This window comes from Pteronotus mesoamericanus, unplaced genomic scaffold, assembly GCF_021234165.1.
Source record: "Pteronotus mesoamericanus isolate MK-2021 breed Mesoamerican mustached bat unplaced genomic scaffold, CSHL_Meso_final contig_169, whole genome shotgun sequence".
NCBI lineage: Eukaryota > Metazoa > Chordata > Mammalia > Chiroptera > Mormoopidae > Pteronotus > Pteronotus mesoamericanus.
Genome location: NW_026555068.1, coordinates 6987022 through 7131200, shown reverse-complemented (window position 1 = coordinate 7131200; position 144179 = coordinate 6987022). Strand labels below are relative to the sequence as shown.

Below are 144179 nucleotides of genomic sequence, written 5' to 3'. Positions count from 1 at the left end.
ACTTATAGACTCAACACTGAGTCTAAGTGCAGTCGAAGTTTTAAGGGCTAGAGTTGTACGTTAAGAGTTCATTGGTGGCAACAGGAAGGAAATGCTGGAGGTCAACATAGAGCCAATACACATTTCACAAAGTTTCCTGGGATTGGAAAAACAAAGTATGGCGGGTCAAATCGTCTTTCTGGCTGTGTGTAGAACAGGTACACTACGGTCTCGAGCGCTCACCAGGTATTTCAGTATTACAGCCATACTCCCAGATGGCCCCAGGGAGCGCTGCCTCCTGGTATTCGACTCTTGTGTGGTTCTCTCTTATGCTGTGTCAGGGTAGGTCTGTGTGACCAAGAGAATATGGCAGAAGTAATGATATGCCACTTCTGAGATTAGATTTTAAAAGACACTGTGCTCTTTCTAGCGTGCTCTCCCCCTCCCCGCCATATACTGGGCAAAGCCAACTTCTAGCTCATGACCATCCCTATCGAGAGGCCCACATGGAAAGAAGTTAAGACTTTCTATAAATGGCTTGGAAGTTCGGAAGTGGATCCTCCAGCCCCATTCAAGTCTACAGATGACAGCTTGACTGCAACCTCATGAGAAATGTTGAACTGGAACCATCCAGCTGAGCTGCTCTTGGATTCCTGACCCACAGGAACTATGTGAAAAAACATGTATTTGTTGTTTTAAGCCACTATCATTGAGCACTATCCCCTTTGGGGCCAACTCCCACTCTGTACTCTGGTCTCCAGCTTAGGCTGTGCTTTATCCCAGCTCAGTAGAACCGGGACAACTGATTGCAATGTCCTTCCTGGGACCAAATTTGCTCCAGCTCTTTCAAATTTAAAGTTATGAAACCCCCTCCTAGTAATTTAATTGGCCTCTGCCACTCCTTTGGGTTTTCAGGAGTAGCCAGAGAGTCCCCTGGCTGTGGGTACACCAAACAGTACCACTCCACATGCTTGGGAACACAGTTCACACTTGGGTCTCCAGTCTGCAGATCGGATGTGACTTGCAATCTTCCATGTGGTTTGTGAAAGCCGCAGCTGAAAAAAAAATCTGCAAAGGAATGGCATCCCTCAACTCGTCCAGAGATGCTCGTCCACAGAAATTTTGGTGGCTTCTGTGGTTGAGAGAATGGTCTGAATCAGGAATCATGAAGCTGCCCACAGACATGGTGAAATCCTGCCATTGACAAAGCACAGATGAAACAACTATTTTTATGTGGCCAAAGCTGAGAGCCGATGATGTTCTCAAAGTGGCTGAGACTGTGGCAGGACTTGTCATATACTGGGAGGATAGTGAAGACCTAGGTTGGAAAACCCCAATGCACCATGGCAGAGAGAGGAGAGCAATTGGTTTGGTATCATAGACCCTTTGGCTCCATGGTGGCCACAGCTGTCTCCTACTGTTCTCTGCCTTGGCGAGTGGCAGGGCCATCCACTCAGCTTTCTAAAGTGACAAAAGAGAATTGTACTGGAGAAACCACATATCTCCATCCACTAATCCAGTCAACGTGTCCCACTTCCATGGCCTTGGTGTGGGTCTTTGTGACTTCTTTCCCAGTGTATTACAGTTACCTTATATCTGGTGATGAGAGTTATCTTTCTAACACACGCTGCAACATGGACGAACCCTGAAGACATTATGATAAATGAAATAAGCTGGTCACAAAAGGACAAATATTGTATGATTTCACTTCTATGAGGCAAACTCATAGAGACAGAAAGTAGAATGGTGGTTGTCAGGGATTGAGGAGAGAAGGAATGAGGAGCTGTGTTGCCGAAGTGGAACAGAGTCTTAGTTTTGCAGGATAAAAAGAGTTCTGTGGATCAGTGATGGCGATGGTTGCACAACAATGGGGGTGTCCTTAGCACCGCTGAACTGTAGTGCACTTAAAAATAGTTAATATAATGTAATGTAACATAATAGAAGAAATTTTATATTATGTGTATTTTATCACCATTAAAAAAATTTTTTTAATTAATATTAAAAGGCCCCAAAACTGGTACCCAACCCCTGTATATATAGTACATAATGATACAAGATCCTTTGATGATATCTTTCAAGGAAAATCAAAACTTAAATAAAGACTATTACTTTCTTTCAAAACCTCAAATGTCATCACTTCCATGCACTCTTTCTAACTACCACTAGGTTGATGGCTCTCAAATAGGACAACAGTTCTTAAAAGTTAGTGTGAATGAGAATCATCTGAGAAACTCATTGAAATATATCTTCCCAGGCTTCCCTCCCTGAGACTATGATTTGGAAGTTCCAGGATGAGGCCTGGGAGTGACTCTACCTCACTAACCAGTCTGATCAGATTCAGACGGTCTGTGCACAGCCAGTGTGGCCCTTCCATGGTGCCCCCACATCTCCTCGGACGTACGTATTAGAACCTTCACCATGTCCTATTGCTTCCGTTCCTGCCTCTGGCTTCTTCCCTGGGGAGGGTTCTTACCTCAGGTGCCCGGAACCGTCTACACCCAGCACAGTGCCTGGCACATAACAGACATTTGATGTATATGCCCATTGAATGCATCACTGTCTCTTGTGCTACGTTTGCAATGGCCAATAATTAAAAGAGACTCATAGAGCATAGAAAAGGCTACTCTAGAAATGAGAGGCACTGACCTTGTCTTTGGGAAAAAACATAGACCTGGTAGCCCCACTCCTCGCCTGGATGGTTTTCGGGGTGCTGGAGACAATTTCAGACCCCACACAGGGTTAGCATAGGTAGTGGGTGTGCGCGTCCTGGAGAAGAAGGTGAAATCTGTCAGTAGAAATACCTAAAGTCCTGACATGTCAAGGGAGGGGAAAAGGGAAGCAAAATTTGACCATTTAATGCCAGAAAGTCCCCAGAAAGGTCCCCTGGCTTTTCTGAATTCTTCCAACTAGCTACTCCCTGGCAGAGAGAGAGGCAGGAAGACAAGCTCAGGCAGTGCCTCCAGGTTGGGGGTCTGCCAGCACCTGGGGCCAGCCTCTCCACCAACACAGGGGCTTTTTTGTGAAGAAACAGGAACCGGGAATAGTCCTGGCTGGCAGGGCACTCCCTGAGGAAGTCGGGAGGCCTGCCTGTTCGTCGCCCTCACTTCCCAGATGCCGGTGTGTTTGTTGGCATCGGGTGCCTGTTAATTAAAGGAAGTGTGTGTGCCTTCGGCGCTGGTACCCTGGCCCCAAACGTCATTCTTTCCAGGGGTCTCCACCACACTGCCGCCACCAGTAGAATCAATTAGGCTCCCTCCCAAAAGTCAGGCTGCATTTATTTCCAAGCCCGGAGGTGAAACAAACCCCCCGCTGCTGCATCTGGGGGCTCACATGTCAGCCCCATGTTTCTCCCTGTTACCATGGCTTGGCAGCTCCAGGGGTCTGCTTTGGGGGAAAAAAAAATCTGCTGAAATGAATAGAAAAATAACTTTTGGGAGCAATCCACCACCAGCTCATAGGCCCCGGGCTAAAGGGAGTCTTGTGTAATGGGCTTGAGACTTTCATAGGGCCCATCTCCAATCACCCCGTTGGACTGTTTTAACTTTATTTGAGCTTGGCCTTATAAACAAATTTTTATGAAGCCAGAGTAAAGGTGCCCCAAGCAGAGGTGAGCAGGCTTCCCTAGGAGTCAGTAAAAGTTACACCTGAGGTCTAACGGTCTTCATTAAAATGCCGCTAGGGTGCTTCCATCTGTCCAGCCCACTCTCCAAGGCACTCCCAGGTGGAGGCGGCCTGGGGCAGACAGGCTGCGTCTGATAGGCCCTGGGGTGTGTTGGCATGGACGACTCACAAACTCTCAGCTCTTTTTTAATTCCCAAGCAGCATCTCGGGGAAGCCTGGCCCAGCACGGAGCTGCCTTGTGCTGTCACTGGGACACTCTGCTCCGCCTCAGCCTGTGGCAGCCTGGAGCCTTGCCCTCCTTCCTCCTTCCTGGCCTGTGATCCCTGCTTTCTGGATGTTCTGACATTCGCGAAGCCATTACAGGATTTGTTCATGGACACGCACGCGTGTGCGCACACACCACTTTATAACAACCAAGGGATGGTTATCACCGATTCACAGATGGAGGAATTAAGTTAGAGAAAGAAACTAGAGCCAGAATTCAATCTCTGCTTTTGGACTCCAAGCCCAGAGTTCTTTCTGCTAAACCATATTATTTTGCTGGGCTTCCTGCTCTAATGAACTCATTTACATCAAGTTGTTTGGGACTTGGTGTGCTTTAATTTCCAAGAGTATATGTATTTTACAAGTGTATTCCAAATTCCCCTCCTCCCCTCCCCCAGCAATCTTAACACAGATGGGATGGCTAATAACTGTTAGTAATGGAATAGCAGATGTCTCTGGGGGATATTATTGAGGAAAGGTCACCCCTAAATTTATGCCACTTAAGCTACTTTGAGTAACTCCACCTCTAAATGGAAAGGGGAACAAATGCAGAAAACCAGCCCTGAGGTGGTTTTGGCTCCCGTGATGCCTTTTAAGTGGCAAGATTTGACTCTTTCATTTGATTGGTCTTTGCAGCCCAGCTCAAAGTCAGCTAAAAAATTAATTAAGAATGAAAGTATAAGAGAAGATGTCATTTAAAGAGGCACTTATATCCATTACCAATTGTAAAGGAAATGTAGAAACTGTGGGGCCTGAAGTCACAGACTAGAAATTCTTTCCAGTGGTATGATTTTACATCTTGGAACCAGTCTGTGGGTAAATAAGTGACGAGGCTCCCTGCCTCGGGCTGGGTAGGATCCCTGGAAGTGAGGTACACCGCAGGACTGCTGAAACAACGGGGTCGTCTGGGACCACGCGCTCTTGGCCGGCACAACTTGAGAACAGTTGAAGGAAAATAGTGCGCAGCCCATCCTGGCTGGATACCTTCCTCTCCTGGAGCCCTGTCGGGCTGGGCTCTGGTTAGCAGAAGAGTACGAACCACCGGCATGCTGCTGTGAGGTTTGCCACTGTATAATGAGGTTGGGTGGAGCGCTGACTGCAACCGAAGGAAGCATGGCTTGGAAACGGGAGTCCTGCTTGCCAGCCCTGCCTCCAATGCCGCCACTGTGCCGAGGACCAGACGAAGGCCGTGCTCGTGCCAGCGTCCAGGACCGCACTGTTTCTTTGACAGAGCCAAGTCCTGTGCCCCCCTGGCTTGGGTGTGTTCCCGTGGGCTGCCAAGGAAGAAGAGGAAGGAACATGAAGAGTCCTTACCCAGTGGGTTTTTAGCATCTGACCCAAATCTTGGACCTGGAAATAGAATCCGTTAAAAAAGATCCTCTCGTAACAAGTCGTTCCAAGTTCAGGAAAAGCTCCCAGCATCAAGTGTCTCTTCTAGGAGTTTGCTGTACATGATGAGTCAGAGCCACATAGATTAAATTTCCCTTAAAATATACATAAATTTGAAAATTAAAGGGGAAAGTGCCTTAGACAAGACATGTTTGGATTTCTGTCAAACTCGGAGCCTTTGGAAAGCAGCGTGGAAGCCAGGATGTGGCTTTTCAGGACTTCCCCTGGTCTCCGCCACTTCCATTTATGTCTGTGCCACGCTCAGGCCCTTCTCTGCTCTAATTGTCGCAACGTGGCAACCGCTTCTTACTGTAGGGGCTTCAGATGCCCAATGCCAGTTGTTGCCTTGTTTTCAGAAATGGACTGAGCTCATCTTTCAAAGTTCCAAAGTTTCAGGAGTCTCCATTCACTAACTCGGGAGCCCTGGCCTCACCTCTCCATCTCCTTCTCCAACGCTGCAAAATGTCAGAGTCAGAAGGGACATTAAAGATCATTAAATCCATCCCCACAGACAAGGAAATTTGTTTCCAGAAAGCAGCTCAGTTCCTTCAAAACCTCTGCGAGGGGAACTTATGTTTCTTTCACCAAAATTCTAATTAGTTTTCTAAAGCTTGTTAGCTCCATTTCCATCTCTGCTCCATGATTCCCCAAGTCTTATCTCTGTCTCCCCCATGGTTCATGATGCTCACCTACAGCATAAGCGTACAAACTCTTCTGGCAGCCTTTCCTCTCCAACAGGCCCGCCCCTTCCTTCCTTCCTTCCTACCTTCCTTCCTTCCTTCCTTCCTTCCTTCCTTCCTTCCTTCCTTCCTTTTTAGATTTTTTTTTTTTTTTTTTTTAGAGAGAGGGGGAGGGAGGGAGAAAGAGAGGAGAGAAACATCGGTTGCTTGTCTCTTGCATTTGTCCCTACCAGGGGACCAAATCCACAACCCAGGCATGTGTCCTGTCCCTGACTGGGACTTGAACTCGTGACCTTTTGCTTTGTAGGACGATGCCCAACCCCACTAAGCCATACCCGTCAGGGCCCACAGGCCCTTTTCCACCCAATTCATCTCCACCTTCCCTGACTCTTCTCCTGGCCCCCTTCCTCTATCTAACAAGATCCTTCTCTTTTTTCACTTCTGTTTTTTGCATACCACAGCTTCCTTCTGGAGTCAATTTTCTTGTTGAAGTACATCCTATAGCAGTTCTTTCAGTAAGGGTTTGTGAGTGGTTGAAAAAAAATCCCAGTTTTACCTTGAAAGGTACCTTTATTTCACCCTCAATAATAAATGGCCATTTATTTGGGTGTTGAATTTTAGGCTGACAGTTATTTTTCCCTTGCACATTGGAGACATTTTTCTTTCTCCTCTGACCTCCTTGGTTGCTACTGAAAATAATCATTGCTGTAAGTCTAATTATTGTCCCTTTGTGGAAAATCTGTCTTTTCTTTCTGATTGCTTTAAGATTTTTCTCTCTGTCTTTTATATTCTGCAGTTTAGTATAATGTGTGTAGGTATGGATTTATTTTTATTTATCTTCCATGCGATTCTTTAAACAGGAGTTTGACTATGTTACCAATATGGGATAATTCCCATTAATAGCAATAATAGCCACATATAGTATATGCTTCACGGGTGCTGTGCTTTACGTTTGTTATCTCACTTAATTCACGCAAGAGTCCTAGAACCAGGGAACTGGGTCACTGACAGATTAAATTATTTGCCCAAGGTAAAATATAGTAATTACCAAGGACATTTTTTTGAACCCAGATATTAAATTTTGAATATTATTTCTTCTTTTTATTGTTTTCTTCTGGTACTCCTATGAGACATATGTTTGCTATTTTCATTCATTCTCATTTTATAATCTGCCATTTATATATTTAATCTCTTCATCTGGAGCATTTGGGAAAATTTCCTTAGAGCTCTCTTCCATTTCACTAATTCTTTTGCATGTCTTATCTGCTACTTAATGCATCTCTTCCACTTTTAATGTTAGCAACCATATTTTTAATTTCTGGAAGTTCCCTCTGGCTCATTTTAGATCTTTCTATTCTTTTAAAAATAATGTCTTGTACTAGTCTTAGGTGTATCTTTCTTTGATTTTTAAAATCTTGTATTGTTTTTAAAGATTTTATTTATTTATTTTTAGACAGAGGGGAAGGGAGAAAGAGAGGAAGAGAAACATCAATGCATGGTTGCCTCTCATGCACCCCCTACTGGGGACCTGGCCCGATACACAGGCACATACCCTGACTGGGAACTGAACTGGCGATCTTTTGGTTCACAGGTCGGCACTCAATCCACTGGGCCACACCAGCCAGAGCTTGATTTTTAAATCATTTAAAATACTGTTTTTATAGTTTCTACTATCAGCTTATAAACTATAACAGTTTATGTGCTATCTAAAGTTTTGAGAAATTTAATCCTGCTGTTTATTTTGACTGGTGACTCTTGCACATGGCAGATAATTCCTCTCTGTTTTTATAATTTTTTATTGTAAGCAGGGCTTTATTTTTCCCGTGGGAATTCTCTGTGGTGTGGAGTGTTGAAGTTTAATTTCCGAGTGGTTTTATATTTGTTTCTGCCAGGTATCCTAGAGGTATCACTGGCTTAAGACTAATTCTACGTTAATTTTTTGGCTCTGGGTTTCCTGATGCAGGTAGTAGATATTTGGATTCTCAACTTGTGCCAGGCACATGACTGGGGTTTTGATTTTCACAGGGGACTGTATTTCCTCATTTAGAATCAGGGTAGAGATGAGCTTCCTTGGCCTCTTTCTGGGTTGATGTTTGGCTTTCCTTAGAACATTTGGGCTCTATGTAGGGGACTCAGTTCCAGCCCCTCATTTGACCCAGGCTTAAGTCCTCATCTCCTGTCTCTGCATGGGTGTTAAAATCCAAGTCCTGGGCCATAGCTAGATCCCCTCGTCTCCCTGGGACCACTGCGGCATAAGTTCCAGAAACTGATGTTTGAACTCTCAGCTTCCTCTCTACTTTAGCACCTGCAGATTTCCTTTTCTACCTTTCAAGTTCATCCATGCTTTATTTACTTAACTTTATTTTATTTTAAAAATTGTGCTAAAATGCAAGTCACATAAAATTTACCACCTTGATCACTGGAAGGGTACCACAGTTCAGTGGTACTAAGGACATTCACACTGTTGTGCAACTATCCCCACTGTGGAGCCACAGAAGTCTTCCCATCTTTGAAAAATGGAACTCTGTTCCCTTTGGACAACACAGCTCCTCATTCCCCTACCCTCCTCCAGTCCTGACATCCACCGTTCTTCTTTCTCATATGAAAGAAATCATATGATATTTGTCCTTTTGTGACTGGCTGATTTCACTTATCATAATGTCTTCAAGTTTCATCCATGTTGTAGCATGTGTTAGGATTTTCTTCCTTTCTAAGGCTGAATGATATTCTGTTGTATGCATATACTATACTTTGCTTCTTCATTCATCCATCGATGGACACTGGGTTGCCTCCCTATTTTAACTACTGTGAATAATATTGCTATGAATATGGCCATACAGATACACGGTGTCTCCTTAAGATTCTGCTTTCAGTTCTTCTGGATATGCACCCTTTAAGGGTTTAAGACCCTTTTTACCTCTTTCTCTTACCTGGCCCACCCGAACTAAGCTTAAGTACTTACGACCATTTCTCTGGCCGAAGACGACTCTGGTGAAGATTTAGGCTCAGGCATATTATATACTCCATCTACTTGGTCTGGAAGTGAGAAATTGCCTTTGAAGCCTGAAGACACCATCTTGAGGACAGTCCAGCATCCTGTGATAATGAGGTACAACTCTGCTACAAACCTCACTTCATATCTTTGGCCTTTCCATTGACCCGATCATATCCCTTCACCTCCTGTCTCTAGCTTTCCTATTCTTTTCCCTTGTAAGCTGGGACAGAAACCCCCTCTAGCACCCGGTGCACGGGAAGGGAAAGAATCAGAGAGAAGATAACTCAAAGGACCCTCATCTTTCTCAGGCTGGTTTGGAGTTTCCATTGGGCAAACCTGAACATGCATTGGCCCTGCCATCCCTGGACCCAAGGCAGGCACTCTAAGCCAATAGGGGGGGTTCCTAGCCCCCCTGTCAGAACCAAAAATGAAAAAGGGGCCTGTCATATTAGTCTCCCTTGCAGTCCACACCCTGCATTCTGCCTTTATTCATTTATACTCAACCTTCCATGCTATTTCTCACTCCCTAACTTCCTGACCCCTGGACTTATTTCCTTTAAGGTTTCATATCCACTGCTTGGATCCGGTACTTAATGCTGTTTCTTTAGCATTAACACTATTCACTCCCTCTACTGTTTTCTACTGTGCCAGGTAAACATTTTTCCTGGTCAAGCTGACCCTACCGTGGCCAGCACCCTTTCTGGGAGTCACAAGGGTTGAAGGATGGGACATTGCCAACCTCATAAACCAATGTTTCCTGAATATCTTCCCCATGATGTCTTTCAGGCATTAGCCTCTCCCCAAAACCTGCTGCTTGTCCTACATTCTTTCTCTTTATTAATAATACCACTAGCCACTCAGTTATTCAAGCCAGAATTCAAAGAATAATCCTGGCCTCCTCTTTTTCTTTATCCTCATTTCTAGTCAATTTTCTTATTAATACTAACTTCCTAAAGTCTATCAAACCTATCCCTCCTTTTCTCTCTTCACTGTTCTGCCTTAGCTCACACTCATTATTTTCACCTAGACTTCCTTACTGGTCCCTTACTTCAGTCTTTTTCTCACCCATCCTTGATGTACCTTCCACAACACCAATGAATGGTATATAATATTATGCAGGCTTGACTCTACCTACTTCCCAATTTAAAATACTTCAATGGCACCCTAATCCCTGCAGGAAGCAGGCCAAAATCCTCAGCTGTTCAATTCTAGGCTGCTTCTGACCTGGGGGCCACCCTTGCCTAGCAACCTTTGGATGTGTGTTCTCTCTTCATGCCCCCTCGCTCCCCCTTCGCCCGCCGAACGCAAAGGAGTAGCACACTAGTCGCACATGCTAAGAATCATCTCCAGAGTGCGTTGTACACACCAGGTCTCAGACCTGGGGCAGGGCCCAGGAGTCAGCATTTTTACCAGGCTTGCTCTCCCCCTCTCCCGGCCCACCGCGGGGGATCTGTGGGACCGCTGTCCTGTGATAAACGCTGTGTAGGAGGGGCTCTCCCTGTCTACTCCACTGAGGAAATGACACTCAATAGTTTCCACTCTTATCTACCTGATCCCTCCCTTCCTGGAAGAGTTTCCCTTCCTTAACTTCTTCCTCCTTTATCTTTGTTATCTGCCTAGTCCCTAGATGATTGGGTTCCTTTGCTCCTGATTCTATTACTCAACCCGTTCATCTAATCTCTAGTCCTTTCCTGAATTGTCCATTAATCTCTAGATAGCCTTCATGTTTGTGATGATTTAGCATAATCCACACACACCAAATACACGTGCAAACATGACCTCTGCTGAAATCCCTGCCACAGCTCCACTGAGTAAAGTTCAAACTCCTTCAAGTCATGTTTAAGGTTCTCCAGCACCTACTGCCCACCTTCCAGTTTCATCACTTGTCCTACTGTCCCGCAACATACCCTTCCCTCCCACAACTATTTCTAGCTATTTTCATACCACCCGTCTCCTGTACAAGTCCTTTCCTCGGGCTCATCTGGGAAATACCTACTCACTTTTCAGGACCCAGATTAAAGGTCCACCCTTCAGAGAACATCTCAGCCTCTCCAAACACCCCCTAATGACGAGTTGTTCCTTTTCTCTAGGCTATATCTTCTCTCCCTAACCAAACCAGCAGCCATATAGCTTCAGAAACTGCATGGACTGGGAATTGAGGGTGAAGCCATACTCCAATATTTCCCTGGACAAAAGGCTGTGGCCTCCTTTCTTTGATGGTTGTAGGTTAAAATAATACACCATAAAAATGTTTATTGAGCGTTTCCTATGTGCCAAGTACTGTTTCAAGTGCTTTTTTGCTATTAGGTTTATTTGTGTAAGTTAGGATATGTTTTTCCCTAACTTAGAGCAACCTCCTGTCTGTACAGTATAATGTCTTAGGTTTCAGAGAATGCAGTCTAACTTCTCATGGTGGATCTATAAGAGTCAGCTGACCTGAGGGTCCCACTTCTACGGCGGGCGAGCTCTAAGCTGACATGTCTGATTCAGTCACCTGAGTAGGCTTTTTCTTCTTGTTTTATTTTCCATGTAGGCTTTAAAAATGCTAATTGAATAATTGGAAGGGTGATTTTATTTACTCTGTCCATCCCATAGATCTAAAAATTTAAATGAAAATCTGAGAGGAAGGGTGGGGAGAAATGATTCAAAACGTACAGAAGATTTAATAGACAGAAATTGATTTTAAAAGGAACCTCTCCTGACTGTTCTTTTCCAGACACTGAAAATGCTACGAGGACGGGTGTCATTGCTCTGGGCAGAGGCTTCATGTTCCCCTAGATTTATGATGCAGGATAGAGTTGAGGTGCTCAGTGCAGAGCGGAGAGACCAGCAACTGAACCCTGCAGGCTCCTAGTGATCACTGCAATGTGCTGGCATTTCCCAGGAGACGGTCAGTTTAAAGCCACCAAAGTGTACTTCTCAATTCATTAATCTCTTAGTTAGGGTGGGAGTGGAGACAGGGAAATCTGCTCACGATAAGCATGAAGCACAATATGACTTTGCCTTCTTAAAAAGAGCCATCATTCACATAAATTGCATCTTTCAACCTTTCAGGGGATTAAATGCTACAAGACAGACAGCATCTGGTTCAAACAGCAGCAAATCAAAGAGGGTAACAATACACCACATGGTGAATAACAGGCAGGCTCCTGTGTCCGTAGGAGGCCAGCAGCAGAAGGAAAAAGAAACCTGCGAGAGGCACAGTAAGAAAGGGTACACCTGTAGATGTGTCGGGGAAGATAGTGATGACTGCGGGGATAATAACGCCATTCTTCCAAGGTGACCCAAAGCGGCAGGCAGTCACCCTCCTTCAGGGGTGGAACACAGCGTTCCCTGACCCAGGGCCCAGAAAAGAGAATAGGGGACAGAGGCGCTCCCCTCTGAAAGCTACCAGCTGGGGCCTGTTAATTAATGTGCAGACTCAAATAGGCTTCGTAAAGGGTTTCTTAAGAGAGCAGAGGAAGAGGCTATTTGCCTGGAATTAGATAAAAAGTAGTTGAAGTTTGACTTCTTTGTCTCAGCAGCCCCTTTCTTATCCTCCCCCTCTTCAAGTCTTCTCCTCCCCTTTATCTCCATCTCAGGCTCTTATTACTCTCATGACCTCTGCCCTTTGACCCTTCCAAGGAAGGATCAGATGCCTGCCATTCACACCTCCATGTAAAGTTAATCCTCTGCCAGCTCCCAGGTATTCTGTTTTAGCTATAACCCCAAATGAAAGGCTCTCCTCTGTTAAAGGAATTTCAGGTTGACGATGAGGCGTGTTTTGGGGGGCTGGTAAGAATCAAATTCTGAAGGTGTCGAGTGAGGCCCGCCTCAAGCATCTCAGGCCACCCTCTTCTGGAACTTTGCCTGACTCCCATCGGGAGTATTCATGTTTAAGGATAGAGTACCCAGAACTACCCTATGTGCTTTATTTATATATTAATCTCTTTTAAAGTTAGTTTTAATTTCTATCAAAGTTATACATGCGCTTTTTTTTTCAGTGGTTTTCAAATGTGGCTGAAATTTAGACTCAACTGGGGAAATGTTTTAAAATTCTGAAGCCTAAACCTCACTCCAGCCGAGCCAAGTGAAAACCTGTGGCGGTATAGCCCAGGTCCTGGGGCCTCTGGACAGCCCCAGATGAGGCAGCAGGAACGTGAGCCAACGACTGGAGGGAGATAATTCTACAGGGTGTACTGCAAACCAGACCAGGCCAAACCAAATAGCACTATAAGGGGGGACACCCCCCCAAAAACAGGATTTATTTATAAAAGTTGTGTATTCTGACATGTTTAAACCTCACTCACCTTCAAAGCACTCTCCATTGGATGCACTACACCTATCGAGACTTTTTTTCCACTGTTCAAAACAGTTCTTGAACTCGATTTTGATGCTTTTTAGTGCTTCTGCGTTTCTCGTTTGACCTCCTCCACATCGGCAAAACGTTGCCCTGCGCTGACTTTTTTCATCCGGGGAAACAAACAAACAAACAAACAAAGTCGCTTGGGGCCAGATCAGGTGAATAGGGAGGGTGGGGCACAGGGGTCCTGCCGGTTTTGGTCAAAAACTGCTAAATATTCAGCGTGGCGTGGATAGGTATGCTGGTAAATCACCGATCAGGAAATGGACAAACGAGCTGAGTCTTAAAAAAAAAAAAAAAAATTCACTGAAGCTGAACACAGCCTCTCACAACAACGCCAGCTGGCACACTGATACAGATGGGTTCCTAGAACAGTCTCCAAAGGGTGGGGAAGCCTGTACTACAAGGGGCCCATCCTCCAGAAGAAAATTCTGAGTTTTTTGGGGTCCCCTCTCGTATCCTAGCCTTACGCCTCTTATTTTTCATTTTCCAAAAATAGTAAATTCAACTGAGTTGATTCTTACAGGATTTACCCTTATATTTCTAAATTACACGATGACATCGTTGCTTCTTGATTTATTTTGCCTTTAATCATTTATTTCCATTGTGGAAAATGAGATTTAACTCTTTTATACCACCACCACCACCCATACCTCAAACGCTCACACTTCCTGGCCCCTACATCCTCACAGTGCTGTTATAGGTTGGTTACTTTGATGTTTACATTTGACTACTTCCCCTATTTTGCTTTAGTTTTCTCTGTACGCATCACTAATGCAGGCCAAAGCTGTTTCCAAATTGCTCTCCTCACACTCAGTTGAAGTCTCTTGAGGAAACCACTCTCTCACCACCGTGGGACCTCCAATCTGACTGGCCCCTCGCAGGCTGCTTCAGGGTGAGCTCCCGCACCTCATCCCGAAAACACCTGCCTTTTACTGTGTCGGATCCCCGGCCTTGTTTTTCTTGTTTTCTCCCTTGTTTTTATGGAGTCCATCCTCTGGGAGCTTCTGGGGAAACAGCACATAGGAGTAAAGTATTTTAAACTTTAACTGTTTGAAAATTCACTCATCTCTCCTGGAGTTTGGCTGGAGAAAGAAATTTAGTCTTGAAACGAATTTCCCTCCAAATTTTTTACGGCATTACTCTCTGGTCTTCTAACTTTCTGGGTTACTCTGGAGAAAGCCAATGTCATTTTGATATCTTGATAATTTGCATAAAGCTTTTTCTTCTCTTCCTTTGAGAGCCTGTTGGACCTCCTCCTTGATTCCAATGTCCTCTAGTTTTATTCACTGCACCGGGCACTGAGTGAGTCCCTTTGGTCAAGAACTATAAGCACAAGAGTGAGAAATGGAATGATTTCATTAAAAATTCCTCTTCCCATTTACTCTATTCTCAAAAAAATTTTTTGTTATAGTCACCATGCTGTATATTACATTTTTAATTCATTTTTTTTTTTTTTGTTTTACTTTCAGGGAGATTTCTTCATCTCTCCCAAGTCTTCTATTAGATTTTTCAGCTCTCCTATCTTACTTTAAACTTCTAAGGTGTCCTGTTTTCAGAACATCTCTTGTGTAAAGGCTCCTGTTGTCTCAAGAGGGCCATGTCTTATCTGGAGGACTTTGGAAATCACACAGCGGGAGGGCAATGGCCGGCTCTGTGGCCTACGTGCAAATCCATCTCTGGGACTCACACTGTTGCGCAACAGGGTGAAGTGAATAGAGGGTCACCTTCAAGAGCCAGAGGTGACCCTGCATAACATATGGACAAAAACTAAGGGACAAGCCCAGAAAGACACTGTCTCTCTAACTATGCAGGAAGCCTCGCCTGCGCTACTAATTGACCTTGAGGATCAGAGAATAACAAGTAAGTCTTTCTTCTTTTGATGACTTTAGGATAATACAGAAACATTGGTTCTAATTTATAACCCATTTGTTAAAGATGAAAACTGTGTAGTGAACTATAGGTCAATAATTATCCCTTTCCTCTTTATGCAGCTTCTCATTTTGTCAAGGATGTTCACGAACGTTGTCCCATTTGGTCCCCATGGAGACTGAGTAGCCAAACAGGATAATTCTCTCATTTAACAAATGAGGAAGGTGCTCTTTCCTCCACAAATGTAACTTGCTAAGACAAGTTGTAGCTGTGTAATCACAATTTGCCATGTACATCAATATAGGGAAATAGGAAAAACACACCGGAGTGGGAATCAGAGACCTGGATTTTAGTCTATACTCTGTTGCTAAGTTAAGAGAACGTGGGCAACTTATTTCCAATTTGCTGCCATTTTTTATGTACGAGATACTGTGCTACGTGCTAGAGATACCAAATTGGATAAGACATAGTTCTTGTCTGTAAATTGCTTACAATTTTGTTGAGAAGACAGATATAACCCCCCCTTAAAAAATAGCAGTTTTCTGTAATCATTTATGAAAATAATATGATATATGAACATATGCCCTGAAAGACCATAGAGGGCATAAATAATTCCATATGGAGAGGAAAGACTGAGGTTTTCAAATAGAAAGTGGAAAACTATCTTTATTTTTTAAAAATATGAGTATTATATTGTTTCAACAAAATTCAAACAAAGTATGATACATAGAAAGTGGGGGAAAAAAATCACTGTAGTTCCCTTCTCTCCAAGAGATGAATGATGCTAGTTTTATATGTTTATTAGGAGATATATTTGACGTATGTTTTAAAGTGGAGGTTTGCCTGCCATAGAAGTAACAGAGAATTCAAGGCAATGGAAATATACAAAAGGGGGAAGGTAAAGGGGTATGACAAGTTTGGGGCACAAGCTATAGTACATTGTGGGAGGAACAGCAAGAAATAAGGCAGGAGAGCAAATCATCTATCAGAACAGAAGGGATTTTGTCTACAATCCTGGACATTGTCTGACCTGAATAAATGTGGCCTCCAGGTGTCTGCCTCCTGATCAGCTCTCACCCCAGCAGGACATAGCTGGGTGCTCTCCTGAAAGCTCAGGGACCCAGCGCAAAGCTGGAGGAGCTGGCTCTGGCCACACACCTTCCTTACTGGCTGTGTGGCTGGAGCAAATTGCTTGACCTCTCAGAGCTTCAAGTTAATAACTTTTAAAAAGAAGGAAACGGAGTCTGCCCAAGCTCCCTCCTCTGGCTGTGAAGGGTGTGGCCGAGGGGAGGGAAAGATGCAGCCTGAGTTGGTGCAGAGCCGGAGTGACCACCAGGGAAGGGAGCTGCGAGTGAGAAGGGAGCTCAATGACTGTAAGACATTCATGTGATGGCTTTAAGTGTTTAACAACGGCATGGGCAGAAGGAGATTTTGTGGGGTCTTGGAAAAGGTCTCTATTCTTGATTTGGGTGGAGGTTATATGAGGAATATATTCAGATATTTATTTGTCAAAAAGCATTGCGCTCTATGATTAGAATTTGTGCGTTTTACTATGTGTAAATTATACCTCGGTTTAAGAAAACCAAGAAGATAGATACATCCAGGTAGAGAGTGGTTGGCTCGGTTTTCACCTGGGGCACAGCACTGGGCGTGGCCACAGGGAAAACCTCTGGGCAGAGCCAAGCCTGAGGCCCAGGAAGTTCAGGGCCAGGGCCTTCTCACGTCCCTCAGCAAGAGCCAGCCGGGCTCTTCCTCGTCACTCAGAACCTGCTGCCTCAATGCATTTTGGGAAAGCTTTTGGCCTTTAGAGACAAACAGGATGACCTGAGCTGAAGGGGAGGGGAGGCAGGGGAAGGACTCAGAGCTACAGCTAAAGTTATAATGAAGAACGCAGCCATACGTGAACAAGTGGAAGAACGAATGCGCTGGAACACTCTGGCAGAGATGCCTGAAAAGTCGTACTTCATGAAACGTGTTATCAGCCCACTGACTTGTGTCTTCCTGAAGGAGACGTTTCTGTAGTCAAGTTTCTGAAGACAGATGTGTAAGTGTCGCAAACCTAGTGCCCAGGGCTGTTTGTAGCACATTAATTTACACTTCACTTGACAGCGAGTATCATTTTCCCTTGGCTCCCTGCACGGTGCTCTCTGCTCAGAGCAGGGAGCCTGTCGGCCTGGCTGTGGTTGCGTAGCCTTAACTACCCACAGAAAAACACATCTTTTCTCTCTAAGCCACATGACCTCCTCAGATGGAACAGAACAGTTACTTAACAGTTTACAGGACAAACATTACAAACCACCTCCCTGAGGGGGTGTTAGAGTCGTCACTGGTCCGGGCAGGAAGCTTGGAATCTGAGTAGCCACCCTTCCTGCAAAAAACCCCGGGGGCAGAGGCTCCAGGCCCACGCTCATCTCCGGAGGCCAGAACCCTGCTGAGGGGAAGCAAGAAGGGGTGGGGGTGTGGAGGGAGTTCCAGCTCTCTCCAGAAGACGGGAACTCGGGAAAGCAATCCTGCCGCTGGGATGGTTCTCCTGGGAGCCACTGGAGAGGGGAATTTCAAGTTCTTCTTTATGGCAGCTCCAATGAAGACAATAACTCAGAAGTTTTAGAAAGGGCAGCCCGCTTGAAAAGTCAAGACTTTAGCTATCCAAATGTTCAAAGTGCCTTTGCCATGTTCTGAAAAAGGGAACTTTGCAAATAAAGTGACAGGAGAGACATTGGACGTAGGTGAAGAGCAGGGGATGTGGGGAGTGGAGCTTCAGTTATACAGCAGCAGAAAGCCGGCTAGTGGTCCCATCAGAAGCATCGCACTCAGCTTGCCAACCTTTTTCTTCTGAGCCTTCTAGCAAACACAGCAATTACTCCCCTTTAAATTAGCTCAGGAACACTGACGCTCCAGCTCAGGGACCTCTCAAAGTCTAGGGGGCTTCTTCTGAGTCGCAAGAGGTTCCCACTTCTCTTTGACCAGCTAAAGGGCACAACTCTTCTTTTAACACAGGAATGCGGATCCTGTAATCACTTTGCTCCCACAGTTGAGTTGGTTGACCCCTGTGACATGGTCGCTTTCATCACAGAAATACTGTGACCTGCAATGGTATTCAAAGGATGCCAAACGAAGGGGGAAATATGATTTGGAGACAGTTTACTGTTATGATACCATCTCGGCCTCATGGGAGCAATAGGCAAGTTCCTCATTTCCCACCCTGAGAACAGCCAGTACGTTGTACAAACCACAGGCGTGTCCCAGTGCAGTTCCTGTGACTTGCTCTGCTTCCTCCCTGGACAGCCTCAACCGGTCCCAATTCTGGACTTCAACCAGTACTTTCAGCTGTTTCACACAGACGTGTGTGCAGACACGCTATGCACACATGCAGACTCTCATACCGTCTACCCCTCGCAGCGATTTGGGGTTGCACTAAACATCATTCAGTGTCAACAAATGGATTTTACAAAGATTTTACCCCCAAATGACAGTTGGATGCCTACTATGTGTTCCTACAAAATTTCAATTTACCTGATTGCAAAATCATGGATGAATGTGTCTTATTGCGGTCTCCTGCTTTCTTTTCCAACTTCGTAACACAGGCTGAGGTCTGGTTTTAAAGCCTCTGGGATGGGACTGATGCCCAAGTGCCCAGTTTTCCCATGCGTCCATGGAGCTGGCTGCCTGCAAAACATGTCTAAAATTATCTCTAATTCTAAGTCCATTCAACACAATCCACCTCTCCAATATAGTAATTCCAAAACCTTTCTTGATTCCTGCTTTTAATAAAGTGCATTTACAGAGGATATGAATTCCAGATTTGATTTCAGACTCTAGGGATGTATATTCCTCTTCTGGAACTTGTATATCCGGTCCTGGAATTAAAAGAGGAAAAAAAAAGGAAAGAAAGAAAGAGAAAGAGAGGGGGAGAGAGTCCACAGCATAACTAGCATTCCTTGTATTTCTTCTGTCTTCTACATACTGAGCATGGAGGAGAGAAACAGGCTGATGCACAGCATCTGGTTAAAGTCAGGTAAGTAACACTCTAGGGGAAAAGCGCGAAGTCAGTTGCCAACCTCTTTGTGTTTTTGCAGATGGATAAAAACTACAGCCAATAAAGGTTTCAATTGTAGGTCATACTTGGGAGAAAAGAAACATTTTGGTTCAATTGCTGTTCTATCAGCTTCGTGCCACGTCAAGCATTTGGCATAATGAAAGGCACATAGAATCATATGCCCCCACCCCTCCCCACAGGTGTAAACATGTCAAAGAGACATCTTCAGCCATAGGATTCTCCCGAAAGAAGGCTAGAAGATATGTTGGGGGCCTGAGTACAGGGAACTGAAGGTGTACTTCAGAGTGGGAACACCTTTCACCGCTGTTCCCCACCCTGTCCCCCAACCCCTGGTGCTGGGCATCTCCTTCAGGGGCCCTGGGGGGGGTCATGGACCTGCGGGAGAAGCAAGGGGCTGGCATCAGGAGGTCTAACTCCTGCTGTGGTTTTGGCGCCCAGTTGACCATGGATGAGATACCCCATTGCTGTACCTTGGTTTCTGCATATGTGGAATGGAGATAGTGATGTCTGTCTCACCTAGTCCCATGGTTCATATGGGCCATTCCTGCACAGAGAGGAGGTCAGGCTAGGGAGCAGGGCCACCAAAGCACTCACCCTGCTCTCAGAGTACAGAGGACTTGGAGAAATGCTCTGATTTTTTTCAGTGAGTCCCCATCACACAGGGATGTGGGAAACTGAATTTACTTCAACCCTCTAATCTCAGTCCAATCCCATGCTCTGGAACAGCATTCTTTACGTAACTCAGATTTTCTTTTTTCTTTTTGGAGAAATGCTCAGAGTTTCAAATGTCTCTCTTCTTCCCTCTCTCACCAAGATGGTGCCGGGGTGTATGAAGGAAGCTTACTGTACTCTCATGGGTACAGGGAACAGGCCTGAGTCCATATGGTATTTTCTGGATCCTCACTGTGTCTGCTGTAGGGAGGTTGGTCTGGGCTGCTCCCTGTACTGGTGACCACTGATGTGCAGCTTGTCCCCTTGCTTGGCATTCAGCCGGTGTTTGTTGCTGAAGACTATGGGTTGGGTAGCTTGTGGTTCATTTTCTCTCTTGGCCGAATCAGAGCCCAGCTCTCTTTTTTCCTAATTTAGCCCCTCTTGGCTCTCCATTTGTGTTCTGGACCCCTGGGTCTGGTTGTAAGGTCAGAGCCCAGGCAGTTCATTTACGGCCTTGGCCACAGGGTCATCTTACCCACCATGGTCATCCCTCTCTGGTGTATCCTCTAGCCAGACTCCAGCTGGCATCTGTGTCTGCCCCCCGCCAGGGCACACAGGGTCTTTTGTGTTCCTTCCCCACCACACAGGAACTGAGGGTAGCTTGGAAAAGCTAAACTCCAGCCCTTCCGCTGCCTAACCATGCTGCGCTGCTGAGTTCACTCTGAGGTGGCCACTCCCAGATCCATGTGGGGAGCCTGTTTCCATGCAACCTTAAATGAGGGAAAGACCTTGTGTTGAGTTTAACTTATGTAACAAGCCTCCCCCTCTGGGCAGCCTAGAGAGAGAAAATCAAGATCACTGTGTGTCTCCAGCATCTGTCTCCCTTCTCCTTCTCATGGTCATTTAGGACCAGAAGTAGGCAGGCTTCCTGCCTCTACAATTCATCATTCTCTTCTAACCCTAAAGCACTTAGCCTCATGTCCTAGTCATCATAAATAGAACCAGTTCTTGCATGCACGGAAAGAGTCCTAGAATCTGAGTCCCACCTACAGACTTGGTCTTGTTACACAAAATGGGAGCTAAAGGACTTTAGAAAATCCTATTTCTCTTTCAACAAAGCCTAGTTTTGCAACTGTTATTCCTAAAATATTCCATTTTTGGTTGTGAGATCCTAAACATTAACTTTTTTTTTTTTTTGCATTCATGCTGTAGAAATCTAAAGGTAGACATGTCTCTGACGAAATGGGAAGGTAGAAGGGTAGGTCAATCAATGAAATACAAAAGAGAGAAGTATATTAATAGTATGGAAAGAATGTTGTTCCTATTTCAACCAGATAACCTTCAGAACTTTTTTAAAAGGATTTAATTCCTAAGATGGTACTTGAGAGTGCGTTTGGAAAGTATGATACACTTTTCAAATGTGTACATGTATACTAACTTTATTATTATCAATATTCTGGTTCCAAAGTACTGGCCTCAGAAATCTGCCTGGGGCAACTTTAACCTTGATGAATGGTCATTTAACATGCTGATTCTGAACAATGTTTAGCAGCCTGTAAAAGCTGTTTCATGAATTATTCTAAAACACCTGCCTTGAGCTACTTTCCATTCTCTAATGTATTACTTTGGGGATTATAAATCAGGTTCTACTTGCGGTGGCCTTTCACTGGGATAACTCACTCTCCCTTCACCCTCCTCACTCTGTGACCATGACTCTAGAGAACAGCCTCTGTGACCTGGCGAAGGACTCAGAGAAGGTGGCTTCCTCAGCTGCTCAGGAAGCTGAGCGGACAGCTCAACTACAGAAAGTGAAATCGGCCTTCTTGTAATTTCCTGACCTTCAAATGAATTGATGTTAACATCAAGTATTAGAGAAGCAGCCTTCCTAGAGCAAGGCCACTGGATTGTTCATTAGAGCTACTAAATCAACCTGCGCTAGTTCGCCTTCTGGGCTGATGCCAATTACCTCCATCAAGTGCAATCAGTCAACCAAACAGGTTCCGTCTCTGAGTCCAGTGCTCTCTTATGACCAGTGAGGATCCTGAAAAAGAACTGAGAAGGCTCTTGACCTGGAACACTTAGAGCCTAGAGGAGGACATAAAACCAATAGTGAGACAATTAGAAAACACAGTGGAACACTAAATTCTGTGGCACCTTCTGTAGGAAAAGTATGAAGGAAGACTAGTGTGAGGAGATTTCACAGAAGGCTGGCTGGATGTTGAGATTGGGATAAGCATGAGAGAAGAGAAATAACATAAGAGGGAATATAACAAAGGAGGCACAGAGATGTGGAGATGAGTATGTGTTCGGTACCATGAGGGCGCCTACTTAATATGGTGGGAAGGGCTCTCCCTTTGGAGATTGGTAGAAAAGGTAGGCAGACAATAGCACGTCCAAAAAACAGGGCTTGTTATAGAAAAGAGGGTTCCATTTGTATAAAACGTGATGAGGACAGCTGTGTTTTTAGGATGACTAGGGACAAGAGTGACTATACTACAGGAAGTACCTGAAGCTTGAGAGAAGTTTTCGGACCAGGCTGTGGTAGCGGCAGTAGGGTAAAAGAGGGAAAAGCAAGTTCTAGAGACATACACAATGAAGAAATAAAAATTCCTGACCATTGACTGAATATGGCAAATGAGGGAGAAGGGACTTGGTTTTTAGCCTCAGAAACAGAAGTAATAGTGATGCTATTGTGAAGAAAAAGCTAGCTCATAGAAAAGGAGGGCTATCCTGCAGGGAAGAGTAGCAGGGGGAAGAACCTCATCTGAAAGCAAAGTGGTTAGTTTCTATTGGTAATTTGGTTTATTTCTATTGGTTATTGTTATTTCTGTTGGTTCCAGCTTAGCCTTCTGGCTGGAACAATCAACACAAACCCCAAAGATGCTGAATATCTTGGCAATGTGGATGGTTCTGACTACTAACAACTGGATCTTTGGTTCTTCAATTGTTAGGGGAGTGGCAAGCCTGCCTACCTCATCCGATGGATGGGAGGCATCATAGCGCTGCAGTTAAGGCCCTGGACTTATGCTGCCTATTTTCAAATCCCTGCTCCTCTACCTACTAGCTATGTGGTTGTGGCAAATTACAAACACCTCTCTGCTCAGTTTCCTCATCTATAGCAACAGGGATAATACCAGCTCACAAATGAGAAAGTTTGTATTGAACATCCGACAATACAATTAATTTAGTAATGACAACAAATCTTAGCTTTTTTTCATTTCCATCAAATAATAAATACTAAAACAATTTATATATTTAAAAGCTTTCAAGACATAAAATGTTGTAGGTTTTTTTGTTTGTTTGTTCATTTTGTTTTTTGTAGAGACAGTGGGCTAGATTGGAAAAAATATTGGACTTGAAGTCTCTTCTTATCCTACATCCAACACCAATTAGTCCTGTTACTCAAGACAAGGCTCCTGACCTCCCAGAAGTCTCAGTTTCCTTATTCACATAATGTAAATAATAGTGCACATCCTACCTATCATAGGGTTCTGAAAATAAAAGAGATGATTCATGCAAAGCTAGTATTTAAACTATAAATTTTAGTAGTTGTCATCATTAGGATACTAAAGAACCATACTGCATTTATGTGTGATGGTGAGAATGCACAGTCAGTTCGTTCCATCAAAATCTCCTTTGTCCAAGTTCCATGATTCGGTTGCCTCAGAGGATGTTCAGTAGCCCTCTGAAGAGACATCCTGGGTGACTTTATATTGGCCTGGGCCTTGGACATGGGTGGCAGTAACTCTGAATAGGGTCACTACTGAACTTTACACATTTGCTATTTATTTTGGTAGGGACACCTCAGGGTGGGTTAGGCTTTGGTGGGGCAGAGGTAGGGCAGCCAGGTCAATGGTTAAACTGTGAATTTCCAGCTCTAATAAATCCTTTTACGAAAAGCCTCAGTCCTTTTCCTTTCTAATAAGCATCCATCTTGGACCACGTCTCCTTGGAGGTGCCCAGCTGGGTCCCGCCTGCTCCAGCAATGCTGAGTCATTAGTATGGATGGCTCATATAAAAACAAAGCTTTGAAAGGCAGGACAGAAACAAATTCTGATTTGACCTCAAAAGGCTCATGAATCCCCAGGTTTCTGTTCCCACTCTGCATGCCAGTCTCAGCTCCCCAGGCTGGCAAGATGGGAGCAGAGTTCATGGCTCCCTTCAATCAGGTGTGTTGCTTTAGGCAGCAAGGATGAGCCATCTGTTATGTGAGCTCATTAAGTGTCTGTTTCTTTAGTCTCTTTGTCTTCCTTTATATAACTTAGTTCTATAACGGGCTTGGATCTGAACGAAGCAAGAATTTAAGTCAACATCACCTCCATCTGGCATATTAGAAAGACATCCCTTGTCTCTCAACTCCCTTTCTCTTTTCCTTCTATTGTTTATTTGTGCGGTTTTAATATTTTGGAGATTACAGTCATTTATTTATAAGCTCAAGTTATGTATTAGGAATTTGAAGTGTTGTTTGCCAAAAGGGCACAAGCCTCCTCGCTTTTTCTGCAAAGATCCATTTGGTACAGCCGTTGTGCTATACCTCGGTTCTAGGACCAATCTGCATTAAGAAGTATGTTTTCTACCCACAAGTTGCCATGCACAGTTCCATAAAACCAAAACCTGTCCTTGGCCCCTTTCCTCCTGACCTATGGCAATTGCAGTAGATGGAACTGGCCCCAGTTCTGGCTTAGACCTTGAGGCTCTGAGCAAGGGGCTTTGTCTGCCTCCTTGGCTCCCAAGATTCCTTACATCAGCAACTTTTGGGAATAAAGCATTCTTGGAGCACTTGAAAAAATGAAATGTAACTATGGTACATTTCAGAAGGTAGGTCTTTTTTTTTTCCTTTCACAGAGTATCAAGGTGTGATTTGGAAATCATAATTAACATACACTTACAGTGTTGTTGATATGGATTTAAAAGATAGGGAACCACTAGATAGGTTCTTGTTACTATTTTTCTTTTTAAAGATTTTATTTAATTTTGAGAGAGAGAGAGGGAGAAAAACAGGGAGAGAAACCAATGTGAGAGAGAAACATCGATCAGGCCACCTCTTGCACAGCCCCAAACAGGGACCTGGCCTGCAACCTAGGCATGGGCCCTGATCAGGGATCAAACCAGCAACCTCTTGTCTTATAGGTGGATGCCCAACCCACTGAGCCACCCCAGTCAGGGCTCTTGCTGCTATTTTTCAACCAACAGTATTTACCATCTTCAAATCTTTATTTAATCAGGGTGGGGCATCATAAATCTGTCTTCTATTCTAAATGCACAGGCACTTTCTTTTCAAGTGCGTTACACTCAAAGTAAAACTATATTTGCATTTGGAATTTATCTCTGTTTAAATAGATTCCCCAAGTTAACATCTGATGTAATTACTTTATAGCAGTGTACCTGGGAGCCAAGCTATGGTTCTCAATCTCCCAGCTAGCCTGCCCAGTAGAGTGGATACAGACAGAGGAAGTGAGTGACTTAAGTAATTTGTAACAAGATCCCATTTCTCTTGCAGCAGGAGGTTTTCAGTAAGAGGAATGGCACCTTTCTGACTTTGAAAATAATTACCTTGTAAAAATTAAAAACCCCAAGAGACATTAGCATAGAAGTGCTGCTAAGTAGCAAAGCAGCAAAAACCCATTTGGTCCTGGTAAACGCTTTCATCTTAATGTTGCCAGACTCCTGGCTCTGCATTCTGGGCTAATTCAGAGAAATACATTTATGCAAAGACCAATGTACACAGAACTATAAACTCTTCAGCAATTCCAGCCCAGGGAGTTCTGAGCAAATTCACCCATCGCCCTTTCTTCTTCCAGTTTTAACAAGACGGAAGTTGGGCGCCATGATGAATGTGGTCATGTGCGCCATCTGTGGTCATCAACTGAATGCCACTGCATTTCAGGCCGGTCAAGCAGAAGGTAGGTGTAATACTGACCTTCAGTCACTACAAACCATGTCATCAGTGATGACAAGAGGAAAAGCTTCTCCTCATTCCCTTTCCAGGTTCTTCTCTGCCCAATTTACTGAAACTCACAAGGGCAAGTGGGTCATTTCAGGTTTAGAAGTGCAAAGTGCAGCACTGACTCCTCTAACATCGGGGTTGTTAGTTTATCACCTACAGTGCACTTCGAAGGGCTTTAGATAGGGGCTGTATGAGAACATCTTAATTCCCCTTTGGATAATTGGCTCTCAGGGTCTATGCAAAGAAAACCGAACAGACCAGTTAACAAATTCACATCATGGTCTAACACCCTGTGCACCTCAAAGGACCTATCAAGCATTGTTCACTTTCTGGGGAACTTAGACATGCTACCAACCTCCAGGCTCTGCACCAAAGAGGCCATGGTAGGTGGTCTACTAGGACACTTTCTCTCCTGGAAGGTTGGGCTGCTGTACTTGGCTGACCTGGTTCTGGAGTGTCGTGTGTCTGGGATGAACCCCTCCAAAGACAGAATCCCCCTGGAAGTTCTGCCCAGCCTCCAGCCATCCCTGAACAGACTGCTGTATTCCAGACCCCTTGAACTTGGTAATTTGGACTGCTGTTCCTCTCCAAAAACATTCTTTTTGTCTGCTGTCTTTCACCTTGGACAGCTTTGGCCTCCCCCAGTGAGAGGTCTGTCAGGTGACCTGCAGACCAGTCTCTATTACTAATATTTTTGAGATAGCTTTATTAGTTAGAATTAGTTTTGTTGGAACCCCTAGATTCCAAAGGTGAACACAAAAAAGATTTATTTCTTGCATGTGCTAAATGTTCATTGCAAGTGAAGTGTAGGGGTTTGTGTGTTGGGGGAAATTCTGATCCATCAGTCACTCAAGGATCCAGGCTGATGGAGGCTCTAGCATCTGTAGCTGCAACATCTAGAACACAGGACTCCTTTGGTCTCCTCGGGAAGAGATAGCGAGACTGGATGTCTCACCTGCTCTTCAATGCTTCAGTGCTTCAGCCTGAGACTGAGCCCTGTCACTTCTGCTCACACCCCATTGGCCTAAACCAGTCACATGGCCCCACCCCCCACTGAGGGCTGGGCAGTCTCGTTGGCCAGATGCCTGGAAAGATAGGAGAACGAGATACTGGTGAGCACTAGCAATACTTACCATAATGCGTACCTTTTTTTTTTGGTTTTAGCCATGGATTATTCATTATTGAATATAATGAATAAAGACCAGAAACCACAGGGAAGATCTCACTCTGAGCGGTGAGACGTTTCATGAATCTCAGCAGTTTGCTTCTGTAGCTTCAAGTAGGAACATGCGGGATTCAGACTTTTGTTCTTTTTTTTCCTCCCACTGAAGAGATCAAACGCCAAAAACACCTCAAGGAGCACTGACGCAGATAGTCAAGCAGATAGTCAAGCTACAGCAACCGGGGAACCCTGAGCAGTGGGCCCGGCCACAGCGAAACCGCCTCGGGGAACGAACCCCGTGGCTGGCTGTGGTGCCTTCTGCCCACAGGCCTGCAGATTCAGCCTTAGTCTATGCTTTGAATTCATCTTCAGCATGGCAGGCCGCGCCAGCTCGGAGATGCCAGAGTTTAACTTACTGGAACAGAAACCACATCAAAAAGCCAGTCACATGACAGCAATGAGGAACTCAACCCCACATCAGAACACTTTGGCTCCAGTAGAAGTCCTGAAAAGTAATGTGTAGTCTTCACTGGGAATTAAGAACATGTGGGCCAGGCCTAAGTATAGCCTCTCCTTACAATGTTTTGAATTAGGAGTTGAGACACTTGGACTCTAGTGGCCAAGACTGACCTGGCCACGAGATAGAGGCCACATTTACTGCATCTAACATCTAGAGAACTTAAATGACCTGCATGCAGTAGATCCTCAAAACATTTTTCTTTACGATGATAATTTTAGTGTGACTTCTTGGTGGTAGGGAAGAACCTCAGTTGATTGTACTCTGTTGGTTTTTTAGAGGATATAGGCACATAGACAGGTGCTGCCTTAACTTCTTGGCAGTGAGTAGAAAAAGTTGCTAATTTCCAGGATCTGGGAACTACCAGCAAGCTTTAGTTATCAACAGCAATAATAGCATGCAGCATTTATTGTATGCATACTGAGTTCTAAGGATGCATACTGTTTGAAGAACTTTACACATATTATTTTATTTAATCCTCACAACTACCTATGAGGAAGTTACTATTATTATCTTTTTTATACAAATGGGAAAGTTGAGGCTTAAAAAGATTAAGGAACTTGTTCAAAATCACAAATTTAAGAATTAAGGGAGCTGGATTCTAACATTGGTCTTTTTGATTGCAAAGTCCATGTATGTTTCAAAAATAATTTCTTTTTAATAATACAACTAACAGGAAATTTTAAAAAATACATAAAAGAAGAGAGAATAAAATAAGTATCATTTGTAATCCACTATTTAGAGATATTCGCTGTCACAATCTGGAATATGTATATTTTGAACTTTTTCTACTCAGACATTACTCAAAAGTGACTTGAACTTCCTTACGCTACCTTTATTCTTGGCCTGGGTCAACTTTCAGTGACATCAGCTTAACTCAGAATTATCCCCAAAAGAACATAATCCAACACCAAAAAAGAACTGCTGAATAATGCAGACTTTACCAAAATGTTTGCGGCTAACTGGAGCCCTTAAACAGTTCATCTTCTCTTCTTTGCCCCCTTTAGACATCTCTTCCTTTTCTCATGAAAAACAATTTCTCATTATCTTTTATTTTCTCTAATTTATACACTGACCCACCATCCTGCTCAGAAAAACAACAGGTTCTTCTCAGGATGTTCCGTTCATAATGGCAGAGGGTAGGATTGTAAATAATGAAAAATTTACTCTTGTCTTTTTCCCACACATTTTCTTACAAAAAGGAGTTTATACTGTTCAGTAACCAACTTTATTTTTCCCAAGAGCATATTATGTTATAGAAGAGAAATATCTGAGCTCTGTTTGTGATTATTTTCCTTGATTGATGAGAAGGGAAAAGCAGGTGTCAGCCTGCACACTGGGAAATTTCTGGTAAGAACATTGTTAAAATCGTATCCTTTTGAGTTATAAGGGTCATTCTGATTACATTTAGGTTAATATTCAACATATTTTGGTTTAAAGTATACTATGTAAAAGAGAAATGTTTTTACAGGTTACCAAGACCTGACCAGATAAATGTTTTATTTTTACTATTAACTAAACTCAGTTTTGTTAAGCAAGAAAAAGCAGTGACACTAATAAGAGTTAGACTCCATTTCCCCCCACATCATCCTGCATATTCTTCTGATTATGCCTATGGAAAAGGAAAAAAAAAAAGCCATTAAGAAAAACACCTGAGCTCATTTCTGAGGAAATGGCTTTGAGGAGGTGCACTAGTGGGAAGAGACCAGCTTCTGACGCCCAAGAGTTCTTACGTAAGAGCACTGAGCCCTTGTCTGGGGGTTGAGCTGCTGGTGCACCTTCTGTTTGTCTGAATTAGTGCTCTTCAGACATCTTTTAACATATACCATGTGGTGGATTAAAGATGTCCAGAAATTCTTTGGCACATCTCTTACTGAGAGACGGGCTCTATTCCCCCCGCCCCGGAATCTTGGGTGGATTCCTAGATTGTTTTGACCCATAAAATATGATGGAAGAGACACTATTTTCTTGCTCTAGGCCTGAAAAGTCTGATAACTTCTACTTCCTCTCTTGGAACATTTCCTCCTGGAATCCAGACTCCATTTCATGAGGAAGCTCGAGCAGCCCAACGAAGAAGCCATGCAGAAAAGAACTGAGACTTCCCTCTCCCCCAGTAGCCAACAGCCCTGGGTGAGCTCCCAGATGAGCCAGCACCAACTTACCAATCATGTGAGTAAGCCATCTTGGAAGTCAACCTTCTAGATATAGCTGATTGCTCCAACTGACAATAATTGAGACAAAAATAAACTGTGCAGGTGAGTACTTCATAAATTTCTGATCTACAAGATTGTGAACAAAATAAAATGGTATTTTAAGCCACTAAATTTTTGGATTGTGTGTTACACAACAATAGATTAACCATAACACACCTTTATCATCAAAAACATTTAGCAATCTTTGTATATTTATTTGTTGTATACTATTCAGTTACATTGTATACTTTATAAAACAAAAATAGAAAACAAAAAAGGGTTACCATAACTGGAAATTCTAAAATTTTCTTCTTATAACCCACAGGTTTGTTTTGAGCATGTACACGTTTTGACAACCACTGATCTAGAATAGATAATACTTGAGTCCCATCTCACTGCCAGTAAACAACCTCCCAAAATTAATCAAGTGTTTGAAAAATGGAGAGTGTATGGACAGCACATGGCCCAAGAAGGGATGATTAATGATACATTTATGGAAAGCCAAATTTGACCTAAACAAGAATACCCAAACTGTAAGAATAGAAGGGCAATTTTTGCCACTTCTAAAATTTTCCATTTTTAATTACCATGCCAAATACACTTAAAGAGTTTTTTTTGTTTTGTTTTTTTAAGATTGAACCATTTAGTTGAATGGTGCTGTGGTCTAGGGACAGTTTAGAGGCGCTAGTTCAAAGCCATGATACAATATGTGAATATTATTCCAGGTCAGTAAATAAAATTTCACATCATTATTTTAATAAACACATTAGTGTATTTATTAAATTAAAGAAATGATATCCTAAAGAGTGGACATATCATTTTTTGGCCCATATTGGATACTCAGGCTGTTTTCCAATTTTTTTTGGTGATTATAACAGTCATACTTATAGACAAATCTTTGCATATATCCTATTCTATCTCATTATTTCCTTTGTATGAATTCTTGAAAGTAGAATTGATGGTTGTAGACAAGCACTGGATATAAATAAGCATTGCCAAGTTTGTCTCCAGAAAGTTTGAACCAATTTATAATTTCTCCAAAAGTGTCCATTTCCTAGTACCCTCAATGATTCTTGGAATCATAATTTAAAAAATAAAATTTTCAATTTAATATAAAGCATATATTCTACATATGATATGCGTTTTATGTATTAAGCCTACCCTTTCATTAAATTTTGGCTTTTTGCCTATTTTGCCTATTTATTTTTATAAGCTGCCTCAGAATTTTTTCGGGTGGATAGGAATAAAGCGTACTACAAATAAACAATTTTAAAGAGGTAATGTCTTAATTCTGGGGGAGACAGAAATGGCAGTTTTATTACTCAATAACTCCTTTCATTTGCAAGTGTCGTAAACAGAACTCCAATTGGCTGAAACAAAAAAGGAATTTTTTGGCTCACTGAAGAGTTTCAGGCACAGCTGGACAAAATGGTTCAAATAACATCATCAAGACTTTCTCTACCTTTCAGCTCTGCTTGCCTCTGCTCACTTTCATTCCTAGTCTGACTCTTGTTTCACCTCAGCAAGGACCAGAGAAAGAGAGGGCATCTTTCTCAAGAGCCTTAACAAAAGGCCCAGAGAAGACTGATTGGCCAGCTGAGGTCATGTGCTTGTACCTGAGCCAATCATTGTGGTCAGGGTAATAGGAAACCCTGATTGGCCAGGACTTAGTTTCGTATCTTTACTTAGGGACATGGTGGGTTCTGCCATAGCCAGACTAGATGAATAGTACAGAATTGGGGACCAGGTGATTCCAATAGAAGGGATCCTGGGCAGGTAAAAAGCATGTGTCCACTTGAACAGATGTGATGGTGTCTGACCAACCCACAGCCCCCCTGGGTCTTAATGAATGGCAGCTTGATACAATACAAAGAGGGTCTAGGAGCCAGGAAACCTGGGATTAGTCCTACCTTTAAACTATTACCTGTGGGAGTGGTCTGAGCTTCAGATATCTTAGTCATCAAGAGGGAAGATTAATCCTCTCCTTACCTACCTCAAATCACCCTGGTAAAGCTCAAATAAAATTATGAATGAGAAAGTGCTGGCCAGAGAAAATAAAAGTATCATCCAAATATATGCTGCATACAAATAAAACTAAAACCAGGGAATTTTGTGTATTCCTAATTGCAGTTTTTGCATGAATGTGCCTTTGAGAAATCAAATTTAAAAATCAGTGCATTGTGGCTCTAAGGCCTACACACCCCTCAACATTGGCTCTGTCTAAAGCAGTTTGTTTTAATTGTGCTGGAAGTCATGTTGAACTGCTGTCCTCAGGAAGCAGGAAAGGGTAGTGGCTATAATCACCGCTAAAATTTGGAAATAGTACTGATGTTACACCATGCTAGTGTCTTTCTAGGAAAATTCATATCCTGTCTGTCTTTGCTTTCCGTTTAATTAACAAGCCTGTGACCTTCCCTTGCACGGAATGACCCACAGTCCAGCACAAAGCAGCAGGAAGCACCCAAGTGCATCTGGGCGGCCCTGGAATTGCAGAGCTGCTGAATCCCGCTCTAGACGTGGCCAGAGAAAGAAGCCAGGCAAGGGGTCTTTCTGAGAGGCTGAGGTCTTCTGCTTGGGAAATTTGATTGCAAATGGCCATATACAGGTCTGGAATGATGCACGAGGCTTGCCTTTTGCCCGGCTACCCGGGGAAACATGTGCTAATTGTTCTCAGCCAACAACATAGAACAGATTATGCTCTGGGCTGCACAGAAAAGCTAGACTTCCACAGGTATCCCTGCTCACACCTGCCAGGATGTGGAAGGAGATGAGAGGCCCCATGGAATGTTCAAGCTAGGGAATGCTCTTGTGTGGGCAGCCACTGTCTGCAGAATGGTGGTTTAGAGACATACTGACTCCCCAAATGCAGCCCTCGCCTCCCCCTCAAGCCCGCCAGGTGGCTGCCTAGAATTCCCACAGTTTTGATATTCCTTCAGAGGTATTATCTCCAAAAAGCCCTGTTAAAATGCAAATATGAGGAGAGGGTAGGGTATTTGAGGAAAAATGCTAACAAACCCATTAAGTCATTATCCTCCAAGAACTGTAATCTGTGGGGATGGGGCAAGAGAGAGCAATTAAGTAGAGGCCAGAACGAAGACACTAGATATTTGCGGGGAATGAAGTCTTGAAGATAAATTTTGGTTGTCTCTGAGGCCGGTCTCTATATATTAAAAAGTTACTTAAAATGCATCTCCACAGACCATCACATTGCCAGGCACTTGGTCACATCTGACCTCATCTCTTGATTTAAACAGAGAGAAGACAACAGCCTTCGTCTGTCATTTTGACTGCGGATTTTGTTAAATGATTGTTTATATCTCAGTGCCCTGTTGGAAACTTCTGAGATTTGAGGTTCCCTGGCTGGAACTGGTTCTCAGTACAAATCTGTAAAAACAAAATCTGAGTTTTCTTGATTTCCAGATGGTATCTGTTAACGTTAACACTGCCGCTTCAGGAACACTTTCAAGTGTATTTTCTTCTGCTAAACAAAATGAGGTTCTGGGCCTGAGGGCAGCTTCCCTCCATTTTGTGGCGCTTCGATTCTTGGTTGCTCATTGTTCTGCTCTTCTTGGCCTTTCTTCCCTTGCTTTTTCATACCGACTCTTCCGTTGCCTCTGATTAGTGACTAGAACTGTATTTGCCGACTGTCGGGTCACCGATTTCATTGGCTGTGGCGCCCCATTCAGGGAATCTGTATTACCTCATGACATATGGCACAGTGCACACTTTGAAAGCTAGGAACTGGAAAGTTTCTCTTTTGGCAAGTTTTCCCCAGTCACCCGGGCAATTTCCACATGCAACACTTTCCATCCTCATTGAGCACAGAGTTTAGAGGGTTTGAAATAAAAAGACCTCTCAGGTTTTCAGGCCTGGCCAGAAAAAAAAAAAGAAAGAAAGAAAGAAAGAAAAGAAAAAAAAAAAAAAAGCCATCTCCACCAGATGCCCAGACAACTAGTCAATTCAAACAATTTGGTCTGAAGCATCAGTCAATGGAGAGGAATTCTGGGGGCTCAGGTCTCATTATATGGGTAGGCTTAATAGTAGATTTTTTTCCTCCAGGCTAACATTTAACCCAATTATAAAATCAAGCAATGAGACAGTCAGCTTTGGTAACAGCAGGGCTTCTGCAACTAAAAAGAAATGCAACCAGCGAGGAAGACAAGAGTCATCATGGGAAGGGTGGCTCGGTGGCCAGGGCTACAGAATGGAATCCAGGCAGTGGGACCTGTTGGCGGTCACAGGTGGGTCTCAGAGGGGCATGCAGCAGCTGGAGAGCCAAGTCAACTTAGGAGCTCTTGTCAAGCCAAGAGAGACCAGATCACGTATTAAACAGCCTCCCTCCATCCCCCTTCACCTGAGAAGGCCATCACGGCAAGTAGCAACCGGGAAGACTCAAGAGAGCTCACTGGGCCTCCCAGGAGGCTGAGGACATGGCCGAGGCCATCCCTCGTGTAAGACACACACTGCTCCTCCTCTGTATCCCAGACACTGTCTTCGGGTGAGATGGAGGAGGAAGAGCATTTTTATCGCAAGTGACCATACTCTTACCCAAAGGGACTGTTTAAGTTATTGAAGCTCTAAAGTAGGTTGGACAGTTAGTTACCTTTTTGCCTTCTAACCAGTGGATGAAGGTGGCTCAGGGGAAAGGCCAGCAAAGTTGTAGACACAGTGAATTAATTGCATCTTCTCTGCATAGCTTCAGTGTATTGTGGATTAATTCTGTCATTTTGCTACAGGAAAAGTAGTACCTGCCCCCTCTGCTCCTCAGCCCACACTGTTGACCTGTACACAGAACCCTCTGGGCTTTTGTTCCTGCTCAGATCCTCCCAGCTGATGACCAGCTGTGATTGCACTCAATCCATTTCTGAACATATGGGCTCTTGGGCTCCTCTGTCCCTCGCTTGCATTTGCTGCAAGTGGCTCACATGTTTGGCATTTGCTTAGCCCCTCTCTGCACATTCTCTTCCTAAATCCTGTCTCTTCCACAGTTCCAAGGGGCAGGGCCAGACCTTAGACTCAGGCTGACCCCAGAGCAATGAAGGAAAATGCAGAAAGGACTCCTTGAGGAGAGTCTCAAAGCTACATGCCAATTGACAGAATGCAGGCTCCTTGGGACATCTTATGCAGAAACAGTATACCTAGAATTAAGTCAATAATAGACCTAGAATTAAGGCCAAGAAAAGAAAAGTGGTCTATTATACTAAGGACAGAGCACCTTTCTTCACCTCATTCTTAGTCTCACTCTACCTCTCCCTGGTCTACTGTTCTTCCTTTTTGTTTGTATGTCTGATTCCTAAAGACTCTTAATAAAAATAATATCGATATTAACACTTATTGAGCACTTACTATGCGTCTGGTACTGTGTTAAGTGCTTGTCATAGGAAGCCACATAATATTCTCTGAGGTTAAAAAACACTTGGGATCTAAAACTAAGTAGAGGAAACTGCGGTAGGGATGTGGAAAGCAGGACGGAAGCTGCTGGGTTGGAATATGAACAAGACACGTACACAAAATAATGCTGGACTCTCCTCCTTTCAAGCTAATTTCCAGACTTTTCTCTTCCTTTCGCTGCCAAAGTTCTCCATGTTGTGGCCAACACTCAGTGCCTCCATCTCCTATTTCCTTAACCGCTGACTTCCACCCCCACAATTTTATTGAAATTTCTCTTGTCGAAGTCACCATGACTTTCTTAGGCCAAACACAATGGTTTTTTGTGTTATTTTTTTTTTTTTCGTTAGTCCTCATCCTTTCTGACCTGGTGGCAATATTTGACATTGTTAATTACCCGCCTGATGGACCTTCCCTACCTTCCCCTCTCCTGCTTGTTTATGGGCTGGGTCCGCCAAGCATGTCCCGGAGTGTGGGCACCCTCCTGGGGCCCCTCTCACATGGGCATCCCTTATCTCTTCGTCTGAACCAGCAGATCTCTGTGTGGCTCCCAGATCAAGCTCTCCGGCCCAGCCTCTGCCCCTATGCTCCCGGATGCTCTACGGTTATTCCCACACCTTCCATGTCTAAAAAGAAATGTGCCTTCTTCCCTCAGGTTAGCTCTTTTCCACCTAGGCTCACTTCCAATGTGTGTCTAAGGCAAATGCAAGCCCAAAGCTTTGGGGCCATCTCCTCCACCCCCTTCTCTTCCGCACACACAGACCCCCAGGCCCCCAGATCGCTGCTGCTGCTGCCCGGCTCACTTCGGACCCTCCTGCCACCCCGCAGCTCTCCCCTGGGGTGCCCTCTTCCCACCTTACGCCTCTTTAGTACAGTGGCCTTCTAGGTAATCTCAGAGCCTCCACCTCCGCACGCCTCAGCATTTTCTGAAAACATTTCATTTGAAAAAGGTTTTTGTTAATCAAACACCTTTAAAATACCTTTGATCTAGAGATTCTACTTATGGAAATCTATCCCCAGAAAATAATCAGAGATATGTGAGAACAAAGATCCATGTACAGGAATATTAAGTGAGCCCTGCGCGGTGTGGCTCAGTTGGCTGGGCATTGTATTGCAAGGTGAAAGGTAGCCTGTTCAATCCCGATCAGGGCACATGCCTGGGTTGTGGGCCAGTCCCTAGTCAGGGCGCATGCAGAAGGAAGCTGATTGATGTTTCTTTCTCACATCAGATTTTCTCTTCCTCTCTTTCTCCATCCCTTCCCCTCGCTCTAAAAATAAAGTTTTGTTTTTGAAAAAGAATATTGAGAACAATTTAAATGGACAAGAGTGGGGGTGGTTAGTAAATACATTGTGATGAGTCCACTACAAGGGAACACCGTATAGCCATTAAGAAATCATGCTTGGAAGGGATATTTGATGGTATGGGGAAATGTTTATCCTATACTGTTAAATGAAAAAAGCAGACTATAAGCAAGAAGGTCCAGCATGACCCCTAGCTCAACCCACTCTTCTCCTTGTTCATTACCTCCCAGCACATTCCTCTCCTTTCAGTTCTATGAAGCTCTTTCCCTTCCCAGGGCATTCACACATGTCAGGAAAAACTGTGAATGACTTTGAAATATGAAGAAAAAAATCGTGGGTGTCCTGATTAGCTTACTCATCCTGTTTAATTCCATTTTTCATTTTCTCAGAGCTAGTTTACAACTGCGTAAGCTATAGATAACTGAGGAAATGCAAATGATAATTTTCCATATGCCAGTGAATTCTGTTCAGGGGAGGGACAGCTGATTTTCCTCTGCCCAATTTGGCATTGATTTATATTTCATTTCAGCATTCTTGACTGATAAGTTTGGTACTTTGAATTCTCCTTTGAATGAGTTATAACATCTCACTGGTTCCTTCATTGATTATTGAGTTAAATACAATGCTTGGCACATGTTCGTTTTATATTTGTCTGAGAGTTATGATTTACCTTTTTAAAAAAGATACGTCCGGTAACACACCTGCCTGTTAGGCTCTTTCTCCCTCCCTTTACCTGTGTAACCTCTGCTCGTCCTTTAGGTCTCAGCTCAAGGGCCACTCCCTCAGAGAGGCCTCCGTTGTTTATTCTCTTATTTACCTGTTCCCTCTTTGCACTTGTTACAGTTTATAATCATATATTCTGTGTGTTTACGAATGTCTGAGAGTCAGATTACCTGTGATTTAAATTTTCTTCTTTATATTTTTCTTTATTTTACAAATTTTCTATAATGAATATGTGCACTTTTATAATTTTTAAATGTTACCTTTAATTACTACTTTCAAAAGGAAAAAATAAAGAACCACAGTTATTTACTGTCAATTGCCTCTTGCGTCTCCATTACGTCTCCTTCCTACTGCTCGTCCTTCCCACCGCTCATCCTTGCCGCCCAGATTGCTCCCTGACACAAACTCCTATTGCAATTATATTCTGTTCCACACAATTAACTTACTGGAGCATTCAGGAAGAGCAGAACGAGCACCTAACTGTGTGTGCAGCACTGTGCAGGAAGCCGTGTGTGTGTGTGTATGCGCGCGCACGAGAGAGAAAGAAAGAGAGAGAGAGAGAGATGAGACTCTAAGAAGGGTAAGCTGTGCTTCCTGCTCTGGAGAAGTTATAACCTAATGGATGATCAAGGACATAAAAGAAAAAGTAAATAACAATGTGAGGTATTACTGAACAAAGTACCATAATGCTACCTAAATGCTCAGGCTGGAGCTCACCAAGGGCCAGAATGGTCATTTGGCCTCTTAGTATGATCTCTGCCTTACATGTTTGCGAGTCGTGTGAGATGAGCAAGAATGCACCCACACCGAAGCCAGAATAGAACCGCATTTGGATTTCTTCAATATGGCACATAGTGCCAAACACAGCCCACACACAAGGCAGAGGCTCCTTGATTTACTTACTGTCTGTGATGACCAGCTGTGTCAAGTCTGAGTACTTAGCTTATCTGGAAAATGGAAGTTACACTGAGACACCCTCCCCATTCAGCAGATGTGTACCTGTGCTTACTGCCTAAGTGCCCAGGTTGTTGTCCAAAGTTATGCATTTGTGATTGCTCGCTTCCTGCTGGGACTGGTTACTGAGGAGATGGAGAATCGCGCGGAGGTTGATAAAACTGAGAAGCCTGCGCCTGGGATGGAGGTTTCGTGGCCCCCTCCTGAGGCCCTCTCCTTGTGCAGTGAGTAGGGAGGGCAGCCAGGGCTGCTTCCTGCTAGTGGTTCTGCTACAGCGGCCTGAGGCCAGACAGCAAGAGTGCTTCCAGGAAGGTGAGCCTTTGCTTAAACAGAAGCTGGACACCAGCCACCCTCACACACCTGGTCAGGATCTCTGTTCCTCGGACTCGTCACAAGGGTGTCAGGTGTTGGAAAACAACTTGCTTAAGACTAGTTCAGAAGCATTGAGGTCAGAGCTCCGCTATCATCCTGTTGTTTTACATCACGAGTAATCCGAGTCTTCTCAGGGGCCTCTCTCCAAACGTCCCCACCATCCATAGTTGAACCTCTGGTATGGAGACCTCTGGTCTCCAACCACTTCTGTGTCTGGATTTGAAGTATAATCTGTGACAAAATAAATAGACCAGAGGAATTTTGATTGGAGAGGGAGTTGTTTTTTAATCATAGTGTTCTACCCTGCTTCTTCCAGGTAGGCTTAGAAACTTGCCTAAAAATATGTTTCTTACCCTTCTGACCTCAAACTAGTTTGTCACCTCCTACATCCAGAAAAGAAAAGAAAAGAACAGAAAAGAACAGAAAAGAAAAGAAAACAAAAGAAAACAAAAGAAAAGAAAAGAAAAAGCTCCCTGTCTGCAAAACTTGACCTTTCTCGCAAAATGAGACAGCAAGAACCTTGGGTCTCTCCTTTTCTCTCTCAGTTTTGGGAGGCATCCTTTTCAGACTGATGTCAAAGAACTCACTATATTATCCCCCCAATTCTCTTTGATACTGTTCTCAGGGAGGACCGTGAGCAGGATGGACCAGGGTTTAACGAATAAACCCTGCAGTGGTTCCTGTTGTTGGAGGGGCACTGCTGGGTCAGAATCCCGGGCACAGAAGCCATAGGCACTGGGTGGTGGCCGGATGGGCAGCCAAGGTCCCAAGAAGTGGACTTTGAGGCACAGATGGAATCTCAGTGCCTGGCACGTCTCAGGAACATAGTGGGTTGTCTCTCTGTGAATGTGCAAATCTAGGGTGTACAACAAGAGCAGCCAGATGTGGGATGGGAATGCCAGGGCATTTGTATTCTCCACTCACAGTGCAGCCTTTCATCCAAGGCCAGGAACGGAGAAAAAATTGTCATGTAAGTTCTGCAACTTGGCTGTGATGGTTTTCACGCACGCATGTGGGCCACATTGTTCTGCCTCTCCTGGAAGATCTTCGGCCCTCAAAGGGGTTTGGCACTCACTCCCCTGGCCAGCTCCCTGCAGCTCTGCTCCGGGCCTGGATGCCCAGGCCTGATTAATGCAGCCCAGCTTTCCCCAAAGAGGCCTAGGGGGCATTGAACAGTCTGACTGACTGATGATTTCTATTTCTCCTTTGCTGTTGACTTCCTGTTTACTTCTCTTTCCAGCCTATATGAAGCCATCTGCAGCCATGTGATGTTTTAAGATTCTCTTCATTCAGGGAGAGCCAAGAGACAAAACTGCAGTCTTCCTGAGAAAACAAAAGAAGCGATGGCTCCGGCAAGCTCTGTGGATGTCTGATTCCTCCGGTGCGGAGGTGGCTGCCGACAGCTTTGCCCTGCAATGTGATGATTGCCAGTTATTAAGCCTGTCTGGTGGAGGGAGAGGCCAAGAGAGGAACGACAACAATAAAAGGCAGATAAATGACTCCCAGGGTCCAAGAACTGTGTGCTCACACACACACACACAAATTCCCTGTACGCCTTTTAGAGTTCATAGCCAGGAGGATAAACACCATTTAATTTGCAAATGATTGCCATTTGGAGATGGTAAAACATTAAATGTTGCTGGAAGAAAAGTTTACACGAAAAATCGCAAGACCTGTACTGAGAACATATGTGAATTCCTCCTCAGCAGTATCCTGAAGCAACCAGACTCCATGACGTTTATTCCATGGGCAGTTTGCTTTTGTTATTTACAACGCTGAGACAGTGGTTCTCAAACCAGTGTGATAGGGTGATTTCACCCCTTCTTTCCCTGGGACATTTGGTCATGTTTGTAGACATTTTTAGTTGTTACAATTATGTGTGTGTATGTTTTGGCAGGGTAGAGTGGGTAGTGAGTACTATCGGTAGCTAGTGGGCAGAGGTCAGGGATGCTGTTAGACACCCTATAACACACAGAACAGCCTCTCCACAACAAAAAATTGTCCAACCCAAAATGTCAATAGTGTGAAGATTGAGAAACACTGGAAATAAGGTACCCAGAAGCAGAAAGGAGCAGACTGGCTTTAAATTCTAACTTTCTGCTCTGGCTGGTATGGCTCAGTGAATTTAGTGCCAGCCTGCGCAGCAAAAGGTCACTGGTTTGATTCCCAGTCAGGGTACATGTCTGGGTTGCGGGCCAGGTTCCCCAGTCGGGAGCATGTGAGAGGCAGCCCAACTGATGTTTCTTTCCCTCTTTTTCTCCCTCCCTTCCCCTGTCTCTAAAAATAAATAAATAAATAAAGTCTTTCAAAAAATTCTAACTTTCTATTGGAAAAAGATGGGCAAAGGCAGGTGGGGTTAAGGGGATTCATACCAGGAAGTTTCTGACTCTCTGGAAACACAGAGAGATAATAATATCTATGGCACTCATATGACAGTATTGGTTGACCAGACTGTCTCGAAGGCCTTCCAAAATCTGGATGAAGATGTGGGCACCCATCACTGCCTTCTATGGAACAGACCGGTCAGGTGTCCATGCGTGTGCAGCCACTGCCCTCTAGGGGAAGAAATGCATGGGGCTGCTCACCATGGGTGTACGTTTCAAGGCTGTGTGATACACCCTCAAAGCCCCTTCTTCACTCCAGCGGTATATAAAACCTCATTTTATGGTTAGGAGGCTGGTTTCAAGTCCCGGCTCTACTACGTGCTCACACAGACAAACCTCCAAACCTTTCTTAGCCCAGGTCAAGCCCTTTGTCCTTCACAGGTCGTGGGCATGAATGAGCAGGAACCCCATGAGGGTGAACCAACATCATATACGTAAACGTTCACTGCTATAGTACTTCTAGACTTATAATATTGGAAATGTTTAATGATTAATAAGTAGTCATTGCGGCCTATCATGTGCCACGCTCTCTTGTGAGAGCTGAGTTTATAAAGTAGACATAACGAAAACTATGGTGGGGGGGCAGTAATACGAGGTCTGTCCAAAATGTATCCAGCCGTGGACTATGAAAAATGGAGACATTTATTGAAGAAGATAGAAGATACAAGAAACATCGTACATAGGACAATGACGCCTCAGCACCCTTCAAAATAGACACCTCGGGACCTCACACAGTTCTCCCAAGTGCCATCAGCTGCCCCATCGCATTTTCCTGAATCTCATCGACAGTCTGAAATCTCTTCTCTTTCGAAGATGATTTTAGTTTTGGGAAAAGCCAGAAGTCACAGGGCGCCAAATCTGGATGTTAGGGGGGCTGAGTTACCTGGGTGATTTGATGGTTTGCCAAAAAACATGATGCCTGAGTGTGCACATTGTCACAATGAAGCTACCAGTCACCAGTTGCCCATAGCTGCAGCGTTCTGAATCATCCAAATAGTTTCCAAGGAGCAATGTTCAAGCTTCATGCAAAATTTAATGCAGATTCATTGCTCTATTTGCACAGTCATTTTGAATGCGATGGCCACACAGTACACATGCTCACTCAATGGCATCTACTGCTCTCACTGACTAGCCCAGTGAAGTCGTCATTCTTCACGCATGCGCATTCTAGTCCACTCTCCTTGGCTGTCAGGTTACATCGATGTTGTGCAAACTGTTCTTGTTATGTTAACAATAGCTGGACTTTTTCCACACAGGCCTCGTAAACAACCAACAAGTAAAAGATAATGTAATTCCAGAGAGCGGTCATTGCTATGATGAAAAGCAACTAGGACAACAGATAAAGAATGACCGGGGCGAGGAGGTGGGCACCTCTTCAGTTAGTCATTGTTGTCAGGGAAGGCCTTTCCGTGTCTGTGAGCCCAGGAAGGAAGTGAGTGTATGAACAAAACTACTCTTGGACCAAGGCAATAGGGGCCCCTGTCCTGAGCCCTGTGTGAGAAAACCCTGAGACCCTCATTATTTAACAGTGCTTGGGCTCCAGAGAAGTGTTTTTCCACCTCTGCATCCAAACAAAATTAGTATGGAGAGGATGAGCATGGCAGAAGAGAAAAGACAAACAAATTTGGTATGCTTGTCTTCTCAGATAGCATCAATGCAATAAATGATTGCATAAAGAATTGTTTCTTCGAGTTCTGAGCATCTATTTTTGTTGTTGTTGATGCTGTTCTTTGCTTTTGGAGATGCTCGTGAATTAGAGTGGTATTTGCAACATTTGCACATGGTACGTGAGGTACATTTACACTGTTTAATATTTCATATTTCTCTTAAATTTGTATGTATGTGGATCTAGATATGATGCTTAAAGCATACTAATTCTTTACTTTGACAACTACATGAATATTTAATACTAATATTGAGAGTCATTTTGTTAATAAGAATATTTAATATAATTTAGATAAATTTTCCAAAAAATTTCTTCACTCTTATTTAACTCTAAGTTCAAATATTCATATTCATTAATTATAATATTCATTTATTTAATTTTAAATCACTTTAATTGTTTAAGAAAAACAACTGTTGAAAAGCACATATGAAAACATTTTAGCTTTTTATTTTTTTATATTTACTTTCAGGTATGTTTTTAATGATAATATATTTATATTTTGTACACCTGAAGACAATATTATTTAAAATATCTTTTATATCACTCACCACAATAAAACACAATTATTTGAAAGTGATTTTTTTCCTGACTGCACTTAGTGAAAACCAAAAATAATTTTTTATGAAATAAATATACAAGTTATTAATAATGTGTTACTCATTTAAATGTCACCAAACCAGCAGAACACTCAAATATGCACAGTGATAATTAAATCCAATTGTTCTTTATATTTCACAAACTTATAGTCATAAAAAACATACATGTACAGACTTTTCAATATTGTCACTATGAAGGCATTTGTCATGGTAAGAGGAGAGAATGTATCTTATATAACAGTTTTGAGTGGTATGTGGACCTCCCTGTGTGGAGGCCTCCATGTGTCTGGTCTCCGAATGTTACGGGTGGGCCTGGGTATGAGGATCTGGAGGAAGAAGCAATAAGACATTCAGAGGCCCTGAGACAGCAAAATGTTTGGCATGTTGAGGGACAGAAAGGTCAGTGCAGTACAACCTGGGATGAGAGGTTGGAGAGGCGGGCAGGGACCTTGCAACGTGGTAAGCCACTCTGCTCTTCCTGTATAACCATGGGAAGCCATTGGAGGGCTTTAAACTGATTTGGATTTGGATTTCAGCAGTGAAGTTTGGGAGAAGTTGTCAGATTGCGAGTATATGTGAAGGAAGAGATGACAAGAATGAGTTTTAAAGGTAGTGAAGAGAGAGCATGATTATAGGTCTTTGGCTTGAGCAACCGGTGTGCGGTAGAAGCAAGCCTAGAGAGGGGAATGACCGAGTGGAGAATGCTTTGTATTTGGAAGAGAGGTTCTGCCTTTGTAGAAGTGTTCGCATTACTGATAATGGCCACAGGAGTAACTAAGAAGGTAGGAGAGATTTCTTCTTTACTTACTGTCTTCCTTTCCTATCGGCAGCTGGCAGGAGTCACTGGGCCTCACCACCTCAGGTGCCTGTCAAAGCCTGTCCCATTCAGTTGTCCATCAACTATCACTGCAAGCCTCAAAATTCTATAATTTTAAGGTAAAAAGGAGGTACCCAGAAGCATTTGAATGTTAGAAAGAGACTTCGTAAAGACAGAGGAGGAATCAATCTGTGAAGGTAGAAATGCTTGAGTGGCAGTCTTTCAGTTGGCCACCAACCACCCTGCTGGTACCCTTACCCACAATCCTGTCTCTGTACACTTGGGTGCACATAGACACATATGTTCTATTTTTAAAACTAGCAAGTTAAGTTAGAGATCGTCATGTGTTCGATGAACCCACAGCTCTCTGCACTCAAATAAAGCCACAGAAGATTAGAACTTCAGGGAGCAGCTGCTCTAACTCTTCGTCACCTTGAGAAGGAGGCTAAGCTGCTATGTGATGGTCAATGATGTGATCACACAATTGGCTAGTGACAGACGTAGGTTCTGAGACCGAGCTTTGGGACTTCCGGCCCAGTGTGCTTCCCACAAGAAGGTCTCTGTCCCAAGGACGAAGCAATGGGTTGTGCAGGGTGAGGGCCTGACGTTAAAAGAGATCTTCGATTTCTTCTTGGAATGAGTGCAGATTTATGTCATTTACTGATGTGTCCCAAGAGCTCAAAGCTCTTTCATAAATACAGTAACATCGATTTTCACTGCCATTCATTCAACCCACCGACAGTTATCTGAGTGGCCGGACCAGTGGTTGAAGGACACTGAGAAGAATAGAGTGTGCTTTCACAGTGCTGCCAGTGCACGCGCGTGGCGGGTGGGGTGGGGGCGGGGAGACACCGACCTCGATGCTTCCAGCGCAGTGCCTTCAGTGCTGTGATGGCGATGTGCACAGGGTCACTTGGATGACTCAGGACTAACCAGAAAGGAAGGGTAGGAAAGGTATCTTGAGCAACTGAGCCATGGGCTATGCTGAGGAACTACCAAGAATTAAACAGGAGAGAAGAGAGGCGTGGTAAAGGCAGTTTCAGGAAAAGGGAACAGCATGTGCAAAGGTAAAGAAGGAAGGCCAAATGTGGCGTATTTGAAGAACTGTAAGCCTTTGGTGTTACTGGAGCGTCGATGAGCAAGGAGGGAGAAGCCAGGGACAAAAGGACAGTAACATGGGCAGAGCCAGGTATCTTCATTACATCCGTGGTGACTCTGTAACAGGCATTAATTGGCAGCAGAGCGAGATTCCGGGACTTTCTGCTATGTAAGCAAAGTCAACAAAGGCCTGGAGGTGACCTCTGACTCCATCGGCCACCCCTCCTCTGGGGGCAGAGGCTTCACCAGGTGAAATCTTCAGAGTGAACATCAAAGATGGTATTAAAAGTTTAGAAATGGGTGGAACAGGCAGCCACAGTGTGGGCCGAGCCCTAAGAACAAGATCTTCCTCCTCTCTTTCCATAGTATCTGGTGCAGCCACCTACTTCTATATCTTACTTTTGTCCCACCCAGTGACCCTGTGGCCTGAGTAATGCCTGGAACCCAACCAAGAAAATCTCTGAGCTTACCCCTAAGGAGGGCACAAGTGTAACAGAAGACTAAAAGCCTATTATTAATCACAAAGTGTCAGGCACTCGGAGGTGCTTAATATATCTTTGTAGTATGAATGAATGATATGAAGGTATCAAGAGGAATTCTTTGCCTTTTCCTTCCCCTGGGCTTTCTCTTTTTTCCCCAGCCTCCAAGCCTGATGGCTCAGGTGGGAGAGAGAAGGGCACCTGAGAGGCAAAGGTGTGCCAGTGCTTTAGACAAGCCACCTCCTTTCAACCTCACCACACCTTGCACTTAGCATTGCAGGCCTGCGATTTCTGATCCCGAAAGCCAGGTTTACCTCAGGATTCCTTTTTTTTTTTTTTTTTTTTAATGTTGAACAGTAACACAGCATAATATATGTTTTGTTGGATCAGACTCCCAGTGGGCCTGGGAGCATCTTGCAAACAAGCACACGAATCCTTTTCACAATCAAATGTAAGAGTATTCACACCAAGTAGGAAGATACACAATCGCAGATCAGTGTAGGCCAGGTCTTGTTGCTGAGTGAGTTCCAAAATGCTTCTGGTTTTCAGAATGTGGGACCTTGGAAATGGTGGCTATGAGACTGTGGAACTGTGAAAACCTCTTTTGGATGAGGCAACGGAGGTTTAGAGAACTGACGTAGCGTGCCCACGTTCACTCCACTAAGGCGAAGAGTCGGGGTTAAGACACAGCTTCGGCCAACCCCAAGGCCCACGCTCTTTCTCCTGCGCGCTTGTTGGGTCCCTGGTGCGTCGGCAGCCGTTTCTGGTGTTCAGCTGCCTTGAGCAATATGGAAGACCGAGTTTGGGAAGAGAGTTTTCCGTCTGGAACAGCAATGCTTCCACCTACTGGACATATGCAGGAATGACATCTGACCCACATGGAGAAACGAAGTTTGTCCCTACGGTGGATTCTTAAGAAGAGCGGCTGAATTGTCTTCTCCTTCGGTCACCGTCCAATCACATTTCAGGAGCCAGAAAGCTGCTTCTAAATTACCCGTACATAACCCATCCTTCAAAATAACAACAACGATAATACAACTCCTACTTGCCAGAAATTCTAGAGTGAAAGTGCCAGTTTCGCCGTTCTCATTACCACGTCGGCGTACCAACTGTTCCCCACACAGTGCGCTGCTTGCTCTCTCTGGGCCCTTACCTTACCTGTGTCTTCTATCCTTGCACCGGGAGCCGCCTCCTGCGTTTGTTTCTTTACTTGCTTCCTCTGCATACTCCTAGCTCCTGAACCTTTCAGGGCACCTGGAATTTGGTCATTGCCGAGAGAGAAAAAATTAGAGTAAATGTACTTCATTAGCTTAAGACACTCAAACATTTGTTCCATTAATTGAATGCATATAGAGGAATCATTGTCAACCTCCTTAATCGCAGTGTAATTACACTTTTAAACTCTTTCGAATATGAATTTTGGTACAAGGCAGGATGGAAAGAGCTTGGGGATGTTTGTTTCCCTAAAGAAGGAGGATTGTCAAAGAATCACAGTATGCTGAATAATTTGTTCCTGTAAGAAATGATACTTTCCTTGAATTTCCCACATTATCTTTTCTCAGACAATGCCTTGAATTTCTCAAAATCTCAAAAGGAATTATTCAAGGAAATAAGAAACTGTAAGTGGAATATGGCAATTTAGAAGCTGGGCTGGTTTACAAAATAAACAAGTATAATTTTTTTTCAGGTTTTTATACTGTTTTGTAATAGCTTTATTTAGATGAAATTTACATACCTTTAAGAGTGTACAATTTAGTGGGTTTTAGTATGTTCACAAAGCTGTGCATCTAGTGCCACAATCAATTCTAGAACTTTTCATCATCTCTCAAAAAAAACCCATGCCCTTTATCTATCAAACCTCAAGTTCCGGCTACGGACATACCACCACCCCAGCCCTTGGAAACCACTGATCTACCTTCTGTCTCCATGGATTTGCCTATTACAGACATTTCGTAGAAATGAAATTACATCTATGTGGTGTTTTGTGACAGGCTTCTTTCACTTAGTATAATGTGTTCAAGTTTCATCCATGTTATAGCATGTATTCATTTCTTTTCATAACTATGTTTTATAATATGGCAATATCACATTTTGTTTATCCTTTCATCAATTGGTGGATACTTGGATTGTTTTCACGGCAGCTATTATGTATAAGGCTACTGTGAACATTCACGTGCAGGTTTTTGTGTGTGCGTGTTTTCAGTTCTCTTGAGTATATATCTAGGAGTGGAATTGCTCCATCAAATAATACAGGTATGTTTATTTCCTCCCCCTACTAGATTAAAAACATCCCAGGACAGAGCTTGAAGTGTTCATCTCTTGTCCCAGTACTATATGTGCTGTTCCCTGTTTGTTGACTGGAATTAATGAAAAGATGATATTTGCAATTCTAACATGAAACATGGTAGGGAGTTGGGAGACTAGACAGGCAACATGAATAAAATGACTCTTTCTTAAAAACTAAAATCATGAACAATTTTAACACTGACAGGTAAAATTGCAAAATACACTTCTCAGAACCCCAACTCCATGTCTATAAAATGACAGCAACAGCGCCTTCCAGAGTTGTTGTGTTAAAATTGTTTTCATGTGAGGAGGATTCAGGTAGACCTGGCACGCACCGTAGGTAGTCATTGTTTTGGAGGCAGTTAAATTGACTATGCTCCGTCATCCACAAGCCAATCCAAGCTTTGCTCTTCTGTGAAATACTTTCTAGCTTTAACCTTAAAAAGACTGGGTTTTCATCTCACCTTCTGCTCTGTCTTCTGCTGCCAATATGAGATCATCGTGCCTGTGCCTACATTCATGATATCAAAGCAGCTAGTTTAACAAGTAAAAAGAGCTGACCAATCTAGTGAATCTTGCTCTCAAGATGAAAATTAAAAGTGCCACCTCACCAGCTCTGCCTGGCAACATCCTCACACTCTTGTGGTGAGCTGTGCCCACCGAGCAGCAAACTCTTCAAGTCTGTGATTTTTGCCCTCAAGTGGGGGCATGATCAATCTTTTAAAAACATGTGTTGTCCACTTTTTAGGTATCAAATGGACTCAGTCTGCCTACCTCTTTTCAGAGTGTGAGTCTTGACACCATTTGCAGAAGAACACCAAGTGAGGGAGTTCTATTTTATTTTACTGCTATGTTGAAACATGTTTAAAAATAGGCATCTAGTTAAATACTTTTCATGATGGGTTAAATTTTGTTTATTAGGATGATTTCCACACTAAAATGAGTTTAAAATGATAGAATCTCTAAATTTTAGAATATGAGTGTGTTTCAATTACTTCCAGTTCAGGTACAAAACTCAAGCTAGAACAGAAAACATTACCTCGGTCAGTCTTGCTTTACTGACTGCACAGGAAATAATATGTAATCAGTACACCAAATTGACAATCTAGAAATTACTAGCCTCCGTGTAATTTTTGAAATTAAGGATACTTCTAAAACATTTCAACCTTTCTAATTTGATGAATGGGCAAAATTTTTTTCTTATAATTTTGTTTACACTATTAATTTCTTTATTATCCACCTTTTAAAGTAAATAGGACAGAGGAGACATTGTCATTTCCTGTTTGTGAACAAATCTCTAATAGAACAATGCAGTTTTATTGCAGTGGTGGACAAGTACCCTAAAGGTTCTCAGTTTGTGGTGGCATTTGACAAGTCACAGACATAGCACCCTCCAGGCAGTAACCAACAACTGAATCTTAAGATAGCCCCTCTTACCCTCAGGTACCTCTACCCTAGCACCTTCGAGAATCAAATCACAAGTGTTCCAGCCACATTTGGGGCGGGGAGGGCAAGGAGGCAGAGTTTGTAACTTGGGACTGGACCCCATTTGGGAAAGGTAGTCAATTCCTATGTTACCATCATAGAAAGACCTAGAACTAAGAGAAGGCCTTGAAGAGAATCATTACCCTTCCTACCACACACCATGCACTGCACTGTGGGCCCAGATGGGCACATGCAGAAGTCTGACCTGGACAGAGCCCTCTGAGCCCACAGTTTAAGGACATTTTCACTGCAATTTTTTACTAGTTATTATTATTGTTGTTGTTGTTATTTTTCAATTAGAAGGAGGAAAAACAGTCAAGAGGGATGTGGGTGTATATATTTCTTGGAATTCAGAGGTTCATGGGGGAGGGGTAGAAATCCATAAAAAATGTCCATAGCACAAAAGTTGGCAAAACAAATAGCTCTCTTAAAAAAAAAAAAAAAAAAAGCTGAACTGTGTAACAGGAGAAATTCTCTCACACAAGGAGGGGGTGTTCCTGAGCCAAGTTTAGGCAGAGGAAAATTTTTCCAGCATGTCAGGAATGAAACTGACGTTCCATTAAGGAGGAAAAAAAAAAAAAAAAGGCCAGAGGAAAGAAAGAGTAACGGGGGAAGCCACCAGAATTCAGACAGAGCTTTAAATTCCAGACGGGCCTGCGGGTCAGAGCTCTCGAAGATCCCCCTCTGCAGGCAGGCTACAGTCGACTTCTCTCTCTTGAGCTCCCAGCCCCAGTGGACGTTTCCTGTTCTGCTTCTGGAAATTAAAGCCCCAAATTGCAAAACATCCTTTTCCCTGTAACCAAGTGCTTGGTTCAGAGACCATCGCCTCCCCACATCGCTGATCTCAGTCCTGCCCTCCCCTTCCTTCCGCGGAACCCCTCCCTGACCAGCGGCTCGGCTTCCCAAGAAGAGATGATGGATCTGTAGCAGGTGGTGCGAGAGCCAGAGAGAAACGACCCTGGGACCAAGGCCGAACAGGTAGGAACGGAGGGGCTGACATTCTTGCGATCCTTTGACATGTATTGAGCAAAAGGCACTTGTCCTTTAAGCCTTGGGCCGAGGGCATTTTTGCTGACGGTGTATTTTGTGGGTGGGTAGACTCAGGGGATAAGGTCAGGCATTTCTTCTCCCATCATCCTTCCCAATTTAACCTTAATTCCTGGGTCCCTGGAAGCACACGTTTTGTTTGAGTTCTGATGTGAAAAGGGTTACGACAGTGTTCTGGGAATTTCCTTTCTTCCCTTCTTCCTTCCTCTCTCTCTCTCTCTCTCTCTCTCTCTTCCTTGAAATGTCAAGGAGCATTTATAAATGCCTTCAGCTCTGGATAGATTCAGAGAGAAGTGATCAAAATGGAAAGTCTAGGAAAAGGCATTTTTGTCATGATGAACTGGGGTTCAGCTGCTTCCCAGGACCTGGACCACGTATTCTTCTGGTTCCCCCAATGCTTTTTCCTTCCCTGTCTCCCACTCACCATTATGGATGGGGACACGCGCCTTGAGGTGCTCCTCCAGCCAAGGAGATGTGGCACCTTGAGCGCCAGCGCTGTGTGTTCATAGGCAGAGCCCAGGCCGCATGAGACTTAGCTGTCTGTGGCGGAGCTAACTGGTTTACCCATAAAGCTGCATGTGGCCCTTGGCTTCCTTAGGGACATGCTCCTAGCTGTCATCGCTGAAAGGCTAGCTTTGGCAACACATGTGCTGACACTGGAGTGACTCAGAGGACTTAGCACGGTTACTCTGCACAAGGAATACTCCAAATACTTCATTTATGGAGCAGTCATGAAGCATTTCAAATGCCCTTTCTCTGCATTTCTACAGCATCGGTTTCTGTAAACCACATATTTTTCTCCTTTGCCACACGCTGCTGTGTACTACTCTATAACAATCTAAATAACTGGGAGAATGAATTGAACAAAACTAGTCATAACTTGTAATTTGGTGATCCCAAGGCAGCCACTAAGCCTTGTTGGGCACTTTCTGTGTGCCAGGCACCGTTCTAACGGTGGTAGGCATCATCATCATCATCATCATCCTCATTCCACAGATGAGGAGATTGAGGCAGGGGACACAACTAGTAAGTGGCAGGGGAGGGATCTGTACTGAGGTAACCCCAGTGTGGAGTCCAGTTCCAGCCTTGTCTATCTGGGTGGCTTTGGACAAGCCCAATGCTCTCAGCCTCAGCTTCCTTATCTGTGAAACGGAACAGTAATAAACCCACCTCAGAGAGGTGTTGTGAAAAGTAAATTCATTGTAAAGGATTATTGTCCTGAAGCAGGTGAACAATGCAAGCATGCTCTCCCCAGTGCTGGGCCTTGCGAATGTGGAGGGGTCCTTTGCCACTGAAAAACCTCAGCTCTGCAAGGGGGAGCAACAGTGCCCTGTTAGCTTTGTACCTTCCACCAGGCACGTCGGGGCTCAGTTGCCAGTCGGTGCAAGACTGCAGCTGCCAGCTCACCAGACTCTAAGTTCCCTAGGACAGAGTTTGTGCTTTACACACGTTTGTTTCTCTTAGAAAATGTTTCTTAAGCTGCGATCTAAAGACATCGTTGCTCTTTGGAAGGAGCGCAGGATCTCCTTTGGGGAGGAGTTCAACCAGGAGTCTGTGGGTGCTCCAGGACCCGCCACTTCCCACTTCCAACAAAGCAGCTCCATCTTTGCCTGACTTATATGGTGGGGCATCATAAGTGGAAAGAAAGTTTTGAAAAACTTTCAACTGCTGACCTGGCACAAGGAATGCTCTGTCTAGACTGACATGATGGCTTATGGCACTGAGCTGGTCTACAGAGGGATTTCTGGCTTGGCCCTGCTCGTCTGCCTCCTGCTTAATGATTACCCTGGGGAGGCATGTGCCAGCCGGGCTCTGGGCTTGAATGCTTGCATCTCAGGCAGCCCGTACTCATGTGCAGAGACAGACCAGGGGCAGGGCCCCAGAGAGCTGAGCTTACATCCAGGCCTCTCTCTCAGTCTTTTTTGAATGTGCTCTTCTCAACTTCTGCTCAGAGTTATGGGCTGTGTGATCAATAATCATAACAGTTATTATAGATCTTCCTTAAAGATAACAGCTTACTTATTGAGACCTTGTGCTGAGCACATTACACATAGCTCACGCACTCCCCACAAGAGCCCTGTGAGGCAGCCTCTGGCACAATGTCCACTCTGTTGGTGAGGAATCCAAAGGCAGAGACATAAAGCAGCTTGCTCAAGGGTGCCCAGACAGTTAGTGGTGGTGAAGGTAGGGTTGCAGCCGTGTCCCTTGAATCAGAGCAAACTGCCTTGAATATTTTTGAAGCCCTGTTTAACAGAGGTAAGAGGAATATTGTGAGTACGGTTCTTTCATATTTTTGGCAAAGGACACCCCCCGGGAGGAAGAGCGACAGGGTCAGGACAGAATGTTCCATGGAAGGAAGGGTACATCTGTGATAAAGCAGAGTCGGGATTCTTGTCCAAGCTGTTGCTCTGATAAACTTGACCTCTCCTCTGAGAGGTCATAGGGTTTTGCGGCAGAGAGCCAGCTCTGGAGCCAGACTCCCCCCTGTTCAAATCCCTGCTCTGCCACATATTAGCTAGGTTGTCTTATGAAAATTATCAAAATAATGACATCCTATGTAGAGGGATGAAAAATAACAGTACCTATTTCATAAAGATAGTGTGATATCTTAGTCCGCATAAAGCATTTAGAACTGTGTCTGGCACACAGCAAGCAGGCAATATATACGTTATTATGCGTAAAAGAGGTTGTTAGGTTAATTTTAGGTAAAGCAGTTGGGAGGCAGTCTGGAAATAAGAAGTAACTAGTGTTTGAAACCATCAAATGGGCACCAGTAATTTAAACTGTGAGCGGTGGGTATGAGAGCTGTGGCTGGACCCCAGCCAGGAAGGACCCAGGGCCCTGGAGAGAGAGCGTAGAACCCACGAGAAAGAGCTTAGAAGCTCTGCCAGGGATTAAAGAGGTAGAACTGGCACAACAAACCTTTGGGGTTGGATTTGCCAAGCTGGGTCTTTCGATTAAATCAAGTATAATTTATTTTTCTTTGTAGTTGTGGAAATTAGTCCCAACCATTAGACCTATTGTTATTTTTTTAATGCTTGTTTTCATCAATGACTAAACAACATTGGCTGAACCACTTGTATTTTTGGAAGGATGATTTTTAGGGCTTCAGGGTGAGATACAAAATTTAAGAGCTAAATAAAGCTGATTAATAACGCAGTAAGGAGATCATGACTTACAAATGAATTCTGTGACTTTTTCAAAGAACATACGTGTGAGCACAGCGGAAGTCAAGATTAAATAGGCAATGATTTTGAAATTAGTGTGCCTCAGTTGGCCTGCCTTTCCTGGAAGTGAAAGTAGGCAAAAAATAATAACTGACGTTTATTGAGCACTTACTATGAGCCATGCCTTGTGCCAAGTGCTTCATAGGCATTCTCATGTGTTTAATCCTCATGACCACCTGTCGGCTGAGAGCTATTATTATCCCCAGTTCAGAAATGATGATAGAAAGATATACAGAAAGAAATAGCATGCACAAAAGCACACAGCTGGTAAGTGCTGCGGTTGGGGTTCTAACACAGGGACTGTGGGGTTTGGGTACAGGTGTTTAAACCTTAAATTATGGTTCTAGTAAACTGAATCCCTCCGATGTAAATCGTTTCTATTTGCTTGAAGAGGGCTCTATTTAGAAGTGGATGGAGGGAGCAGTAACGCCTCCAGCACAAGGTCTGAGCGCAACACCTGCAGGCGTCTTGGAGGGCAAGGGTCAGAAGAGGAAAAGGGCACGTGATGGGAGGCAACCGCACGTCTGCACGCAAACTGTCAGGCATGGCCAGGTGTGGGTGAACCCGTGAAGCAGGTTGTCTTCTTAACCTTTCTGGGTGCGCTCCCAAGGCCGCCCTGTCTCCAGGATTCCTCTCTCCTCCTCTGAAGGGATCTCAGTCACTCTCTAACAACACAGAGAAGGGCCCCCGGCTGTGGCCTGCCCCTGAGCCGAGCTCTGCCCCAACACTCCGGCCTCCCACTTCTGCAATTAATCCTATTAGTTTTTCATCCAAGCCTCCTCTCACCAGTGCTTGACCTTTAGCAAACCATTAGACAGTGATTAATACTTGAATTGATACGCAGGTACTGCTCTAGGGGGAGACTTAAATTTCACTGTGATAGTGAAGAGGAGAAGCATTTTGGAGGAAGGAGACTTCGTAGGTGCCCCTAACCACACACCACAGTGATTAACTTATTAACCTCTCCCGAGCTGGGGAGACAAATTCCTTTCAGAAGGTCCGAAGTCCAGACTGAAAGCTTTTCATGTGTTACTTGGTACAGAAGATGCTTTTCGGAAAGTTCGAAACGTTTAGAGTGCTGACCCAAGCCCGGTCCGCTCCAGGCAGCCGCTGCGGTGTGTGACATTCTTCCTGGTGCTCAGGGCGCTGCCTTTGTCCTTTTCTTTTCCCTAGTGGCCCTTTTCCCTCCCGCCACGTCAACCTCTCACATCTAGACTCCCTTTCCGTCCTCATCTGTAGCAAGGCCTTTAGGCCCTTAATTCAATGAACAACCTTAAAGCCCTCATCTCCCAAGTCTGGGTGTGTTTTTAACAAGAATCCATTTTTCTTTTTCTTTTCCTTTCTTTTCTTTTTTTTTCTTTTTTCTTTTTTTGGCTGAAAACATGATAACAATAGAATTTAGGAATCAGCAGTTTGGGGACAGTTTTTAAAATTTAAGGTTTATTTTTCAAAAACTGTTTATATTCAATATTATTTTGTATACGTTTCAGCTGTACAGCATGATGGTTAGACAATCACATACTTCACAAAACGCCCCCCCGACATTTCCAGTACCCCACTGGCACCATACGTAGATATTACAATATTATTGACTATATTTCCTATGCTGTAATTTACATGCCTATGACTGTTCTGGACCTATCGATTTGTACTTTTTAATCCCTTCATCTTTTTCACCCAGCCCCCAAGCCCCCTCACTTTGGCAACCATCAGTCTGTTCTCTGTATCTGTGAGTCTGTTTCCGGTTTTGTTTGTTCTGTTCTTTAGATTCCACATATAAATAAAATCATATGGTATTTGTCTTTCTCTAACTGACTTATTTCACTTAGTGTAATACCCTCTAGGTCCATCCATGCTGTCACATATAGTAAGTTTTCATTCTTTTTCATGGCCGAGTAGTATTCCATCATATATGTGTACCGCAGCTTTTTTACCCACTCATCTATTGATGAGCCCCTGGTTTGCTTCCACATATTTGCTACTATAAATAGTGCTGCAATGAGCATAGGGGTGCATGTATTCTTTCAAATTGGTGTTTTGGGTTTCTTTGGATAAATACCCAAAAATGGAATCACTGGGTTATAAGGTAGTTTCATATTTAATTTTTTGAAGTAACATCATACCGTTTTCCATAGCAGCTGCACCAGTCTGCATTCCCACAGACATTGCTTAAGGGTTCCCTTTTGTCCACATCCTCACCAGCACTTGTTGTTTGTTGATTTACTGATGGTAGCCATTCTGGCAGGTGTGAGCTGATATCTCATTGTGGTTTTAATTTTCATTTTTCTGATGATTAATGATATGGAGCATCTTTTCATATGTCTGTTGACCATCTGCATGTCCTCTTTGGAGCAGTGTCTGCCCATTTTTAAATTAAGTTGTTTGGTTTTTGGTGGTTGAGTTGTATAAGTTCTTTATAAATTTTGGATATTAACCCCTTATAGGATATAGAGTTGGCAAATATCTTCTCCCATTCAGTAGGTTGTCTTTTGTTTCATTGATGGTTTCCTTTGCTGTGCAAAAACTTCTTAGTTTGATATAGTCCCATTTGTTTATTTATTTATTTATTTTGTTTCCTTGCTCAAGCAGATATACCAGAAAAAATATTGCTAAGAGAAATGTCAGCGATTTACTACCTATTTTTTTTTACTAGGAGTTTTATGGTTTTAAGCATTACATTTCAGCGTTTAATCCATTTTGAGTTTATTCTTGCATATGGTGTAAGAAGGTGGTCTAGTTTCATGTTCTTTTTTTTTTTCTTTTGCATATATCTGTCCAATGTTTTGGGAGGGTTTTTAAGGATTTTGGAACATAGGTTCTTCTTAGACACCTTAATCACACTTTAAACCAGTACTCACTTGGAGCCCATCAGTAGCTATGGAAGGTCCTAATTTAATGGCTAAGGGTGGAATTAGAAAAAGGAAGGAAATCTATTGTACATCCCAGGTCACCCAAGATATATAAGGTTAGGAGTGGAAGGCTTACACTTTCTTCACTTTCAGCGCTGGAAAGGTAATAAGGATATTCCCTTCCCTAGCCTTACCCTCTATTTTCAAAACAAGTTTTGAAGAGTCCAAAGCAGGCAGTAGTTGAAAAAGCAGGCACAATACAGAACAAAATGTCCCAAGGCAGCAGAGGAAGGCCTGTGTGTTCATTGTTCAATGTGAGGTTCTCTTGGACCCTTGGAACTTTCCATAGTTTGACTTTCTAGCTAATTATTACCATCTGCGTGGTTGCTGGCAGCCGACCCTTTGCTGGGCCTGCCAGCCGAGTTGCCGGGCCAGCCTGGGGGCTGTACCAGCTGCCGCCAGCTGCGGAGGCCCCCTCAAGTTTTCTTCAGGAACAAAGAGGCGTCCCCGCTAACTGCTGACCCTGATGTTGGTGAGTGGCTTGCCCTTCAGCCTACCTCCTCGCCTCTTGCAGTTGTTTGTCCAGAGGCCAGTCTGGCTTCTCAGTCTCAGGTTGCCTCTACCAGCGTGCCTGCAATATGTCTGCATACATGAGTGAGCAAAGCCTGCTCCTTCCCTTGGAGCACTCACTAACCAACACGCACTGCACAGCCTCGCACAGATGCAGAGATGCGTCATGGAAAAAAGAGGTCTGCATATACTTTAGTAAATAAACAGCTGTCAGGGCTCCAGGCATCTATCAGCCATAGCCTGGTAAGGCATTTCGTTGCTTCTAGAATCATGTGCATAAGGCCTGAAAGGGATGTGAGACTTCCTAATCCAAACCCTTCATTTTACAGATGAGGAGGGCGAGGCTTAGAGATGTGGTGACTTCCCGAAGACCGCAGAACTAACGTCCAGGGGCCCCTCTGTCTCTCAAAACCAATCTGTTATGAGGATGGTCTTGAAAGGGGATTAAAATGATGTGGGTGCTGGATACTTCCATTTAGCCTTGTAAATCCACTGTCCACCCTTCTCCACTCTCCTCTGTGTCCAGGAGGCTGGTCTGAATGGCTCTCTTGCAGTTGAGTTCTGGTTACGTTCAGCCAATGGGGGCCACAGTTGAAAATCAGAGGAAGAGAGGAGAGTGATCCAAAGGTGTTCCTGCTGGGTTATCACTGGCTGGTTGTGTCCTCTGACTGAAGACCACAACTCCTGTCAGAGAGCCCTCTCCACACGGCTGTGTTCCTCACTATACAGCCCTGGGAAACTGCTATCTCTTGAAGTCTCTCAGCCTCTACTCAGACCTATCTTTGTAAACAGTTCCTTTATTAAACTCTCAAATTGGAGAGCCTGCCAGGGTGCTGACTGATACAAGTGTCTTTGTTTATTAGAGAGAAGAAAATCTATTAGTTGACTCTTTAGCTTACTCTTGGCTTGACAGCTTCTCAGGCTTTTCTTTCTTCTTCCCTCCCTCCCTCCCTCCCTCCCTCCCTCCCTCCCTCCCTCCCTCCTTCCCTCCCTCCCTCCTTCCCTCTCTCCCTCCCTCTTCCTTCCTTCCTTTCTTTTTTTTCTTTCCTTCTTTCTATGACCTTGAAATTTTCCAGGACTGTCAATCCGTTAATCCAGTATTTTGTAGGGTGCCTCTCAACTGGGATTTGTCTTATGTTTTTCTCTCAAGTATGCTGGAGTTGTGCATTCTTGGGAATATCACGGAAGTAAAGTGCCATTTCATTGCATTATATCAGGGTACATACTATCAGTATGACTTATCGCTGTTGGCGTTAACCCCGATTTCCTGAATGCAGCAGTGTTTGTAAGGTTTTTCCATGGCACAGTCATTCTCTTTCCCCTTTCCATGCTGTACGCTTTGGAAGGAAGTTGCTGCGCGCACAGAGCTCATGCTAAGGGAATGGGGAGTTAAGCCTTGCCTCCCTGAGGGTGTACTTCCTAAATGAATTATCTGGAATTCTTCTTCATGGAATATGTCTCTTCTCTTGATTTAATTATTTATTTTTATTAGTAGAGACTCATGCATTTTATTTTACACTTAAGGTTATACTCCAATACTAATTTATTAATTTTATTGTTCAATTTGCCCTAGCCTTGGCCATTGGGAACTCTTTCCATTGACTTCTGTGTCCCTTTGTCATACCACCACCAATGCGTGTTTCAGTGTTGTTTTTGTTTGTTGTGGTTTTTGTGTGTGTGCGCACTTCTTTACATTCTGGCAGTATAAGATGCTCAAGGCTCGTCTTGTGTATTTCTGCCCCAGTCCTAGAATCAGCCATTTCCCCGAGTAGCCTTGGCTCCTTTTATTAGAGAATAGTATTGAAAACCGAGACCTGGGTCTCAGGTATACTTATTACTACTGAGGTGTTGTTGCTTCTAGTCCTTTTCAGTTAATAGAGCAAGAAGATGTGTGTGTGCATACTAACCTGGGTATACACACACATTCATAACTATTTATATATGTAACCATCTGACTCTATATTAAGCAACACATGAATTGACACTGATGTCTCCAACCCAAATTCATTACCACATGGATCTTTCTAGACCTCCCTTTCCTTATCTATAAGTTCCCATCCAGCAATGAGAAATCTGGCTCTCACCATCTGCTATCCATTTACATCAATTTCAGTATACGTGTATAGTAGTATTAGAATTGTTAACATGTACTCCCATGGGAGCCAACTTTATCAGTTAGATTTAATACTTATGCTCAATTTCTTTTGCCTTCAGCCTTACAGATGCCTCTCATGTCCAAAGTTAGTTAGGTCAGCCCCTTCAGTGACGTCGTTTCAAACATTTGCAATACAGTTAGATTGCTTTGTCGTAGTGTGCATTCCATCCTGGGATCCTCTGATCTCTTAAATGATTTTTCTTTAATTTGTACACATTAGGTTCACTCTTTGTACTGTAAAGTTCTATGGGTTTTGACAAATCTGTAGTGTCATGCTGCCACCATTATAGGATCATATCGAATAGCTTCACACGCTAAAAATAACCCCTGTGCTTCACCCATCAAGGCTTGTGGAGGAATAGCACCTGGGAAAGAAAAAGGCGTGGAAGCGAGTTTGGGCAGGAGAGCCTTCACGCGTGGTGCAGCTGTGACTAAGTCTCTGCCTGACCAACGCAGGGCTCCGAAGTGAAGCCTTCCCGTTAGAGGGGTCCCATGTTGGGCAGGCATGGGCAGGCCTTTATACCACTTTGCTCAGCCATTGGCTGGGGGCTCCCAGAGAAGACTGATCTCAGCTCAAAAGCAGAAGCAGGCTCTAAAGGCACTAACAGCTGGAGACAATCAGCTAACCACGTTCCTTGAAGCTGGGTTGCTAAGTCCTTTCTTGGAGAGGGATCTGAATGCTGCAACTCTGGGTCTGCCAGAAATATCTTTGACAATTCCAAACAGAGGTTGGCTGACCATTGGTCAGGAACCCAGAGTAAAGCATTCCTGCATCAGGTGGGATATGGAAATGGGTGATCTCGTTGGCCCCTCCCTTTCAGCTCTTGGGCTCTATGACTGTCGCTTGGCCTGGTCTGATTCAGGCAAGACAGGTATTCCGTTTCTCACATTCATTCCATCTTGCTCGGGCCCCTGCTTTCCTTCTTGCACTGACATTCCATGTCCTGCTCTGACTTACAGGCAAGGTTAGAGCTCCTCCTTTCTTTCAGGGACTGTTCATGGTGGTGCATATAGATCCGAAGCTTGTGAGTTGAGAGTTGAAAAACCAAATCCTGATTGGAACTTTCTGCTCCCTGGAGTATGGAAAAAGCAAAATAACAGTATTCTCTATTGACGTATGCATGTATCACACCTAGCAAGGTACGATAGTTTCATTATCTTCCATCCTAACTTCTATGCGCATGGGTGCCCTGGGATTTTCATCTGTAGGTGAGGAATCATTCCAGTTCAATTCTGATCATTCTCTAAAGGAAAGTAGAATCCATTCAGACTTTCTGAAGAAAGAGTGGCTCTGATGTTCTCTTATACCCGTGCTTACTCTTCCTCTTGTATTACCTGCTTAAGGTGAAAGGCCTGTTTTATTCTAGTAACTTGACAGCTCTGTCTGACTCCCAATGTCCTTAGGTAAATATTTAAGGTTTTCACGTGGCCTCTTAAGGCAGTCTTAACTTCTAAGCCTAAGGAAATTTTTATATTTACTTTGTCTCTCTTTAGACATTTCCTTTGGATATTTGCTTCTGCTTTCTTTGTAGCACACTCAGACTCCACAGACCCTTTTGTTTTGCCCAGCCAGGGAACCGTAGCATTTTTTATATTCGTGCTATTTTTATACAATGGATCAGGCATACAGATTTTAATATCGAAGTTTCACAGACTAAAGCCCTGCCTGGAACCCAGGCCCTCGGGGCTCTTGCCGACCTTCTGGTTTTCCTGTCTGCATTGCCATGTTTTAGTGGGATGGCTAAAGCCAGAACCTACTGGGTCAGAGGGTGGAAAAAAGTATTGGTGGATGAACTCTCTTTACCTTCCACCCCCAAGAACAGACGGTTGAAATCCATGTTTAAATACCCAAAGGGTGCTCTGGGGCATTACGCCAAAGCTGCATGAGACATGAGACCCAAAAAAGTACGAAGAGTTAATATTCCAGGATGACACTTGTGGTTACTGAGTCCAGGATGATTGAATTATAGGCAGTTTCTGTCTCTGAAAACAACACTGGGGCAGAAAAAATAGCCTGCTTTAAAAAAAAATCAATAAAAGCGCACAAAGAGTGTACTGTCCCTGAACCATTATGTAGGAATAGAAATGACAAGTAAATGAAATGAAAAAGGAAAGAAGTTTTCTTTTTTTTCTTAAAGTGCTTGCATTCCACTCCCGAAGAACGCAGACTGAAATTGTGAACTTGGCAGCTGTTCCCACAGTAGAAGAGCAGGGTCACAGGTCAGAAGCACAAGCTCTCTTCTGGAAACTGCCAACTTATTAGAGTTGACAGTTGCATCACCTTGAAACAGGGAACAAAGACTTTTTTTTTTGGCAGAATTCAGTTTTACTGTCAAGAGGACGGTCACACACAGAATGGTTGGTGGAATTATAGAGGAATTTCTGAGAATCAGCCTTAGGCAAAAGGCATTTGGCTGGAAACTTGCACTGAAAACCTACCTTGTAAGTTAGCATGTGACTTTCACCTGAATTAATTTTCTTCAGTCCCAAGGGTTTCAAGGCCAAAGAAAAGGTCCTGACCAGGGTTGTTGATGTGTTCTCTCTTCAGTGTAAACTGAGAATAAATTCAAAGACAAATCACCAAAGGGAATTTCTCTCTTTGACACTGAGTATAACTGGGATGGTTTTTAAAGTAATTTTGAAAAATTTTCTAATCAAAATAACAGATATGTAATCTTTGTATTTGGGTCAAGTGTGAATGAAGGAAATAAGGATCGAGGAAAGAACAAAGGACTGGGTAGGAGTGGGGAAATCTGAGCCCTGGCTCCAGCTTTGGTGCGGCGTCCTTAACCCTGGGCACATCTCCAGCATCATGGCCTTCGTTCACTTACATAAATATAAGAAGGTGGAACCTGATGGCCTCTAAGAGCCTTTCCCGCTTTGTTCTAAGAATCAGTCTCTTAGTTTTGATTTTTCCCTTATGTGTAGGCAGTGCCAAACAATGATGTGAGGTGGAATTAGAGTATAGATTTGCAAGTGGGTCATCTTGAGGCTCGTAGCAGGCCTCACGCAACTCTCACTTCATCCACCATTTTTGGGAAGATGAATTCAAACTGACAGACGTAAGGGCAGGCATTTATAAATATATTTGTTGAGTGAATGAATGAATGAATGAATGAAACACTCAGGAGAGCATTAGGGAAGAAGAGAACTAAAACATTTAGTTGGAGGAAGTTTATTTGGAATAAGGCATAATTTTGCTTAGTAATGCTGGCTGGGGGGAGGTTTTATGGACAGATTTAGCCAGAGCTAAACTTCAGGAAGCGCAGATACACCTTGGATATAATGCAGGTTCAGTTCCAGACCACCACAATAAAGCAAATATCACACTAAAGCAAGCCACAAACATTTTGGTTTTTCAATGCATATAAAAGTTACACGTATACTATACTATAACCTATTAAGTGTGCAATCACATTATCTCTAAAAAACAATGTACGTGCCTTGATTTAAAAATATTTGATTGCTAAAAAATGCTAACCACCATCTGAGCCTTCAGCAAGTCATAATCATTTCACTAGTGGGGAGGGTCTTGCCTTGATGTTAATGGCTGCTGACTGATCAGGGTGGTGGTTGCTGACGGTTGGGATGGCTGTAGAAATTTTTTGAAATAAGAGAACAATGAAATTTGCTGCATCAATTGACTCTTCCTTTGTTGGACTATTTCTCTGTAGCATGTGATGCTGTTTGATAGCATTTTACATACAGTAGAAGTTCCTTCAAAATGGGAGTCAATGCTCTCAAACCCTGCTGCTGCTTTATCAACAGGTTTATATAATATTCTAAATCCTCTGTTGTCATTTCAACAATCTCCACAGCATCTTTACTGGAGTAGATTCCATCTCAAAAAATTTCCTTTTTTTTTTTCACTCATCCATAAGAAGCAACTCCTCATCCATTAACAGGGGTGTCCAACCCCAGGCCGCAGGTGGCCCAAGATGGCTTTGAATGCAGCCCAACACAAAATTGTAAATTTACTTAAAACATGATGAGATTTATTGTGATTACATATTGCAATGTATTTAATGTGTGGCCCAAGACAACTCTTCTTCTTCCAGTGTGGCCCAGAGATGCCAAAAGTTTAGACACCCCTGCTAAAGTTTTATCACAAGATTGCCGCAATTCAGTCACATCTTTAGGTTCCACTTCTAATTCTATTTACACCTCATCTGCAGTTGCTTCCTCCATTGAAGTCTTGAACCCCTCAAAGTAATCCATGAGGGTTGGAATCAACTTCTTTTAAACTCCTGCTAATATTGATATTTGGATCTCTTCCCATGAATTACAAATGTTCTTAATGTCATCTAGAATGGTGAATCCTTTCCAGAAGGATTTTAATTTACTTTGCCAACATCCATCAGAGGACTCACTATTTATGGCAAGAATAGCCTTACAAAATGTATTTGTTAAATAATAATACTTGAAAGTCAGAATTGTTCCTTAATCTATGGGCTGCAGAATGAAAGTTGTGTTAGCAGGCAGGAAAACATTAGTCTTGTTGTACATCTCTCTTGGAGATCCTGGTTGACCAGGTGTTTTGTCAATGAGCAGTACTATTTTGAAAGGAATCTTTTTTTTCTGAGCAGTAAGTCTCAACAGTGGGCTTAAAAGATTCAGTAAACCATGTTGTAAACAGATGTTCTGTCATCCAGTCTTTGTTCCACTTATGAGAGAATAGGCAGAGTAGATTTAGCCTATTTCTTAAGGATCCCTAGCATTGGCTTCAAGTTAAAGTCACCAGCTTCATTAGCTGCTAACAAGAGAGTCAGCCTGTCCTTTGAAGATCTCAAGCCAGGCATTGACTTCTCTCTAGCTATGAGATTCCTAGATGACATCTTCTTCCAATATAAGACTGTTTCATCAACATTGAAAACCTGGTGTGTAGTGTAGTCACCTTCATGCATTATCTTAGCTGGATCTTGTGGATAACTTGCTGCAGCTTCAGTATCAGCACTTGCTGTTTCACCTTGCATGTTTATGTTATGAAAATGGCTTTTTCCTTAAACATCACGAAACAGCCTCTGCTAGCTCCACATTTTTCTTCTGCAGCTTCCTCACCTCTCTCAGCCTTTGTAGAATTGAAGAGAATTAGGGCCTTGCTGTGGGTTAGGCTTTGGCTTAAGGGAATATTTGGTTGGTTTGATCTCCTAACCAGACCACTCAAACTTTCTTCATATCAGCAATAAGGCTTTTTTCCTTTCCTATCATTCATATGTTCACTGGAGAAGCACTTAATTTTCTCCAAGAACTTTTCCTTCGGATTCACAACTTGGCTAACTGTTTGGTACCAGAGGCCTAGCTTTTGGTCTCTCACAGCTTTTGACATGCATTCCTGACTAAATTTAATCATTTCTAGCTTTTGTTTTAAAGTGAGAAACATGACTCTTCCTTTCACTTGAATGCTTAGAAGCCATTGGAGGTTTATTAATTGGCCTAATTTCAATATTATTGTGTCTCAGGGTATAGGGAGGCCTGGGAGAGAGTGAGGAACGACCAGTTAGTGGGACACTCAGAACACACACAATATTTATCGACTAGGTTTGCTATTGTATATGGGAATGGTTCATGGTGCCCCCAAACAATTACAATCACTGATCACAGATCACCATAACAAATATAAGCATTATGAAAAGCTCTGAAATATTGTGATAGTTGCCAAATGTGACACAGAGCCATAAAGTGAGAAAACACTATTGGAAAAATGGTGCTAATTGACTTGTGCAACTCAAGGGTTGCCACAAAACTTGAATTTATAAAAAATGCAGTATCTGCAAGGTGCAATAAAACAAAGTGCAATAAAATGAGGTATAGCCATATTAGGGTTAGGGCTAATTTACATAGCACTCTTTATCTGGAGAGAAAGATGGAGTGATTGCCGGCAGTGATACAGTTCTTCCAGGTACGGATAACAGGACTCTTTTTTTCCCTCAATTTAATGACCAGAATATTGTTTAGGATTTGCATTTTCTGAGTCTCACAGAAGTCAAAACTGTTAGTGGCCACTCATTTTTCTCTCACAAAGAAGGACTCTGTAGGTAGGCAATCCAGCATAGGCTCAGAAGCTCCAGAGCGTAATGGATTTAGGCTCCTTCAACCTCAGGATTCAGCATGACTGTGTGAATTCAACTATCTCATCTTCATTTCAGCCTGCAGTGAAAAGAAAGGGCGCCCAAAGTGTTTACTTCCTGTCTTAGTCCATTTGGGCTTCGATGGCAATATACTATATACTGGGTAGCTTTAATTAAAAAAAGCACACGCAGAAATTTAGCCCTGGCTGGTGCAGCTCAGCTGGTTGGAGCATCGTCCTGTACACCAAAAGGTTTGGGCTTGGGTTCCTGATCAGGGAGCATACCTACTTATTGATGTTTTCTCTCACATTGATGTTTCTCTCTTTCTACCTCCTCTCTAAGATCAATAAACGTAGTTTTAAAACCCAGACACTTGTTTCTCTCAGTTTTGAAGCCTAGAATTCCAACATCAGGGCACCAGCATGGTTGTATGCTGGTGAAGCCGTTTTCCTCGTTCACAGCCGGTGCCCTCTGTGTCCTCACATGAGAGAAGGGAGAGGGATCTCTTCTCTCTGGAGCATCTTTGATAAGGCCATTCATCCCATTAATAAGTGCTCCACCCTCATGCATGGAGCATCTCCCAAAGGTCGCATCTCCTAATATCATCACCTGTGGAGGTTAGAACTTTAACATATGCGATTTGGGGGACACCAACATTCAGACTGTAGTACCTCCTCACTCCCCACTTATGATACTTCCTGGGAGTTGAACTTGGTACCTTTGTTTTTATCCCATTGACCAAAACATTAAACAAAAACCCCTATGGACCCTCCGCCAAAGGAAATTAACAAGTTTGTTTTTAATTTTATATGGAAAGATAAAGGACCTAGAATAGCCAAAATGATTTTGAAAAAGGAGAACAATGTTGGAGCACTTACACTACCTGATTTCTAGAACAATAGGTGGCTCTTCAGTAGTAAATCCAAGTATAGTATAAATTTGGCATTTAAACAATTTCCAAAAAAGGGAAGATGGTACAGCTCTGAGATAAGCATGTAACTTCCCAAGCCAGTTGCTTTGAAGGATAATACTCATTTGCCATGATTGCTGGGCAGAAAAAAATCCATGTTGAACATCAACTTTGTAATCAAGATAGAACCGGTTTTAAATACTGGAGACACCACTTACTGCAGTATAAAAATTAGAGAAACAGCACGGAAGCTGAGCTCTATGCGATCGCTGTGGAGCTAGCCCACCTGACTGAATTCCAGCTCTGCCATTTTCTACCTGTGTGGCCTTGGGCACATTGAACCTTTCTGTGCCTCACTTTACTCATTTGTAGATTGAGGATACAGAACACGCCTACCCAGAAGGCTGTGACGAACATTAAATGATGTAATAAATTGAAAGCACTTAGAACAGAGTCTGGTACGTAAAAAGTGCTCAGTTCCCACGTACCTGGAATCCCACACCTGTTAGCTCCCATCCCCCTATGAAGTATGAGTAGCATTCTAGGGGGAAGTTTTGATACTGAAGGGTATATTTTGCAGTCTTGGGAGCAATCCTGAGTTTCAGTTTCTTAAGTTGTCTTTCGTTACTATTTTTTCAATGTTTAAAAACTGACTCTCTGGCAGAGGTTCCCAAATGGAAACCTTAACAGTAGGTATTAAGTACTGCCCCTCCGAGACTCCGCTGCTGGCCACACATCTCCTTTGGTCCTGACTCGCCATCATGGTCAGCAGCCCACTGACCCAGGGACTGAAAAATGTGGGCTGCCTCCCTCCTCTCTTCTTCTGTTTCTTCTACTCTGGTCACATTTGGCAGAAACTACAGGACGCCATATAGTCTGGTTTTCTTTTCCCTTTACTCCTTACTGGTGCAACAGCAAGTGGTCCCAGCTATTCTCCTCTGCTTGAAGGAGAACTCTTCAGCGGTGTGATTGGTTCTGACCCCCAGAACTGGCATTATGTGCTCAGTTAATGGGTCAGGTGACAGCAGGGTCATCCACACTTACAGCTGCAGGACCGCACAAGGGAGAGGAGCCATTTCCATGGGTTTAATAATTTTTCTCAGACAACTGTGATTGCATGGTAACAATTCTGTATCTTCATTAGGAATGCAAAGGCTTTTACTTTGTTTTGTTATGGAAATATAAAGAACATGAAGAGTTTTAAACCAAGGGACATTAGGCAGAGGATTTGCAGATACCGCGTAGCCTGTTCCTTTATTGGTGATCTGGGAACAGTCTCTGGGATGGAGAAAGAGAACTGAGCTCCATTTGCACAAAAAGGGCTAATCATTACATATCTGGGGCTCTCAGGTCTATCCTGGGTATTTTTCCTGAAAGACTCTCCTAAGTTTACTTCCCAGAGACGAGACTTCCCCCTCATTGTCTTCACATTCCTGGGTCTGAAGCCCCAACTGCTCTTGTCTGTACCAGGTAGGGTAGCAAATCAGTAAACACAAGCATCTCTGCAGAGATGCAATTGGGTCCCATATAGACAACCTTTCACATTATTTTACAGACTCTTCCCTGCCCCCGTCTCAGTTTCTCTGCACTACAGTAGGGTGTGGGTTTCATTTTTTCCATTTTTTAAAACCATTTTAGTGGCGCTATGCTATGCCTCTCTGCACTTACAGTAATAAACCTCTTCCCAAAGGCCCACCTTGTCCACCGGGTAGAAAAACAACTTTTCCATCCTTACCCTCCTCTCCTATCACCCCCCTCCCATCTTTCCTTGGAATAAAGTCCTTTCTCACTAAGAGGCTGAGTGTTCCCCCTGGAGAGGACCACAGCTTTGTTAGGGTCATGTTTCTGATATCATTGGCTCTTCAATGACATTGCCAAAGTATTCCCCATAGAATGTGTGAAGACTTTGAACTTAAAAAAACTATCTGCCAAGAGTCAACTTTTCTTTAGCTATTTGAAATGCTTCCCATGAGACCTCAATTCAGTCTCACTACATTTTTACAAATTAATGTTTATGTTCCCACTCCCAAATACTATGATGTACATGTCAACAAGGTGGCAGCATCCTGAACTCTAGGAACCTTCTAACTATAATGGAGTGAAGATAATGTATAATGTATAAACAGGAAGTCAAAATTCAACACTAAAAAAGAGAGATCTGTTGTAAGTCTCTATATATTTATAAAAATATATTTATAAATAAATCTTTATTATGAGTTTTCTGGAAACATTAAAAAATAGCCACATACATCTTTATTCTCCTAGAGCTTCCAGTCAAGAATGACAGTTCATGTTGAACACCATTCTGTGTGCCGCCTGCTCACAGGCTCATTCATTCATTCATTCATTCATTCAGCAAATATTGCCTACAGGCCACAAGATACAGGCACTGTGCCAGGCACTGAGCTTGGATACAGAGATAAGAGAGCGTTCTTGCCATTAAAGAACTCAGATTCTAGTGGAAAGACGAACAAAGTGAAGAGATAATTACAAAATAAGATTGGTAAATGCTATGTTAGAGAAATTAACAAGTACTATGGGAACACAGGGAAGAGAGGTTAATAACATGTATATAGGATAAATACTTATATCAACAACTGAGTGCCAAGCAGGAACAGGAAACAAAAATAAATTTTCTGTCTTCACGGAGTTTACATTCCAGTGTAGGAGACAGACAATAACAAAAAAGGATGTAATGTTATTCAGGATAATGTTAGAGAAAAGAGGTATGCATTGGGTCTGAAAGGGTAAATAGGTGTTAGCTTAAAAAAAAAAAAAAAGGCACTCCAATCTTTGTGCCGCTTCCCAAATAAAAAAAACCCCAAAACGCTGGGGGTGGTGGAGAGATGGCTGGAGAGGAGAGAGTGGAGTAGGAACGGGCGGGAAAGAGCATGAAATATTCTGAAAAGGGAGTTATTAGGTACAATGGGAGGGATAGGGTCCATTTTTCCTCTGGGTTTGGAAGAACATCCATTCATTGGTTATCAAAATCAGAAAGGACGCTAAGAGGTCAAAATAAATACACTCCGTTATTTTATTAATCAAGAAATGATTCGGAGAGGGTGAAGTAACTTGTTCCAATTCACACAGCTAGTCGGGGGCAGAACCAGGGTGAACGCAGTTTTCGGTGGAACTCAGTCCAGGCCTTCCTCCCGCCCGCGTGCGGGAGGAGCTGCTGGCTTAGCACAGCAGCTCGTCTCCAGCTCGGGCGCACACCGCCCGCTACTGGTGCCTCTCCGCAGAGCTGCCTCTTCCCCGCGGTTCCCCTTTAGCCTGGCGCTGCATTTCCTCCGGCGCCTGCCCGCCGCCCCGGGCTGGGAGGGCCGAAGACAGCGAGTTTCCCCGGGTTCGCGGGGCCCCGGGGGCGCGCCCAGGCCGCCAGTCCACTCCACCTGTTGCCCTCCGTCGCCTTGGGGCTCCCTGGCTGGGAGATGCAGTGCCCGCTGCCCGAGTGCGGGTATGACCTGGGCATCTGCACTGCTCTGCGGTGTCCCCTGGCGGGTGACCCGGGCAGCGGCACAGGCTGAACCCTACAATTGGCGGAGAACAGGCGCGTCTCCGGCTCGGTCCTTTCGGCGGCTTTCCCCGCCCGGGACCCTGAAGCAGGGCTCCCCGCCACCCCCTCCCACCCCTCGGCCCCACCCATCCTCCCGCCCCGCCGTCTCCTCCCCGCCTAGGGTCCGGGTCCGGCCAGCGCGCAGTGGAGAACAGGCGGGCGCAAGCCAGGGCGCGAGCTCCGAGCCATGGGAGGCGCCCACTCTCAGACCCCGAGGGGCCGGGAGCCAGCCGGGGAGCGGCCCCCAAGACCCAGAGAAACCGCGTGAGTCCCAGAGGCCTCACCGGGGCCGTCGTTTGGGGGTTTGCGTGCTAGCCAGGAATGAAACTCCCGGCGCCTGTCCCACAAGGGCTGGGAAGTTGGGGTTACCGCTCGGGCGAGCCGGGGCGCAGGGACTCCGGGGTTGGCCTGGTGGGACATCCCGCCCCGAGCCTCGCCCTGCGGGGCCCTGGGGGCGCCCACCCGGCCACGACCCCGCCGCGACAAAATCGCGCCCAAGCAGGACTGCTGCCCTCCTGGTTTCGCTGCGCGGGTGGGAGAAGGGGACCTCGAGTTTTCCAGCCTCGTTCAAGCAGGAAAACACACGTGTGCTAAAGAGCTCGGAAACATTAAGGAGACCGAGTTATTTGCAGGGAGGGGAGAGCATAGCACGGGACTCCAGTCTCCAAGATAACTCAGCTCGTGTTGGCCTTCAGGGTCCAGGGATTTTGATGCAATGCTTGCTGCTCACAAGAACTCCCTCTCCTGTTTGTTCCGAGGTCTTCATGGTGATCTCAGAGAAAGAGCTGTATTGTACCAGCAGCAATTAGGCTTTTGTTCGGGGACAGCAACAATTGGGGACACCAAGTACTGAAATGCAAGCATTTTTAGAGAAAGAGATTAGAGCAAGTTGCACGGTTTGAAAGATGGCCATGCTTCTTGCCAGAGAGGATGCGTTGACAACTATTTAGTTGAGAATCCAAACGATCTTTAAGTGTTTAATTTAAAATTTTTTAGACTGTGTATGAATCTTGAAGATGAGGTAATGTCAAGGAATCCGCAGTCTGTTTTAATTCATCCAATGTCAAAGCTATTTAGTTTGAGAGAGATACACTTAGCCATCACATGCAGGCAGCCTGGGCCTTTTGAAAGGGCTTTTTGATTATCTTTTCGAGGCAAAAGAGCTTCCTGAATAACCAAATGATAGATATGTTAGTTGTGTCTTCTGATGTTTACATATGATCACTTATCTAAACTTAGTTCAGGTAGCTTATTAATCATAAGAATTGCTGAGAATGATTGAACACATACAATGTGGAAACTCTGTCCTAAATATTGTGTTATTTGATCCCCAAGAACACTGAGTTAGTTTCTATTAATTGCCTCATCTTACTGGTGAGGAAACTGAAGTGCAGGGAGATTAGGCGACCTGTCCAAGGTCACACAGCTAGATGTAGTGGAACCAGGCTGTCTAACTTCAGAGGTTGTACTGCCACTGCCTCCTACAGGAGAGTTGGGACTAAGGAAACAAACTTTTCAAAAAGATTTTTATTGATTGATCTGAAAGAAAGAGAGGGAGGGGGAGAGGAAGGTAGAGAGAGAGACACATTGGATGCTCCATCCATTTATGCATTCACTGGTTGCTTCTTGTATGTGCCTTGACGAGGGATCAAACCCACAACTTGGTATGTGAGGAAGATGCTCTAAGCAACTGAGCTACCCGGCCAAGGCAGAAACAAACTTTTATCTCTGCTGGCAGAACACACCCCATTTTTTTTTCAGTTCTTCCCAAATAAGAGAGAAATCTGAATTAGCAATGCTTAAGACCAAATAAGAGGAAAGTACCAAAATTGATTTAACTTTTAAAAAAACCAAACATAAGAGGCAGTGGAACGCTGAGATGAAGTTAAAAGTTTTGGAGGCAGATAGCCCTGGGTTTAATTCTAGGCTCTGCTCCTTAACAGCTGGAGAGCTTTTATCTGTTCCTTACCCTCTCTGTGTCCGTTTCCTTGTTGGTAAAAGGCAAATGAAAACAATGTCCACTTCATGGGCTGTTCTGAGGATGACATAACATCATGTATATATGAATAACAAGTTATAGTTTTATCTCTGAGCAATATATTGTTTTACCAAGGATAAAAATTAACTATTTAATCTTTGTGAACATGTGGCTGTTAGCGTGTGTGTGTGTGTGTGTGTGTGTGTGTGTATCTTGAAAGTAAATATTGGAACCATTCGCTGAGAGCATGCTGAAGAAATGAACTCAGTGCTTTCTGTGCAGGATTCAGTTGTTAGGGTAAGGAATTTGGATTCTGAGTTGTTAAATTATCCAGTGGTTTGGCAAGAGATAGAGGATCTCTCTCTCCAATGAGGTTCTGCATGTACCTTATATATTTAGCAAATCTTACCTGATAAAGACCAACATAAAAGCTCATCCTTGGACTTCACCTGGGAATACAGCCTGGGGATCCCCACCCTACTCAAGTGAATGCAATTAAGAAGCCCATAAACACACATAGGCAGTGTTGGGATTATTAATTAGCTTCATCAGGGTGTGCAGGCTGTGCTTAATGACTCAACCCTGCAAACCAGTTGGCATGTAGCTGGTGAAAGTCTCTTTAGAAATATGATTCCATGCCTATAATATACATGAAAAGCAAAAAGTATGCTTTTATCCAAGTCCTGCCTTGGTCAGATGTGCGAGCCACAAGTCTCTCCAGGGTCTAAGAAAGCGGGGGATTCATTGTTAACATCGCCGGCTGCAGATTTCCTGCCGGACATGTGGCTGTCATGGATAACACTGACCTCAAGGAAGTTCTCCTCCTCAGGCTGTTGCATTTTCAAAATCTATTGTTCCTTTTTATAAATAAATACATGAAAATCTCACAAGTAGAGCATTACTGCAGACATTTTTCTTTTGAGGGAGAAATTATGTCTCAGAATGTTCCCAATATACATTTCAGAACAATTTAATCAAGTGCTAAATGTAACCAGATAAACCTCTAAGCAGAGCTCTGTTGTGAAATATAAACAAGTGTGGAGGTACATAAAAAAAAATGATCTTAAGATAAAACTCATTATTTTTTAATATTGTAGTTGTCTACCTTCCCCAAACCCAAGGAAACAAATGAGCTGGCTTTGGTAAAAGCTGGGGGAAATTTCACTTTGTTTATTCAGGGAGGCGGCACCATATGGTGATTAAATGCAGAACCTGGAGAATGAGGCCGACCTGGGTTGAAATTCCAACTAGATCGCATGCTAACGTAGTTCAGGGAGCTTTGGAAAATAATGCACCTCCTCAGTTGGGCAAATTTCTGTATCTTTCAAATGTCAATTGTAATTGTACCTACTCTTTGAAGTGGTGTGTATGATCAGCGCAGGGCCCGGTCCTGAACCAGCGACCAGCACCTGAGTTATTATTAATACATTCACACGGACACGTGCCTATGAAGCAGGCGCTATGCTAGGTTTTTTGGGGTATGTATACCTTGGCCTTTTAATTGTTTTTATTACTCAGAAGAGCTTCATTTTTTAAATTTAGCTCTCTGATTTGTGCAAGTGCTTTCAACACTTTTCACAATGGTTATTTTGCTCCTCAGTAGGAGAGCATGCTGGCCCCTGTCGCCGACACACTTAGCACACAGGGATCCACCGCAGGCCCCGCTGACTGTTTTTATGATTCGGACAACCTCATTAGAACTTTAGGTCTCACTGCATGTACTCCGCGAGTTGACCTGGGCACACGTATTTTTCGATGCTTTCCCAAACCTTCTTGGTGTAAAGGTAACACAGCCTAGCTTTATGGAGGCTGGGTTGTAGGACAGCCTCCCAGCACACGTCCAATGCCGGACTATTCTGAATGCCTGTGGACACCATCCCCAGAAGAGGGGATGTATATTTTTTCATAAGGCAGGTTCTCTTTTGAAGAGGTGAAATTGTGTACTAATGCAGCAAGGCGTCTTAAAGAAACAAGGCAGTAACTTTTTTGAGTCAATTTTCTCCTCAGTTAAATTCCATTTTCCAGAAAGATCAAGAAGATGGAGATGTGTCTGGGCAGATGGTAATTTGGTGAAATGTTTGAAATCACTCATTCCTTTGTTGATTATGTTCAGCAATGTGTCCGGGATGGGTTTCCTAAGAGCAGTAAATAATCTGTGGAGAGAATCGAAGAATGACATAAAACAGAAACTATTATTCATTAAGGAATATGGTGAATAACTAATTCATCTAGTATTTGTTGAGCTTGTTTGCCTGGAATGCAAGATGTGCACCTGTTGTCAATTCTTATTGAGTTTCTGGTCCGATCTTTGTTTGCTTTTAGAGTATAGCATAATGGAATAGGTCAGTGGCAAAGTCAGGAAGAGTTTCTGAGGTCTGGAGTGCTTTTGCTGTGAACCTTTCTGATCATGTGAATTAAATGCAGGTTCTACAATGTTCTGGTGAACTTCAAAGTCAGCAACAACTAAGCTGAAGTGCCTCTTCATGGGTAAGTCACTGTGGGACAGATGTCTCTGACATGAAGAGGGCGGCGCTGGCTTTGAAGTTTCAGACACAGGAAAACATGACTCAAAATAAGTAAACTTAGGGAACAATATTTCTGAAAACCATTGCTTTCAAGTTCATGGTATTGTTCGCCACCTTCTCACCACACCATTTTGATTGTCATTAAATACATTTAAGTTCCCAGTTGCTATAGAAAACTTTAAATGTCCATGTAAAATGTTTTAGTGTCCAATTAAGAGAGGGATTTAGAGAAAGTTCATGGAAAATACCCAGAAAAACCAGCTATATGAAGAAAAGTACAAAGAATTATAATGTTTAATTTGACGGAGGAGCTTGGGAGATGTGGATATATATATATATATATATTTTAGGAGATGTTGGCTAGCTCCATCTCCAGTGAAGCCAATCCAAAAGGAAATGGTTTGAATTACATGACAAGGGAATTATTTGTGTGTGTATGGTGAGTTTAGATATCATAACGTCTAGACTGTGAGGGCAGTTGAAACAATAGAGTTAATAAGAGAAGAAGAATCCCTCTCTGAAAACCATTAAAAGATTAAGATAGATACTCTACCAAGGATTGAAACTCTAAGGGGGTTCACGTATAGTTTTGCTCTGTAGGTTCTCCCTTGTTTTTAGCTTCAGTGGCCAACTGTGCCCCACCCCCACCTCCACTCTGCAGCTTCTTCCAGCTGTGCATGTTTCAGTATTAAAAATCAAGGGAGAAAAGGAGGCACAGCTGCTGGTGTACCAAGCTAGCGAAGTAGAGTATCTAATGCCCGAGTTGGTTAGTAGCCAGAGTGGGCTGCAGGATCTGTGCATTTGTTAACCCAAGGTCAGGAAATGAACTGCAGTGTCTCGAAGGGTCATGGAACATGGCAGTCCATCCGCAGAGGTAGCTCACTGTGGCTATTAGGGAGTGCTATTTTTCTGCATTTTTTTATTGTGGTAAAATATATATAACATAAAATTCACCATTTTAATTATTTTTAAGTGTACAATTTGGTGGCATTAAGTGCATTCACAGTATTGTAAAACCATGACAACTATCCATTTCCAGAACTTTTTCATCATACCAACTAGAAATATTGCACCCATTAAACATTAGCTCCACATTCTCACCTCCACTGACCCCTGGTAACCTTTATTCTGCTTTCTGTCTCTATCTGCCTATCAGTCTGTCCTATAAGTGGAATTATACAATATTTATCTTCTGTGACTGTTAACTTAGCATAATGCCCTCAATGGTTCATCCACGTTGTAGTGTATATCAGAATTTCATTCCTTTTTATGGTTGAATAATATTCCATTTTGTATATGTGTGTGTGTGTGTGTGTACGACAGTCTGTTTATCCATTCATCTGTTGATCGACACTTGGGTTGCTCACCTTTGGCTATAATAAATAATTCTGCTATGAACATGGGCGTGCAAGTATCTGAGTCTCTGCTTTCCACTTTTTCAGATGTATGGCTAGGAATGAATGCTGGATCACATGGTAACACTATGTTTACCTTTTTGAGGTACCACCAAGCTGTTTTTCACAGGACTTCACCATTTTACATTCTTATCAACAATGCATAATCGTTCTAGTTTATCCACAAGTGTCTTTCTAACACTTGTTATTTTCTGAGATATTTTTCTTTTTAAAAAATTAATAGCTATCCTAAAGGGTGTGAAGTGGAATCTCATATTGCTTTGATTACATTTCCCTCATAATTAGTGATGTTGATCGTATTTTTGTGTGCGTTTTGGCCATTTCTATATCTTCTTTGGAGAACTGGTCATTCTCCAAATGTTCTGAACTTTGCCCACTTTTGAAATAGGTTGTTTGTCTTGTTGTTGTTGAATTATATGAGTTATTTACATATTCTCGATATTAATTCCTTATCAGATATGTGATTTGTGACTGTTTTCTCCCATTCTGTGGGTTCCCTTCTAACTGCATTGATAGTGTCCTTTGATGCAGACAAATTTTTAATTTTGATGAAGGCCAGTTTATGTATTTTTTATTTCATTGCTTTGCGCTTTTAGTGTTAATACCAAGAAATCATTGCCAGTCCTGGCCCAGTGGCTCAACTGGTTGGAATGTCCTCCCATACACCAAGGGGTTGTGGGTTCAATCCCAGGTACGGGGCACATACGTAGGCTGCAGTTCGATCCCAGGTCAGGGTGCAGATCAGAAGTAGCCAATTGATGCTTATCTCTCACATCTGTCTCTCTGTCTCTCTCTGTCTCTCTCTCCCTTTTTCTCTAAAATCAGTGAATATGTCCTCAGGTGAGGATAAAAAAAATAAAAATAAAAACATTGCCAGCCCTAGCCAGGTAGCTCAGTTGGTTAGAACATCATTCCTATATGCAATGGTTATGGTTTTGATACCTGGTCAGGGCACATACAAGAAGCAACCAATTGCCCTAACCAGAGTGGTTCAGTTGGTTGTAGCATTGATCCATAAATAAGCTTGATTCCCAGTCAGGGCACATGCCTGGGTTGCAAGTTCGGTCCCCAGTCAGGTTGCTCTGCAGCCACCGATCCATGTTTCTCTCTCACATCAGTGTTTCTCTCCCACTCTCTCTCCTTTCTTTCCCCTCTTTCTAAAATCAGTAAGCGTGTCCTCGGGTGAGGATTTAAAAAAAAAGCAACCAAGGCATGCATAAATAACTGGAAAACAAATTGACGTTTCTCTCTCTTTCTCCATCTCTCTAAAATCAATTGTAAAAATATTTTAAAAAAAGAAATCATTGCCAAGCCCAATGTCATGAAGATTTTCCCTTATGTCTTATTCTAAGAGTTTTATAGTTTCAGCGTTTAAGTTTAGACCTTTTATCATTTTTGCAAAGTTTTGCTAAGTTTTGTAGGTGGTATAAGGTAAGGGTTTCTGCATTCTATTGCATGTGGATCCAGTTTTCCCAGTACCATTTGTTGAAAAGATTATCCTTTCCCCATTGAGTGGTTTTGCCACCCTTATTGGAAATCCACAGACCATATATGTGAGGGTTTACCTGTGGGCTTTTGATTCTATTCAATTGATCTATCTGTCTCTTTATTTTCTTCAGTAAATGTATTTTTTTCATTCATTTAACATTATAAACATTACTCTGTATCATTTACTGAATTAAAAGATATCATTTTATTGCTTACTTAATGGTATATTATTTGCCTGTACCATAATTTTATTTTGTTTTCCTAAATGGTTGACATTTATGTTGGTTACAGTTTGTGCTCATATAAATAACACTGTTAATAAGTATCTTTATAATTCTTTTTGCATCTCTGATTAATAGCAGGATATATTCCTAGAAGTTTAATTACAGGGTCAAAGGATGTGAACAATCTAAAGCTTATGTTTTGTTATATATTACTACATATTGTCAAATTACTCCCCCAAAAGTAGTACCAAATTATACTCCTTCACCCGCAGCTGTATAGCAGCCTTTCCATATGTTCATAGCGTCCTTTCCAATGCTGGTCACTATCATTTTAAATCTTTGCCAATTTGGTAAGAGAAAAAATATTATCTTGTCCTAGGTTTTTAGTTCATTACCCGTAAGAGCGAACTTTTCCTTGCATGCTTATTAGCCATTTGTAATTACTTATTTATTTATTTCCGTCAATTTTGTACTAAGATGCTAAATTTTTAAAATATTTATTTGCGAGAGAGTTCTTTATGATGAAGTCAGCCAATATTTACTGAGCACCTACTGTATGCTAGGAAAAGTTAGTCCTGTACATGCGTTAGCATATATGATTCTCACAATAACCCCATAAGGTGGGTACAGTGTTAAATCCCTAATTCACACATGAGGAAACAGGCCGAGAGAGATTCAATAGCTTGCCCAAGGTCTCACAGCTAGAGTGACAAAATTGAGATTTAAACCTAGGGGCCCAAATCCAGAGACTTACATGCCTAGCTGTTTTGTTATGTAAATCTATCAACCCTTGGCCACCATTTTGGTTTGGTTTGGTTTTGAGGGGGAGATTTCTTTTTTTTAGTAAACTTTTTATTTTAAAACAGTTTTAGATTTACAGAAAATTTAAGCAGATATACTGAGAGTTCCCAGAGCCTCCGCAAACAGTCCCCTCCATTATTAACATGTTATATTAGAATGGTAGTTTTATTACAATTAATGACACCATCTTTGGTATGTTATTAACTAAAGTCCATACTTTATTCAGAGTTCCTTAGTTCTTACCTGATATCCCCTCTCTGCTCCAGAATACCACATTATATTTACTTTTTAATATAAATAAACCTATCATGTTTTCCTTTGGGGCTCCTTGCTCTGCTTTTGGGCACAGTAAGCTCCTCCCATCCCAAGGTGAGGAAACTTTCCCTTCTAGTTGTGTCATGACTTCCTTCTCTTTATAGCATACCATCTATTCAATCTGAAATTTCTAGACTTGCTTCCCAGAATCACTGGTAAGATAAGGTTCTAACATTTTTTTCCCCAAAATAGTTAACCAGTTACTCCAGTACTAGTATGGAGTACTAAACCATCCTTTCTCTTCCCACAGATTTGTAATACCATTTTTTAAACTCAATATTATAATCTCTCTTTCCTTCTGTTTAACCCTTGATGGTTTTTCTCTTTCCTTTCTCATTCACTCAATAAATATTAATTGACTGCATTCTTTTTTTTTTTTGAAATATTTTATTTATTTATTTTTAGAGAGGGGAAGGGAGGGAAAAAGAGAGGGAGAGAAAGATCAATGTGTGGTTGCTCCTTGTGCGCCCCCTACTGGGGACCTGGCCTGCAACCCAGGCATGTGCCCTGACTGAGAATCGAACCAGCGACCCTTTGGTTTGCAGGTTGGTGCTCAATCCACTGAGCCATACCCGCCAGGGCAAATTGACTGCATTCTTAAGTTCAGGCACTGTGAATATTATTTATTATTTATGTGGAAATTAACATGAGCAGAAGAAAGCATTTTGCAGTGTACAAAATCTAAAACATTTTTTAACAGTATTGGGCACAGGACATTTGCCAGTCAGAGAAGTGGAGGTGACCTTGCGAATGGAGCTTGGAAGAAAAGGACATTGATGATTGAACTTTTCCCATAGATTTTACATCGACCTAGATCAAGCTGCAGTCCATTTGAGGGTTTTATTTTAAGCAATTTAGCTTCTTGTATGGAAATGGTAGTGCCTTCAAATATTCTCAGGTCATCTGCAAGCTTTTTCAGGCTTACATTTTTCATGTACAGTCTAGACTTTATTTTTTTGTGGTAATATGATATGAAGTTCTAGCAGATTTATATAAAAAATGGCAAGTGACAAACCACTATTCTCTGCTCCTCCTGTATCTTCCACTTCTACCTGTGGCAACCTGGTAACCTTGGAAAGTGAGAGAATCCCTCACCTTCACTGTTCTTTATTCTCAGAATTCTTACTTTTAGGAATACTTTGGATATAATTTTTTACCTGTGCAGAGTGCAGTTTCTTATGGCCAATCTTATGGTATGTCTGCTGCAAATACTATTAATAATTTGTAGGTAAAAGAAATTATATTTGGCTTGGTGAAATTCAGAGGTATTACATAGAAGCTTTAGAGTCATATCTGTTTTCTCAAAGCAGGGTAATTCTGTTTCTAATTAGCCCATACATCTGCCTTGTACTGCATGTCCCCATAAAAGCCTGACAGCGTGTCACGTCACTGATGAGAGCGCCCAGGAATCTTTCGAAGATTCTTTGCTTTGGAGCAATAGCTCTTAAAACCTGCTTGGACCACAGATCTCTTGGATGTTTTTACAATGAAAATACACATATACACAATATGTAAACATTAGGAGAGTCAGAGATCTTGAGGCCTATGCATTATCTCATTTAATTTTTTCACAGACCCTGTGAATTATATACCTATCCATTTTAGAATAAACTGGGGCCTGGAAAAGCTGAGAAACCAAGGCCACAGAGTTGCTAAATGGTGGAGCTGGGATTCACATCTAGGGAACTGGCTGAAGCAGAGGAAACATTTACCAGTCACTTCCAGAGCGGGTCTGCCCTATAGGCACCTCATTAACCAGCAGAGGTTTCTGTTCATCTGCTAGAAAGTAAGTTTTTATGGCTCTTCCCCTGCTGATAACAGCTTCAGTAAAGTAAATGTTTGAGAAAACATTGTCCAACCCATTCTGTAGGTAAATACCTATATGCTGTATTTACACAGAGCAGATAGAATGCCTTTCCTGGGTTTCTTTGCTGAATTATTTGTGTCTGAATCTTGCTTTCCTAACAACTGCAAAATGTTATGTTTCTATGGCTACATGAAAACCGTTCCTAAATAGGGGTTTGAGAAAACTAGGAAAGGCTTAGGCAAGATAATGATGGGAAGCTGACAGATATTTTACCTGCCAGACATTGTCTTCTAAGCGTTTCTCTGAGTCCAACAGTGTCTGCCTATGCCTGTCCCTTCTCTTGCCTTTTAAACCTATGAATGCACTGGTTTCACCATGCGTGAAGCCATGGTTCTTAGTAAATGTCCAGTGACCCATAATGATGACATTTGGGAACACAAATCAGGTTCTGAATAACATGGGCCACCTTTACAGGTGCTCCCCCACGCATAGCTTGGGAAGTTCCCTTGAGGACAAGATTAGAACTGAGATATGTGTCCAAATTTCAGAAGTAGCTGACAATAGCAGGGATGCAGAGAGACGGAGGTAGTAGACATTGTCTGAAGTGGGCCTTTCTCACCACTTGTCTGCCTGCTGTCTGCCTCCTTCCTGCTTCTTGGTAGGTAAAAGGTGTTGTTCTCCAGTTCTTCCATCAGGGGGCGCCAGCGGCCCCTGCTTAGTTTTTGGCCGCGGTTGGCCTGAGGGTGAGCAAGACTATTTAGCCACTCAAATCCGCTGCTGGGTGGGATAAAATGAGAAAGTTATCTGGTCCTGTTCCAGTACACGTAGGAGAAAAGAATGGATCAGGAATGAGGGAGGACGAAATTGAATTTTCTGATACCTGTTTCCTTCTGCGGGCTCGGGTCATGCCTCTCGTGGGTGAGCTGTTTTTCTTCACTCCAAATTGCATGCTTCAGAGCATTTCTTTCTTTTTTTTTTTTTTTGGTGGCTTCTGATTAGTTGGAAGACGTCGTCGTCCTTCCTGTTGTTCTCTGGCTGAATTGTGCCATAAACACATTGTGCTGGATGCAGAGGAGGCTCATTGTGACTTTTTGTATTTACAGAAATAGAAATCTTGAAGACATTCTCTTCAAAAAAAAAAAAAAAAAAATTGATTGAATTTGTGACAGGATTTTCTGGTGCCCTCTGGTGGCTGCTCTAGCTCCCAGCTGGCAGATCTGTGCCCACAGGGAAGGTTTTATTCAGAGAAACGGGGAGACCGGCTTCCCCAAACCAGCAGCGTGCAGATCTTCCCTAACAAGAGGCCGTTATCTCGCCTCCTGGGGCATAGTCTTCAGAGACCAAACCCAGACACCTCCAACACTTACTTCACTGTCTCTTCCAACATCTCTTTCTCCCAGTCTGTGTTGCCCTGGGCCTACACTTCTAAATTTCTCCTTGTGTTTGGCAGTCCATTCCAGTGTATGGTCTTTTTCTTCTAAGTAAAAATTGTTTTTATGCCCCTGCTAATGGTTTGTCGTGTTTGATAGATTCCATATCCCTATATGAATGGTAGGTGGGCCTGGGGAGGGTCTTGTGTTGGCATTGGAGTGCTTGAGCTTGAGGGGTGTGTGGCTGTGTATTTGTGTGTGGTGGGTGATTGTGTGTGGGTGTCTGTGTGTGTCTTTGAGTGTTCACAGGTGTGTGTGACTGTGGGAGGTGTGTATATGCATCTGTGTGGCTGTGCATGGTGTGGCTGTGTGGTGTGTATATGTGTCTACATGTGTATGTGCACACATGTGTGGGAAGGTATGTGTATGTGCACAGGTATATAGAGGAGGTATGTGTAGGTGCACAGGTCTGTAGGGGAGGTATTTACATGTATACATGTGCACAAGCATGTGGGGGAGATGTGTATATATGTGCACAGGTGTGTGTGGGGATGTGTGTGTACGTGCACAGGTGCCTGTGTGGGAGGTGTCTATGTGTGCCCAGGTATGTGTGGCAGGTATGTATGTGCACAGGTGTGGGCGGGTGTGCACAGGTGTGTGTGTGGGAGGGGTGTGTGTCCACAAGCGTGCACCTGTGCTGCCAGCCCAAACTTCCCCACAAATCCTTCCTCATAAAGCACTGACAGTTTCACACAGAGACGTCAGAAGCCTAGGGTTTCCCCTGCTGAGCCAGAGAGCTCTATTCAGTGCTGTATGGTGTCTTGTAGAGAGTATGACTGCTCTAGCCAACAGCCTCGAATCCCAGATTTCTCACCTTCTTTACAAAGCAGGGAGGCTTTTCGGTGCTGCATTGTTCATCAGCCTGAAGCTGCCTTCCCCGGAGCGACAGCTTTCTTCTTCCATTTCTCTTTTGCAGTCAGTAGCATCACCATCCTCGGATTTCCCTCCCCCCTTCTCCCTCTCCCGCTATCGTATTGTTTCCTTTTTTGGTCATACTGAAGCTTTTCTCCACACGTTCATCTTTTGGAGGAGGCTCGGAATATGTAAAATGCATCAGCCCCTGCGTTCTGCTGCTTGTAATGGGCCTGTTTCATACGTCCGGTTCAGAGGGAGTTGTCAGATCCCATGGCGCCTTGCCCATACTGAGAGTCACTCAATAGGTGTTTTTTCAGTGAGGGGATTTACTTAAGGTGTGGATACTGAAGACAGCACAATTCTGAGTGTCTTACTTGAGGAAAAAAGAAAAAGTCAGCACCTAAAGGGAGAAAAGATTCCAGCACAATATTTTATACTTAAACAGACCCTTTAATATCAGAGAGTTAAGCAATTTCTTTAAATTTGGCCGTTGGTGAGGGAGAGTGATTCTGGGAACATCTGAGGCAGCTCTGTACCAAACAGACGTACCAGGAGCTGTGGAATGAGGCTGAAGAATGTTCCCACACGATCCCCATGCACCCACTCCTGGCACCGGCAGCCTGGGAGAGGGGTCTACCAGCCGTCTTACTTGAGGCTCACACAGCACTTAAAGTAAAGGGGTTATTGAACCAAGAGACCGGTGACTAATGAAAGTGCCCGTCATGCTGGCTTATCCCAGTGCAGAGCCACATTTCCACATAGGCTGTCAGCCTGCTGGTGTCACTGAGCGGATTCTGCCTGAACCTTCGATGCCCTTTCTCCTGCAGGTGGCTCCTGGGGGCAGTTTTCTTTCACCTGTCTCTCTCCCCAAGGATGCTGGGGTTTCTTTAGAATCCTGCCAAAGGAAATCTGTATCAAATTTTCTAGTGGTAGTGGTGAAAAAGTTTGGTGAGGTTATCAGGAGATATACATGGGATGGGCTAGGGTCATGTGCCCCGTGCTGAACCAAGTGTTGTTGGGTAGGAGGGATGGGGGCAGTGCTGGTGGAATGGATGGGCTGTTTAGTTAGGTCCGAGTCACTTCCCCTCCCCTGCATCAGGAGCCATGACATATAAACCACAGACCCTGAGAGTGGGAGGGCATGGCTCAAGGATAATAGGAATCTTTGTTCCAAGAAGGGAGAATGATGTCACACTGACAAGAATAAGGAGAGACCTCCTGCAGCTACAATTTGGCTGTTGTGAGGTAAGGTCCTTAGTGATGCTACGGTCTCCTGTGTTTTGTTGAGGTAATTCAGAATATTTTGGATAAAAGGAAATAGCAAATGATATTCAATCCATAAATACCATTTTGAGGAGGAAATGTTGAACTTGCTCTTCATCAAAAATCTTTTTGTCTCTAGTTTGGAAATTAGAGACACAGTTCTTATACAGAGAGTGGGGGTCTGTAGTGTTAGCGTCCCTGAAATTCATTTCACAAGAACTCATTTCCTCCAGCAACTGTGTGGCACAGAAAACAGTGATTTAGGCATTTGAGCGCTGGTGTCACCTGGAAGGCACACAGAAGGTTGGGCCACCTCCAGGGTTTCCATTCAGTAGGTCTAGGGTGGGACTCAAGAATTTGCATTTCTAATTTCCAGGTGTTGCTGACACTGCTGGTCCAGGGACCACACACTTAGCAAAGGGCTTAAACACTTACAAGAAAGCAGGAAAGAAAGAATGAAAGGAAGGGAGGGAGGGAAGGAAGGAAGTTGGCCGGTGTTTCAATAAATACATTACAAAATGTTCAGACTTTATTATTAATCAAATGTGCTCAAAGAGAACCAACAATGGCATATCATTCCCACCCATTGGCCAAACTTTTCGAAGACTGACTAAACTCGTTGTTGATTCAAGTTTAGGGAAAAGCTGTCTCATACCCTGTCGTTTAAAAATGTAAATTTCTACAACCTTTCTGCAGGGCAGTTTGGCTATAAGTGTCCAAATATAAAATGAGTTTGTTCTGACGTACAATCCCATTCCTAGAGTTTTAACTCTAAGAAAATCTTGCATGTGTGAAAAGATGCATGCATAGTGTGGTTCCTCACAGTTTTATTGTAATAAGAAACCATGAACCTCCTAAATATCCCTCCCTGGGGAGCAAATGATGTGAATCATGTAAACACACTATAATAAATGAAAACACTCATTTCTGGACTTAGAAAATCATATTATTTTCTCCCCAAAGAAGATAATATCCTTCGTACCATATTCAAATCCATTCTGCCTGGAATGCTTGGCCTCTGTGGGAACCCAAGTGTTGCCTCCCTGCTTCCTTCAGCTTTTTTGTCTACACTTCTCATCTTTAAAGATGCAACTGCCTAATTTCCGGAAAGGCAGTATTACAACTGAAGACATTTCCGGGGGGGCAAATGTGGGCCCATCCTCTTTTCAGGATTGTTAGGCCACTCATCCACGTGGCAGTCTCGAGTCTCATGGCTGGGAACTCTTTTGGCCTTAGGAAAAGGACACCACTGAGATATAAGATGAATTTTTGAAGGGACATAAATATAATCCTTCTCACAATGATGTGGAATGAAATTGAGGCAGGTTCTTCCTGTATCAGTAAGGGAGTTTAGATGCTGAAATGCCCCCAAAGAGGTTATGTTGTTGCTGGGGAGGTGAGGCTGCTATGGCAAAGAGACCCAATGGTACCGCAGTGCAAAGAAGATGACCTTTCATCTCTCTGTCGTTTAACAGTCTGCAGGCAGTGATAGCCTAGGGACTGCTCTGCTCCGCGAGGTCAGCTTGGCCAGGCCCCATCTGTCTCTTTGCTTCACCATCTCCCAAGTGTGGTCCTTGTAGGGGAGGAAAAAATTTCCCTTCTTCCCTTCCAGGTTCTTTGACTGCTCTCATAATTAACATACTATAGACCAACAGGAGAAACATAAATTTAATTTTGTACGTGCGGATAAGCATAAAAATACGAGACCGAAAGACAGCAGGCAGCGAGGCTTCTGTGCCAACCTGAACTAAGGAATGCGATAGGGGCGGGGCTTCCGAGGGAAGGAGGGGAAGCCAACTGGGGGGAAGACAGAAGAGCAGATGTTTGGTAATTAGAAGTTTGCCCTGCCACACAGTTATTCTGATAATAGCTTCCTTTTTCAGCCAGGTGCCCTATAGGTAGTTAAGGAAGGGGTAAACGTTTTCCTTGAGGCTCCTGGGTCTTGATCGGCTCCAGTTCAAAGTAATCCACACGCCAAAGTGGCACATTTTGGGGTGGTATATTCTATTCCTTCATCCTCATCCACACAGTGAAGCTGGCTCACCCCCAGCCCCTGGCATGGGGGAAGGAGAGTACAAGACAAGCAGTTTTCCTTTCACAGACATTGCCCCAAAGTTGCATCTACCATGGGCTCGCATCCCACAGGTCAGAAGTGAGCCACGGGGCCCCACCTGGCTGCAGAAGAGGGCTCTGGCTGGGAGACGTGGTGTCTGGCTGGGTGGCAATGTGCCCGGCCAAAACTCGGGGGCTCTTTCACCAGGAGAAATAGGAAAGTAATGAATGTGTGTGTGTGTGTTGGGTGGGGCGGTGGGGGCTGGGGGAATCCTACCGTCATGGTCTTGTGGAAATTCAAAGGGTAAGGGTGCAGAAGGCGTACAATGCTAAAGAAGCATTACAATTTTTCTTTTCTTTTTTAACCTTAATTAAAGTGTGTGTGTATGTGTATTCACTGGTACAAAAGGAATAAGGCGATGAGTTGTTTCACAGTTGGTGTAAGAGATCTCCTTTGACAATTTTAACAAGTTTACAATGGTTAAAATGTTTCATTTCCTCTAGGAAGATAGAAGAGGTCAGTGTGGCTCCTTCCCTCAGAATATCACTATTTTCACTTACCAACTTGAAGCTGCCCGCCTCTCCACCCCGCCCCCGCCCCCAGTCCTGAGGCAGAGGGATCTCTTTTGCCCTCTGGGCCAGGCTGAATTTACCGTGAAACTAATGAAGCTTAAATTTCAGGATCCTTCACTCGAATAGGCCCCCTCCTAGGTCTCCAGTGGGGCCCTCACATTGTGTCCGTGGGGTCCTTTTGCATTTTTCTTAAAGAGAACTCCTATTTTTATGCCTCTTCAGGCAAATGCCTCTGAGTAATACAGGTGTCACACTTTAGTCACCAGCAGGTCACTTAGATTAGATTCACAGGCTGCCCACTGGGTATTTCTTTCCTTTCCACCTACTGCGTGATTTCTGACCTTGCTGCTGCTTGTGTGAATTTCTGGCAGGTCTGGATTCTCTGAATAGAGTCCCTTCAGTTAGAATGTCCTTGTAACAGAAAAAGAGAATCTCCTGCTTGTTCTACTTTCAGATTAAAACATTAATCTTTTGTCAGCCGAAAGCATTATTCTTCGAGTGGAGTTTGACTGTATGTGGGGAAGAGGAAGTGGAGAGATGGATTCAAAAAAGCACATACATAATTTTGCATATAATTTCAAGAAGGTTATGATTTTCTGCTATCCTTCCTTGCTAAACCTAGATCAGGAGCCCCTGCTCCAGAAGTTGAAAATTTAGCCAACTTGACCAGTCTGAAATAATACCTTCCTCATGAGACTATGGGGCAAAAGGGTGGGAATTAACTGTAAAGCGCTTAGCATAGTGTCTGATGCACAGTAAGCAGTTACAGTTATTCACTTCCCTGTTGGGGTTTGCATGATCTTCCTAGTTTCCATGAGTTCCTTAGGGCAGTGATTTCCAACTGGTGTGTTGCCAGGGGCACACTGATGTGCTGCAAGAATTTCTAAAACATGCAATGCCCGACTATTGAGTCAGGGGCGCTGACCTCTCTTCCCTTGGATTGTGAAATTAAAAAATGACAACAGCCGACACAACAAGAGCCGTTGGGTGTGAATGAGTCAAAATTATACCCATTTTTTTTTATCAGCAAAAAAAATATATACATCTTTTGGTGAGCCACAGAATGTTAGTAATCAGTTTATGTGCCATGAGATGAGAAAGGTTGAAAATCGCTGCCTTAGGGTAGTACCATCTTAGCTCGTGGTTGCTACTATTTTTCACAATCTGTCAAATTGTCCATTAATTGGAAGGCAAACACTTAGAAACTTTATTCTTCTTGTGTAGCCAAATCTGCAATCTTTATTTTGTGTGTGATTTCATTAATTACTTCAAAGTTTGGACAGTTATCCTTCCAACAGAGTTATGACAGATTCTGTTGCTTCTAGATCATTTTCTTCCCATGGTTTGATTTTTATTATTTCACCATCTAGTCCATCTGGAACTTATCTTGGTATATGCTCTGAGGTAAGGGTTTATTTTGAGTTGATTTTTTTTTTCCAATTGCCAACTGTCAATGACGAAAGAACATCCAAATCTATAGAAAATGTTTATAAGACTTTATCTGAGCCAAAATTTTGAGGACATGCCCGGAAGCAAGATCTCAGCGGATTGAAAAAATGCCCCGGAGAATGGCAATTCTGTAGTCCTTTATTGAAGATTCCAAGAAGTCCACTGGTGGTAGATTAAGCGGGGTGGGAGAAAGCAAAGGGGAAACCTCCACGACTGGATAAAAAGCAAAATGGAGAAACATATATATTAGTTTTTCACATTGGTGGGTACAGGCCAGCAGCTAACATTTACAGTCAGCGGAGGAGGCACGCAGGCAGCAAGGCGAGGGGTTTCGCAGTCGCCTGCTCCGGTGGTCTGGGCGCTGGTGCCGGCAGCTGTGCCTTCCAGGGATCCGGAAAAGAAAATTACTCTTTCAAAGGTTAGGGTATCCTAGATGCGGAAGAACAATGGATAGGGTTTGCTTAAGGTAAAGATTGACCTTTGCTAAGGAAGCCGTTGGCCTGGGGCAAATGACTACCTACCTTGACCCTCCCAGTTAGGAATTTGGGAGTGTCCAGCCCGTGTTACTTCCTGTCATTCACGGGGCTTGTCAGACCTGCCAGTTGGCCCCCTGAGCTGGCCAGGTTAATTGCATAGCCCCTTTTTCATTCACACCACCAATTATTCTCCTACCACTTACTAAATAATCTTTCCTTCCCCACTGTATTGTACCTTTTTTGTTTGTTTGTTTTTTAATCATATAGTAAATTCCTATATCTTATGAGGTCTTTTTTTTCTGGACTTTCTGTTCTGTTTTATAGAACAAAGATATGCCTATTTTTGTATAAATATGTCAATATCTTATATAGGTCTAATCCCCTTCTTGACTCTTTTTTATAAATATTGACAAATCCCAAGAAAAATCTTCTAAGAATGACACATGAAAATTGCATTAGCTCTATAAATTAATGGTGGGGTATTTCCACCTTTACAATATTGCATGTTACCAACTTAGAATATTGTGATGTCTTTCCACGTATTCAGTTAGCTGTTTAGCTTATATTCATTAGTGAAGAAAATGATATTTTAATATTTGGAGTTTTAAAACAGATACAAAGAAAACAGTTTTCTTCTTTCCCTACTTTGCACTATAACAAAGAAGTAAAAGGACATATTTTCCTTCAATTTTTACACACAAGTAGTTTCAGAACAACAACAACAACAAAATGGCAGTTAACCTGTTCCTCTAAACAGATAAAAGCTGGAAGCAACAGAAGGCCTCCTATCATGTCATGGAGTTTGCTTTCTAGTTTCTCATCTTTTTATCTCTTAGAAACACAGGGAGATTATGGGTCACAAACACAGAAGTTAGTGGAATGAAATGCCCTCAAACCCCCAGAGTGAGGATTTAGGCAGAGTGGGTGTCCCAATTATTTTGGAAGTCTTTCTGTGCTTTTATTCTCTCTTTTGGTGGACACTTCTCACACCCTCCTACCAGGGAGTCTCTGCTGCCCTTTCCTGTGCCTTCCCAATCTGTTACCTTCTAACTTCTTAGTGACAATGTTTCACAAATTGAAAATGGGACATGCAGTTACTAGGAGAGGGGGTCGAATAGTGGATATCAGAACGATCTCAGAAAATCTGGGCGCTGTCAGCAGTGTTCTCCTTGTCTTCCAGATACATTATTTGGGAGGTTTATTGTATTATATTGTATTGTATTGTATTGTGGAGGCAGGGTAGAGGGGAGGGAATGAAATGCTGTGGGAGAAGGAATATTATTCTCGGTCCAATTCCTAATTCTGTCAACCTCTTTAACGCAAGCCTTAGATTCCACCTCCCCATAACCCAGGTAAATGAAGTTCAGTAAATTTCTCCAATTTGGAGTAATATTCATTGTTAGAAACTGAAATTCATAAGCAATTTAGAAAGGATTCTTGGGTGAGGCTTTACATATAAGGGAGGGCTCACTTTTCTTGTTGCCTCATCTACTAAAAAGGAATGTAAGTTCAACAGAAGCAACAAAATGTGCTACATCACTAACAGTGGTTTTACAAGATGACATACCTGTTTGACAGGCTCTGTACCTGCAATGTTGTTTGGCAGGAAAAATCAAACATATATCTACTGGAATAGAAGATATTTCTAAATTTAAAAATAGTTCACTGCTTTGGGTGGATCTTTTCTGTTTATTTTTGGTTTGCTTGTTTTCAACTTTGGATTTGCAGTAGCTGATGGGAAGAATGAGGAATAACGTTGGGGTTATTTTCTTCATGTAGACTGACCTAATTCTGTTTATATATTTTGTGCTCAACAACTGTTTCTCTAATACTCATACTCCAGAGTAGAGAACTAACATGAACTTTCTTATAAAGTCAATAAACATATCATCGTCATATTTCATGGGAATAGAGGGGACCTCATAAAGTGGCTCTTAAACAACACCAGTTTAGTGTAAACATCATAAAATATATGGGGTTCCCCCTTCTTTTTTTAAAGATTATTTATTTATCTATTTTAGAGGGGGAAGAAACATCGATGTGTGGTTGCCTCTCACATGCCCCCTGCTGGAGACCTGGCCGTGACTGGGTATCGAACCAGAGACCCTTTGGTTTTCAGGCGCGAACGAACCAAATCCACTGAGCCACGCCAGCCAGGCCCTGGCCCCGCTTCTTTGAAAGCTAACACAGTATAACTCTGCTCTGTGGCAGTTCCATTGCAGTTCTCATTGTGACCTAGGTTGAAGGGAATACTTTCTGGGAAGGTCAAATTTTACTTTCTGATACAGAACAAAATACATCAGAAGATAGATCTGACAAGAGTTGTTCACCAGAGCAAAACCTGGACAAGGGCCTTTGAGCAGGCCCCCTGTGGAGAGCTCGCCAAGTCTTCAATGGACGCAATCTGGTCCCTTTTACCCTTCCTCGAGCTCTGAAAGAGTATTAATTAGCTATGGACACAAATCTAGCTTTTCTCTTTTAAACACTAGAAAGAAGGTTCTCTTTATGTTATAATTTTCAGTGTAAATGTGCAATACAAAGTCCCTGATTTGAGTGTGTTTAGGTGGTGGAGAGAAGATTCTATAGGTGATTATGGCCTGCAGGTAAAGGATAACATCAGATCTTGCAAGGTTAAGGTTGTAACATTAACATACTGAATATGGTCAGATACCGTTATTGGCAACACTGTCTTGTACAGACATCAGCATGTTCTTGCCTGGTTAGACTGAGGTAGGTCAGAACAGCACACCTCCTATTGACAATGGCTGTTTTTTACTGAGAGAGGGAGGTATTCCTAGTTGCGATTTTGCAGCTGGTGCCAGATAAGCTGGAAGCCAGGACTGTAGCAGCAGCAACAGTCTGTGAGGAATGTCTAACTGATGGAATCCCTAGCTCCGGCGGCGGAGCTGCAAGGGCGTTCTGCTTTCTTGCGGTCTGAATCAGCGCAGGGAGTGCTGACAGGAGACGAGGGTTCTGGATTTAGTGTGGCGTTCGTTAGCAGTGTGGCGTTCGTTAGCAGTGTGGCGTTCGTTAGCTGTGTGACTCCTGGCAGGTGGTTGCCCTTTCTGGTTCAGTTACTTTATCAGCAAATTGAGAATGAGAAAGCCTGCCTTGCTGCTTGTGAGAAAGATTATAAGGATCAGATGAAACTCTATTGATATAAGGTACAGTGCTGTTATCATGACATCTTAGAGACCTTCATTTAAATATTCAAGGATAAAAAAGCTTAGAGTTGAGACTGCCTAGCTAGCTGCGTCGGGAGAAGACATTCAGTGATCGGGCTGATGGAGTAACCACAGCCAGGGAGTGCCTGACCACGTTTTGGAAACTTCACCCAGGGAACAGATGGCTCTCACCAAGCAGGGTGGGGAAGTGGGGGATGGTTTGCTGAGGTCCCACTGAGGCACCTCACTCTGGTTGCTGTTGGCATTTTCAGTGTCATGTGGGCCAGTGCTTTTCCTAAACCCTTCAAGGCTGCCCAGCCCCTTCGGTTACATCATCAATCTGGCATTTTGTCTTAGTTGAAGTAGATGTATCTTTTGCTCGTCAAATTCTTAAGTCGTTAGAAAGCACGGATGCGTTGACTGGTTTGCCCATCTGCCTGACCTTTCTGGTTTCTCACCGGTTATCTTATCTCCGTGACTCCCTGCTGCCGCGCTGACCCTGTCCTCGCACCCTGCCTCCTGCACTCCCTCCACACCCTCTCACAGAGGCCGTCTCATTTCACCAGCTGGCCGGGGCTCCATTTTCCTCGCAGTAGGTTTTCTTTTCCTTCTGTTTGCAAGTGTTCCCACTGCGCTTGGCTTGCTTACAGCACCGATACTCAGTGAACAAGTAGAGTGAAAGATAAGGACCCTCGTTCCAGTTCTGCTCCTTTCACCCTCTGGGAAGAAGCTGTCCCCTTCTCTCTGCCTGTTTGGAGCAGGAAAAATAGCAGTTTTACAGCCCTCAGGTTGCTGCCGGAAGGAACTTTCTATTTTATTTTTTTCCTAAAATTTTTATTCATTGATTTGAGATAGAGAGGGAGAGAGAGTAAACATCGATCTGTTGTTCCACTCATGGATGCATTCTTTGGGTGATTCTCGTATGTACCCTGACCAGGAATCAAACTCACAACCCTGGTCTCCGAATGATGCTCCAACCAACAGAGCTACCTGGCCAGGGCAGAACGATATTGCTAAGTGGACATGTTATTTACTTTCTCACAGCCTGATGACTTCACTCTGTCTGTCCAGGCTCCACGGGCCACTCCAGCGTGCAGGTAAATGGATTTTATATGTCCTGCACCGTGTTGGTGGCCACAAGGTTTAAAACAATTTAAATTAGAATGTTAAAGACTGGAAGATTTTTATGAAACCCAGGATTTTGGTTGCTCTTGGAAAATTGTTAGATGGCAAAGCTGGCACCAGGAACGGGGTAGGGCTGCCCCTTAGCCAGGGCGGTGTTTTCCAGGTAGCACAGCCACCCCCGGGCCTGCCACTCCCTTCCGTTATAAAGGGGGGTACCTGTGTTTGCCCCCCCCCCGCTACAGGATCAAGTTCAAACTCCTTACCAGGTGCACAGGGTCCTTTGCAGTTCGGCCCCACTCTGCTTCTGCCCCTCACCTCCTGCCACACTTCCCCAGGAATCCTCTCAGTAGCGATGCCACTATGTGGGTAGTCGTTGCCTGTTTGAGTCGGCTTATTCATACATTTCATTTTTTTTACTAAAAAGACTCATTTCTCAGATCCCTTGCTGCATCCATTTAGCAGCAAGGTGTGTGCCTGGTCTGGTGACCATGGTGGCGTGTTTCAAGGGAGTTACAGTTTGAGATTTTCATGGTGTATTGATTCAGAGCTTCTGTGAAGGGCGAGAAGCAGAGGAAGGAAGAGAATGGATGGGGCCCTTTCTGTGTTTATGCTCATTTCCAAAGCAAATGCATTTCATTTGGTTATTTGGTCATGTATTTGCAGACATTTTGCTCCATGAAGTTGAGGACATAGCAGCAAAATGACTACTTATCTTGGTTAGGATATTTGTTGTTAAACATTGCCCATTCTTTCCCAGAATTACAGGAAAATTCATATATCAGTTAGCCTCATTACTTGTACTTCTAGACAATAAAATCAATTCAAGCTATTGAGTAGTCACTTACTTTATTGCTGTTCTCATTAAGTCCAGGAGCTTAAAAGAGTGATTTTTCAGACACTGAGCATTTGCTCCTCCAGCTTCAAGAAATTACTGTGTAGGTTGGACTTTATCTTACTCATCCCAAGTTCCGGTCTGTCCTGGTTCAAAAACTTGACTTCTTCAGAAGGAGTCAGGCTTTAGGAATTTATGTCACCCTAGCCAAACTTATAGGGTCTATTTGTAAACCGGAATATTCCTTCTCTGCATACTTATTAAACATCTACTGAATGTGTGGTCCTGTCCTAATCTCTGGGGAAACAAAAATGAGTCACAAATATGATGTGGCCCCTGCCATTTCAAGCTTATGGTCCAAGAGTGGGACAGAGAAGTAAACAAATACATTATATATAGTCTGCCAAGTGCAAGGTGACCTTACATCCTGGGATGTCCTGGTTTATTCCTGTTGTCCTGATGTAACAGTTAATAATGCCCCCTTTCAAAACCAAGGGCCACAGGAAGTCTTTTCTGGATATTTGGTATATAGGGATGGTAGAAAGGAAGGAAAAATTAGCCTGCTTTCCCTGAGCTGGGGGATGAAGGAAGTCAAGACTGTTAAGGTCGGAGAGCTTAAGGTGGGGCAGCGGGGGAGACTGTGCAAAACTGAAGGCAGAAGGAAGATTGTTCGGCAGGAAGCAATTAATTGTTTCAAGCTAGTCATTGTTTCCCAAACTTATCCTGGAAAAATTTTTTTTCCAGGGGAAAAAAATTCCCTCAGACACTTGGTAAAAATACAGATTTCAGATCCTGCTGGCAGTTTGAAATTGTTTTTAAAGACGTGCCCCCAGATGATTCTCAGACATGTTAGAAGTTCAGCACCAATTCTCTACTGATTATGGCTAGGAATACAGAAGGCTGGGGATTTGCGGGGGCAGGAACAGCAAGGCTAGAGTACATGTCACAGATAAACCAGGCGGGATGACCCCAGGTGAGAAAAACCTGAGACTGAACCAGTTGGGAAACATTTATGGTCAAACTGTGAAAAGGGGGATGAGAAATGAAAAGATGTGAGACCTATTCAGGTGGGAGAATAAACAGGACCTAGTACATGCCAGTTACTCATTTACAGTAACTGGAGTAATATTATTCCCAGGCAACAAAACACTTTTGTTAAATATAGGAACCTGGGGGACCTTATAATCTGGAGGTTTATGTGGTGAACCATAAACCTAAAAATACAGTTGGATAGAGTTGTGGCATATTCATATGAACCTAAAAAAAAAAAAATGACCCCTGCTTACTTCACATCTTCGTCGTCTCCAGAGCACGCACAACAGTTGTGTTTATCACTGGGAAGGAGGTGGCCGAATTCTATAACCATCCAAACACTCCCAACCCTTTCATCAGTGTCTTGGGGAAACCCTGCCCTTCTGTTATGGTAAAGCAACTAGCCACCTCTTATTCTGCATTATTTTTGCTTTTGTTTTTGTTACCACATGTGTAAAACAGTCATGATTCATCAGCAACATATGTGCCAGTGACTTGCTCCTAAATTCTGGAGTTGCTCTCTGTGGGAACCTGCAACCATAACCCTGGGAAATTATAATAGTGCAAGAAATGCCTTATCCAGCCAGGCAAGGAGATCATTAAGCCTGGTGTTTGAGGCAGCATTGGTGATTCTAAGAGGATCAATCCCTGAGTTGAAAATGAAGAAATCCTCGGAGAACTCTGCTTTCAAGCATTAAGAGGGTTTTTATTTTGAAGGCTGCCTTCACCAGGCCTGTTGGCATACTTCAGAAGAAGCGAACGAAGTCAGAAATCAAAGACTTGGACGTTATGAAAAGAAAGCCTCAAAAAGGAGGATGGGAAACCGATCAGGCTATAATTTCACAGGGTAATTTAGCACCCTTTGCCCAAGACCTGGCCACAAAGCATCCACGAGTGCGGTTTGGGAGGGACAAAGCATCTAAGTTTCCAGTCCTTGGCTCCAGCAGTAGCGTGGCTGACGGATTATCCAAATCCTGGGGGTAATAGGGTTGAAGGTGATCAGGCTGAAATCTTCCACGCTGTCAACGACAGAGCGGGGATAAAGACCAAAGTTTTTTTTATATATACATATATGGGCTTAACTTCTGCACGATCCAACATGACCAACGCCATTAAGTCACCGTTGCAAAATGAAAATATAAAAATAAATAGGCCAGCAGTTCCAGTAAAGTTATGGGAGTGGACCCTCAGGAGTACAGAAATAAAGTAAAAAAAAAAAAAAGTAATAAAATAAACAAGTAAATACAAAGGGAAGGCGGGAAAGTTCAGCATGTACGGACGCAGAAAAATGGATCTTCCCTGCTCCTGACGTTCAAGGAGTTGGAAAGGCGCTGCGGTTCTCCGCGCGCAGCCAGAGTCGCAGCCGGGAAGCCCCCTTTCCGCAGTCCAGGCGCGACCAGCGCGGCGCGGCGGCGGGGGGATCCGGCGGGCGCGCTGCAGACATCAAAGTCCCACCGTCGCGGCCCCCCCTACCCCCGCGCGCGAGTAGTATGGTCCGAGGGGGCGGCTCCAGGGGCGCGGCTCCCGCCGCAGCTGATGCGCGCCTCGCCGGCGGGGAAGGGGAACCAGGGATCCCGAACCTCCGAGACCCTGAGCTGCCGAGCGCCGCGGGCCAGGGCCCTGAGGAGGCCCCAGGAGAGGCATCTTCCCGGCGCGAGTCGCCGGGCGCGGAGGGGCGCCTCGGCCGCCCCATCTGGGAAAGAGGACTAGGAGGAAGCGGCGCTGCCTGCCGGGCTAGAGGAAGCGCCTTCACCCTGGCCCCCGACGGCGCTCGTTTAACCACATCCGCGCCTCCACTGGAAACGCTAACAGGCGCCTGTCACCGGTTCCCTCCATTTTGAAAGGGAAAAAAGGCTCTCCCCCTTCCCCTACTCTTAGGAGCTGGAGCCGGAGGATCCGCGCTCATGGCGTTCAGCCCTTGGCAGATCCTGTCCCCCGTGCAGTGGGCGAAATGGACGTGGTCCGCGGTGCGCGGCGGGGGCGCCGGAGAGGACGAGGCCGGAGGGCCCGAGGGCGACCCCGAGGAGGAGGACTCGCAAGCCGAGACCAAATCCTTGAGTTTCAGGCAAGTACACGCATCCCCGCCGAGATGCGAACGTGCTGCCATCCATCCACCCATCCACCCATCCGCGGCTCTTTCTGTGTGCGTGTGTGTGGTCGCCCACCGCGTAACCATGTTCATGGCAATGCTACGTCCGTGCCTGTAACCAGGTCCCCGCTGTGCATTCGAAAGTTCAAGATGTTCTGTCCTCCCGTGTATTTTCTTTCTCCTGTTTCAGTATGAGCTTTCTGAACCTAACGAGAATTCGCAGTTTGCCTGCATCCCGGTCGGCCTAAGCTTCGATCCTCTGGCTCCCTCCCCCCGCCCCCGTGTCATTGATCACACCCGGTGGAACTTGGGGCCTTCCCTGTGGGGAAGAAGTCGCTCCAACTGTGTCCCAGAAATGCAGTCTTGGTAGAAAAGGTCGCGTGATGACAGGCCCCTGGCAGCTGGTGAGAAATGGTGGTCTCTGCTGAGCTGTCACCCATGTGATTGCGGAAGGCAGGTGACAGCATTCTCAGCCGAGGGCCCAGTGAGTTATAACAGGTAGAGAGGTCGGCCAGAGAAAAAGCATCATGGCGAGGATTGGCTTAATTTTTTAGGGGGAGAGGGCAGTCTTAATTTTTAAGGCTCTGGGAGAGGGCTCTTGTGAGAAAAAGGAGTCTGTTGCAAAGAGCTTTCTTCTGGGTGTCAGAGGGAAGGATGACATCAAAAGAAACGGTGCTGGAGAAAAGCTCCGGAGGACGGTGATTTCAGGGAGACAGGGTGCCAGACAGAAGCCCAAGGAGGGCCCTGCTAGAAAACCGCAGCATCACCCACAGGCCAATGCAGGCTGAGCACCAGTGGGTTGTAAAGTTAGGCAAGAATTCTGGACTTTGGCCGTTTTGGATATACGGATTATAAAGGGTGTCGGAAATACCGTTGAAAGTGGTAATTCCTCATTTTTCCCCCTTGGCAGCTCGGATTCTGAAGGTAATTTTGAGACCCCTGAAGTTGAAACGCCCATCAGATCACCTCTCAAGGAATCCTGTGATTCATCACTAGGATTAGCAGGACCTGGGGCCAAAACCCAAGGTAAGGAAACTTTCATTTTCTGCCTTTTCTGTTTTAAAGTTTTGAAAATGTAAACAAGGGGAGGAAAAGTACGAACTTAGAGCCATTTAAAAAGGTTTAGATTGTCTCCTTCTTGTGAAAAGGCTGTTTTAAAGCTCATGGTTTATTTGAAATGTTTGTTTTTTAGGATTGTGGTAATCAGGGGCTTTCCTCCTCAAGTAGTTTGTACACTTACAGTACGAGATTATCCTTATCAAACCTTCCTGCTGGGCCCTTCCCTTCAGCCCCTGAAAAACAAAAATGTGTGGAGGAATGCAGTGGTGGAGGTATGGTTAGGTCTGGCTTCACAAATTTCTCAGGCTAAGTAGCATTCTGCAGGGGTGTGGCTGGAAACAAAAATTATAGGTAAGAGTTGATGTTCTTTAGATAAGGAGGAATCTTAAGAGGCTGTTTCAGAATTGCTCTTCCACACAGGAATGGTGGTGAGCCCCGCAGCCCACCCAAGCAAACCCGCTGCAGAGGCTCTCTGCCGGCCCCTCAGAGCCCGTCCTGGAGCCTGCTCTTCATCTATAGAAGCTTCTGCTGTTCCACTTAATTAGTAGAAATCTTTTTTGTCACACAGCCAGTTTTGAGTAAAATTTCACCTGTCCTGATAGAATTTGCTTATCTTCTCAATAGAGTGCACTGTGATTCAGCAGTGAAAAAAGTCCTGCTCTAACACATTTAACATACAGGGGGCGATCGACCTTTTATTTACCTATTTTATTTTATTTTTTAAGATTCTGTTTGTTTATTTTTAGAGAGACGAGAAGGGAGGGAGAAAAAGAGGGAGAGAAACCTGAATGTAAGAGAGAAACATCAGTCGGTTGCTTCTCCTATGTGCCCTAACCAGGGATGGAACCGGCAACCCAGGGATGTGCCCTGACTGGGAATTGAACCAGTTACTTTTCGGTTTATGGGGCATGCCCCCAAACTGAGCCATACCAGTCAGGGTGGTAATGGACCTTTTAAAGGGTAAGCAAAATATACATGTCAGATTGTCTTAAGTATTATGGAGAAAAATGAAGCAGGGGAAGGAGGAATAGGGTGTATGGGGTAGGGGTAGGAAATGCTGAAGGGTATGTAGGAAGAGGCTTAATGATAAGGAGACTTGAGCAGAGCCCTGAAGAAAGATTGAGCGAACAGCCTTGCAGGTGCCTGGGGACAGAACCCCTCCAGCAGAGGGAATGGCACCTGCAAAGGTCTGAAACAGGATCAGCCTGTGACAGAGCGAGCGCCGCGGTAGGAGGGTAGCAGTGTGGCCGCAGGCTGGAGGACCTGGGAAGGGGCGCGTATGGCCGGAGAGGAGTGGCTGGGCAGGGAGCAGTGGTTGCTGACGTCAGCCAGGTAAGGGGCAGTCTGGGTCAGATTGTAATGGTGCTGCGGTTTGCTTTCTGCGTGAGATAGGAAGCCATTGGAGGAGGTGTTAGCTTCCTAGGGCTGCCTTCACGAAGTGCCACAAACTGGGTGCCTTAAAACAACAGAAATGTATCCTTTTACTGTTCTGATGGCTAGAAGTCTGAAATCGAGGAGTCAGTGGGGCCACACTCTCTCCGGAGTTTCCAGGGAAAAATTCTTCCTTGTCTCCTCCAGTTCCTGGTGTTGCTGGCAATTCTTGGTGTCTCTTGACTTGTGACAACACAACTCCAGTCTCTGCCTCCTTCCTTACGTGGCCATCTTCTCGATACTTGTCTGTGCCTTCACTCAGCATTCTTACAAGGATACCGCTCACTGGGCTTAGGGACCATACTAACCCAGTATGACCTCCTCCTAAGTTGGTTACATCTGCAAAGATACAATTAGCAAATACTGGGAGTTAGGGCTTCAGCACATCCTTTTGAGGGAGCCCAGTTCAACTCACAGCCAGGGCTTGGAGCACAGAGGGATTGTGCTTTGACTTCCTTTTTAAAAGTTTTGCTCACTGCTCTCTGGAGAAGGGACTCTAGGATGGATGTCCTTTTTACCACCTTTCTCTATTCCATTGTTTGCCACTGTCACCCCGGAGTGGCAGACAGAGCCAGCTCTCAGTTAGCTGGTTACCTAATTTTTTATCTGTTTATGATTTTTATGTCTCCAAATGGTTATTGTATTTTACTGTTTAGTAACTTCCTCACAGGTTGCCTGGGGAAGTCAAGTTCTCTGTGGTAGACATCACCGAGGGTGGAGCTGGGTTATTGGTGAAATACCAGCTTTTTGTGATTTGGTTTTGCTTTAAATTGTGAGCTCCATGCTGTGCCCCCCCTGCTGAGAATTGAGAATACCCTCCCGGGGTCCCAGCTCCTTTTACCATTGTTTTAGGCAGAGACCGCATGGGAACAGGCCAGTTTGTGTGTTGGAGAACTTCTGTGTGCACTTGGCTTTTTATTTGCCTCACTCAGTGCCTGAAGATGCCACTTGTTCTTCATAGCTTCCCTTTTCTTCTCTCAAGATTGGCAGGTCAGAGGGAGGTTTAAAAGCTTGAAAAGAACTTTTTTGTAGCTTTCCCATCAAATTTAAATAAAGCTCACAAGACTTGTTAAGTTCGCATTTGAAAGCCTCTTTGAATGGCCGTCAGCTTAGGCAGCCCCTTCCTCACCGTTCTGTCCGCTGGTAGTCTGATTCATCCCGACAAATTCTTTGCTAATTGAATAGTGGCCTCTATGGCCCAAGCCCAGCCCCCAGAGCCATAGAAACCCAATTGTTTGGTCCTTCCGGTGCCACTGACTCATTTTTATAAGTTTCAGTAACTTACACTCTCTTTTTCACTAAGAGTTTTCCTTCACGGACTAGGAAGACGCTGTGAAGTGGTAGTTCCTGAGGGCAGAGCAAGTGTGTGGCGCGGGTCCAGTGGGGTGGAGAGTCTGGAAAACAAGCTCTACATATTATGAAATCTGTCAACTTAGGGTCTTTGTGTAGCATGCTCTGTGGCCTGGTAGTATCCTGCCTTCTGGGGCTCTTTCTACCCAACATCCAGAGCTATGCCAGAGTCCTCTTGATGGGTTTGTCACACGTACACAGTAAAGGAACAAATACAACCAAAGCACAGGTCTGACCAGGGAAGACATGAATGGGCAAGGATTCCCAGAGAGTCATTTCAAATTGAAGTCTAATTTATGGGCCCGAATAGTTCTCTTTCTCCCCAAATTGTTGATGATTCCGCTCCTGATCCAGTTGCTCTTTCATATCTCTGTGGTCCTAGGACATGGGACGCCAGGTGCAGAGTGTATAAGCCTGTATCTTTTGGAAGGATGATTTGTGAGTTACCTAGTCAGGAGCTGGTGCTAACATGGAAAAGATCCTGGCTTCCTGGTGTATAATGGGCCTCCAGTGTGTGGACTACATCCCATATTTCATACCCGTGGCCCCCACTTCAACCTCCAGTTGATTCTTTGAACTCAGGGAAACATCTACATCTATTTTGAAGTTAATTTTATCTTTACTGGAAGTTTTTTAGGAATTTACAGTATCTGAACTCTGTAATTATTTTAAAAGATTTTATTTATTTGTTTTTAGAGAGAAGGGAAAGGAGAGAGAAAGAGAGGGAGAAAAACATGATGTGTGAGTGAAACAACGGTCCGCTGCCTCCCTCATGCCCCCAGCTGGGGATCCAGCCTGCCACCCAGGCATGTGTCCTGATTGAGAATCAAACTGGCAACCTTTTGGTCTGCAGGCCAGCACTCAATCCACTGAGCCACACCAGCCAGGGCTATAATAACTTAAAAAAAAAAAAAAAAGATTTTATTTATTTATTTTTATAGAGAAGGGAGGGAGAAAATGAGGGAGAGAAACTTTGATGTGTAAGAGGAACATTGACTGGCTGTCTCTTGTATGCCCTCAACCCGGGGCCTGGCCTGCAACCCAGGCATGTGCCCTGACTGGGAATTGAACTGGCAACCCTTCAGTTTGCAGGCTGGGGCTCAATCTACTGAGTCACACTAGTCAGGGCATATTGTAACTCTTAAGACAGAGTTGTATGCCATTCTAGAAATTAACATTGGATGAGGCTATGGGTTGGGTTGTTTTTTGTTTTTTTTAAATTGACTTGAGAGTACGAGAGAGAGACATCAATTTTGCTCTTAATTTATGCAACCTTTGCCTATTGAGATGACACTCTAACCAATTTAGCTACCCAGCCAGGGCTGTTTTGTTGTTGCTTTAGCCACAAATAGAAGCTGGTTTCAGATTAACTGGCAAAATAAAACTATAGCCAAAGAGGTTTCTTGAAAATACCTGAGTGATGGCTATATAATGTTTGCGCTGGCAGGTCTGTGTTTGCTCTTTGTCTGCTTTCCCCCACAAAGGATGTTTAAGCTGCTGCTGTTACTGTACTTTTTCTGCTGGGAGGTGTATCAGTGAGGAGACATCATCTAGGAAAGGACTTTGAAAGAGGTAAAGCCTGAAGTTCCTCCGTTTTTAAGGGAAAAGGTGATGCTCATGGACTGATTTTGTCCAGTATTTCCTTTAAACTATGAAAGTTCCATTGGCTGACCTCTGCTACCTGAGACCTCCTCTACTACACACCCACGTTTATTAACAGATTGTTACTCTTCTTTGAGAAGGAGAATTTTAATCTGTGCTGAAGCTCTGATGTGCCCTTGAAACAACTAGTTAAACCTACCCTGTTTGATGTGTTAATTAAGTGCCTAGATATTTCAAAGATATATCTAGGCTGTAGTCTTCCAAAATAGAAGGAAAGAGATGAACAGGATCAATCCACAGATAGTTTACTGCTGGGGGCCTTGTGGGGAATGCGGAGTTGTTTGCTAACCCAATTTTGGTAGTTCAGGTCTAGAACCAGCAAACTATGGCTCAAAGACCAAAGCTGGCCTGCCACCGGCTGTTACCTGTTATTTTTCTGCCCAAGAGCTATGAATTGTTTTTACATTTAAAAAAATATTTTTTTAAAAATGTTTTGTGATGGGTGAAAATTATGGAATTCAAATTTTAGGGCCCATAAATAAAGTTTTGTTGTAATGCAGCCTTACCTGTTCCTGTAGGTCTTGTGTGCGGCTGCCTTCACGCTACAGGAGCAAGGTCGAGTGCTTGGAACAAGGGCCAAATGACCACAAAAGCCTAGCAGGACAGTTTTCTGATTTAGATACAGCAATTTTGGTCAAAAATAAAAAGCTGAAGTAATTTGGGATCATGACTTTAAGAAAGTAGCAAGGCTCTCCCTTGTTGATTAGCAGGTGAACCACGGGTTCTGGGTGCTGTTAGTGCAGGCCGCTGCAGTCAGGATGGGCTTCAGACAGAGACTGCTGCGGGCTGGCTCTTGGTCTGTTTTGCAAATGGAAGTTATGTAATTGGTCCAGCAATGTACTTGATTCTCAATTGACTAAAGATCTGAGGAGATATCACAAAAGGAAATTAGGGAAGAATGGAGAGAAGTTTGGAATCATTTACTGTAAGTGCAAACATAAACTTTTAACTTTTGCTCATTAGGTGTTTTTAATGTAACTTTGGGTGTAGGATATAGTATGTTGTTGATATGGTATATTGTTGGTATGTATTGTATGGTTGGTATGGCACATTTATTGGAATGTTTTAGACTAATATGTAGGACATACAAGGAGATCTTGTTAAAATCTAAGCCTTAGATTTTGTATTCTAATGCTTTGGGTTGAATGTATAATTAAATGCTATGCAAACAATTTTCATTAGGTATACACTGATGTGTTCCAGTGGTTCTCCTAGGGGTTTAGTTCAACATCCTCTCCCTGCCCCTATCACAGGGATTGCTTTGTTAGAATTTCCTAGAAATAAGGGGGCTAATAAGGACGTTTAACATGCACCTAGTTTAACTGTTCAACCCATGTGGCTCCTTCTACAACATCCAGGCTAATGCTTTTATTTTGTTTTTTATTTTTGTTTGTGATTGACTCTTTCAAAGCGTAAATTTGTATATTATATTGTTTTATATTATCGTTAGATGTTTAAGGCTTGAAAACTTGAGCAGCATGATACAATTCTACCCTCCCCCCCCCCCCCCCGCCACGAATTTAATGTTTTGAGCTCTCAACTTGGAGGTTCCCACTGGTTAGTAAATGGGATCAGAGCCATGTTTCTTTGCTTTTCACCTTATCCCAGTGTAAGTGAGCCGTAGAGAGCACCTCTGCTACTGCATGGTGCTGCACCTAAGGAGAATGTCTTGGGGGAAGAGTATTGTGTTTTTAGCAAAGACCTCAGAGAGTACAGGATCACAGTGTTGGAATAAAAAAACTCAGGGGCAAGGGCCAAGTCAATCTGCCGAAAGTAGAGATTTTATAACTATCAAAGATGTATTTTTCTTTTAAGATGATAGTACATTTAAGAACTTTTTACAAAATATTACAATGATTAAACTCATTTCAAACTCGCCCAGTTTTGAGCTTACCTAAGCATCAAATAAAGCAATGTAGCTTTCCCGAATAGTTCTTGGTTGTGGAGGCATTTTCTGTGTGTCTGTCTGGTGGTGGAGAGGGGGCAATCCTTCTCAAATTGTGCTGTTACCATTTAATACTCTACCAAAAAATGGATGTGGCCTAAAACCCTTTAAACATTTCGATTAAAGAGTAGTCATAGTGACTCTTTCAAGTGACCAGCAGTACTGTTCATAGGAAGGCCTGGAGGTAGTCATTTGTCACAGCCTCTTAAACTTAGATTAGTGCTGGGAAGATCATGGTTTATCCACCCAAAACAGTGGGGATTTGATAACTGAAGGTTGCTAAATTGTCCAATAATTGTTAAAAGTTGGGTCTAGAAAGAGATTGCATGTATATGAACCTAATTTTGAGTTCACACAAACATGATTGGATTCCCAAGGGTCAGACTGGTACTGGCCAAACTCAAGGGAATAGTAACCAAATGGAGTATTTCATTAATACATAGAAAAAAAACTAAGTTGACAGTTCCCTTTGGCAGAAACAAATATTCTCCAGGTACCCTCTTTCCTATGTCATTGCTGGAAATATAACAACAAATTATTGATCTCCAGCTTTCCCACTATAAGAACTCTCACCTAGAAGACCACTAACCTTCTGTTTTAGCTGTATTTATTGGATGTCTTGGAAACAAGTTGTAGTTTTTTTTTTATATCATCTAATTTTATTTTTATAACAATGATGCTATAAGACAGGACACACGTAATTTCCATTCCACAGGTAGCAAGAAGCCAGGGCCTTTACTGCCGGTAGTCGAGTGGGGTATTAAATTCAGCTTTTAAGATCATGGACCCAGTGTTCTTATTATATAGCTTCTCTCCCCAGGGAATGTGTGAGCCTCTCTCTTCACTGACTGAACAGAAGACTTCTAACAGGAAAAGGAAATAAAGATACTTAAAAGTGCTGCCAGAACAGTGTGATGGGGGAAGGCATCCTCTTAAGTATTCTTCTAAGTAATAGGTTAAAAAAAAAAATTCAGCAGAGGATACATCTTCCACATCTGTTAACTTGGTATATATAATATATGAACTATAAAATATATTGTAGGAATTCTGACATGAGACATTTGGAAGTTTACAGCACCATTTAGATAGAGTCAGAAACAAACAAACAAACAAACAAAAAAAAATATATATATATATATGTAGCATCACTGGGTAAGCAGTGCTGTGGATTGAAAACATTTTGCTTCCTTAGTGCATAGCTTAAGCTCCTCAATGAGAAATAAAGAGGAAATGGACACATTGAGTAATAGGTTTTGCTTCCTTCTCCTTCTGTGAGTCATACGTGGGTGAGCAGAGGCAGGTGCTTGACGGCGGGTACAGACTCCTGGGACTCTGCGCCTGTATTGCGGTAGGAAGAGGTATTTCTAAGAGGCTGAGTGAGTTCTCTGTTGCTGCATCGCAGGTTACTCCAAAACTTATTAGCAGCTTAAAACAAAAAGCCATTTATTATCTCACATAGCTTTCACAGGTCTGGAATTTGGAAGCAGCTTAGCTGGGTGGCCTGGCTCAGGGTTACTTGAGAGAACACAGTCACGATGACAGCCGGGACTGTCGACATCTGAGGACCCTCTCCTCAGGTGGCTTGCCATGCCTGGCAAGTTAACGCTGGCTGTTGGTGCGAGGCCTCACTGCTTCCCCGTGTGGGTGGACCCCTCGCTGTCAGTGTGATGACTGAAGTGTTCTTCTAGCCTGGCAGCTAACTGCCCGCAGAGTGGGTGCTCCAAGAGCAAGATGAAAGTTGCAGTGTCTTTTATGACTCAGCCTTAGAAGTCACTCTCTATTATTTCCATAATATCCTTTTGCTCACCAGGTCAGTCCAGGGATGTGAATGCCAAGAGGTGGGACTCATTGGGGGCCATCTTGAAGGCTCTCTACCTCAAGGCCCTTTTCTACTTAAGCACACGCACATGCGCGCGTGCACCCCCCCCCCCCCGAAGGGTGTAATTTCAAAGTCTGTGAGGTTTTCTCATTACTTGCTTCCTTTGGGCCATCTTCACTGCCCCTTCTTGCTGCCCCTTTTCTTAGAGTGCAGGAGCAGAAGAGGCAGGACAATGACGAAGCCTTTAGCCAGGGCCCCTCTCCTATTTTGCTAGGTATCTCATGTGCTCCATGTACTGGCCACAGTTGCTGTCTGGAGGTTTCTGTCTTGCTGCCTCTTTCTTTATCCTGCACTGGCTTCCCAGCTCTGTGTAGGCGGTTGCTACTTTGTGAGAGAGGCAGCTGATATTTTGAATTCTCCAGTAATTATTTCTGAAGAGATGCACATTATGGTCGTTTGGCAGCCACAGAGCGAAGTTACACAATTTCAGATCTCTGCAAAGGAGGCCCGCCTGGCAGCACGTGCTCTTTCTCCCCTTGCTCTTCTGTGACAGTAGCTTGGGGATGTAGAAGTCCTGTGGGGAGGGCCCTCCATGGTTTCTGTCTGTGGTAGGGGGTTTCTACTCTCTTTGAAATGTAACGTCAAGCAAATCCTCCTCTGGAGAAGGCTTTGGCTTCCTGATAGACAGATACTTCATGAATAGCGGGCCCCGCATTCTTACCTTCTTGTAATCTTGGCCTTCAGAGGACAAAGTTTGGCTCTCTTTTTAAATAAAATAGAATATGGTGCTGGTTTGGAAATTTGAAGTACTTCTTAATTCTTAGTGCCAGCCTTTTCAGTTTATCAAGTGGCTTTCCAGATGATTCTTTACCTGTGGAGTCTTATGTTTTAGAGTGAGCCTCTCTCTGGAGCTAGAAGGTTATCTCCTCTCTTAGGAGAACAGCATGGCACCTGGAGCCCTGTCTCTTCCAAGAAGCAACAACCCCCCAACCCCTGACCTTCAAACCTTAGTTCCTGGGTAATGTTTTAGTTTGATTTTTGTTAGAGGGTGGGGAGGAGGAGGTTTGGACAGTTATTTTATTTTTAAAAATATTTTATTTATATATTTTTAGAGAGAGAGGAAGGGAGGGAGAAAGACGAAAAGAAACAATGTGATTGGTTGCCTCTTGCACGTCCCAGCAGGGGCCTGGCCTGCAATCCAGGCATGTGCTCTGACAGCAAATTGAACTGGTGATCTTTTGGTTTGCACGAGGATGCCCAACCCACTGAGCCACAGCAAGCAGGGCTGGACAGTTAGTTTATTATCTGGGTTGGGTCAGGGGTGTGTGTATATGTGTGTTGATGTTGTTTTTATGCTTTAAGTATTAGCATCTCAAAATTCTGGCATACTAAAGAGCATGTTCTGCCTTTTCCTGCTTTGACTCACCCACTTGGAACCCTGACCTGAGGTCCTAGTGGTTGTCAGATGAATGTGAGCTTTGCAGCCCACACCCTTATGTTCTACCTAGACTTCCTGGAAAAGGCCTTCTTGTCCTGTGATCTTGTCACTGGACGGTACAGTGCTCACTTTCACTCCATTTTTAAATTGATTGATTTTAGAGAGAGAGAGGAAGGAGGGGGAGAGAGAGAGATCCATTTGTTGTTCCACTTACTTATGCATTCATTGGTTGACTTCTGTGTGCCCTGACCTGGGATCGAGGCCGCAACCTTAGCGTATCAGGATGATGCTCAAACCAGCAGCGCTACCTGGCCAGGGTCACTTCAACTCCATTTTAAGGTTGATGCCCTTGACTAAGTGGCCAAGAACACACATATATACAATGTATTTCAGTTTGGGGGGGAATCAGTGGGACTGGGAACTCAGAGGCATGAAACTGAAAAAAAACCTCAAACCTGCCTAAATCTTAATATGTACCTGATTAGCAGTCTCCTCAGGGCAGACAACTAGCAGAAAGGGTGGCACAGTGTCAGAAGCACAATTGTTTCCCTCTGAAGCCCTTGATTCAAACCTGGGAGAGCAAGGGGTGGGAGGGCAAGACCAAGCATCTGTTTAAAGAAGAAAGGGTCTTCAGTGGGAAGGGGTCAGCTGAAGGACAAAAGCTGAACCTTTACAGCTGTTGTGTAAAGCTGAATGGCTTTATCACAACTTATACATACTTTTTTTCCTGTATAAAAAACTATAATCATATGAGAAGGGACTCATTTATGTATCAGGCCTTCCCTGGGCAGTGGGCAGTGCGCACTGGCTGAGCATCAGCTCTGGTTTGGGGGCTTGGTTTTTGCTCTGGGGTAAGAAGGAGACAGAGCAGGAGGTCCCCACAGGGCTCACAGTCTGGAGGGAGCTAGTGCCTTCTATTTCCCAGACTTCTTGGTTTCCCCAGACACGGTAGCAGCAGTTAGGTAATTTTCACAGCAACTTAGCAAGGGAATATGTGAGGGAGGCCTTGGAAAAAGACAAATGTTAAAAGTTAGAATAAAAAAACCCTACCTCCCAAACAACAGGAAAACACAAAAGCCTGACTTCTGCTCAAGGTGGAGGCGTAGATAAACACACTTTGCCTCCTTGTGCAAGCACAGAAGGAAGTACAACTAGACCTCAAAACAAATAATACCCAGAACTGTCAGATAATTGAGCTGTATGGAAGTCCAACAACCAAGGATTTAAAGGAACCACATTCATCAAGATGGGTAGGAGGGGTGGAGACACGGAGATGGGCGGAGGGGTGCAGAGACACGTGTGCTGCAGAGATGGCGGTGGTAGCTCAGCAGGCAGTCACATAGTCACATGTGATAGATTAAAATTGGGAGGGATACCTTGGGAGTGAGCAATCCCAGCCCCAGGCCAGAGCATACAGCCCAGGGTTCCAGCACCCAGAAGATAAGTCCCCATAACTTCTGGCTATAAAAACTAGTGAGGGTTGGGGCAGCGGAATAATCTGCCAGATTTTCAGGGGACTCCGCTTAAAGGGACGGTGTGGTCTTAAAACATATGCAGACCCCTCTGGGATTCAGCACCAGGGCAATAGCTGGAAGGACATCAGTCACACAGGGTGAGTGCCAGGCAGACCTCTAGAAGCCAGGCAGTGGCATTGTCCCCTCTCTGAGTCCCCCTCACACGCAGAGCCACAAAGCAGGGAAGGAGGTTGCCACACCCTAGTGATTACCTAAGGATCTACCCCACACAATTTACAAGTACCTTTTCTACAGTAAGCCACACTACTAAGACGAGTCAAAGAAACTCTACCTAATACACAGAAACAAACACAGGGAGGCTACCAAATTGAGGAGACAAAGAAATATGGCCCAAATGAAAGAACAGATCAAAACCCAGACAAAGAACAAAATGGAGATAACCAACCTATCAGATGAAGAGCTCAAAACACTGGTGATCAGGATGCTCAAAGAACTGATTGAGTACAGCAAGAAAATAAAAAAGACCCAGGAAGAAATGAAGGTTCCACTAAGTGAAATAAAGAAAAATCTACAGAGAACCATTAGTGGAGGGGATGAAGCTGGGATTCAAGTCAACGATTTGGAACATAAGAAATAAGCATTCAACCAGGACAGCAAGAAGAAAAAAGAATTAAAAAAACAAGATACCTCTGAGACATCTCCAAACATACCAACTTCCAAATCATAGGGATGCCAGAAGGAGAAAAAGAAGAGCAAGAAATGGAAAACTTACTTGAAAAAATAATGAAACTTCCATAATTTGGTGAAGAAAGTCGACATACAAGTCCAGGAAGCACAGAGTCCCAAACAAGTTGGACCCAAAGAGGACCACACCAAGATGCATCATAATTAAAATGCCAAAGGTTAAAGATAAAGAGAGAATCTTAAACGCAGCAAGAGAAAAAGCAGAGTTACCTACAAAAGAGTTCCCATAAGACTGTCAGCTAATTTCTCAAAAGAAACTCTGCGGGCAAGAAGGGACTGGCAAGAAGTATTCAAAGTGATCAAAAGCAAAGACCTACAACCTAGATTACTCTATCCAGCAAAGCTATCATTTAGAATCGAAGGGCAGATCAAGTGCTTCCCAGAGAAGGTAAAGCTAAAGGAGTTCATCATCACCAAGCCATTATTACATGAAATGTTAAAGGGACTTATCTAAGAAAAAGAGGAAGATCAAAACTATGAAAACTATGAACATTAAAATGGCAACAAATTCTCAACTATCAGCACTTGAATCTTGAAAAAAACAAACAAAGGAAACAACTAGAACAGGAACAGAATCATAGGTATGGGGACCATTTAGAGTGTTATCAGCTGGGAAGGGGAAGGGGGAGAAAATGTGTAGGGATTAAGAAGCATAATTGGTAGGTACAAAATAGACAGGGGGAGGTTAAGAATAATATAGGAAATGGAGAAGCCCCAAAACTTACATTCATGACCCATGGACATGAACTCAAGGGCAGATTGCCAGAGGGAATGAGGGGGGTAACAGGTGGAGGGGGGCAAATGGGGAAAATTGGGACAACTGTAACAGTATAATCAATAAAATATATTAAAAAATATGAAAGCCCTTTGAGCTTAACAATTGTCATATCTCTAAGATGATTCATATACATGGCTATATCTGTTACAGGAGAGAGGAGTGATGTCATTTTTTTCACCTCCTTATTTTGTAAGTAGAATTTATCTAGCACATTGTAGGCTACCTCAAGAGAAATTTAAAATCCCAAATTGATGTGATGGTGAGACCTACCACCTCTCTCAAGTATGTGTCCCTACAAGTGACACACATAAGAGACTATTTAAAGCATTTTCTGAAATGTAAGTCTGTGGTGTGGTAGAGCATTGTATTAGATATTTCAGGATACTGCTGCTGTTCTTTTATCCTCTGGGCCTCCATATTCTTTAAAAACAAAACAAAACAAAACTATTTTATTGACATAAAATTCACTTGCCATACAGTTCACCCATTTAAAGGAACTCTACAGTTCAATGGTTTTTAGTATAGGAATAGAATTGTGCAACTGTTGCCTCTGTCTCCTGTTTAGAGCATTTTATCACCGCTCAAAGAAACCCTTCCCCATTATCAGTCACCTCCCCCCACCCCCATTCTACCCTCCAGTACTAGGCTACCAATACTTTGTGTCTCAATAGATTTGCTTATTCTGGACATTTCATATAAACATGCAGTCTTTTCTGACTGGCTCTGTTCACTTACCACAATGTTTTCAATGCTTATTTTGTTGTAATATGTATTAGTACTTCATTCCTTTTTATTGTCAATTAATACTCCACTGTGTGGATATGCCACATTTTGTTTACGCATTTTTCAGTTTATGAACATTTGGGTTATTCCCACTTTGGGGGCTATTATGAATAATACTGCTGTGAATATTTGTGTTCGAGTTTTTGCGTGGAGGTATGTTTTTATTTCTCTTGGGTATATACCTAGTAGTGGAATTGCTGGGCTATATGGTAACTATTTCTAACATTTTGAGGAATTGTCAAACTTTTACAAAGTTATTGCACCATTTATTCCTACCAACGGCATATGAGGGTTTCTGTTTCTCCACGTCTTTGATAACATGTGTTGCTATCTATCTGATTGTAGCCACCTTAGTAGGCATAGAGTGGTATCTTGTGGTTTTGATTTGATTTGGTTTTGATTTGGAATTTCCCTAATGGCTAACAGTATTGAACATCAATTCATGTACTTGTTGGCTGTTCATAAATCTTTTTTAGCAAAATGTTTATTCAGATTCTTTGCTTACTTTTTAATTGGGTTGTTTATCTTTCTGTATTGAATTATAAAAGTAGTTTATGTATTCTAGATACAAGTTCTTTATTAGATATATGATTGTCAATGTTTTCTATTCTGTGGCATGTTCTTTATTTTTAAGGGCATCATTTGAAGTGTAAAAATATTTTAGTTTTGATGAAGTTCATATTATCTATTGGTGTCATACCTAAGAAGACTTTGCCTAACCAATGGTCTTGGGAGAAGTAGAGGTGGAACACGTTGGAGTTGGAAATAAAAACCCTATGGTGAAATGGAGACAAGAGAAATGGGTAGAATGGGATTAGGTTTTGAGTAAGAAGAGACTTTTGTGTTTACTAAGAAGGATTCTGGGCTTCTGAATATAGTTTTAAGTCTTTATATGTTTAAATTGAATAAAGACACACACTTTACACGTTGTTCCTTTCTTTGCTTTTTCCCTATAATGTGTCTTTGAGATCCTTCTGTATTAGCTCATAGAGGTCTACTTCACTGTTAACACTCCTATAGTATTCCAGTGTTATGTTGCACCTTAAATTATCTGTCAGTCTCTATGATACTTTATAATAGGACCAAAATAAGGGTAAGAACCCACGCTTAGGTGAACATCCTCATTCTTGTACATGGGTGTGTTCAGCCCTCTTTGTGTGCATAATTAAAATAAATTCCCAGCAGTGGAATTGATGAGTTAAAGAATCAGTTCATTTAGATATTGGTAGGTATTGCTAAATACTTCCTGAAAGATTCCCACGATACACGTTTCCTTGGAACATGAGATGTATGAGAGTGTCTACTGGCCCCCCTTGTCTAGAAGCTGTTGCTGAGTATCACTGATATTTTAATTTTTACAAATCTGACAAGTTAAAAATGGTATTTTGTTTATTCATTGTATATGAATTGAAAGTGAGCATAGATTTCAAATATGTTTTGATCATTTTTTTTAATTGCTTGCTTGACTTTATCACATACAGAATTTGTTCATTTTAGTCAATTAAAGGCACCAGGGACAGTATTATTTTGTGAAGGAAATGAGGAGGAGGAGTTATGGTCTGCTTGCTCACTCCCTCCAGTTTGTAAAGTCCTTAAGACACAAAAATCTCTGTGTGTTCTCTTTAATTCTCCTTTTGATTTTATGAGGTTTTGTTTGTAAAGTGCTGTCATGCCTGACAACAGTAGTCAGTACTCGACTTCCTCCCTTTTCTTTCTCCACATTGTTTTTTCACTTTACACCAGCTTTTGTGGGAAGCAGCTCATCTGGTGTCTGGTGATGATGACTCCAGTGTTTCCTGCCCGTCCGGTGTGTGAGCCTTCCCACCAGGGCCTCGCAGTGCCTGACCTCTGAGTGGGGCCAGCCCAAGGCAGGCCACGGTCACTGGGAAGGCTAGCAATTTAGGTTCCCCTTCAAATCAATGTATTTTAAATATCTAGTTGTTACAAGAGGAGAAGAGCTTCGTGTAGGCAAAAAGAGGATTAATGGTCTGCAGACTTAGGCCAGATTTTGGTTCTCCTCTGACCACATGACTTCACTCAACACCACAAACCTGAACCACCCTCCAGACAAGGAAGTTACTTTCTGAAGTTTGTCCTAGGGTTTGATTCTCTGCCCAGGGTGGTCTGCTCAAGTCCCTTCCTGCCACACACAGTGTACTGATGAGACCATATCCCCCTCCAGCGTTCACTTGATGTTTGTTTAGTGTCCCTCAAGTTCGCCCTTCAGTCCAGTCTTAATGTCAACATGTGCGAAGTAAGGTGACTGAGTTTTGTTTAAACAAACCTATTTGAATTTGAGTTTTAGTGAGTGTTCCCGTCTCAAGGATTTAGTCCACACTTAAAATGGCCTAAACCAGCACTTGGAACACATTCCTTTTGAATGTTCTCAGTCAGCCTCCTGGGAGCGGCGGCTCCTGAATGGGAAGCTGTGGATTTGGTGCACCGTGGAGTGCTCTCACATCAGTTCTCACTGAGTTTCAGAGTCTTCATGGGCCCCTGAAAATTTATCTAAGGTCCCTTCCTAAATTACAATAATCGACATTGATTTTCATGTTTTGGTTCTGAGATTTTGTTTTAAGGCTTCTGCCCTAGAGTCAGACCTTGTATCTTAAATTTGGATTCCAGATGTTATTGGTGGATTTTGAGGTTAGGAAGAGGCCAGGCTGTATGTCTGTGCCAGACAAGAAGCCTGCTTAAATGTTGGCAGCTTTCTCACTTTACCGTTCAGGTATTTAGAAACCCATAAAGGGGACCTTCTGTAGCTAAAGAACAGAAATGATAGATTTAAAAGGAGCTTGCAGACAGTGTTTCACCAAAAAGTTAAAATCCCAGGGGAAAAAGTCACGCATGCCAGAATATAATGCCAAATTTGAAGTAATGCACATTGTTTCCCAAGTGGTTGCTGTTTTATATCTTCTAAAGTGAGATTGTCCGTGTGAAGGCAACTAGTCAGTAGGTCCTCAGTACATGTTAGCTGAATACTTTCTGAGTTTCAAATATTTTTTGTGATAATGGCATTTCCCCTCTTCTAAGGTTTTCAAGGTTTTTCATAAACTTGTTATTTTAACCCAGTATATTTTCACTATACTGGAGTACAAACCAGAATGTCAAATTGTTATCTCAGTCTTTAAATTTTTGGCACTTCACGCCTTTTCTTATAAAAGGAGGGAAGAATTTCTTTTCTGCAGGCAAATAGTCTATATCCTGAATAAGCATAAAAGACATCTGCTGTTTTAGAGCATCCATGGGCGAATCACACAACCTTTTAGATTTATGGGAGGCTGGTAATGGAAAGGAAGAGTTTCGTTCACAGCAGCAAATGTGAGAAGTGGAAATGTTGGTCTATTTTTGGATTTCTTCTGTGTTTGCTTTGAATTCATCTACTGATCTAATCTTTCTGTTCACCCAGCCACCGGGCACTGCTGTGCTGTCAGACTCATCAGACTCATTCCAGGGAGAGAGTTTCGCAGTGCCCTGGAGGAAGGTTTTCAGGGAATACAGGATTTTTGTGAAAATGGAAGGACGAATAGAAGTGGGTTAGTTACACAACAGTGTTTTCAGATTAAAAACAGGGACTGACAGCTGTGGCTAGAACTCTGCTGGAGGGTTGGGAACTGGAGCCTACTGAGAACGGGTGTTTCACTTCTCCCAAAAGGTTACCCATGGTGTGATACTTGAAGGTTAGGTTCTGCTTTAAGGCAGCACGTAGGTCTGTGGGGTCAGTTGGGACTTACCAATTTAGACTGTAAATGAAAAATAGTTGACTCAAACATACCTTTTTGAGTTACGTGATTAATTTGTTTTCTTGTTCTACGTCTCACGACTCCCAAAACCGGTTTCAGTCAATGAGCAATCCTCTCCCACCACTCCCTCCCGCCCCATCAGTGCCTTCTGCTGGTGACTGAAGATGTAGACCAAGGTGGGGTCCGCAGTGATGAGGTTAGGACTGGGCGAGCTCTCTTACCGGGCACCTGGCCTGAGCTGGCAGAGGAATGCTGGGGTTGGGTGTCTTCTTGGTGGAGCTTCTCTACTGTCTGCTCAGGAGGGGACTGAGTTCAGATGAGGGGCGTGTGTTTTCCTTCCCCATGCCGCCGTGGTAGGTGGCACGCTTTTTGATACAGAAGGTAAAATCCTTTAGTCCTTAGAGCTGTAACGTGGAAGCCACTGACCAATTCCAGTCATAAAGGGGTTATGTAAAAAGATGTGTGAGTACTTTCCAGAACTATTCCAGTGATAACTCATCTTTTTGATCCTGGATTTGGATCAGGAAGTAGGATTAGAGGTTCATCTCTGAGTTTCCTTTAAAATGATAATAACCAGCTTATTTGGTTTTTGCTGCTACGTTATTGTTATTTCAAGTATGTAAGTCAGGAAAGCACTATCTTAGTTTGTGCTTTAAAGAAATAACTTCATTACACCTTCCCAATTAAAGCTGTCCTGATAAGACCCCAAGTAAAAAAGAATCTTCATTTTTTTTACAAGTGATGTGAGAGAATTCCTGGCCCAATTTAGAGAATGCTTCTAAAGAAAAAATAACTTTATTGTTTTATGATTTCTGCCTTAATGACATAAGGGCTATTTGTTTTTAAAGCCATTTCTATATCTGCTTTTTCAAATTAGTTTTTTTTTTTTTTTTAATTTGGGTCTTTTAGTTTTTAAGTCTACAGAGAAGTTTTTCTGAGTTGTCCATGTGGGTTCTCCATTTACTTTTGAAATAGATTGATTATTAAAATGCAGTTCTGGGAAAGAGGGAGCACTTGTTTGTAGCATCCAAAAATTAAAATCTGCTTGCTGTGAAATTCGGACCCTGAAACTGTCCAGCAGCGCCTGGGGGCTGTGCCGATGCCAGGCTGACCCCCGTACCTCAGCGGTCAGTGTCTAAAGTTTCTTCCAGACCAGTCGTGTTAACTTATAGAAGTCTAACATCACATCAGCATGCTTTGCAGTGTACCCATAATCTATTTAGCCTTTTCCTAAGTAGCTCTGTTATTATTATTTGTATAACTTGGAGAGTTAAGTACACATATTCAGTTTGGAATGGGGAGATTCATTTTCGGGTGTATTACTGGCTCTTCCTTTTGAGGCTACGCTGCCATACTTGCCTAACCTTAAAGATGCTCAAGAAAAGCAAGGAGGGAAGAGCCTACTATTTGTCTGTGTGGGTTCAGCAAGCAAAGAATGTTTACCGATGCCAACAAGATAATTCTTTAATAGATGACTTGTGTGTTTTATTTTAGACTCACAAGAAGCTGATGAACAGCTGATAGCAGAAGTGGTTGAAAAATGTTCACCTGAGACTTGTTCTAGACCCTCAGAAAATGAAGTATCACAGCAAGCTATCGATTCTTACTCAGTCAAGGATTTCAAAGAAGAACCTGAACATGATATTAGCAAAATTTCAGTAGTGAGGCCATTTTCCATAGAAATCAAGAACTCCACGGAAGCCCCGGCAGCTCTCGGAACGGAAGCGGTGTATGGCTGTGTGACAGCTATCCCGGGCCAGGCCCTGCCCTCCGGCCCTCCAGAAGCCATTCAGGACGAGGCGATGACAGAAAGCACCATGGGGGTTACGACGGAGGCTTCCACCGAAGCCGATCTGAAGAGCGGGAGGTCCTGTCTGGAGCCAGTGCCCAGCAGAAGCAAGCTAAGAAAGCCCAAGCCCATCTCTTTGAGGAAGAAAACAGCCGGCGAGTTCTCAGAAAATGAAACTTCTGTGGGGGGCATGCCTCTCCCCCAGACGTCCTATGCTGATGAAATGAATGGGAACACAAATCCTTTGCTAGAAGATGCCAGGATCCCAAAATCTGCCCCTGACGTTCAGGAAACATCAAGCAGCACTCCCAGTAGCGACACCAATGATTCGGGGGTTGAGCTGCTGGAGGAGTCGAGGAGCTCACCTCTGAAGCTCGAGTTTGATTTCACAGAAGATGTGGAAAATGTAGAGTCCAGGAGAGGCCTCCCAAGAAAACTTGGCAGGAAACTGGGTAACAAACTGACTCCCAAGGTACAGAAAGATGGCGTCAGTAAGCCAGTAGGCGCCAAAAGTGCAGAACCGCCTCCGGAGCCGGCTGCAGGCGACACTCCTGTCTCCCGGGCGTCTTCTAAGCTTGATCCTAGTCAGTGGGATTGCCCCGGCACCAGCCCCTCTGGGGGCCAGTCCGCACTGCAGAGCTCCCCTCCCCTCTCCTCCAAGGGCTCCTACCACTTGGATGAATCCTTGGATCCCTTTAAACCAACTACAGCTTTAACAAACAGTGACTTTTGTTCTCCTGCTGGTAATCATGTTAATGAAATCTTAGACTCACCCAAGAAGGCAAAGTCGCGTTTAATAACGTGAGTGGTGACGGGTGTGGGGGTTGTGTTTTGTGTACACGCTAAACGTTGGACAGCCGGCTTCTCGGGGGTTTGGAACTGAAGTCGCCTTTGAGGTGCAGTTGGGCAGACACAAAGCTTACAGCTTTACATGGCAGTCTCCACTATTTTGAAGCAAACTCTTGTGTGGAATCTCAAGTACTAGAGATTTCCTTTTTAGGTGTCTGCCTGGTTTTGGAATCCTCAGCCTATTCAGCTGAGCTCTTTCCCACCCCATGCCCCCTCACCATTCACCTTGGGTACTTTTTTCCTGTTTTTGTTTTTGTTTTTGTTTTTTAAATGGCACAGGATAGGCAGGTAGAGATTTGATGGTTTTCAGAAATTCTGTCTGGGCTGTCAGGAATCGTTTTATATAGAATTCAGGGGTCATATTAGCCACCATCTCCTTATGGATAAAACAAAAAAATTCCAAGCCTACAGCTTACCTGCCATGTAGCAAGAACTTGTAGGAAATGGTCCAAAAGGGTCTTAAAGAAGTTTTTCACTTAAAACAGAAAGCTGTGATTTTTGTTGAAAACAGACCACTAAAAGTTGGTGAGAATTCTTACATCTTTATGGTTTAGCTTCTGGTTCCATCAGCAAGGAGGTGAATTGCCAATGAGGATCAAGAATACTTTAAAGGGTGACATAAATCTGACTAAATTAGTCTTTTGTTGTGTGGTGTGGCACCTCCTCCAACCCCACTCCTGGCCCCAGGAAATCTGGAGCCACTTTTGCAAGGTTCTTGGGGTTCTCACAGTGATGACCTGAGGCTACAGTCCACGTGAAGTTTTAGCTTAAATTTGTTACAGGGTTACCTCATCCCAAAACTTGAGTGATGGCAATATACCCCTTTGTGACATTTTGCTAAAAATTAAATATAGAGAAAGGACAGTGACCAAGAGGGTAAAATATGAAAAGGGAGGATGAAAAGAAATACCATAGTTTTAGTTGTCACCATAGATCAGTATGGAAATAATTTTTAACATTACTAATGGCTTCAAGAAAAATGCTGGATGGCTTGGTGAATTACACAAAAGGGAAAGGTGTAAAGAGCTGAAGGTATCGATCAGGACCAAGACACCTGAGCAATGTAGGAATCAGGCCCTCAGCAACTTCAGAGTGTCTCGGGGAACAAAACGGCTTTGGCAGTTGCTGATCTGTTCTTTGATTATGTATGAGCAGTTAGATGGTTGCTGAAGAATATGACTGATCAGATGTCCTCACAGTGCTCTTCGGGGGCTAAGGTTAGTTACCGTTGTCTAAGGCAGGGCCTAGGGTCATTGCCTTGGTGCTTCCTGCTGTGGGGTGGCCTATATATGGGGTGCTTCTGCCCAGCAAGTCTGGAGCCCCCCTTTCAGTTACATGTTGAAGGCCTGTGGCCAGTGCCTTCCTGGGAGATAATAAATCTGGGCTGAAGGGGGGAAATGTATCCCACATCTTATTTTCAGTAGCAGGAAGCACCCTCTCTTGAGTCCTACTACCCTCACCTTGGTAGCATTTTCCTCATGTTTTTGGTGAATGAACTTCTTGATCTAATATACCTTACAATTTTTTTTTTTTTTTAACTCCGTGCAATCAACACTCTTGTCTCTGAGAAGGGTGCTTGACCTCTGTGGAACTCTGAGATTTTGTTTAGCAAACCCCTTCATTGGTAGGAAAGACTGAAAATATATGTGTGATGGTAGAATCTAGTTGGGAGTTAGAAGTTCTGTTAGGTTACTTGTGTGACTTTTTTAAAGATGTATATAGTTTGTGTCTCAGATTCTTCTGTAAAATGGAGACATTGTACTATGATTGGGATTTTTGTGGACCAAATAAGATAAATTATGTAAAATCATTTTCGGTGTTTTAGTGACACATACCCACAGTAGATATAAGCAGATACACTTCCAGCTACATTTTTATTTATACATTGTCTTAGTCTGGACCACTATAGACATTTAAGAGTAAACGTGTTCAGCAGTGAAATGTTGTTTCCTTTTTCATCTGTAAGTGTGACTATATGGCATTTCTGAATGTTTCTACTGCTCTTACTCATTAGACTTGAGGGCCCTGGTAATCATCCACACTCACCAGTGGTAACATTCACCAGTATGACTTTTTTAATTTGTATCTCACTTCATAGAAAGAACGTTGCAGCCTTTACATCTGCCAGACTAGGGATAAATATTCAGGCTTTACATGATTTTTTTCTCCATCTGTCTGTCTCTTCCCTGTCTCTACTTTTGTTGGTGCTTCAGGACTACTGAACAAGTGAAATTTCTCTGTTTTCTGTTGTAAGTACTCCTGCTGTCATTTCTGTTTGTCCCTGGGACTCTTGGCACTTCCTCTCCCACCCTCCCAGACCATCTCTCCATTGCATGTTGGCTTCCGTTTCTGAGTTTGACCTTCTGATTATTTTTTGCATTTCATTTGCCACTTCGTGAGTCAGCTTAGCCTTGCAGTTGTCTGTACCCAGTGGCACGGAGGTGGGCCTTCCTGCCTCAGGTGCAAGAGCTTACACTCCCCGCCCCGGCACGCCTTGCGTGGCGCTTTGATACCGGACGCTGGCTTGGCTCCATTCCAGCAGTGGTTTCAGGGACTGCTCTGCTATTTAATGCTGGAAATAATTGGCTTTTTTTTTTTTTTTTTTTTTTTTTTGATAGGATAAGGCTGCTGGGCTGGAGTAGGGGGTAAAATGGAGACATCATACCGTTTGGGGTTTTTGTGGACCAACTTGAGTTTGGTGTCGGGGGGTGGCATGGAAGTTTCAGGAAAGAAAAATCACGAGCCAGATAGTGGTTGTGCATATTTTGGTAACATATATGCTTGCCTTTTTTCGTTGGTTTGTTTCCTCACACAAGAAGAAAAAGTTGCAAGTTATTATTATTACTATTATATTTTGTTAGGGTAACATTACTGAAGTTTTTAAGTTCATTCAAACAAAATTTGAACTAGTCTTTGGATCGCAAATTATGCGCTCGTTTTAAAATAACACATGGTTTGAGTTTTCCCTAGTTCCAACCATGACATTTCTATCTTACTACTTAACAGGGATGGTAACAGTGTACACAGATGTTTTTCTTTTTATACTTTCTGTTGCACAGTTCAACTTTGTTAGCACACAGGTCTGGAGCTATCTTATCAGACTTCTATGGCTTTTAGTGCAATAAAGAATTTTTAAAGAATCTGGTCGAGCGTGGTAATTTTTCTAATGACTATCTAAGCCTGAGTGAGTGAGGATCAGATGAACTGAATGTCTCTAGGTGCTGAGGCTGCTCCATGAAAGGCTTTTGATGGTGTGCAATTAAAAACTAGCAATGGTAGTACTGGCGTGTAACATCCCACAGATGCTCGCGAGGAGGTCTTTTCAGAGAATGAACTGAACTATAGTTCTTTGCTTGCCCTGTCCCATGAGAAAAAAATGCAGAGACATAAATGGTGTTCCTGTCTCTTAACATGCAGATGTATGACTTGTGTGGTGCTGTATGCCTTGGCTTCTAGCTGCTCACACTGCTATCTCTGCTCCATCTCATAGCTAGGAAGTGGTCAGTGAGACTCCAAACCAGCCTGGTTGTTTTTTTCTTCTTCTTCCAGGAGTGGCTGTAAGGTGAAGAAATATGAAACACAGTCTCTTGCTTTGGATGGATGTTCGCAGGTACGTCTGTCTATCACCAGCACGTCTCTTAAACCAGAGGTGCTCAAACTGGCAATTGCATCCCCAGCCCAGGGTGAGGGGCGATGGTTAATGAAGACTTCCCGCTGGGTATTGGAGTACTCAGCTTTAAGAAAACCAGCTTCCTAAACTAATCAGAAGAGGCCCTTCAGGACAAAGGAACCCCTTCACAATTACTGCCCCCCAGCTTTTTAAAGTTCCTTCTCACCTATTCTAAGTTTTACTAAGGTGCATTTGGACTGGGTGTGAAATCTCTAGGGCAACAAACAAAGGGGAGATTGTTAACTGTCGATGTAGGTTTTAAGGAGATGATTGGCTCCAGTGACTGGATAATGTTTGTTTTAAAGTCAGATGGTTTTCCAGCTCATCACTTTCAACAAAGTAGGAGTACCGGAGTCCACGGAAGTAGACTGGAAGTACAGAGTCAGAGAGGAAAAGGAATGATGTTAATGTCTGACTTAAAAGAGGCCGTTCATGTCAGATTCTAAATATCTTGTAGGGTATCAAATCATTAGAATAACTACATTGAATTAAGCAAAGTCAGTCCTTAAACTATACCAGATATTACATCCTTTGCAATTTTTTAAACTTATGCTGAAAAGTTTTTAGATGTCCCCTGAAAATACAGTGGAGTGCGTGTGTGTGTGTGTGTGTGTGTGTGTATTTAAATTAGGAGGTATATGAGCAAAATATTTGGAAACCACTCCCTTGGGCTACTTAAATTTCTTGCTTTTGAATTTAGGCTAGAAAAGGTTAACTTGTCGAGCCTCAGATCTGAATCACAAAAGCTAGGTTCTAGAAAATAAAACATTTTGCTATGGAGAGACTCCAGCTTCTTCCTTGATTTGTACTGAGACCTGTGGTTGGCTCTTATTAAATATCGATATGGAATAGTGGCTGCTCTGAGGTGTCCCCACACGCCCACCCCGGTTTGTCCTCCTAAACAGTGGCCTCTTCTCTGTGTTGCATCTCCCAGGATGAAGGAGCAGTGATCTCCCAGATTTCAGACATTTCTAATAGGGATGGCCATGCTACCGATGAGGAGAAACTAGCATCCACTTCATCTGGTCAGAAATCAGCCGGGGCCGAGGTGAAAGGTGAGCCAGAGGAAGACCTGGAGTACTTTGAATGTTCCAATGTTCCTGTGTCTACCATAAATCATGCGTTTTCATCCTCAGAAGCAGGTATGGAAGCATATCTTCATGTTTCTAATGTACATAAGCATAGAAATGCCTGAAAGCCTAAAGATGGAGACGCCTTAGAGAGATTTGAGAATTGGATCACCTAAAGGATGGATTTAGGATGCTGCTCTATGCTTTGCCGCTTTACCTAGAAAGGAGATGCAAAAGGGTGTCGTATCAAACACCAGGGACTTACACCTAAGTCTGGCAGGATATATAGGAGACACTATTGTGTGGGACTGCTTGAAATTTATTATTTATTTTAATGCAGCCACATCTCGATGTGTAGTGGCCTGTAACCATGTTGTGATTATTGTGCTCCTTGTTCAACTTATGGAAATAATAACTAACACGTATAATTCCTTACCATGTGCAAGCATTGCTCTCAGTGCTTTACGTGTATCAACTCATTACTCCTTGTTAGGGATTATTTTGCCCCATTTTCCAGAGAAGGAAAGTGAGACACAGAGGTTAAGTAACTCAGCCAAGGTCACTTGTAAATCGCTAGTAAATGGTAGAACTAGGATTCGGACCTCAGCGGTCTGGTTCCATGATCTTTTAACCACAATGCTACAGTGTGGAAAGATTTTTTCTATTACATTAGACTATTAAAAATGTTCCTGCTCAGAAATGTGGTAGACTGAAATTGACCAGTGCCCTATAAAATCCTTCTTAATGTTCAAATAAGAATGTAGATTGACAAACCTGTGCTGAAGTTTCTTGCTGTTGGACTCTCAGAACATTCTAGAGCTGAGGCCATCTTTCTAGGTCCCCAGTTATATCTGTGGTCTTAAACTTGACTTGTGAAATACTTGGAACTCTGTTCCTGACTACATTAAGCATTATTAAAAACTCAGATCTTCTGCAATGTAATTTAATTTGGGGCTTTTATACTTAGAATTTAAGAAATCATGACCAGTCATTACACCAGGGACACAGGTGGAGATTGGGCCTTTGTGAGAGGGATGCCCCCGCCCCTGTCTCCTCCGCGTCCCCAGGCATCAGTGTTTTGTCTATAAAATCAATGTGCCGGACACTGTTCCAGATTTCTTCCCAGGCCTCTTTCTGCTCTGACTTCTTTTCCCAGATCTCATTTACCATTTTCCTTGATAGCCTCTTACCCAGGTATGCGGGCTACACTTACTTCTTTTATTACTTTCTTTGCTGCCTCCTTTACAAATCCTGCCCATCCTTTTGGGGATAATTCCCACCGTGCTTTATGCTCCCAACACATTTCTTCTTTCTGTTCTGTTTTGTGTTACTTACTGCAGAGGGGATCTGTGATAAACTTCTCAAGGTTAAGGACTCTGAGTGATTTGTCTTTGAATTTCCTTGGGTGTAGGTGCATTGTAGATATTTGTTGAATTCCATCCTTCCTCGCTCGGAGGAAATTCCTTCAGTGGAAATGCACAGAGCTGGGGCTCTGTTAGATGGTGTGTCATTTGCGTTACTGATTAGTTGTATCAAGGGAGTGAGCAGAGGCTGTGGTCATGCAGGCGGGGGTGTGGAGTGGACGCGTGTACTGGCGCTGTCAAGGGCATCGGAGACATTTACCGGGGAGAGTCACTTTGAGCTATAGGTCTTGAGAGATACAGGCAGAGATATGGACCAGAAAATGAGAAACTCTGGCAGGAGTGGGACGGAGCCTACCGTGGGGGGAGAAATGCCCAGTGGGTCTCTGTGAGCACAGGGTATGTGGGAAAATGAAGGGCTATTGAGGAACTGGGCTAGATCCTATACGTGTAGGGGAGCCACTGAAGGTTTTTTTAAGCAGAGTGGTGATAGTCACATTTCTGTTTTAAAAATAATTCATTGTTGACAGATAGTATGCTAAAATAGTAGTTCGTTATGGCTTTGTGGGAGATTGTAATCTTTAAAATTTTGTGTGCTTTTCCATGTTTTAAAGTTGTCTTCAGAGAGCATATTCCTTTAATTAGAAAAAGCGTAGTGTTGGGTGTTTTTTCTTTTTTTAATGTTGCCTCTGGTGGTAGAGTGGGAGGTAGAAAATGAATTTAGTTTTGTGAGCATTGCATTTTGGAGCTTATTGTTTTATCTGCTACAGCTACACTAATCAGGGTGACTGTACCCTTTTAGGCTGGAGTTTAAATTCACTAAGGTTTGGTAATAGCATTCGGTGTTTGGTTTCTGTTCTGAAATTATACCATTGTTAGTACATGGACACAAGGGGGCAGCCTTGCTTTCTTTCCACCTGAATATTGTGCATTCTTTGGTGGCTAACTCTGCACCCCCCCCTTCTTCTGAGTATTTTGGACTTTTACCGTGAACGACACGGTGGTCAGCAGAAAGCCAGTGCTCCTTTGAAAATCGTGACATGCGGTTCATGTGTTCCTAGATGTCATTCTGGGCTGTGCAGGGGTTTCCAAGTGTCTTTCACTAGGAGGGGAAGGAACTGACTTTGGGGGATAACTACAGAAATGACTCTCTGTGTTTTAGGCATAGAAAAAGAAGCGTGCCAGAAGATGGATAAGGATGGATCCGCTGTGCCCGTAAGTTCCTCACTGTTGACGGGGCGGGCATGTGGAGCTCAGTCTTTTTCAGCATTTGTTTTGAAGCCCATGTTAAATCTTTTTAAAAATTCTAGTCCGTGTTTGGTAATGGGGACGAAATATAAATAAAGCACAGCTCCTTCCCTCGAGGGTCTCATAGTCTCTCTGAGGATTTCCAGCCAGCACCCCTAGCGGCATGTGCTCCTTTGCACGTGAACTGTGGGTGGTCTGAACTGAGATGTTCTATAAGTATAAAACACAACGAGTATTTGACAACTTAGTGCAAAAAGAAGGGAAATAAAATGTCTTTAACTATATATTGATTACATGTCAAGATGATAATGTTTTGGATATATTGGGTTAACTAAACTATATTATTAATCTCAGCTGCATCTTTCTACTTTTTAAATGTGGCTACAGAGGATTTTTTAATTGCATGGCTTGCATTATGTTTCTTTTGAATGGCACTGGCGGTGGGTACAGAGCGGACACCAACATACCTGTGGTGAACGTTAGCAGAGTAGAATGTTCCCGGGCCTGTGGGGGCCAGGGCTACCAGCTGCACGGCAGGTGTCCGCACGGCTGAATCTGAGCTAATGAGAAACAAAAATTGTTCAAAAACGTTTAGACTCGCAAAAGTAGTATAAAGAATAACGGTAGATCTTTCACCCACACTCAAATGTTCACAATTTATACACTCAGCACAGTTATCAAAATCAGCGAACACGGCTACAGTATTATCTAATCCATAAACCATCTGCACATTTTATCAGTTGTCCCAGTCATGTCTTGCTGTGGTGCAGGATCCTACACTGCCTTCAGTTCTCATGCCCTTGGTCTCCTTTAGTCTGTCACAACTGCACAGTCTTTCTTTGTCTTTCCCGACCTTCACGCTTTTGAAGAGACTGCTCAGCTGTTTTGTAGAACGTTGTCCGGACTCACTGTTGGGCGGCGACCCTGGTGTTTCCCTAGAGGAGACAGAATGAGCCAATGTGAAGGCGGGAGCGTTGTCCCCTCGCAGGGGCCTCACACATTAGTGACATTTGTTTCTGGACAGAATCACTTTTGCTTGGACACTCATTTGATCCTCACCATTTTGGGCGCTAGGCCATCTGAGTCTAGTGCTGCCACTCGCGGGCTTACCTGGGTTTCCTCACCTGTGAGGGAGAGGGATGCCTTCCTTCCCCACCGACGAGGGGATGCGATTCCATACTGCACCACAAGAGCAGCCTGGTTTGCACTTGGGGAAGCCAGTTCCTTTTCACGTTTTCCAAGTGCTATGGGGATGCTTTGGGATTTTTTCAGAGAAAAAAAGTAACAAAAGGATGATTAAAGAAGGATGGATTGAGTGGACCAAGCATCGGTGTGTGTGGCTGCAGATTCAGGTGGTTAACCCCATTCTTGAAACGAACTGGTTAAACTGCCGGGTTCCCAACTTACTCATCCATGCTACAATACTAGCAGCACCTGTCTGCTCGTCAGAGTGCTGAAAGGATAGCATGAAAGATTGAAGCTGTAAAGTGCGAGGCTAATATGAGGTGGTGTGATGTTGATAGAAGAAGGGTGGGAAAGAGGGTGAGGAAGAAAAGTGGAGAACGCTTGTCTCTAGAGCCAGGTGGCGAAGAACATACTGCATGTTGTGATCTTTTAAAAGGAACCCCCATTGAACTTCTTGAATAAATCTCTGTTTCCTTAGAATGTTGAATAAGTGTTGCATAAAGAAATTGCAGTATTCAAAACATTGAATAAAGAAATCTGTTCAATCTAGCATTTACTTTTAAAAGCCTCTTGGAAATCCAAGATGACGCAGGAGCAAAGGGGAGGCCACACTGACTTCCTCCCAGGACCAGTCTGGAGTTACCGCCTCTCGGGGTTGCTTTGGAGCGCATTCCTTTTGAGACCTCATGCCCAGCATGGGTGGTGGCCAGGGTAGAATAACTAAGGCCAGAGTGCAGGCGAGTGGGGGGCGCTAATCCTCTCATCTTGCTTCTCGGCTGCTGTTCTGCAGTGTCTTTCCCTTAGGAGTCTATTTTGTAACGAGGTCATAAACTTGTTAAAAGTGGAGTTTGTTTGGCTTTTCCAAGCATGGCTCTCTGTTAGAGAAGTGGCAGGGATGGCCCTGTCCCCGGGCGTCAGGCACAGGTGATGGGGTGAGCACACTCAGTATGCTGTGACAGATACGCTGACTCTCCCACTGCAGGGACATGAGCAGGAATTACTTGGTGGCATCAGTGCTCACTATAAACTTGTAACCAGGACTCCATGGACTTCCACTCTCTGTAGAGAGGCCTCTGTTGGTTCTCAGTTGTGAATGCTTTGTGGGACCAGGAGAAGTATTAGGGGACATGAAACAGGACCCTTTTGGAAGGACATGATAGATTGATTTAGCATCTTTATTAAACACATGTGAGATTGCCTAGCCCAGGAAGAGATCATCAGGCTAGTGCTTTGTGAAGGCACATTCTGTAGGCTTTTCACACTTTAGATAAACAATATAAAGGGCCGAGCAATGTAAAAATTTAAGTCCTAGGGGACTGGAAAAGGTGGCTGAAATAGGCCATGGCATTAATTCCTGCCTTATCTCGTGGGAACTCTTGCCTTTTGAGCCATGGGGTTCCTGCATGGTCGCCAGGCAGAGGGGCACGACCCAGGGGAGAGCGACAGGCTGCAGAGGGCACTCGTCGGGAAGTGTTTGCCGCCCTCGGAGGTCTGACCTTGTACCTCCAACTCAGAACACTGCCTCCTCCAGACGCCACGTTTGTTAGCCTGAGTGGTCGTTAGACAAGCAGTCAGACTGAATGTGTTCATCCCCTCAACACAAGAGTGAGATGCTGAACGCCAGAGCCGGTGCTGTTATGTTCCTTACTGTGAAAACTTGGCTTATTTGCCAAATTCTTGCTAATGTGAGGGTCATAGGGGGCACAGGCGGGGGTTGGTTCCTAGAGTTGAATGGAGCTGGGGATTCCGGCTTAGAATAATAAACATTCACAAAAGACAGACTTTAAAATGTATTCATTTAGAATTGGAAATGTAGCAGCAAGGTGAAACACATATGTTAGTTTAGTGCATTATCTCCCTGTAGGCAAGTTACATGGGAAGCAAGATTATGAGAAAGCCTCTTGATGATAAACACGGCACAGGAAGTTAATGGACTGGTCAGATGTCCAGGGGTGATCAGTTGTCCACACAGACATTTATTATGCCATCATTTCTGGGTCAGGAACCCTAGACAGCTTTGCTGGGTGCCTCTGACTTACAGTCTCTCATAGGCTACCGTCAGCGTCCTGAGCAGGGCTGCGGTCACCTCCAGGCTCACTCAGGCGGCTTTTGGCACAACTCAGGTCCTCACTAGCTGTTGACAGAGCCATCGGTCACAGGGACCTTTCTGTGGAGCTTTTCACCATGAGGAAGCCTGAGCCTTTTTATAACTCATCTCAGAAGTGACAGCCCATGACTTTTACTATATTCTGTCCTTTAGAGTGAGTCCTCAGGGGCAGCCTGCCCGTGAGGGAAAGCGATTGCACGAGAGGATTAGTACCAGGAGACAGGGCTCACTGGGGCCATGAGAGGTTTCCCACCGCGAGTGGCTTCTGGCTGTAGTGACAGACCTGCCCCAAGAGAGAGCGTGTTTCTGAGGGGACCTTGGACTTGGGTCTGCATAGTGGGCTGCCTTACCCCCTGCACAAAGCCGCTGCGTTTCCCTTTCTGTGGCCTAGGCCCAGAGCTTCTGTGCTGGGTGAGGTCTCTGAAGCTGTATGCAAAATTGTGTGGTTTTTTTTAGTATTTTCTAGAGAGAGGGTGAATCTATAAAGACACTGAAAAGTTTAAAAACCATTGGTCTAAGTGAACCTTGGCCTCTATGATCACTCTTGGTTCAAACACGATATGATAGAACTGATTGATTATGATCCATAATTAATTGATCAGCTATACTGACATTTAAGATTATTCCTAGGTCCCTTTACCTGGCATTTTGGATGGTATTTGGGGAGCTTTTTTCCTCACTTATACAAAAAGTTTACTTGTATAGGTAAGGGGGAAATAGCCCCCAAAAGTGCTTTCTAGGAAAGAAAATAGTACATCTATAATCTTGTGAAAAATAGAATGCTATCCAAATGTGGCTCTCCAGAACCTGAGTTCATGATAAAAGCAAACTGTGCATCAGAAAGTGAAGTGCTGCCACAGGGAACTGAAAATTTAACAGCAAGGAAGAACCGAAAATGGGAGTGTGAGCATGGATGTTGACTTCCTTGTAGCCACTTTGTCAGAAACAAATAACGGTGTACACCTGACAGTGTTGCTGAGCTACCGCGCCCATCACCGCAGAGCTTTGCAAGTTCCTATGATCCTGAAATGTCTGGGGCTAGGGGTGGGTCAGATACAGTCAACGTTTCTGCTTTTTTAGGCCTGAAAATTAGTAATGTATTTTAGAAACATTCCATCCAAAGTGACTACATAGACACAAAAAATATCACTATGTAAAAAATAAAAAAATTTACTTTTTGTAAATTTATTTATATGGAATCCATCATCCCCAGAAACCCCTTGAAATATGAGCCATAAACCATGTATAGTTTTCTATTTTTTGCATGTAATTCTTTGGTGACTGACCGTTATGATAATTATACTTTCTTTTTCTGGAAAAGAAAACTTCTCTAGGCTGTCTGTTAAACAAGCTAAGACACCTTTGATAATCATTAGAACAAAGTTTTTCCTTTACATAGCACTGTAACTAGATTCCATTTTATTTTTTTAATCCTGCTGGAGTTGTTTTTTTTTTTTTTCCTTCAAACGTGTTTTTAAAGATCGTGATCAATGTGGTAAGGAAGAAATTGATGAAATATATTGGGATGAAGAAGCTGCAGATTAAACAGATTAAATGTAACCTCTTCCCCTCCTCAGGGACTGTTGGAGGCCCCTGCGGAGAAGGCCCCCGTGTCTGTGGCCTGTGGCGGTGAGAGCCCCCTGGATGGCATCTGCCTCAGTGAATCAGATAAGACCGCTGTGCTCACCCTGATAAGAGAAGAGGTAAAGCCTTTCTCGTTCCACCCAACCTATCGCCCCGCTTCTTTGTAGATCCCGTGAGCCAGCAGGCAGATTCCATCTCTGTTGGCTTGAGTAACCCCTGGCTGGAAGTTCACATTTCCTGCAGCTTGTTTAGCTCCTATAAAGGGTTCCCTGCAGAACGCCACGTTGGTGCTGGGGTCCCAACATTGTGGTGTCCTGGGAAAAAAGCTGACACTCCGAAATATCCTTAAGAATTTTTTACTCTTCTTTATTTAGCCTTGAAATTTTAAATATCAAATTTTGCCATCTTTATCCACATATGTATCTAAATCGGTGCCTTCATGTTATAGCAGATATATGCTTATACATAAAAATTCCTTAAATTCTAGACTTGCAGTAATATAAAATTGTTTCCTACCTTTATCCATTCTTTAATTCAACTTTCAAATGCCTTTATCATTTTTCTTGAACAACCTCTGTTCAAAATAGATCACTGCTGGGCCTTTCGTTGGTGATCTGAAAAATATGAAAGACACTTAGTATACTAGTATCAATCACCACCCTCTCCAGTTACATTTCTGCACTATATTTTATGTATTCGGTTTGTGAATTACTCGGTGACTCCACCTTTTTTTAAAGAAGGGGGAGCAGTTTTGTTTTTCTAATATGATGAGAATAGGTAAGTTCTCATCATATTAGAAAAGGAATTTTCCCAGGAGGTGTTCTATTCACTTTTACCCTAGTGGCTACATTCCCGGCATCCCACATGGCTAAGAATCTGTTTTTCCAAATGCTTTTGAACACTGTATAGATGTTGAGGTTTTATATTCCTAATGTAGACTGAATGTCTTGGGTGGACCCGGCTGTGTGCTGTTTTAGTCTCCAATCTTAAATTCAGACTGTAATAGATTGACTAGGTAAAGCCAAGCTTTCTCTCTATGCAATCCAGATAATCACTAAAGAGATTGAAGCAAATGAATGGAAGAAAAAATATGAAGAAACCCGACAAGAAGTCTTGGAGATGAGGTGAGATGGGAGGGTTGGGCTAAGGGCTGGATACCTTTATGTATTATTAAATTTAATACAGATGAAGTGATGAAAGTATTTGCTTACCACGGAGCCAGCTGTTGAGAACTTGGGCTGTGCTGTTTATGCCTTAATTTGTGATTGATAATACCATTTCACGAGCATTGCTGACTAGTTAATGTATTCAAATACTGTAGTTTATTTGGGGGTGTTCAGAACATTACAAGTGAGCAGAACTCACATAATTCTTATCTTTTGAAAAGACAGATTTGTGCAAAAATACCCATTTGAAATACAGAGTAATAAGATTTACTGACATTCAATTGTGGAGGCATTGTGATTCATAATACTTTTTAAAAACTAATTATACCTGGTAGCTTCAAATCTCATAAACACTAAATAGATTTTAAAAAGCATGTTAACAGGAAACAGAGTTGATTGACATTTTAAAATTGAATATTTTTTACTTTTGCTGCTCTCTCCCTAGAAAGCAGAGTTGGGAGTTGTACAATAACTAAAGATGGCATCAAAGAAGAGAGAAAAAGCGTACATACTTTGTATACTGTGCAATCAGTATTTGAATGATTAAGAAACATTTAAAATGTGTTCACTCTAATGTGTTCTCTTGCATTAGTTGCTTTTTTGAGCATTTACTGGGTATAAGGCCCCAGGCTGGGATGGTAGAGAGGAAGGGACAGCTCCTGCCCTTGGAGAGCTTTCAGGATCTGTTATTAGAATCTTGGTTGCAGGGTCGAAGCGATGGGCACTCCCAGTGAGGGCCGTTCTCACTGCGCGGCCGCAGGGAGGAGCCCCCGTCCCGGACAGGGTCGGGACAACGTCATTGCACTTCGCTAAAAGAAAAGTTAACACAACAGGGTTATCTTTAGAGTCTTTAAACACCTTTAAATACTTGAAATACTTTTGGGATTATGACAGTAAAATAAAACTTGCGAGTAAGAGGGGACAGATGCCTGAAAGGGTGGATTGGGGCCAGGAAAGCCTGAACTCAGATCGGACCTCAGGAAGCACCCCCAGTACGTCACTACGGTAGTCCCTGCTTACACACTGACAGGATGTTCCAGGCCCCCCCGTAGGTGCCTGAAACTTCAGGTAGTGCCGAGACCTACATTACTTTTTCATATACATACATATCCATGGTAAAGTTTAATTTATGTGTTAGACACAATAAGAGATTAACAACAATAACCTGTAATGAAGTAGAACAGTTATAACAATATACTGTAATAAAAGTTAGGTGAATGTGGTCTCTCAAAATATTGTATTGTTCTGTACTCACCTTTTCACTTGAAAGAAGCACTTTATGGCAGATCTGAATTGCCAGCATCACTACTCTTGCACTTTGGGGCTATTGTTAAGTAAAATAAGGGTGACTTGAACACAAGCACTGTGATACTGTGACAGTTGATCTGATAACCCAGATGGCTCCTAAGCGACTGATGGGCTGGTAGCGTGTACAGCGTGGACGTGACAGACAAAGATGACTCACATACCAGGCAGGACTGAGCAGGACGGTGTGGGATTTCATTTCACGATTCAGAATGGTGCGAAATTTAAAACTTAGGAATTGTTTACTTCTGGAATTTTCCATGTAATATTTTCAGACTGTGGTTGACTGCAGGTAACCAAAACTATGGAAAGCAAAACCGCAGATAATGGGGACTACTGTAACTTATTTTGTAAAGGTTGATTTGCTTAAGCAAACTCAGTCTATTGCCTTGAGGTCATTCACATAGGACAAAGGAAAAGTGAAGGCAGTTGTTTCTGTAAAAAGAATAGAGGCTTGTTAAACATAGAATCTTAAGAAGAATCTTTTTGAACATAAACAAATCTTGCATTGAGGTAAAAGAAAAGAAAGAGAAAGAGCCCAAAGCAGGTAAATGGGTTATGTCAACTTGTCAGTGTGCAAGGTGAGACAAAAGTAGGTTTACAGTTGTGAGGATGTGAGTTTATTCTTGTTTTATCACTTATTATTTTCCATACAAGCAACTGTAAATCTGCTTTTTCCCACCCTATGTTAGTGTGTTTAATTGGGGGAGCACTTCTCCAATTTCCATTGTCTAAAAACTTCGGATAATAACTTTTCTTATTTTTAAGGAAAATCGTGGCTGAATATGAAAAGACCATTGCCCAAATGATTGGTAAGGAATTTTTTTTTTTAAGCATGTGAATCATAGGATCTATAGATGATTTTAAAATTAGGGTACAAACTTGAATTTGTCCATCACTTAAATACAGTTGATTCTCATTATTCTCAGTAGTTATTTTGTATGAAGTTACTGCAAACACTGAACCATTGCTTCTAAGGAAATACAGTTTAGGTTTTAGACACGCCTGTGGCCACAACTTTTTTGTGAATGATTAGTCTTGTTTTATGTGTGTTTCTTTTGAAAGACATCTTATTTGATATATATTGTTGATTCATTAACACTGAATGGATGGCCAACGGTGCTATAGCTCATGTGTGAACAAAGCTTACTGAACATGCATTTCCCTATAAGGCAGGTCATGGCCTTCCTGCTCTTAGGAACACTAGACAGCACTCCAGCGCTACACTTGTGGGCCATTTTAAATAGCAAAATCCAACAGAAAGCACAAAAATGCAAAAAAAAAAAAAAAAGTGGGACTAAATAGACTGTGAAAAGGACCTTTGTTTGCAGTATGACGCGAGAACGCATCAGCTTGTTCACACTCAGCTGGGAACATGCATGTCAAGTGACTCAAATTTTTTGCTGTTCTGCGCATGACTGTGAATGACCAAGAACGCACCAGAAGTACTGATTTTGGGGTTACAAGTAAATTTTAGTAAGTAGGCAAGGTCACAAACGTCGACCCTGTGAGCGTTGAGGTCAGCTGGATTCATTTTAGCCCGGCCATCACTTGGCTTCGGTGAGGAGCCCTCCACTCAGCGTGCTGGCAGCCTAGGCACATAGTTCGTACCCCCGGGTGGGGCAGTGTCCTGACTCAGCTGTCAGCTGCACCTTCCCTGTGGGTGCCTTTTCAAAACTACAGTGGTGGATCCTTCTGCACTGAAGTTAGAACCTCTCCTCGCCAGTATTGTAAGGGCTGACTCCCGAAATCTGAGTCAGGTCATTCTGCACTTAAGCGCCGAAATGGTATTTTCTACTGTCCACATCACCTAATGCCTTCCCAGCGCATGGCTTTGGCCACAGCTGTTCTCTGCATGGAATATTCTTCTCCCAGGGACCTCCTGCCCTCAGTTCTTTTGGGTCTCAGTTCAGATCTCTCCTGAGTGAGGCCGCTCTATTATAAAAAAGGAACCCCACCCCTGTTGCCCTGCCTCGTTTTGTCCTATCACTTGCCCATCACCGCATCCCTCCCCGACCAGAGTGTAAGTCACTGAGAGTGGGAACTCGGTTTTGCCCACTGCTGGGTCCCACCACCGAGAACGCTGCTTAGGAGCTCAAGGAAGGCAGCAGCCGACCATGCTGACTGAACATGCCATTGCTTTTGATTGTGCTTCCCAGAAGATGAACAAAGGACAAGCATGACCTCTCAGAAAAGCTTCCAGCAACTGACCATGGAGAAGGAGCAGGCCCTGGCTGACCTTAATTCTGTGGAAAGGTCCCTTTCCGATCTCTTCAGGAGATACGAAAACCTGAAAGGTGTCCTGGAAGGGTTCAAGAAGGTAGTGTGTCCTTTCCTCCTGGAATCCCCTCACGCGTGTATTTTCTTGCTAGTGTATCTTCAGATATATATGCCAGAGGTGTGTGTGGGTAGCATTTCAAATAGGAATTTGGGGCCCCTGTTGGTCTGGAGGAATCTCCCCCCGCTTTTTCTTTCTGTGGTTGCTCAGGCACCTGGCCCAGTGGGTGGCATGTCTCAGTCGTTCCTGAGTCAGGCCAGCAAACCCACCGAACTGCCCCCGGAGTGTGGCATGGAGTGGAAGCACTGTGGAACCCGCAGACCGTAGGGGGAGTCTAGGAATGTTCGTTTTGATATAGTTCACCCATTTAATGTTAGTAAAAATAAAAGGGATTCTAGACATAGCACTGAAAAATTCAGGCTGCACACTCTAGAGAAAAGTAATGTTTCAAATGTAGATAAAAGGGCATATTGATTTAATTTCATTGCACACCATCAGTGAGACTCATTTATAACAGTGACCATTCTTTTCCTCCATATACAATAACAAACAGACTGGCCAATTTATCTATGGGAACCATATTGCCATTCAGATTTGAATAACTGCCTTCCTAAAGTAGGTGTACCAGCATAACCAAAACTTGCTGTATGATTTGAAAATTAATACCTGAAGAAATTATTTTTTTTTCAAGGCTTTTTAAAAAAAGATTGTATTTATTTATTTTAGAGAGATGGGAAGGGAGGGAGGGAGAGAAACATTGATGTGCAAGAGCTACATCAGTTGCTTGCCTCTAGCACACCCCCATCCGGGGGCCTGGCCTGCAACCCAGGTATGTGCCCTGACTGGGAATCGACCCAGCGACCTCCTGGTTTGCAGGCTGGCGCTCAATCCATTGAGCCACACCAGCCAGGGCTGAGGAAACTATTTAGAAGTTCTTTGGTAGATTTATGTAAAGGCATCTGAATTAATTGGGTTTTCTTGTTTTTGAAAAAATGACATAACACTAGCAGGAGAAAAACTAAATGACCTGTTTCTTTTCTTTTAAATTGTCGTTTTGGAATAGAATGAAGAAGCCTTGAAAAAATGTGCTCAGGATTACTTAGCCAGAGTTAAACAAGAGGAACAGCGCTATCAGGCTCTGAAAATCCACGCAGAAGAAAAACTAGACAAGTAAGAGCTTGCACATAAGAATTTTACTTTGTATGATGTGAGAAGCTTGATAGAGGCAAGAAAAAAATCACTGTTTTGCAACTCCAGATGGCATTTGTATGTGTGTTATTTACTTTTTTGAATGAATAGACTCTTCCCATGGTTCTAACATTAAAAAGATTAAAAAGATATACAGTATCTCCCTCTACTCAATCCCTCTTTCATTGGGTTCCCACCTCTTTTCTCACCTGGTAAAATGACTATTTTATCCTCCCAGATAGACTTTTATCCCCTTCTTTCACCTCCCCCCAGCTTTATTGAGACATAATTGACATAATTGTATAAGTTTAAGGTATACAGCATGTTGATTTGATATATTTATATATTGTACCATGATAGTATAGCCAATACCTCTGTCTCTTCACATATTACCATTTTTTAATGTGGTGAGAATCTCCTTTTTTATACAGGTGATACATACTTTGCTTTTCTCATTTAGCAGTATATTTTGGAGATCTTTTTATATCAATCCATGAAGAGCTTCCTTATTGTTTGTAACAGTCATGTGGCATTCTGTTGTTGGAATGTCTCCTCCCGTTTGGGCATTCAGGTTATTTAAAATCTTCTGCTACAAACAGTGCTATAATAAGTAACCTTTTACGATCATCATTAGGCATGCATGTGAATTATCTGTATGATATAAAAGGAGTTGCTGGGCGAAAGAATATATGAATATATAATTATGATGAGTATTATCAAATTGCCCTCCTTAGACTTTTATTAATTTATATTCCTATACAATGTATGAGAGTGTCATTTTTCCCTACAGCTTTGCCAACAAATCACATTTTTGGTTTTCTGCAAATCTAATAGATGAAAAATGGTATTTCAGTTGAGGTGATTGGGTTTTTTGTTATTGTTTTGTGGTTTTTTGGCAAGCAACAAAGCATTTATTTTATTCATTATAGTTTTAATTTATGTTTATCTTATGAGTGAAACAATACATTTTAACAGCTGTGTATACATAGACTTGCTTCACTATGAATAACTCTCTTCTTTACCTGGTGTTCTATTGTCAGTTTATTTACATGTTTAAGGATGACAACCCTTTGAGATATGAACTGTGAATAATTTTTTCAGCATATCATTTATCTTTTGACTTTACCTGTAGTGTTATTTGATATGCGGAAATTTATTTTGAAGTATTAAAATTTATCAGTTTTTTGTTTTTGTTTTTTTTTTACAGCTTCTAGATTCCCTGTCATAGTAAAAAAGATCTTCCCTGTGCTGAGTATAAAATACTCTCCAATGTTTTCCTTTAGTACTTTTATGGCTTAATTTTTTAAATTTAAATCCAACACATTTGGAATTTACCTGGGTAATGGTATGAAGGATGCATCCCACTTTATATTTTAACTACGAAGCAGTACTTGTACATTTTGCTGTCTGTCTATTTGTAAAACCTTTTACATTCCCCCTTTCCCAGTCTCACCGCCAGATCTATGATATGCTAAAGCGCATATCTTTCCAGTCTCTGTGCCTTTACAAGTGCTGCTGTAATGACTTCATTCTTTTCAAAAATTATAATGGAGTCATATGACACAAGTTCTCTTTTTCACGTAATCGTACATCATGGTCATTTTTTCATGTCAGAATATATAGCATAACCTAATCATTTTTATTACATGGTAGGCCTAGTCCCTTCCTCATTGTTGGGCATTTACTTAGTTTCACACTTGTTTCCATTGCACACAGCGCTGCAGGGAGCAGCCTGTGCATTGCGCCAAGCAGGACTGTTGCCGGGGATGCGTTACTGAACAGGAGCTGCTGGCTCCGCGCGGGTGCGTGTCTGGCTGCGGTGGTTGCTACCGCTTTGCCTTCCACCGAAGCGGCGCCAGCCTCCAGTCCCCCACGCAGTGCATGAGCCTGTTTCCTTGCATCTCATTTTTCCCAGCCTGACAAATTTTAAAAGTGTATCACTTTAATTTGCATGTCTCTGATTACTAGTGAGTTTTTAGCATCCTTTAATCAGTTCATTGGCCATGTACCAACTGGCATATATGGTTTTTTTGTTGTTGTTTTTTTTATTTCCTTTTGTACTTCAGGAGTAAAGTCACTTTTAGGACTACGTGTTGTAGGTGTCAGTAGTTAGCATCCTGTCTCTTTAACTATGATGATCTCAAAGATGATCTTGCCAGCTACTGTACGGGGTTAAAAACACAACAGAAAAAACACTTTTTTGATTGTTGTAGAAACTGTCATGTGATTCCATTTTCCATTGACATGAATTTTGGAGGACACTGGCCTTTGAGATGAACTCTACCATGGGTTTGCACCATGGAAGTTTCCTTAGCAGTTGTGTGTAAATTGAGTTTTTATCAATTAAAATTGAATTATTTAGGTCGCTGATTGCTTTTTTCCCCCTCTTGTCACAAAGTCAGTTCTCTCAGGTCTGTGTTTCACAGATGTCAGTGGTTACCCTCCTGACTCTTCAGCTGTGACTGATGACTAACCATGTGCCCTTTGTCCCTTTGCTCTACAAACAAAACACCATCAACAGAGCCAATGAAGAGATTGCTCAGGTTCGAACAAAAGCAAAGGCTGAGAGTGCAGCTCTCCACGCAGGACTCCGGAAGGAGCAGATGAAGGTGGAGTCCCTGGAAAGGGCCCTTCAGCAGAAGGTACAAAGAGGGGCGTGGCGTGGCCAGAGACGCTTGATGTTTGTCCCTGACAGTGCTTGCAGTGGGTGTGGGCGAAAGAGGCCTTGCCTTTCCCTCAGTCAGTTCATTTCCATCCAGCTCCTTTGTGAACTGACTCTGGGGAGACGAACAAGGCAAACCGCGGGACTCCCAGGCATGCTGGTGGGCGCCGTCCACAGGAGGGGTGCAGAGAGGAAGCTGCATTAACTGGAGATCAGGGACCAAACACTGCTTAGCCCTTCTCTGGGGCTCCCTTTTTAAATTTCTTTTTGTTTTTTAAGTAATATATGAAGCCATCTTCCCTCTTCATTGTAATTTTACCCTCCAGGGGACATTTGGCAACATCTCGAGGTATATTTGGTTGTCTCAAGTAGGAGATGCTACTGGTGTCTAGTGCGTAGGGGCCAGACATGCTCCAAGCACCCTACGGTGCACAGGACAGCCCCACAGCAGATACTGACCCATCCCAAAATGCCACTGGCACATGGTGGTAAGACTGCTGTCAATAAATAGAAATCAGTGGGAACTTTGGTCCCTGTTTCTTGCTGCTCAGCGATTCTAGGACTTCAATTTTTTCATGCCTCTAGTGTTTTTCTTCCTATGTCTCCAATCAGTTAGAACAGGGTGCTTACCATGGGGTCTGATGACCCCTAAATGTTCCCAGGATATAAGGACTCAAGAATCCCAGGTCCCTGGAGATGCTAATGGATCGCGTGAGGCCTGGATACTTGTGTTTTTAATGGGTACTCCAGGTAATTCCTATGGTGACAAGAAAGTCTGAGAACTGAGAGGTTCAGGGACAAGGTGCAGGTGGCCGGCCAGTGGCTACCTTCACCCTCTACTCAATTGAAGCATAACTTTGTCAATACATGAGCATTTTCCAGGGGAGAAGGTACAGAGCTCTCCTTTCTTTGAGGGATCTCTGGTGTAGAAAAGTTCAGAGCTGCTGAGTTAGAGTACAGCCAGTGTTGAGACTATTAGTTGCAGACTATTATCTCAGGACACAAATGACCCGCCCTATCACATCATTTGTCTTTCAGAACCAAGAAATTGAAGAACTGACGAAAATCTGTGATGAGCTGATTGCCAAGCTGGGAAAGACTGACTGAGTTTCCCCAGTAGCTCAGCAGATCTGCATTTGGCTGCTTCTCTCGTGACCACAGTTATCTTGCCTTATCTAGGAATTATTGCCCCTTTGCAGAGGAAAAAACTCTGAAAAAGCACATGCCTACTGCTCCCTGGCCCGCTTAGCTGCTGACATAGCAGCCCTGGAGGAAGCCCTAGAGCATCTCACAGTCACAGACAGAGAGGCATCTGCCAGTCCCGAGTCTTGCCCAACTCGCCATCGATAGGCTCAATTAGGCTGCCAGGTCTGGTTTGTGAGTTCTCCATCTTTAATTCATTTTAAAGCCATCTTTACTTTTCCAAGTGCATTACATTTGTGGTTCTGTGGCAACTGTTTGGGATCATCTCCTGTTCACCACCTGTTCAGTTATATTTTGTGACCTATTTATTTCATCTTTTAAATTTAATTTCCAGTATTAGTAGTTTTATTTGAGTAGGAATTTGGGTTTTGTTACTTCCAATTTATGAACAAGAAGGGACTCTGAGTACCCACATGCACGCACACACTCACGCATATTTAGATATGCTGCTGCTTTTTCCCTGAAGCGTTGTCGAATAGGAACTGCTCTGCAGAAGAGCCTGTTTCCATAAATGTAAAAGCCTGTTTTGAAAGAGTCTTGGCTCCGAATGCCTGTGTCAGAACTTTAGGAGATTGAAGATGTGAAAACCCCAGACTCCTGTCTGTCATGACTCATAGCCCCAGGCTTAGGTTTCACATCTAGGGAAGACTGTGCCATAATGTTTCACTGCCCTGGTATTTGGACCCTGCTCAGCCTCGATGCGTATGAGTGCGGCCCCTTTGGGGTGAGTCCTCAGACTGGAAGCGTCTGCTTGCGCCAGAGCCAGGGCTTGGCAACACTGTCCCAGGGCCATTGCGTCTCCACCGCTTCATTTTTGCTACAAAAGCAGTATTTCCTCTTTATTATTTGAAATATGCCAAGAAAATCTACTAGTAAGAGGTTCAGATGATCTTCTATGATTAAAAGGTAACTGTAACTGCATCGGCAAGTATAAGGTGGAGAAACAGTTGGTTTTTCAAAAGTGGGAATCCTTATTCTTCAGACTTCTTCTTTAAGGCAAAAAAAAAAAAATCCTTTCAAACTTAAGACAGAATTTTTAACTAAACGGGCAGTAAAAATCTTGTGAAAATCCATGCATTTTGAATATTTGTAAGCAAAGGCCATGGGACTAGTGGAGGAGGGGGCTCGGGCCCTCCCAGGACCCGGCCGAGTAGTGGGGCCGGTCCCCCCCAGGGGAAAACTTCCATGCAGCCAGCGAACCCCCTAGCATTTGATAGGCAAAACCAAATCCCTGCTAGTGTTGTTAAGCACTCTTGTCTTAATCTTAACACCCTGAAGGTCTTCATGGTGATATGCACTATATTCAGTATGTGTAAGTTTTCGTACTTTTCCTGTAAAAGTATTGCATGATCCAACTTCAGCAATGAATTGTGCCTAGTGGAGAACCTCTATAGATCTTTCAACATGAATTTTTGTTTAGGAGTCTACTCTTCACATGGGTGCAATCTTTAGCCCCAGGGAGGTCAATAATGTCTTTTAAAGCCAGAAGTCACGTTTTACCAGTATGCACTTACCATAATTGGTGCTTAGGCTGTATTTTAAAGCCTATTGTCTTACCATTTTTTACAAAAAAAAAAAAAAACAGCAGAAATGATCTGTGGTTGGAGGAGTGACTCGACAATCATTTGGACTTTACAGACAGTCACTGTGGGTTAATGCGAGTGCTTGACTGTGGTCTCGGCAGCAGTGAGTGCAGATGTCTCCGGTGGTGTAACTGATTTCTTCGTTTAGTCCTCTTCTACTAGGAAAATTAACCTTGCATTTTGCAGAAAGAAGCATTACTAAAGAAGCATTGCTAAACCCTTTTGCTGCTGTATTTGGGTGACATGTCCATGTTTACTTGTTTTCTACTGATCTGTGTTAAGCATGGAAGGCTTATAGTGGTCTCCATTATTACTCCTAGTTTTCTTTTCAGGCTTTGTCTATATATTTTTTTAAAAAAGGGACCTATGTGTCAAAACAGGTGAAGACAATCCTTCCCTAGCACACTGGTAAAAGAAACCCCTAAAACACTAGCTCCTAGAATGAAGTTGCTGCACAAGGAATACAAGAGAGGGCCCTTGTTAAGGTTTCTTTACCCCAGGCCTCTCAGCTATGGCCATTGCAAGGGTATGTTCTTCCTTCTAATTTAACAGGGGAATCTTCTCCAACAAGAATGAACATGTAGCTTGTGTAGCTGGCAAATCAAGAGAATATACTGGGCAGAATAAAGTTTGTTTGTTTTTCTTTAAAAATAAGCCAACCCTCCCCTCCCCATACTTTTAAAATTCTGGAGAGTAAGACTACAGCCTAGAATTGGCGCCCAGAGCACGTGTGTGTTAGGCAATAATACACCCTGTTACAAACATGAAAACAGATGAATGGGAGTTGCTGGCCTAGATTGTGGTTTGGAAGTATTAGGTGATCTTGCTGAGACTTGGGATCCAGAGCCATTTCTTAAGTTTCCACTTTGCCAGAGTGTAGATAGGCACTCTTTCTCTTAAAGCGTTTTAATTGGAGACTGAACAGTTTGTCACTTGGTTGGCTGGTCAGTTACAGTCAGACCTCCTGATATTGACTATATTAGGAAAAGCTCCTGAAGGCCTGCCCAAACCTTTTGTTCTGGAAGACTGTTCTGGAAAAATTGAGAAGCCCAGTGTTCTCATGTGGTTTCTAGCTGCGTCAGACCCAGCCCAAGTTAGGAAGTGCAGAAACACAGGATGGTACAGAACTCTGAGGGTCTGACTGCCTTCCGGGATGATAGGGAACCTAAGGGAAGATTTATGTTTGGTTTTGGGGGCTTGCTCAAGTTGGCTTTTCTTCCCAGCCAGTTACCCTTTGCACCTGTCCCACGCTTTGTGCAACTCCCGCACGGGTACTCAGCACCCAGATCTTCACTGGGCAGCCCTGAGTCCACGCCGTTTGGGGACAGGATGGGTAAGCTGCCCCGGACAGTCTGCGCTGTCTGAAAGCACCCCGAGGGAAGCGCCCACTCTTACCTTGAGGGCTTGCTGGTGGTTCCGAAGCTCAAAATGGAATTTTTAAAGAGCAAGCATTGGTAGTCTCATGTACACTAGTTAGAAATGACTCAGCACATCCTTTTCTAGTGGCGTGAAATTCTAAAGCTCCCTCTTTATGTCCTTCTGGTTTTTCACTACATTTAGTAGCTGTCTCATTGAACTGCACACGCACGCCTGTCGTCTTTGCGCAGTGGCCGTGCGGGTTTGCTCCGGACGTGGGCGTCTTACTTTACCCTCTTGTTGGAAAGAGAAACTAGGTGTTGAAAGACTAAACGATTCAGGCAAAGGATTTTAAAATAAAGATGTATATATTATGAAGAATTTTAAAGATAACAGATTATTATTTGCTTATTAAAGAACAAATATAGTCTGGGAATCCCAGAATGTCAGGCCAAAGGTCTAAGAAGTCATCTTCCTCAAAGATTTTAATAGAAATATTTTAAGGAGACTTCTGTCCAAAAAGGTTTGACTGGCCTCCAGATCCCTGTGATTTTTAAAAAGCAACTTACCACTCAAACCTTGAGTCTCCCATATAGCAAAGGTAAAAAAGCTGGACACTTCTCTCTTAGGACCTCCTCTGGAAGATAGTATAAATGGCAGCATTTCCAGGGGAGAGCCTCCCAAGTGCCCAGAGCTACCATTCTGGAGACTAAAGATTGCACTTTCGTAGTTCTTCGTCCAAATGCAATCCCATTTCTGTGCCTCTTAGCATGCAGTTAGATTTGGACAAACAAGATTCCTAAGGAATGACTTTATTAACTATAATATGGTTACAGCTATTACATATGTGTGTGTGTATATATATATATATTCTGGTATAGTCCTAATATAGAGATGTTGCGTGTGATGCTGACAGTCTTAACTCATTTGGAGGCAGCCGGGCATGGAGCTGAGGTGTGGCTTGAACCTTCCCTGTATCGATTCTTGAAAACTATAAAGATGCCACTTCCTCTCCCTCTACGCCTTGTAGTGGTATCTGAAATATACTCCAAAAAGTATTTTCCAGTCACATTGTTAACCGATATTCTATATCAATAATTTCCAAGTGGACAAATCTGAACTCAGAAACCACCCCCAGTCCAGATACAGGGCAGTCTGTTACCACACCCGTAGCCTCAGCCTCGGTCCTTCTTCCCCAGTGGGACAGGACCCAGGCACTGCTTTTAAATCTCAGAGGTAGCAGTACATGTTTCAGTGTTGCTGTTAGCAAGTGTGTGTTTGCCAGTAGATAGCGTTTGTACTCATGTGCCAACAAGTAAATGTTAATTGCACATCTGCTTCCACTGTGTCCCACGGGTGCCACGAAGTGTGTGAGGAGCCTCTCGTCTGGAGGGACGGGCGCTGCATTGACTACTGCTATCAGGATTGTGTTGTGTGGAATAATCATCTACATAAATTTTATATGCACAGTGATTTCCCTTTTATATGTCAGGTAAATATTTGTAAAAGTTATACTCACACAAATGAAATTATTATAATGATTACTAATATATTTTTTTCCATGTTTCATTGCCTGAATAAAAACTGTTTACCACTGTTAAATTTGGGTGTGTATATGCATTTTTTTTTCCTGGTTATAGTGGTTTTGTCCCCAAATGAAAATTTATGACAGCTTTGCTTTTATAAGCTCCATATTTCAGTTTAAAAATAGAAAAGATGACATTTTTCGCTGCACTCATTTTGTGGGATTTTATGCATTTGGTTGGGTGTGTAATTAAAAACAAAACAAACAAACTTGAGAACTCAGACCTTACCATATAAATTTCCATGCTTTTGCATCTGTGCAAACAAAGTA

General features: G+C 43.3%; 1 protein-coding gene across 11 annotated transcripts; it reads left to right on the top strand.

The window, feature by feature from the left end:
* Positions 1-50114: 50114 nt before the first annotated feature.
* TACC1 (transforming acidic coiled-coil containing protein 1) lies at positions 50115-143907 on the top strand. Of its 11 annotated transcripts, XM_054565994.1 has the most exons (15): positions 50115-50196; positions 96283-96469; positions 97404-97519; positions 116215-117310; positions 119572-119607; positions 120908-120968; positions 121963-122170; positions 124622-124674; positions 129577-129702; positions 130631-130707; positions 132823-132866; positions 134214-134374; positions 135396-135502; positions 138042-138162; positions 139221-143907. In XM_054565994.1, the coding sequence occupies exons 2-15, from the start codon at positions 96309-96311 to the stop codon at positions 139287-139289; spliced, it is 2436 nt and encodes an 811-aa protein (XP_054421969.1). In that variant the 5' UTR covers positions 50115-50196; positions 96283-96308; the 3' UTR covers positions 139290-143907. The 11 variants fall into 11 exon arrangements, with proteins under 11 accessions (XP_054421969.1, XP_054421971.1, XP_054421970.1 ...); XM_054565996.1 differs by lacking the exon at positions 119572-119607 and having other exon boundaries at positions 121963-122083; XM_054565995.1 differs by lacking the exon at positions 119572-119607.
* Positions 143908-144179: the final 272 nt, after the last annotated feature.

What these genes read in the sequence shown, in the direction of transcription:
- TACC1 (XM_054565994.1), top strand. Translation starts at nt 96,309, where the DNA reads ATGGCGTTCAGCCCTTGGCAGATCCTGTCCCCCGTGCAGTGGGCGAAA. An exon ending in CTTTGGATGGATGTTCGCAG is followed by an intron (nt 120,969 to 121,962) that starts GTACGTCTGTCT and finishes TGCATCTCCCAG; the next exon opens with GATGAAGGAGCAGTGATCTC. An exon ending in AGGATGGATCCGCTGTGCCC is followed by an intron (nt 124,675 to 129,576) that starts GTAAGTTCCTCA and finishes TCCCCTCCTCAG; the next exon opens with GGACTGTTGGAGGCCCCTGC.